General features: G+C 38.9%; 2 protein-coding genes and 1 pseudogene across 7 annotated transcripts; 2 read left to right on the forward strand and 1 right to left on the reverse strand.

The window, feature by feature from the left end:
• The first annotated feature begins 7,505 nt into the window (after positions 1-7,505).
• On the forward strand, positions 7,506-10,026 carry LOC149022330 (uncharacterized). The gene is made up of 2 exons (XM_089147590.1): positions 7,506-8,059; positions 9,948-10,026. Exons 1-2 carry the CDS (start codon positions 7,506-7,508, stop codon positions 10,024-10,026), a joined length of 633 nt encoding a protein of 210 aa, XP_089003716.1.
• A 5,084-nt stretch (positions 10,027-15,110) lies between these two features.
• LOC149022331 (RNA pseudouridine synthase 3, mitochondrial-like) lies at positions 15,111-90,198 on the reverse strand. 6 transcript variants are annotated; one of them, XM_089150456.1, is made up of 11 exons: positions 89,736-90,198; positions 83,702-83,948; positions 81,123-81,439; positions 79,547-79,618; positions 79,215-79,373; positions 78,766-78,813; positions 78,588-78,668; positions 76,373-76,489; positions 63,863-63,964; positions 63,560-63,718; positions 15,112-15,541 (listed from the first exon to the last, which is right to left on the reverse strand). In XM_089150456.1, exons 3-11 carry the CDS (start codon positions 81,435-81,437, stop codon positions 15,317-15,319), a joined length of 1,278 nt encoding a protein of 425 aa, XP_089006582.1. In that variant the 5' UTR covers positions 81,438-81,439; positions 83,702-83,948; positions 89,736-90,198; the 3' UTR covers positions 15,112-15,316. The 6 variants fall into 6 exon arrangements, with proteins under 6 accessions (XP_089006585.1, XP_089006582.1, XP_089006583.1 ...); XM_089150457.1 differs by lacking the exon at positions 83,702-83,948 and having other exon boundaries at positions 15,113-15,541; positions 63,863-63,931; XM_089150455.1 differs by lacking the exon at positions 83,702-83,948 and having other exon boundaries at positions 15,113-15,541.
• LOC149022332 (caffeoylshikimate esterase pseudogene) lies at positions 90,036-90,775 on the forward strand (annotated as a pseudogene).
• Positions 90,776-144,179: the final 53,404 nt, after the last annotated feature.

Consider the following 144,179-nt stretch of genomic DNA (forward strand, 5'->3'; position numbering starts at 1 on the left):
AGACTGGCGGGTGGGGTGTGACAATATATTTTTCTATATGATGAAATATCATTTGTGTATGTTATGATTGAACCGGGAATGTGATTGATTAAGTGTCACGCCCTCCCAGCCAGTACACTATCTGGCATACCCGAGAGTGTGATCCACAGCCCGAAGATCAGGTATCGAGTGATCAACCTCCCACATAAACAATAACATAATCATGAACAATCATAATAAAAGTGCGGAAGTTAAACCATAGATTCAATAAAGAAAGAATGAATCATAAATGAATCAGAATAATAGATATAATCAGAGTGTCAAACAGATAAGTAAAGTGAGGCAAAAATCCCACTTTACAACCAGCGGAAAAGTAGCTCTAAAAGAATGAACTAGACAAAATCTAATCCCAGTAGCAAGTACATTGGGTAACTAAATTGTTCTCCACTTTATAGACAACATCCTTATAAGTGTAAATCTCATAAATGGCACAAGGACGCTTCCACTCAATGGTCGGACTAAGCATCGTACGGAGCATAACCACTCGCGGGATCTTCAGAGTAATTGTGGTAACCGCAATCACCTTCCTAGAGATATGCCTCTTCGCCTTGCGCTTCTTCATAGGGACCGTCATAATACTCAGTACCTGCAGGATAGTCTAACAAACATTGTACAATAAAGGAATGAGTTTCAAAGAAACTCGGTAAAGCGATTAAAATCCATAATAACATAAATGGCAGGATTCCGTAACAATCATAAATGCAATATGATATGAGACAAGCAATGAATGAATGAATCTAACTCTATGTATGCTGGTCTCTATTGGCGGACATGCTTTAAGTCATAGCACCGTACTTCTTTAGGAAAGTCCACTCACATCCTCAACCATTTAAGATATCTTGGATTCTCTCACGGATCATTTCACCGGTCTTGAGCAGCCGATTGGTAATGGGTCCTTCATCCCTCAGACAAACCTTGGCAGGGGGTTAAGTCAACACACTCTCTCACAACCATTTGGTATAAGTCTTGGCGCATGTCGGGGTAAAACCTAGCCAAATGCAAGTCTTCTACTTAGTTACATCAAGTCGATCCGAGATACTTCCATTCCTCGTCCCCGACGATCCTTTCCGGTATCCTTCACACTAGAGTCCTCATAGTCCCCGACTACGGACTCATCAACCCTATTGATCATCCACATATGGTAAACGGGAAGCTCTCACGTCCTCTCACGGGTTGGTTACCGGTCTTAAGCGCCCGTGAGCCCAAGTCTAACCATATGCAACCCTACCAATAAATGGCCCCCACAATGTGATTCCTGTCCTCTCACGGGTTGGTTACCGGTCTTGAGCGCCCATGAATCCCCATTGCTACCACGGGTCGTTCGGTCTCAATACCCCTCCGATTAGGGTCCGACATAACAGGACATCCTAGCCAAACACTACTAGACAATCCTAGATATGTCATCCAACAGTTTAGGAAGGTGTCCAGAGGGCATCTCCGGAAACATCCCATAATATTCCCGTAGTAGTCCAAGGACGAAGTGTCAAAAGGACACCTCTCCTTTCCAAACCATACTTAAGCATACACATGCATCAATTCATATCATCACATATATGGTAACTTCATATATGGAAAGAAATCAATAATTACAATCACTTGTATAACATTGGTAAGTAAATCATACATGAATCAATTCAATATGAATAAGTAATGCTACCGTAATCAAAGTTATGCAACAGTAGTATATCATTGTAAGAATCTAATTTAGGAATCATATCTATGATATTCAAATATAGAAACTAGATTCATGCTATCTATGTAATTAAGGAAATAACCATCCTTACCTTTTATAACTCGCAAAGGAATCCTAAGAAATCAAGTAAGATCTTGGCAAACTTGAGAAGAAGGTCCTAAACAAGTATATACAACATATTAGGAAAGATCCCTAACAGAAAAAGATACCAAAACATCCAACACACCAATTCCGGAGTTGCTTTGTACTCATTGGTCGAGTGGATTGGTCGATCGGCCCAATCGACCAATCAATCGACCAATGCAGACAGTAGCCTAAAAAAAAGCAGAGTTTTAAGATATGAAATCCGAATTTGGTGGTTTCAAAGGGTACTAATCAAGGGGTAAACTACATCAGTAGTATTCTAACATATAGGGGACCTCAAAACACCAATCAAATCAAGATATCAAGATCCAAATTAGGAAACAAAAAGTTACCATAATTAGATCAACCATGGATCTTGATGAATTCGAAATAGAAATCAAAGACAAGAACAATAGGAGGATGGATCATTGCTTCAGGTAATGGTATCATGAAAACATACTTAGATCTTCAAGGAACAAGGCTTAGAAGCATAAATCTAAATAAGGAAATAAAACCTACCATATATGTAACTACCATGCTTCATGAAGAACACATAGTATGGTAGAAGAGAACAACTAGAAATTGATAGATTATGGATCATGGAAGGAAAACACAGTAATTAACTACTAACATGATCAATCATAGAAGATCCAAAGAGATCAGAATTCAAATCAGATGTTTAACAAGATTAGATCATGGTTTGATCATGATTCCTTCAAAAGCTTGCAATGATCTTGGTTAAGATCATTGTTCTAGCCTCAAATCCTTAGGATGATCATGAGAACATGTTCAGAGATGTTTGCAACAGAGAATGCAGCATCTCTTCTACTGTCTCAACTCAAAAAGGAAAGAAAAACAAAGATGGAGGAGAAGAAGAGAGAGTAGACATACCTTTTGATGCAAAAAGAAGAGTTTCGACGAAGATCCGTCAAGAAAACACCAAGGATGCAAGGGAGATGACTTGCAGAGGTCTTTGGTTCGTTCTAGAGAGTTTGGAGGCAGCAAATACGAAGTGGACTCGAGATTGGACTTAAATAGAGCAAGAACAACCTAATTGCCAAAGACAGCACCCATTGGTCGAGTGGATTGGTCGATTGGCCCGATCGACCAATCGATCGACCAATGCCGACAAAGAAGACCAAAACAGGGAATTGAAGGCCCAGATCAAATCCAATCCTAAAGGGGTTTTGCACACAAGTCAAGTGACTTACCTAAAAGGTAGAAATGCCTTCAAACCAAGATAGAGAGCACTCCAAGTCCATCAACTAATCAGATCTTCATCAAGATTCAGTTTCCATAAATAGAACTTCATCATCAACTTTCATGGATTCAAAGCCAGACACCAAGTCCTCCACTGGGATGGCCCAAAGCTGACTTCTTACTTTACTTCGGGTCACTGGACCTACAAATAACAAGGTTTCCGGGTCAAGGTTAGGGCTGGGTTTTACATTAAGTATGATTTGGGATGGGGGAATGTCCTTTTGACATTTCTGTCCTTGGACATCAGTGGGAATAGAATGGGATATTTTCGATGGTGCCCTTGGATGCTTTCCCAGATTATTGGATGTCATACATAGGGCTTGTCTAGCGGAGTTTGGCTAGGATGTCCTTGTTGTATCAAACCCGATTCGGAAGGGTATTGAGACCGAACGACCCGTGGTAGCAATGTGGATTTGTGAGCGCTCAAGATCGGTAACCAACCCGTGAGAGGACATAGATCACATTGCAGATACTCACGAGAGGCCATTTATTGGTAGAGTTGCAAATAGCTAGACTTGGGCTCACGGGCGCTCGAGACCAGTGGGTTATATCTGTGAAAGGACGTGAGAGCTTCCCGTATACTATTTGTGGATGACCAATAGGGTTGATGAGTCCGTAATCTGAGTTGGTTGTAGCCATAGGATACATGACTCTAGTGTGAAGGATACTGAACCGAGTTGGTTGGTGCCATAGGGGAAGTATCTGGATTTGACTTGATATGACTAAGTAGATGAATTGCATTGGGATAGGCTTTACCTTGACATGTGCCAATACTTATACCAAACGCTGATGTGAGAGAGCAGTGATTGAAACTCCTGCCATGGACTGTCCCGAGGGATGCACGACCCATTACCAACCGGAGCCGAGTAACCGAGACTGATCCAAAGAAGTACGGTGCTATGACTTAAAGCATGTCTGCCTATAGAGACCAACATACATAGAGTTAGATTCATACATGCATTGTCTGTTTCATTCCATATTGCATCATGCTATGTTTTGTATCATGTTATTTATGTTATTATGGAATAATTGCCTTGTTGAGTTCTTTTGAACTCACTCCTTTTTGTGCAAATGCTTTGTTAGACTATCCTACAGGAACATAAGAGCTTGATGGCCCCTACTATGAGACGACCGTTGATGAGGCATACTACCATCAAGGTGATGGCGATCACGAAGATTACTCTGAAGATCCCTCGACGGATTATGCTGCATACCAGGATTAGTCCCACCTTGGAGCGAAGTCGGCCATGTCTCGTGTCTTTTGTTTATACTTATGAGGATATTTTGTATAAGACCGAAGAAACATTAGTTTAGATGTTTATCCCTTTATTTCCTTCTTTTGAAAACTGGATTGTAATCTTAATGATATTTGAACTACTTTTCCGCTGCGATTTGGGGAATGATTTCTCCATATATTCTACACATGATTTTCGTAACTGGTATCATTTAAATTTCGCACTTTGATTATATTGTCTCTCTTATTCTTATCTTGATTTCATTGTTTATATGATATTATGTTGATTTATCTTGTTCATGATTATGTTATTGTATATGTGGGAGGTTGGTTCCTCAATACTTGATCCTAAGGGCTATGGATCACACACCGTGTATGCCAAGTAGGGTACCAACTGGGTGGATGTAACAGAGTGGAATCAGAGCCCCAAGTTCAAGGAAATCCTAACCACAGAAAACAATAACGGAACATTCCTGAGTGATAGATCCAAAAGTGACTCAAGTATTCTTAGATGCAAATAATAGAACACTTGGACTAAAAACTAAATTAATGAAGTATAATATGTTTGTTGGATAATACACAATAATTATGACTTAACAAACATCACTTAAGAAAGTGCATAACACACAATAATAAAGTGAAACAAAAGTAAACTTCATTAAGATTAAGAAAATTTTACAAGTTACATATGAAAAGTATAAAATGAAATCCTAGTACTATCTATCTATCTATCTAGGAAACCGTCTTTGATCTCTGAGTGCCCTAACATCATCTGAAATCCGAGTCAGCTGAGACTACATCTGCTCCTGTCTCGACTCCATCTGTACCTGCCTCAACTCCATCCTCTCATGCATACCGAACATCTGCTCCTGCCTAACCTCCATCCTCTCCAGCATGGAAGTCATGAAAAGCATCTGAGCATACAAGTTTGGTGTCTTAGGAACTGCACGTGATGGACCTCTGACCTCGAAGTGTGGTGCAGGAATCTCATGATGACTAGCCTCGTGCATCTCCATGTCATCCCCAACTTGATCATTTGTATTTGGACCAGCATATCCCTCATCCACTAGGACATCCTCATCCTCATACTCTGACTCATCCTCATCCTCTGGACCTGGTGATCTCACAGCATCATCTAGCTACATCAATCCGATGGTCATAGCTCCGATGGGATAACCCATATCTCTAGTAGCAGTCACCTTTGTGTCATCCAGTACACCCCGAAATTCCTAAAGATGAGCATTAGTAGTCGCCCAAAGTAAAGATTCCTAGTACTCAGATGCTCGACGATCTCGATCATGGCGTTTTGTATGATGTAAGCCAAATCTATCTCAAACCCCATGTAGATCGAATAAATGACTAAGGCATCCATCACTGACACCTTATAGTGATGTCCGGCCTTAGGAATGTTATTCCGACCCACGATCTAACTGATAACCCTAGATGAAGGAGTCATCCTACCACTGATCCGTGGACGGTGACAGCAATCATTATCCCATAGTGTAGCACAGATCTCATGAAGCTCATATGGGAGAATATGTCTGTTTAGCACCTCACCTACTGGTATCCATACACAAGCACGTGGGTAGAAAGGTACCCCAAAGATCTCTGCAAGTGTACGTGTAGTGAACCTGATCTGTGCCCTCTTGACCTGACTCTCTACAACCAACTGAAGAAAATCTGCTCCTAAGCCCTCCTCAAACGATGTCAGATTGCTGTAGAACAGCCTCACTAACTCCGGGTACACTGGTAGATCATCTGTGAACAAGTGTGTCCACCTCATAGTATCGAACCTCTGTCTGATCCTAAAGATCGAAAGCTCTCATAGTTGTAGTAGCCTCCCATACTCGATGCGACAGTGCCCAAAGTACACTACATAAAGAAACTCCGCCTGTGGTGTAACGAAGCGGTGTCGATCGATAACCTCAACCTGTGGCTGTAGTGGTACTTTGCCTCTGCCTCCTCTCGCACCAATCTGTCGTCCCCTAGGTGGCATAGTCTCTATATCTATAGAGAAAATGAAAGAAGTCGAATGTTAGAGATATTACCAAAATAAATTCAGCAAGAAGGGCATTTTCGTAATAATTTGGAAATTTTTGATTTTGGCGGAATTTCGATTTAAACATACTAGCATGTGCACAATACTTGGAATAGAAAATCCATCAAAATCTCGGTCTAAAGTAAAAAATTTAGCAAGCTAGAAAAATGGGATTTTGCATTTAGGTCAAAAATAGGAGTTTTGGAAATGTTGAAATTGATTGAAACGAATTGCATGAGTACATCTAGCATATCATTTCTATCATGTAGCAATTGGTTTGGTGTTAAAATTTCTAGCGGTTTGAGAGTAATCGAATTTTTACTAAATTGGGGATTTTTGGTTGCGTTAGCGATAGCAAAAGCTTGTTTGTGTTTGTACTTGATGTTTAAGGTATGTTTTTGCAAGAAAACTATGGAAATATGTTGCTAAGCATGCATAAACATGTTTCTAACCTAGAACAACAAATATAACATGGTTTTTCAAGAAATCTAAGCAAAGAACACAATTTGAGAAGAAGATGAATATTGTTTATCTTGTTGTGATGATCAATGTATGTTGTGTTGTTGTTGTTAAAGCTCTAAACAACTTGGAATCACTTTGAAAACCCTTGCAAGATTGTTCTCCGGATCCCTCTCTCAAAAGAAATGAGTTAGAAATGATGTTTGAAGTGGGAAATGTGATTTAAAACCAAATTTTCGTGTGCAACAACTGCTTTGTCGACTGACCAGTCAACCAGCTGAAGGCTGAAAGCTAAATGATGGTTTTTTGTTGGAATTTTGGATTTTTGGCCATTGTTTGATTGATTGCTTACTATATTGATGATTCTAAGCATGATTTAAGCATTCTAATCATATGGTCAAGTGGTTGTTGACGAATCTTCGAATTTCGATGTTGTTATCTTTTGGTTTTGCAAAATGGTTGTCCTAAGGAATCGTCTCGTTGGTTCCGGAAGCACCAACAATGAAGAGGTACCCGCTGGTGGTTCTAACCAGCAGATTCAAGAGAATAGTCATACCACCAATGACATTCCTGGTGCTCCAGATATTGAAAGTTTCCAAGACATTGCCAGCGTCATGAGTAATATGATGCAGCAGCAAGCCAATTAGTTCAACCAGATGATGACAGGTTTCATGACCCTTCACAATGAGACTCACACTGGTGTGAATGGGAACCCTAATGCTGCAGTCTCGAATGCAGATAGGTTTGCTAGAACTCCGCATACCCGACTAATGGAGAGTTTCTTAAAGCTGCAAGTGCCTTCTTTCTCTGGTATCACGAAGGATGCTCTATTTTCGAATAAATGGCTGCGGGAATTAGAGAAAGCCTTCCAAAATTTGAAATGTTCTGAAGCCCAGAAAGTTCTGTTTGCCAAGCAGAAGCTTCAGCACGAAGCTGATGCATGGTGGATTTCCACCTGGCCTATTCTTGAGGATCTGCATACCAGTGTTGTCTCTTGGGATTTGTTCAAGGAAGCTTTTTGTAAGAACTACTTCCCCGAAGCGGTAAAGGATGCCAAAGAAGCCGAGTTCATGGCTCTTGTGCAGGGATCTATGTCTGTGCTGGACTATCAGCAAAAGTTTGAAGAACTCTTTTTCTTTGCTCCTGATTCCATCAAGCCCGATAACGCTAAGGCAAAGAAGTTCTTTAAAGGTTTGCGGCCAGCAATCAAAGTGTTTGTGAAATTAAAAGTAACCGCAAGCGCATGGTATCGTGTATCTAACGGATCGATCTCAAGGAGATATGCCACTTTAGAATTAACATCTTAATGATAATGCGAGAGTGCAATGATTAAAATTTGTTAATTACTTAATTAAACTAAACGAATGGTCCTAATCTATACATCTAATATATAATCAACATATAATTAATAAAGGCAAAAAAAATGCGAATGATAAATAAATAAAAATAAAAGGGAAGTGATCTGAGTGTCAGCTTTGGATCTAGGGAAGGGGAGTATAATTATAATGACATTGACCGTGGACCCTTTGCAGTAGCTTATAGTCCACCGATCTGGGAAATTGCAAAAAAAGAAATAAGTAAAGCAATAAAAGGAAAGGGGAACCTTAACCAAAGAGAGGCACAACTGTAGGCATCTCTGATCAAAGTCCCAGGGGAAGGGAGAACAATAAATAAATGCAGAAAGTAAATTGTAGAAAGTAAATAACATAAAGTAAATAACAGAGTAATAAAATGAAAGGGAAACCTTAATCAAAGAGAGGCACGACTGTAGGCATCTCTGATCAAGGACCCAGGGAAAGGGAGAACAATAAATAAATGTTGAAAGTAAATCCTAAATTAAGAATATGGAGGGGTAGATAGAAGCACGAATGGAGGGAGGAGAGAAGATTATCGAAGAAGGTTACTTACTTGCGAATTGAACAAACGATTCGAATCTCAACCAACCCTAACAACCAGATCTAGATCTAGAATGATCTTGATCTAGATCTGAAATTGCTAGACCTAGAGAAAAACGAATCTTAAAGCTTGATATTTGAACTTGAATTGCATTACATAGAAAAATTAAACCTAAACATTCAATCTAAAATTTTAAATCTCACAAATGCAAGCAAAGAAAACTAGAGAAAGCCTAAATAAACTGAAGAGAGAAGAAAGAGTGCTTCTACTAAGCTCAAAAAAACGTTCCCCTTTGATGGAGTATGCTCTCCTTTTATAGAGTTTACATGGGATATGAATCTTGACAGAATTTGAATCAAACTCAGGGTTCCTATCTAACTCATCCAATTAGGGTTTTGACGTACTAATTGAACCAAATTAGAGAGATCAGATGAACAATTACACCGCTGGATTTGAGGTTTAAGAAGTCATGAAGATATCCTCCAAAAATCAGCATGATCGGACACAAGATGACCGTTTGATGAAGCGCTTGATCGAAACTGGACAGAGACATTCAGAAACGGGATTTTTGCCTCTCTCTTCTCTAAATATAATTCTTTTTCCTCTTTTTCTTTCTTTAATTAAATCACAAATAGGAAATAAGATATTGAGGTATGCAAGGACTCTTTTCTCCATTTGGACTCTCTTAATAATATCTCTGTAGATTTGATTGATAATTTATAATCTCAGCCGTAGATCAAATTTGCCTTTATCTCTTAAATATTTCGGAGTTGGCCCATATTCACATCTTTAGCCCATCATGCTCCAGATCAGGCCCATTTTCACATTTGAGAATTTGAAAGGACCTCTTGACGTGTAGAATTGCATGATTCATACCCAAAACTCCAAATATTTGCTTAAATCTTAAAAAGTCCTAAAAGCTACAAAAACAACATAAAACCCAAGGTAGCTCCACTCTAAGTGTGTAAAATGCATGCTTTATGCCCTAAGATTTCACACATAAATATGCTCATCACAAAGCATATCTCACTGTTCTCCCTCTTGAGAGCTATGCTGAGGTTTTTTAGAACTCGAAGAAACTGGAAGAAACGGAGAAAGAGAATGCCCGTGTTTAGAGGCCTTGGCACCCAAGGAACCCTGGATTTGTTGACTGCACTGATCGACGTTTTATGAGACCTGCACCATATCCCACTCCTGCCTTTCAGCCAAGGAGTGCATGTCAGAGTTCTAGTTTTGCTCATGCAGGTCAGCATAGTTAGTTTGGTGGAGTTAGACCTGGAATGAATGTGCAATTTTCTCGGCCTGGGATTGTGAATCCTAGACCCATGGTTCAAAAGCCTCCGGTAGTAGCTACTCCAGTTGGACCAAGGGACCTTTCTTGCTTTCACTATAAGCAGAATGGACACTTTGCTCACAATTTCCCTAAGAAGTCGGTTCAGCCATTTGCCCCTACAGTGAAGAGTGCTCCTGCCCCTTCTTTTAGTAGAGTGTTCAATATATCTGGTACTGAACAAAATGTGAACCATGATGCGGTAACAGGTACATTGTTAGTCACTTCTATACTTGCATTTGTTCTATTTGACACGGGTGCATCTCATTCGTTCATTTCATCTGCATTTGTTAAGAAGACTAACCTAACACCCAAGAACTTATCTAGTTATTTGATGATTAGTACTCCTGTTGGAACTGTTGTGAAACTAGATAAAGTGTTAGAAGATTGTCCTGTTTTGGTTTTGAAAAGAATCTGAAGGAGAATTTAGTACTTTTTGACATGAAGGACTTTGATGTGATTTTGAGAATTGATTGGCTGACATCCCATAATGCTATAATTTTGTGTTCGTCGAAGAGAATTCAATTTCAGATGTGTGGGAATTAAGTTTTTGAATTTCAAGGTGAGAAGGGAAGGATTAGTAAGAAGACTTTGACTGCATTAATTGCAAGTCTGTGCATTAGTGGAAAGTGCTTCACCTGGAAGCAAGGTCAAGGAAGAGAAGAAGCTTGAAGAAGTCAAAGGTGTTAGTGACTTCGTGGATGTTTTCCCGGAGGATCTATTAGGGCTGCCCCCTGATAGAGATGTTGAGTTTTCTATTGATTTGATTCCAGGGGCTGCTCTGGTATCTAAAGCTCCGTATAGAATAGAACCTACTGAATTGGAAGAACTGCAAACACAACTGAATGAGCTCTTAGTTAGAGGTTTTATACAGCCTAGTGTATCACCTTGGGGAGCTCCGTTTTTGTTTGTGAAGAAGAAGGACGGTAGCATGCGTCTATGCATTGATTACCGGGAGTTGAACAAGTTGACCATCAAGAATAGATATCCACTGCCCAGGATTGATGATCTCTTCGATCAGTTGAAAGGTGCAGCCGTGTTCTCGAAGATTGATTTAAGGTCTGGATATCATTAGTTGAAAGTGAAGTCAAGTGATATTTTCTAGACAACTTTTAGAAAAAGATATGGTCATTTTGAGTTTAGAGTTATGCCTTTCGGTTTAACTAATGCTCCTGCTATGTTCATGGATCTCATGAACCAAGAATTTCATGATGTGCTTGACAAGTTTGTGATTGTCTTCATTGATGACATCTTGTTCTACTCGAAGAGTGAAGAAGAGCATGTAAAACATCTAAATTTCACTTTGCAAAGGCTGAGAGAAAAGAAGCTTTATGCTAAGATTAGCAAGTGTGACTTTTGGCTCTAAAGGGTAGTATTTCTCGGCCATGTGGTTTCAGCCGAAGGTATTCATGTTGATCCTGAGAAGGTACAAGCAGTTTCCGATTGGGAAAGACCGAAGACCGTGACGGAAATAAGAAGTTTCCTAGGATTGGCGGGATACTACAAAAGGTTTACTGAGAATTTTTCTAGGTTGGCTGCCCCTATGACTAAGCTAACTAAAAAATAAGAGAAGTTTGTGTGGACCAAAGCGTGTGAGCAGAATTTCCAAGAGTTGAAAGTTAGATTGACAAGTGCCCTGGTTTTGACTATACCCTATAATTTCGGTGGTTTGACAGTCTACACTGATGCTTCAAAGATTGGTTTAGGTTGCTTGTTGATGCAACATGGAAAGGTGGTGGCTTATGCTTCTCTGCAATTGAAAGATTATGAGCAAAACTACTCCACTCATGATTTAGAACTTGTCGCTGTTGTCTTTGCTTTGAAGATTTGGAGACATTACCTGTATGGTGAGAAAATCGCTATTTTCACAGATCATAAAAGTTTGAAATACTTCTTTACACAAAAGGAGCTGAATATGAGAAAAAGAAGATGCTTAGAATTGGTCTCTGATTATGACTGTGACATTCAGTATCACCCTGGTAAGGCGAATGTGGTTGCTAATGCTCTTAGCAGGAAAAGTTAGAAGAAAGTGTTGGACTTGAATGCCTTGAGTCAACCTTTGTTGTTTTCGATTTTGAAACTTGGTTTGGAAATTGTTCCTGAAGGTTAAGATTTTGTTCTTTCTGCCATGTCGGCAAGATCCACCCTTAGAGACAGAATTGTTGCTCTACAAAGTTCTGATTAGGAATTGAAGGAGAAGATTGAGAAGATTTCTTTGAATCCTGAGTTGGTCCCTGATTTTGGTATGTCTATGGATGGTGCTTTATTGTTTAGAGGTAGACTTTGTGTGCCGGCTGTTGAAGAAATTAAGAAGGAAATATTGAAGGAAGCACACCAGTCTATTTTCACAGTACACCCAGGAAGTACCAAGATGTACAAGGATTTAAGGGGACATTTTTGGTGGATTGGTTTGAAGACCGATGTGGAAGATTTTGTGGCCAAGTGTGAGACTTGTCAGTGTGTGAAAGCCATTTGTCAACCTCCGTCTGGATTACTTCAGCCCCTTCCTGTTCCTACTTGGAAGTGGGAAGACATTTCTATGGACTTCGTGACTAGCTTGCCTCGGACAAGTAAAGGTAATGATATTGTATGGGTCATCATTGATAGGTTGACCAAATCAGCCCATTTCATTCCTATGAAGATCACTCATACTTTGGATAAGCTAGCTAGGCTTTATGTGGACAATGTGGTGCGTCTGTAAGGAGTGCCAGTAAGTATTGTTTCTGATCGTGATCCTAGGTTCACCTCAAGGTTTTGGAATAGTTTGCAAAAGGCCTTGGGAACGCAGTTGAATCTGAGCACAACTCATCATCCACAGTCTGATGGACAATCTGAGCAGACAATTCAAATTTTGGAGGGCATGCTTAGATCTTGTGTTGTGGATATGGGTGGCAATTGGGATGAACACTTAGCTTTGGTTGATTTTGCCTATAATAACAGTTATTAAGCGACTATAGGCATGGCTCCATTCATGGCTTTGTATGGTAACACTTGTAAAACACCCTTGTATTGGACTGAGACCGGTGAAAGAAAAGTCTTGGGTCTGGAAATGATTGAAGCTACAAGTACGATGGTTGATATGATTAGAAAAAGGATTAAGTCTGCTCAGTCTAGACAGAAATCCTATATAGATAAGAGAAGGACCGATTTGGAATTTTAGATTGGAGAGAAAGTTTTCCTAAAAGTATCACCTGTAAAGGGTGTGATGAGATTCAATGTGAAAGGAAAGCTTAGCCCTCGGATCAACGGACCTTTTGAGATTCTTGAAAAGGTTGGACCCATCGCATATCGTTTGGCCTTACCCCCATCTCTTGCTGGAGTTCATAATGTGTTTCATGTGTCGATGCTTCGGAAGTACATAGAGAATCCAGAACACATACTACAACAAGCACCTAAAGGACTTAGTGTTGATCTTTCCTATGATGAAGAGCCAGCCGAAATCCTAGACAAGAAGGACAAATAGTTGCGGAATCATACCATTCCTTTGGTAAAGATTCAGTGGAGGAATCATACCCCTGAAGAAGCTTCATGGGAGAAGGAAGAAGACATGAAGGAGAAGTTTCCTCATCTTTTTGGAAGCTTAGGTACGCTTTCAATTTTGAGGATGAAATTTCTTTTAAGGGGGCAGAATGTGAAATCCAGCCCTAGCCTAACCCTGACCTTGACCAGGTAACCATGATGTTGTAGGTCCGAAGACCCGAAGTGGAGGAAGAAGCTTACTATGGGCCCTCTCAATAGAAGACATGGTGTTCGACCCCGAACCCATGGAGATTGATGATGGTGCTCCATACATGGATGCATTGTCAGTGTTTGATAAGAAATTGCACCTTGAAGAAGGAGAGTTTAATTGATGTACCTAATGTGCTTCCGGACTTGATTCGAAGGTAATTCTCTGACCTCGACTATTCATTTGAGATGTAGGAAGAAGCCCCATTGATTTTGAGTTGATCTGGCCTTTCATTTCCCTGTCTGAAGTTGCTGTCCTAGCTTGGTCAACTGCCTTGGTCGACCGGGTAACCCAGTCGACCAAGCCAGTCAGCCAAGTGATTATTAAATCCAAGAAAAGCTGATTTTTAGGTTATTTTATGCCCTACTTAACTAGACTTCATAGTTAGGACCCTATTCTATTGCTAAGACCTCCTGAGAATGTGGGACGAGCCTCTTAAGACTTCTCCTTAGTAGTGGTGAAGTGTTCTTACATTATTCCTTGTCTCTCATTCCCAAGATCATCTCCAAAGTATGTAATCTCTCATTCTCTCTCTAATATACTCTTACCTCCTCTTATTCTTGCTGTTGGGACTATGAAGAAGGTTCTGCAACCTTGCAACCACCTCTTCTATTGTCTCTTTGATTTGTATAAACCCACATTTCTATTCTACCAATGCTATGTTTCTTATACATGATTCTTAACCTTGCATTTCTATGATTTTCTTCATAGCAACATGATTTCATCCATTAAACTGATTTCTCTAGTATGCTAGGTCTAATTACATGTTAGTAATTGTTTCTCATCATTCTATTGATTAAATCTTTGATTTCCCTTTGCATTTGCAATTGATTTCATTTAAGACCATGATTTTAGCATTTAGAAATTATGGTTTCAAACTGGGGATTCTTGATTTGATCATTGTTGTATGTTAAATCTTCATTAGATAGTCTTAGTATATTGTTCCTAACATTCCTTTCAAATTTTGGAGTGATTTGAGTCCCGAAAGCTAGGTTTTGGATAAAAAATCCAAAATCTGCCCTGTTACTGTTCACCTGGTCGACTGCTTGGTCGACTGAGTCAATCAACCAAGCCAGTCAACCAAGTGAATACAGCTTTGTGTATTCAGCCGTTTAGATCCGTTTGATCTCCGATTTGCTAGATTCTTCTTTTGATTTTGCACATATGATTGTCTAGGGTTCATGTCACATCCACCCAGCCGGTATCCTATCTTGCATATCCGAGTGTGTGATCCACAGCCCCGAAGAACAAGTATCGAGGAAATCATCCTCCCACATATGTAATAACATAATCATGAACAAAATATAATCAATATATAATAATATGGACAAGAGACTCAATTAAGGAAAGGAATGACAATGAAATCAGAGTGCGGAAATGATACCAAATATGTAAATCAAAAAGGAGTAATGTGAGGCGGAATCTCACTCCACAGTTACAGTGGAATGTAGCTCATAAATCAAAGAGAAAATACAACTGTTCTCAAAGGAAAGTAAGGAAATGATAATCAAACTAAACTAAATGTTTTCTACTTTATAGAGAATGTATTCATAAACATAGACTTCATCAACCACGCACAGACGTTCCCACTCCACAGAAGAGCTAATCATGGTACGTAACATGATCACACGAGGAATCATCAACGTGATCTTCATAGTTGCCAGCACCTTGCGTATAGTACGCTTCTTCAGCTTGCGCTTCCTCATATTTCCCTTCATAGTATTCAATACCTGTAGAGTAGTCTAACAAAAGAGATTTCACAAAAAGGAGTTAGTTCAAAAGAACTCAACAAGGCAAGTTAATCCACAACAAAATAAATAACATGATTGTAGAACATAACATGATGCAATGCGATATGAAACAAACAATGAATGTATGAATCTAACTCTATGTATGCTAGTCTCTATAGGTAATGGTCTGGCATTCCTCGAGACAATCCATGGCTGGGGTATAAGTCACCACTCTCTCACATCACCATTGGTCTAAGTATTGGTGCATGTCAAGGTAAAACCAACGCCCAACGCAAGATCTACTTAGTCATATCAATTCAGATCTAGATATGTCCATTCCTCGCCCTTGACGATCCTTTCCGGTATCCTTCACACTAGAGTCAGCATAGTCCCTGACTACGGACTCATCAACCCTATTGGCCATCCACAAATAACAGACGGGAAGCTCTCATGTCCCCTCACGGATTGGTTACCGGTTTTGAGCGCCCATTAGCCCAAGTCTACTATTTTCAACCCTACCAATAAATGGCCCCCACAATGTGATTCATGTCCTCTCATGGGTTGGTTACCAGTTTTGAGCGCCCATGAATCCCCATTGCTGTCACGGGTCGTTCGGTCTAATACCCTTCCGAATCGGGTTTGATATAACAGGGGTATTCCAAGCCAAACACTGCTACACAAGCCCTAGGTATGACAATCAATAATTCGAGAAAGTGTCAAAGGGCACCATTGGAAACATCCCATACTATTCCAACTGATGTCCAAGGACAGAAATGTCGAAAGGACACTTCCCAATCCCAAATGATACCTATTCAATCACATTCTCAAATCAGTCACAACATACATAACCGATATCTCATCATATAGAAAGATACGCATAAACATAATCAATCGCATATGTAACTAATAAGAATAGGTATTCATAATCAAAAGAATACATGAACATGATACTACTGTAGTCAAAGTACTTGCATCAGTAATAGAATAATAAGAAAATTCATTTATGGTAATGAATCTAAGAGAATCCAAAAATAGAAACTAATATTCACGCAATCTATGTAATTATGGAAATAATTGTTTTTACCTTAAATAGCTTTGATGAATATCCAAAGATCAAAGAGAGAGGTTCCAAACTTAGCAAATAAACCCTAGACAATCATAGATACTGTAACAACCCCCGTTTTTCTAACCCGGAATCCATATTGTAGGTCCGAGAACCCGAAGGTCTAGTCGGATTAATTTTGTGGAGTGTCCAGATAGAAGTCCATGATCCATATCCAGAACCCATGGATCTGGATTCTCTTATTGAAGAATCTGCCTTACTGGGAAGTTGGATCTCTGGTAGAAGGCAAGTGGTGTTTGGAGATGTCCGGAATGAAGGTAAGACCTCTCCCATGTGTTGTTTAGGGCTAGGTTGTGTTTGGGTTTCAACCCCCTGAGCAAAGCACCCTTGTATAGCAATATATTTGGGGGCGGTTGCTAGTGGCAGTTGATTAAACCAAGCGACCGCCTTAAGCGACTGCCCGGTTCTGCTTGCCGGAAAATGCCCTATTTTGCCCCCTATTCGTTATAAATAGCATCCCTCGCCCTATTAACGCATTATTATGTTCGGGATTGCTATTTTGGGCGATTAGGCAGTAGTGGAAATGTGCTAGAAGGTGGGCGAAGTGCTGTTAATGATATGGAACATTTTCTCTTCTATTCTTGGTGATTTTGGTTAAGGTAATGAATCTCCATCTGCGATTCTCTTCTTTTTAACCTCTAATTGATATGAACCCATCCCCATTTTGTTAGTGGTTACCCAATTGATTCGTTGTATATTCCTTTTCAATGTTCTTGATGAAATCCTGTCCAGAAACGAATCCCCGCATTTGTTTAATGGATGGATCTCATCAAGGGGAATGATTTGGGTGGTTGATCTTTGTTAATTTTAGGGTTTCTTGTTACCCCTTTGTTCTAGACCTATTAAGATTGAATTTTGGACTAAGATCATCCCAAAACGGATTGAAATCGGATGATAAAAAGTCTGATTTTCGGAGTTGGAAATTGTCTGAAACAGGGGCGGTCGCTTGTGGAGGTCGCCTAACTTAAGCAACCAACACAAGCAATCGGCTGGTTTCCAGTGACAGTGTAGGTTTGATTTTGGATTTGTTTTGACTCTTGACTCTTATACATTCTTGTAACCCTATGCCTAGGTGTTCTCTGTTTCAAATAAAAGTCTTATAATAGTTTTTGGATTGCAAGTTAGAGGACTTCTACTAAATTATAGGTAAGGACATGCATTCTTATTTATATGCAATTACATATACATGATGATTCATCTGTTCTATTTACTATTCTTTGATCATGTATCTTGCTGTAATTGTATAAAGCATGTGAATCTTATTGTATACTTTTTGTTTGTGGTGTTCCTTGATGTACTTCTTCTTATATGATATTGCACAATTGTTCATGGTATGATAAAGAGTGGTGTAGTGTAGTTGTGATGGAAGGGGTATTCCATTGGGATATCTTGGCTGGAGATATCAAAGGGCTGTGGTATGGGACACATGCTCACTGATGCCTCTAGCACTATCATGATTACTGGATGACATACTTAGGGAGTCTAGAACTGCATGGCTAGGTACCCTACATATTATTACCCTTTCGGCAAGGGAATTGAAGCCGAGTGACCCGTGATGATAGTGATGTGACGTTGGTCGACTGTTGGTCATGCAATGGTAGGGTTGCATATGTTAGGGTTGGGCTCATGGACGTCCAAGGAATGGACAGGGTGTCATGAGGAGTCATGAGAGCATCCACCCAAATAATATGTGGATGACCATAGGGTTAAGGAGTGGAGTCCAATAGCGGTAGCCAGTCTATGAGGGTTCTCACTCCTAGGTTGCGAAGGATACTGAACCGAGTTGGTTGGTGCCATAGGGGAAGTATCTGGACTCCATATAGTATGTTACCATTATGACTTGCATTGGATTAGAGACCCCGATATGCGCCAATACTCATTGCCAATGGTCGTGGTGAGAGAGTGTTGACTTAACCCCAACCATGGTTTGAGAGCCAGGTGTGGACTTACCCCTTTGCCCAGGATCCCTACAGAGGTAACCAGTCCTTGCTGGATCAGAGTGACTAGACCTACCCAGAGGAGGGCTAGTGTATATCTTAAAGCATGTCAGCTGTTAGAGACTTGCATAGTTAGATCTTAGTAGCATTCATATTTCTGCATACAATCCATATCATTTCATATGTGCATTCGTGGATTGTATCATATATATGAGAATTGTCTATTCCTTAATGTGTTCGTCGGAACTCATTCCTTTCGTTGTATATATTATATGAGTTGTACAGATGGTGGCACAACGTCGAAAGTTGGAGATGATTCGTATGAAAGAGCCTCTCGTATGAAGCCGAGGTGGCACAGACAGTGGTACATGAACTTGCAGAGCATGAAGCCTCCTGAAGATGCTTGTGTGCACTTTTAGCACCTATTGATGGCCGACGGAGGCAGATTGCCAAGATTTTGATGATCGTATGGAGAAAGATTGGAGGACATCTTTGCTTGCTGATTTAGAAAACTAGTTTTTCAATTTAGAAAAGAAAACTGGAAAGAAGATTATTTAGTTATTTATTTTGCTTCCGCTGATCTCGATATTACATTTGATACTTGATTCTTTCCTTTGATTCTTTCTTGGATATTTATTGGAGTATTTGGACTCCTGTAACATTTTTATTGATTATTGCACTATTCTTGCTATTGATTACATGTATTTGTATTTATTATTATTGATAGACTTAAACCGTGGATCTTGTGACGGATCGGACCCACAGGTTGTCGGGCGGGGTGTGACAGATGATATCAGAACCCTGGTTTTATGAAGTCAATAATAGTTAATACAAGTATTAGATGAGCAATCTGAGTCATAGATCCAGAAGTGACTTAAACTGTCTTAGAAGTGAATAATAGAGAACCTTGTACTAGAAACTTGAATAAATAAAGCATAATACACCAAGTTTGAATAATGCACAATAATTAAATTTTATGACTTGTACTTAGGGTGGTAGTTATGGGTTAAAGTTGAGTTGTCAGTTATTGTATGTGTGTCGAGTTATGAGTTGTCTTTGTGAGTAAGTTTTGTTGTGAGATGTTGTCGGGAGTAAGTCGTCTTATGAGTCTGAGTCATGTTGTTGTCATGTGTTGTTGTACGAGTCTGAGTCGAGAGTTGTTTTATGTTGTCGTTGGAAGTAATGGTTGTGAGTGGTCATTATGAGTCATAACTAAACATTGAACAATTATTAATGCAACAAAAGAAAAGCATAATATGCAATAACACAAGTGATACAAATTTAATTTCACTAATCACTTAGGTATACAAGTACATCTGTGATGACATAAAAGGAATTCCTAGAACTGTCAATCTAGGTAATCGTTTATGAGAATCAAGCTGATCTTTCATAGTTTGAGACTCCTCCTCTAGTCGTGTCAGTCAATCTTCTATAATGTATATGTGTGTCTCCATCCTCTCCTGTTGAGTCTCTATCCTCTCTTGTGTGGAAGTTTTCGCTAACAACTGAGAAACCACACCCGGTGCCTCGGAAGTTGAATGCGAAGGACCTCTAACCTTAAACTATCGAGTTGGAATAGTTTCCTCCTCATCTTCCTGAACCTCTTGATCCTCTTCATCATCATCTTCATCTTGATCCTGAATTTCATATGGAGTTTGGACTGTTGTCTCCTTACCCTTGTATAATCTCTGCTTGTGACACAGCATTAGCACTTTGCTTACCTCTCCTAGCCCCTGGCGTTTCCCTCATGGTGGTTTGTTGGAAATCTGAAGAGATAAGTTGATTTTTGCATTGCATGAGTAAAAAAAGTTAAGCAGTGCAATATTTGGTGAAGAAGGGCATTTCGGTAATTTTTGGAAAAATTTTGATTTTGGCGAAATTGCGAATCAAACATACTGGCATGTGCATAAGACTTGGATAAACATGCTAGGATGGTTTGTTTGAAGAAAATCCATCAAAATCGCAGTGTGGACGTGAAAATTCAGCAACTTTGGAAGAAGAAACCCTCTTTTGGGCTAAGGTTTGTGATTTTTCAAAAGTTGGAATTTGGCCGAACGAAGTGTGGGAACACTTTCCTTATAGTAAATCAGTCATGTAGGAACCACCTTATAGTAAATCAGTCATGTAAGAAGTGGTTTGGTGTCAAAATTCCATTTGGTTTGAAAATGGGACAAGTGTCTGCAAAGTTGGATTTTTATTAAGGTGAATAGTGAAATTGGTGCAAAAGTGTGGGAATCTTGTTGATTGGAGCATGGTTTTGTTTGGAAATTTGTTGGAGCATGTTTCTAAACATCCCTAGTCATATTTCTAACCAAGAACAGCAAGCATTTCTCATTTTTGAAGAAAATCATGTTGTAGGTAAATGGAAATTGAAAAGAAAGAGAAGTGAGAATGAAGACTACCTTGTGTTTGAGGATCAAAAGAAGTTGTGTGATGTTGTTGAAGCCTCTTGAGAGTCTTGGAAGCTTTAGGAATCCCTAGAACCCTTTTTCCCAGAGCCAAACTCAAAGTTGGTAAAGACAGAATTGAGAAAGAGGGCCCTTTAAAGCTGTTTTTTTTCTTTCAAACAAGTCAAATTTTGCTGTTTTGGCAATTTTTGAGAAAATTTGATTTTTGAAGCTTTGTTTGGATTTTCAATGGCCTATGCAGTTAAGTGTGTTAAACATGTTGGAAGTGTGAGTTTGAAATCGGATGAAATTTTTCGTGGATTTTCGACCTTTTGTTTTGGATTATTAGAATGGTTGAAAGAAGGAACCATGGTGCCTCCTCTTGTTGGAATAGAGGTAGGGCTGTCCCTGAAGTTGATGTGCTTGCTGATGATATCTCTTGGGAAATTTTTTGGAAGCTTTTTGTAAGAATTATTTCCTCGAGTCTGTGAAGAATGCGAAAGAGTCGGAGTTCATGACTCTCACGCAAGGTCCCCCTTTTTGTACTTGAGTATCAATAGAAATTTGAGGAATTGTTTTTCTTTGCTCCTGAATCCTTACAGGAGGATAGAGCTAAAGCGAAGAAGTTCTTCAAAGGATTGAGACTCTCAATCAAGACATATCTCATCCCCTTGCCGATTGAGAGTTATTCTCAAATAGTACAGAATGCGAAGAAGGTAGAAGATAATGAGAGAGAAAATTATCAGCTCCAGCGTTCTGTTGCGAACAGGAATCATTTGGTGGATCGTAATCGGAGATTCTCTAGGCCTGCTCCATATTCTGCCCCTTTGTTCCAGCCAGAGGAGCTAGTTCCAGTTTTAGCTCTTCCTCGAGTTATGGTTCTAGTGGTGCACCGGTGCGTCCTGTTGCAAGTAGTCAGGGTACTGGACCGATCTATGCTAACCCCCGTCCAGTGGTTAATAACCAAAGATCTGCATATCCTTCTTCAGCAGCTCCTGTGAGTGGTAGGGATTTGATCTGCTTTAACTGTGGGAAGTCGGGTCATTATTCTCGTAACTGCACTCAGAAGCCGAATCCTCAGGTGTCAGCTTTGAAGCCTGCTTCGAGTGTTCCCTCTGGGAAAGTGTTCAGTGTTGTTGGTTCAGAATCTGAGACAGATCACGATGTTGTGACAGGTATCATTTCAGTATCATCTACCTCTGCTTTCGTATTATTTGATACTGGTGCATCTCATTCATTCATAGCATCTTCATTTGTGAGTCGTATTCTTGTTACACTTGCGAAGTTGGAAAGAGGACTAGTTATTAGTACTCCTACCAGATCTGTTGTTAGATTAGACGAATTGATTGAATCTTGTTCGGTTGTTATTGCTGGTAGAACCCTAGAAGCCCGTTTGATCAAGTTGGACATGTCTGATTTTGATGTGATACTTGGAATGGAATTGTTATCTAAATATGGCGCAGTTTTCCTTTGTTTGAAAAGGAACAGTCTTTGGAGGTTCCATGCTGATTAGGGCTTGTATTTTGATAGGGTTAGCTTCGATTCCTTTTTGGGAAACCATAAACCCTAGGAATTTTCCCGAAGACACTCCGAAGGCGCATTTCTTTGGGTTCAGCTTCATCTGGTATTTTCTTAAAACATAAAATACTTCTTTGAGATCCGCAATGTGTCCTGTCCGTTGGAGACATTTTACTAGCATATCATCTACATATGCCTCCATATTTTTTCCAATCAGACTACTAAAGATCTTGTTCACTTCCCTTTGGTAGGTAGCCCTTGCATTTTTTAATCCTAACGGCATGACTTTGTAGAAATAACTTTCCCAATCGATCATGAAGACCGTGAATCTCTCATCTTTCTTATTCATCAGGATTTGATTGTTGTGGTTGAATCGATTAGAAGATCTATTCAGGAAAGCGGGTAACAGTCCTTCGGGCATGCCTCGTTGAGATCTATGTAATCAGTACACATTCTCCACTTTCCGTTCTACTTTTTTACCATCACGACATTAGCCAGCCAAGTCGGGCACTCTATGGTTTCAATAAAACTTGAGCTCTTCAACTTCTTAACCTCTCCTCTATTGCTTCATGCTTTTCAATTGAGAAGTTTCATCTTCTCTGAATTACAGGTTTGACGTTTAGGTTGATCCAAAGCTTGTGTTCGGCCATCTTTAGGTCAATACCTGGCATATCATCAATTGACCATGCAAACATATCAATGTTTTCCTGAAAGAAAACCTTTAATTTTTACTTGAAATCTTTTGGTTGCTCAGACCCAATATGAGTTGTTTTCACCTCATCTCCTAGCCGCAACAGAATTTGTTCTAGTTTTTCCACTGGTTCGGGTCATTGCATGGCGTCTTCATCCCGATCATCCCTTATTTCAATTGGTAAGGCCGTGGTCTTTTCAGGTCCGACCTTATCCTTGAGGTATGCAACATAGCACTGTCGGGAAAGCCTCTGATTCGAAGTTACCTAGCCAATTCCCTTTTCGGTCAGAAACTTTATCTTCATATGCCTCAGTGAGACTATTGCGCCTAGCTTTGTTAGGGAAGGCCTGCCAAGGATGACATTGTAAGCAGGAAAATCCCGAACGACTAGGAAATTTACCCGAATCGTGGATTCTTTCAGGAAATTTCCCACCGAAAGGTCCAACTGAATCAATCCCTCGGCTACAATTGACGAACCAGCGAATCCGTAAAGATGCGTAGCTAATGCCTTCGTTGGATCTTCTTCGACTCTTAGCTTTCGATAAGCTTCGTAAGACAGGAGGTCGGCCGAAGACCCTGTGTCAACTAGAACTCTATGTACCTCCCACCGTCCAATTCCACTTTGATTACTATTGCATCATCGTGAGGTGTGCACACACCCCGTTCGTCTTCTTCACCGAACGTAATAGGATTCTCTTCTAATTTCGTCCATTTCTAGGATTCTCCGGATCCCACAAATTTGGACCTCGCCTTCAGCTTTCGCAGAGATTCGGATTCTGCACCCCCAAATATCGTAAGAATAGGGGATCGGCTAGGCCCGACCACCTCTTTCCCCTTTTTGGACTTAGGGGCTTCAACCCGACGCTCTCTGCTTCGCGAACGATCCCTCTTCTTGACAGTCGTCCTCTACTCATTTTCTCACCCTTTCACAAAGCTGGCCAAGTGCCCCTGGTTTATCAATCTCTTGATATCAGCTTTTAGGTGTCTACACTCATTTGTGTAGTGCTCGTAATCTTTGCGAAAACGGCATTATTTCTCCATATTCTTTTCTCCCGATTTTGCTATTATTTTCGGTGGCCATTTCAAAATGCTTGATTCTTGATTTGCATCAAGATTTCCGATTGGGGAGCATTCAGTGGCGTATAGTCATCCTGATCAAGAGAGCGCCGCCTCCAAGTCGAACGTGGTTTTCTTGCCTGACCGTGAATGGGTTATTTCCTCCTCTGGCTCCTTTCAGGAACCTTCAGCTCTTTGCCAGGTGCCTTCGGCTCTCCTTGATGAGCATCAAGTATTTCTGTTACTTCTGCTTGTTTTTGACATTGTTGCACCAACTCTGAGTAGGTGGAAGGCATGTCTTGAAGTAGTAACTCCAACAACTTCCGGTTCGTAAGCCCAGTGATAAGGCAGTTTTAGCCACCTGTTCGTCCAAAATTTTGATTTCCATAGTGACTTTGTTGAATCTCTTCAAGTATTCCCGAATTGATTTGTTCTTGCCCTGCTTGACTATGAATAGTGTCTCCTTCGTCTTCTTGATTTGGATGCCACTTTGGAAACGGCCAATGAACTTCCGGGCCAGTTCTCCAAAATTGGCAATTCTCCCAGAGGGGAGATTTGAGAACCACTTTTGGGCCGCCCCAGTCTGGGAAGAACCGAACACTTTACAAAGAATTTCATAAGAATTTCCAGCTATTGCCATAGTCTGCTGGTAATAATTGATATGGGCTATGGGATCTCCCAAACCGTCAAACGAAGTAAACGTTAGGAGCCGAAAATTATGTGGAAACTCGGACCCAACAATAGCCTCCACGAATGGAGTTTTTTGATGACCAAATAGATGTCATCAGCCCTTTGTCCTCTGGAGAGTAGTCCCAACCTTTGATTTATATCAGCAAGCTCCCGACTAATATGTAATGATCGTCCATCATCTGCCCGAATGATTTCTCGTCCCGAACGTCTAGAGGTTGGGGAATGAGTGTGAACTCCTCTCTGTAACCTCGTTATTGTTCCGATTCGGCTAGCTTGTGGCCGATCATGCCAATTGTCCCTTCTAGGTAATTACCCCGTTCTCAACCCTCGGGTTCGCCCTCAGGGATCTTTTTGAGCGTTCAGGCCATAATTCTGGCCTTCGGCTGGTTGTCTATCCCCCTGATGGGAATGCACTCGTGGCAAAGGTATAAGCATGTCTGCTTCTCCTGCAAGTCTTCTGGCCTCCTCTTTATCAGGAGCCTAGGGAGCCACCACTTGCCTGACCAACGTACGAAGTGTCTGCTGCATCTCCAAGAACTGGATCTGCATTTGTTCCAATTGTTGTTGAAGAGGATTCAGATGGTCTTGGTGTTTGTTACCATCTACTCCTCCATCTTCACAAAACCTCTCGAGCTCGACTTCCTTCAGGGATATCCAACGGATCATTCCCCTCTGAAGGACGAATGTTCAATTCTCGTTGAGCCGCCGCAGCTGCTGCTGCCGATCTGGTGACCATGACTTCTTGAAGAGTTTCCCACAGACGGCGCTAAATGATGCATGTTAAGCCTCCAGATCTATGAAGATGACTTGCAAAAGATGGTTAGACGTGGCCCAACCGTGAAGGTCGAGAGGCACCTCTGAAGCTTAAGTCAGTCGTTGAACTGATCACAAAGCTCTGGCTAGATGCAGTGGATAAAAATGAATATGAGTCTTTAGGAAACGATTCAGATACCTCTAGAGTGAGTGGGTCACTCGTTTATGTAGACTTTACCCCCAATTCTCGACCGTAAGATGGGTTCATGATCTTTGCAGATGACCGTCCGATTGTAGGGTTCTTCCCTGGATGTTCAGGGGTGCAGGTAGTTACTGATCTTAGCACGATTCCCTATCCTCCTTGATGATAGTTGCTTCCTATAAGTTAGCTCTGCCTACCGCAAGATTTGGGAGGTCGTTCGTGACTGGTGACAATAGTGCGGCGCCCCCATACTATTGTGAGATTAGGTTAAAGTGGGTCCCGATAGTGATCTAACCGAGATAGAGGGTGCAAACCCGGTCCAATGGATTCGGTGCAATTTTCTCCATATCACTTAGATTGAATCGTGACCATCAAATAAGAATCAAATATTCGACAGATCGAAATCGGAACTAGAATCTATAAATACACAAAGGACAAACACTAAGGTACAACACGTTAAACAATAGAGTTTAGCCTGGCAACTTGCCCCGCCTTTCGATCCTTTTGAATCTAGGGTTCATTTGAGCTCTGGTTTTCTTCAATTCGAATTCCACTGACTTGATCGTCAAAGATGGATCGCCAATCAAGTTGATCTTCTCCGTTTCTAACATTATTCTTCAGAATTAGTTGCAACTAAGCAGAACATAAAACAAGCACAACGAAATCAATCCAGTTTGAAACATAACAAATTGTTTGGTTAGATCTAACTTTGCGGCAAAATCGACACCAACACTTGACTTCACGAACACCACACTAATTTTAAAATTATATATCATTCTTTTGAATCTCAAAATCTAAAATTAACAAGAAGATATAAATTTGTCATTTAACCCTCTAAATTCATAATAATAATATACATTACAACAACAACAACAACAACAATAAGCCTTGTCCCAACTAAACGGGGTCGGCTACATGGATTCTTGCCCTCCAATCAATTCTGTTCGAGGCCATGCTAGATACAAGGCCTAAGCTATAGATATCCTTTCTCACCACTTCCCCTAAGGTTATCTTAGGTCTACCCCTAGCTCTCTAGTTCCTTCAATATGGATTATATCACTTCTCCGAACATGAGCATTTATAGGTCTCCGTTGAACGTGGTCGTGCCACCTCAAACGACTTTCTCTAAGCTTATTACTTATGGGAGCAACTCCCAGACCAACTCTAATATGATCGTTTCTTATCTTATCCATCCTAGTTTTGCCACTCATCCATCTTAGCATCCTCATTTCTGCTACACTGAGTTTATCTATATGATTCTTTTTAACAGCCCAACACTCTACACCGTACATCATAGCTGGTCGAACAACGGTCCTATAAAATTTTCCTTTAAACTTTAATGGAATACGCCGATCACATAAGACCCCGGACGCACCTCTCCACTTCATCCACCCTATTTTAATTCTTTGGGAAACCTCATCCTCTAAATCACCTCTTTTACGTATGATTGAACCTAGGTACCTAAAACAATCACTCTGAGAAATCTCTTTATCGTCAAGTATCACCACCTCATCATCTGCCCGATCATGACTAAAGTTACAAACTAGATATTCTATCTTCGATCTACTAAGTTTAAAGCCTTTTGATTCCAAAGCTACTCTCCATGATTCTAATTATATTAATCCCCACTTGGGTGTCATCAATCAACACAATATTATTGCGCAAAAAGCATACACTAGGGGACCTCATCTTGAATGTCTTTGGTTAATTCATCCATTACCAGTGCAAATAGATATGAGCTTAAAGTTGACCCTTGATGTAGCCCAACTGTTATCGGAAATTCATTACTTTGTCCCCCCACTGTTCTAACACTAGTCACAAAACCATCATACATATCCTTAAATATACATATTTACTTGCAACATTTCTTTTCTCTAGTACTTGCCAAATTAACGCTCTAGGGACTATGAAGGTCTTTCCTACATTCTCTATACCTTTCTATAAGTCTCCTAATTAAGTAAATAGCCTCTGTTGTAGATCTTCCCGGCATAAACCCAAATTGGTTCTCCGTAACTGTAGTTAAGTGTCTCAAACGGGTTTCAATTATTCTCTCCCATAATTTTATCATATGGCTCATCAATTTAATGCCTCTATGGTTATTACAACTTTGAATACCTCCTTTATTTTTGTAAATTGGAACCACAACACTTCTCCTCCAATCATCTGGCATTTTCCCTGTGCTCATAATCTTATTGAACAACTTAGTCAACCAAACTAGTCCATGGGTTCCTAAGCTCTTCCATACTTCAATTGGGATTTCATCAGGACCTTGTGTCTTGCCGAGTTTCATCCTCCTTAAAGCTTCTTTTACTTAAGACATCGAAATTCTACGTATATAAGTTCGGACACTGGTGCCTTGGTGAAAAGTATAATCCTCTGAAACATAAGTGCTTGAAGAATGCTCATTTAGTAAACTAGAGAAATAGGTTTCCCATCTTTTCTTAATATCCTCCTCACAAACTAATACTTTACCATCTCCATTTTTAATACATCTAACATGGTCAAGATCTCTACTTTTCCTATCCCTCATCTTAGCTATCTCATAAATAGATTTTCCCCCTTCCTTTGTGCCCAACTTATTGTATAACTCTTCGTACTTCCTTTCCCTTGCTTTTCCAGCAATTTTCTTAGCTTCATTTCTATCCAACCTATACCTTTGAAGATCCTCAACATCCTTAGTTCTTTGCCATGTCTTAAAACTAACTTTTTTATTCCTAATGGCAATTTGAACCTCACTATCCCACCACCATATCTCTCTATAAGAATGGATCTTTCCTTTTGATTCACCTAGAACATCTTTAGCCACCTTCTTAATACACATAGCCATCTCATTCCACATTGCATTGGTATCCCCTTTAAAATCCCATTTTCCTTGATTAACTACTTCATTAACGAAGGATTTAGAGTACTCTTCTTTCAAACTCCACCATCTTATTCTGGGATAGTTTACCTTGGACCTTTTATGTGTTCTTGGGACTAAGCACATATCCAAGACCACAAGTCTATGTTGTGTAGTTAAGCTTTCCCCCGGTATCACCTTGCAATCCTTGCACAACAATCTATCATTCCTTCTAGTTAGAAAGAAATCTATTTGGCTTCTATGCTGTCCACTTTTGAAAGTAATTAAATATTCATCTCTCTTTTTGAAGTAAGTATTTATAATAGATAGATCAAAAGTAATAACAAAATCCAAAATTAAAATCCCCTCCTCATTCATTTCTCCAAAACCATATCTTCCATGAACACTCTCATATCCTCTTTGATCTTTCCCAATATGTCAATTTAAATCACCTCCTATGATAATCTTTTCTCCTTGACAAATTCCTTGCATTAATCCATCCATATTTTCCCAAAATTTTAGCTTTAGACTTTCATCTAGTCCTACTTGAGGTACATATGCACAAATTATATTTACGAACTCTTTCTCCATTACAAGCTTGATAGCAATAATCCTATCACCTACTCTTTTAACATCCACCACATCATTTTTTAAATCTTTATCCACTATTATACCCACTCCATTTTTATTTGTTTTATCCCTATTATACCAAAGTTTAAAGTCATCCAACAATAATAATATACATTATTCATGCCATATTGGATGGTGCAAGCGTATGAGAAAGGAATAATTTTCAATTCACTGCCTTGGAACTTTTAAAATTCAAAACCTAATAAAAAAAATTTTAATCTTTTTATTTTATTTTTAGACCTACAAAAAAAAATAAAAAATAACGTTGCATACCATAAGGAAACGATGCATACATACCGATCCAACAAGTAACTGGCAACATCACTAACACAACTGTTACCAACTGATGCTCTAGAAACCTAATAGTAGTCGTCATAACGATTCCGAGGAATCAAGGAATCAATTATTTCTGATTTCTGAACCCATTTGGACTTGAATTTTTGTATGAGTATTTCACAAAGAGCTAGCGATGCTCTCTCTGTAATCAATCAGGGAACTTACGATATACACTCTGCAACTAGCAGATGAACACTATGACTAAGCAATCCATCCTTCACCCAATTACAAACACATTAGTGCATCACAATATTGAATTAATTCAATAATAGATGGAAAACTGATGCATATTCAGATAAGAAGAATTAATGGGGGTAACGAGTTCTGTTTCCAGAAGTGGGTGGCAAGAGGAAAACGATAGCGAGTAAAACGGCAGGATCTCTTCTGTTCTCATCAGTCCTCATATCATAAATATAGGGGATGGTAACTTTGAAAAAAAAATCCCTTACAGAATGCATTTTTGATCAATAACCGTAGAAAAGTGAATGCTTTCTATGATATCTTCTTTCTGGCTACAAAACGTGCTAATCGATAAGATATTTTTTTTTGGGGGGTGAGGGGGAGGGGTTGAAGAGAACTGAAAGCAAGCAAAACCTGGAACCTTTTGATACAACTTTGTAATGGAAATCATGAAAGTCAGCTTGAAAAACAACTATCACCCAGCGTCTTCATTGTCTGGAGCTCCATTTTAACAATCAATGCATAACCCCGAAGTAGGACTGAGAACTAAAGATTCATTGAGAAGGGTAGAAATAAATGACAAAAATTATTTTCCTTTTATTTTCTTGACATCATCAATCCAGTCACAAGGGCTGGGGGCCCATAGGCTCAAAGGCTTGAACCTGAAACCTAGTTGGTCTTACTACTTCATATAGGAAGTTACCACCATGTGCCAGAAATACCTACACAATGCATGACTTAGCTGAACAAGACCCCCCCCCCCTACCCCCTTTTTCTCTCTCTCTCTCTGTCCTCCCTCTCCAAAATCATTCCCAGAAAAACAAACTACAATGTTTTTTAACAACTCAGACCAAGTATGAAGACATAAGATTCCAACTGATCATCATGTGTGAAGGCATCCGTGCCACAAACCGGAGAACATCGAGCTTTGATTCGGGGAGATGACCTGACAAGTTACCTGACTTGTCAAGGAACTTCAAAATATTGGGCAATACAAGTTCTCTACAATGGAGATGCAGCAGTGGAACCTTTGATAGAACACTTCCTTTCTGAACATCCAGACCCTCTGGCCTCCGCATTTTGTATGGTTTCCCTGTGGATGGTTCAATATCAATTCGAGGCATCTGCTTCCATTTTCTGTGGACATACCAGCCATACTTATAGTCTCCCACTATTGGAGTGCCCAGAGCTTCGCACAAAGTGGACCCGGAGCTGCAACCAGAAAGTGAAGCTAATATTAATCATGAGACCAAGTAAGGTGATCATGCTGGTAAAGTAATAAACAACATACATACAAATGGAAGGATTATAATTACTTAGGTTGATCTGGTATGGCCTCTTGTATGGGACTAAAAACTAACTAGGCTAAGTATGAAAATAGCTTGTTACTTTAAGTTTGAGCAAATGGATCATTTTATATCATTTATTGGAATGTAATTAGGTTTTCCACTCTCCCATGCATATGGCCATGAACATGGTATGAAATCTATGTGGAGACTTGGAGACTCTAACATGGCCAAGACGAAACATTGGTTTGAATCATAATTGAACAAAATTTTGGTCAAAATGTGATCTTACATTGATTGATATTTTGATATTTCAAGAGGCTAAGAATAAATGGGGGAAAAAACTTCAAAACAAACTCTCGATGGGTATTAGTTGAACCATTTTTTACCCTGGTTTCAACAAGGCTAGACGTGGAACGGGGGGGGGGTTATCAAGGATAATTCTCGACAATAACGTCAGTGAACACAGGAAAGCAGTAGATTGACGAGATTCCTATGTCTTTCATTCATAGGGATCATGAGTTTTCTCCGCTTCAGATGACCACTGTGAAACTCAATGGGACAAATTATCTTAGAAGATCTAGTTCAGTTTCCCTTGCAGTTGGAGCTCGTGGTCTTATTGGTCATCTTGATGGGACTTCTACCAAACCTTCCACACCTGGTCCGCAACTTTCCAAGTAGTACACATATGAATGATTGGTTGGTCATGGGTTTCATCAACTCCATTGAATCAAGCATAACAGACAATTATCTCCTCCTTCCTGATGCGGTAACTATTTGGAAAGTTGCTAAGGACACAAACTCCAAAGTAGGTAATGATGCACAGTGCTTTGAAATTAGACGAAAAATCAACCAATTGCAGCAGAAGGACCTTACTCTTTCTCAGTTTTATAACACTCTTCGGGGATATTACTAGACTTTAGATTTCAATGTGAAGTTTACACCCAAGAATGTTGAAGATACTATTGCCTATCAACAGTGGGAAGACAAACAGAGAGTTTATAATTTTTTTGAAGAATTGAATATAGAATTTGATCAAATTTGCACACAAATCCTTTCTAGAAAGCCTTTCCCTTCTCTGGCTCAAGCCTATGCCATGGTAGATACAAAGGACAATTGGCAGATAGCTATAGTACATACACAGACTCTTGATAGATTTGTGTTAGCTTCTGGTTCCAGTATTCATAAGCCTAGTTTTGGTAACTCAACACTTCCTATGAAGTGTTGAGTATTGTGGAAAGGAACGTCATACAAAGGATAAATGTTGGAAACTACATGGACTTCCAACCAAGTCTCGTGGAGGAGGAAAGAGTGGCAGTAGGGGCAACAATCAAGTATCTACAAATCAAGCTATTCTAGAGAGTACTCCAACACCTACTTCCGTAGACGAGATCCATAATCTTTTTTGTCGGTTGACCAAACTTGACAGATCCTCTTCCGGTTTGACTCCTAGTGCAAGTGTTGCATCTGTCGTTGCCTCTACCTCTGGTTCCCAACCTCTTACAAGTATTTTCGATTGTCACAATGTTAATTCTATTGATCTCTCCTAGATAATTGACTCTGGGGCAACCGACTACATGATAGACTCATCTTCTTTATTCCACACTTATTATTCTATTCCACCTGTTCAAAACGTTTGAACAACTGATGGATTTCTATCCCTTATTTCTGGAAAGGGCTCCATCATCTGGACACCTAACTTCAACCTTTCCTCTGTTTTGCATGTTCCAAAATTTTCAGCTAATTTATTATCCATTAGTAGCCTAACCCGTGATATAAACTGCAAAATAACATTCTTTCCATCTCATTGTGTTTTTCAGGACCTGGAGACAATACGATTGGCAGAGGTAAACAAAAGGAGGGGCTCTACCTATTTGATGATTTTGATTCTCCATCAGCTCTTTCTATAGTTTTTGCATCATGCTCTCTTGCATTAGTATCTTTATTACAGCTGCATAATCGTCTTGGCCACATTCCTTTATCAGTTCTGTCTATATTTTTTCTAATTTGGTTAAAAAGTGTCATTTGAATGATTTTCGCTCTAAAACTTGTATTTTGGTCAAACAAACAAGACATTTATCCCATTTCAAATAATAGAAGTAAAGTTTATTTTTCTGTTATTTACTCCAATGTATGGGATCCATGGAAGAAAATTCAACCGAAATTATTGATATCTACAAAATTAGAGATCGAAACGGAAGGTACAAATACACACACAAAATGTACCATATCATCATATCGACCCGAAATGACACAATCATATGTTACAAAATGTACATTTTCAACCCAAATTTCAACCTATCGTCATTTTTAAGCATACCGAGCGATATTGCCTCTTACATTTCGACCATATTTTCAACTTTTTTTTTTTATTTCTCTTGATTTCATCCCTCTTTTCACCTAATTTCTACAACTCCATTTCATTTAAACACCAGATTTGAGATTTGTTCCTCCATTTGTGGATTTTCTCAAATCTTGCAAGGTGAGTAACCAACTTCCTCATTTTTTATTTTATTTGTGCCTCAAATCTTCTTGGATTGCTTCCAAATTTTAGTATGCTTACTTTAGAGTGTTGATCTATGTATTTGTAGTGTGAAAATTAATTTTTTATTCATCCTACTATTTTTTCCTTTTTCTATTATCAAAAATTATTTTGTAAATTATGTATGTTGTTGGAAATGTATATGTATGGTAGATGTATGAGCTTCAAATTAATGTATTTGAAAGTTGAGACACCATATTGCTATGATGGTGTTGAATCAAATTTTTTTTTTTCTTCTGTTAATTATCTATTTTTTCTGTATTTAATATATATTTAAATAATTTAAAAAAATTGAAGTATTAAAAAAAAGTAATTAATTTCTATTTTAAATTTAAAATAGGAGAGTATTAGTGGAAGCATGTATGCAATTTTTGGAGCATGTTGTGGAGCTTTTTAAGATAGTGTGTATTTTATATATTTTTAACTTATTTATATATTAAAAAAATCTATTTTTTAAATTTAAAAATAGGAGGTTATCATTAGAAGCATGTATGTAATTTTAGAGCATACTGTGTAGCTTTTCAAGATACTTAGTGTGTATTTCTTGTATCAAGCACTCTCTTTCAAAGATGTCAGACATAGCTTGGCAACACAGAAGGCCATTAACAGCTAATAAGAGGAAGAGCAAGTGTAATTACTACAAGAAACAAATAAGAGGAGGTGGGGCCACAAGACTGAAGGTGCATCTAGTTGATGGAAAGTGGAAACAGGGACATAGTAAGGTGCCAAAAGGTGCACTCAGAGGTCAAGAAGGCAATGGCCTCATATATTAGTGGGGGAAAGCAAAAAAAGAAAGAGAAAATAACACAGAGGAGTTTAAGGATGCATGCTTAAATGACCTTCCAAATCCCGAGGATTATGGTCTAAATGAGCCAGGAGAGTATGGATGTGACCCTGACCCTGAGTCCAAACAGATCAGGAGGGTGATGATGATAATTAGGGAGCAACAGAGGGTGACATGAGGAGGCAACAAAGGCCTTTGGGTTGTGGGTCTTCTAGAGAGCCAGCAAGTATAGGAAGCACAGGTAGCTCCCAAGTCCCTATGAGGAGGAGTCAGAGTGTGAGGCAGGAGGTTCTTAACCCACGGGCCCCAACAAGGGGTCGAGCTTCATCAGCACATCCTATAGATCTGGATCTAGAGATTCTTCACAATGATCCAGCCCTATTTAGGAGGCCTGAGCAAAAGCAAAGAAAGTTGAAGCACTCATGCGGGAGTGTGAAGGAAAAAGTGGGGATGGCTTTCTCCAAATGGGCTTATTACCATAGTATTCTAGCATATAAAGCCCAAAGGCCCTACTATAGGGATATGATTGAGGGGATAGGTAAGGCTGGGAGTGGTGTACAGGGACCCACTCCATATGAGATATATAATGTCTATTTGCCTAAGCATAAGGAGGAGTTAATGAGTATATTAATGGATTGAAGTCCATGTAGGCTCATTATGGAGTGATTGTGATGGCTGATGGTTGGACTGGTCCCATTTGACAATCCATCATTAATTTTATGTTGAATTATGATGGGAGGACAATGTTCCTCAAGTCAGTAGATGCATCCGATGATAAGAAGGATGCAAAATACATTCATAAATTATTCAAGCAAGTGATGAAGGAGGCTGGAGTGGATAATGTGATCCAAATTATGACTGATAATGGCTCCAACTACAAAAAAACTAGGTTGAAGATGCAGGGAAACTCCAGGTATCAAAACATATAGTGCTATTTTCATTTTTAAATACATATATTTAAATTACATGTACACTTTATGACTTTGTACTGATGCCTTGATGGATGGATAGATATAGGCTCTTTTGGACTCCATGTATTGCTCATTGCATTGACTTAATGTTGAAGAACATCAGAAAGGTCAAGCTTGTGAAAAGACCGTGGAGCAAGCTCGATAAGTTAGCACCTTCATCTATAACCACATATATGCATTAAAGATGATGAGGGACAAGTGTCAGGGTGACTTAGTGAGGCCAGACTTGCTACCAATTGGATAGGACTACAAAGCTTTGAGAGTACAAACACTAGCTTTAGGAGCATGTTTGCATCAAAGTAGTGGTTTACTTAGGAGGGTTCTTCATCTGTCAGAGGAAGAGAGCACAATTGACCTATTGGATAAGACTTTCTGGCATAATGTGAGGATAGTGGTGAAGATGCTTGAGCCTATGGTGCATATGTTGAGGATGGTAGATCAATAGAGAAGACCTACTCTCTACCCCACATATTTGCTCAGTAGAGAGGATGAAGCAGCAAGTTGCTCAGGTCCACCCACATAGCAACAAGAAAGTCCTCGAAATCATCCAAGTTAGATAGCAGTCTATGTTGTAGCATCCACTGCATAAGGCTAGTGAGTTGTAAGTCTAGTATTCAATTTAATTTTCATTATGTTATCACACTTATTAAGTATTACCTATTCCCTTTTATGACATACTTTTTCTTACACAACATACTATTTAAATCCCAAGTACCATTACAAGGACAATCTTGGGATGAGGCAAGATTTAATAGATATCATCCAAACTGTAGTGGAGAAGTTGGAACCAGATCCATCTAAACAAGCAATCATCCTTATGGAGGTGAGATAGTGATTTGATATTCACAATTCATAGTTTTATAGTAAGTTATTAACCTAGTAACTATTTATTGTTTTTCTATTTATATATTAGATAAGGCATTTAGGGATGCCACTGGGAGCTTTGGTTGTTCCATGGCCATATGGGGACAGGAACCGCCCGTAGGGATAAGTTCATTCTTTATATATTTGATAAATATAATTTAGTTATTTAAGTATTGAAATGACTTGAAGTCTATGTTTGTTGCAGCTGAATGGTGGTTCCAATTTGGATGTGACTCACCGCACTTGAATGCGATTGCAAGCAAAGTGCTCTCCCAAACATGTTCTGCCACTGGTTGTGAGCAAAATTGAAGCACCTTCAACCTCATTCACTCAAAGAGGTGCAACTAATTGGATGTGAAGCGTCTAGAGGACCTTGTTTACATACAGTATAATATGAGACTGAGGGAGGATCATATTAGACAAGGGATGGACTGAGAGAGTGACGATATCGAGTTGGCCGACATATTTGAGATGGATGATGATGAGAATCCAGTAGTTGACTGGATTGGGGACAATGAAGAGCCATTGCTGGATGAGGAGGGAGGTCGTCCCAGTAGACAGATTGCAGAGGAGATGGGGCTAATGTGGAGGACTTCATGGCCCAGGAGGGGAGTGCACATGCATCTCCTGCCCGTCCCTTCATGCCACAGCCTAGTGCATCCACCCAGAGTGAGGATTTGATTGGCTGGTCCAACATTGAGGATGATGTGACTTAGGCCTCCGGCGATGATGATGATGATGATGATGATGATGATGGAGGGGATTAGGAGGGTGTTGGACCTCGTGATCAGGATTCAGCTAATCCTAGGGACAAACCACCACCACCACCACCACCACCAGTACGTGAGAGTCGGGGGGGGGGGGGACGACCACCAAAATTCATAGGCGACAGTTAGTTCACTCATGTGACATAGGATTCAGACCATACTAGAGCTACATCTCGAGGCCAAAATGTTTCCACTATTCAAGGAAGGGGAAGGGGAGACAGCATGGCTATAGCACAGAGGAAACGCCATCATATGGGTCCTACCGTTCGGCTGATGCCGAGAGCTTGGTGGGATCTATGAGATCGATGAGCATGGATGATTCTAAAGACTCCTCCACCTCCAGAGGATATAGATGGCATAGGCTTGTAGAGTCCTTATATGATACTGTTGCGAAGAGTATTGGTTCTACTGGGTCGACTTATGGAGCTCATGGTTATGGACCATATAATGTCCCTCCTGGCTATTAGACTCAAGGTCAACCACTAGTGGAGCCTTATGGTTATGGAGCTTATGGTGTCCCTCCCACTATCACCTATCGAAGTCAGCCACTGGAACCTTATTGTCAATATGGACCTTATGCGGACAACCAAGTTGCTCCTTCATTTATTAAGGAGATCTTCCACTCTATACCACAACCACCACCAGCCTTTCCGTATGCAGTTGAACCAATTCCTTATCCTAGAGATTCAGAACTTCCCACCATCAAGAAATCTTAGGCATGTGGATGAGGCCACGTATAGAGCTGCAGTTGATGACTATGTCGACAACTATATGGGGCAAACATCATGGGACTTGTATTGTCAATTATATGGGGTGCAGATGGAAGAGGAAGACCTAGAATAAAGTAGACATGTAATTGGTAACATTCACACTTCTCATACGTAGTATATACTTGGATGTTACATTTTCAATGGTTTTTTTGGTAAACTAGTAGTTCTTTAGAGTTTATTATGCTTGAAGTAGGTAGTATGCAAGAATCCAAATCATTTTGAGTCCATATGAAGCCCGAAATTGAAGTTCCAATTTCCAAATAAAAATGTCCAAGTTTGATCGAAATTTCAAGGTTTCCATCGAAATTTCGACCTTTTGCAAGGTCAAATTCCTATTTCAATTGAATTTTCTTCCTTGATGGGATCCTTCTCGGACTGTGTCTATATCTGGCCATCATTGGTTTATTACATTCATTGATTGTAGCACCAGCACTACTTGGGTTTATCTCTTACATTAAAAAAGTGATGTGTTCTCTTGTTTCCAAAATTTCCACAATATGGTTAAGACCGATTTGGGGATGTACTATAAAATCCTTAGGACAGATAATGGGACTGAATATTTGGGTGGCAGCTTTCCCCCTTACTATTCTGATCATAGGATTATCCATTAAACCAGTTGTGTTGATACACCTCCGTAAAGTGGGGTTGCAAAACACAGAATAGACATCTCTCAGAAGTGGCACTGTCCCATAATGTAACTATGCACTGCCACCTCGATTCTGGGGTGTTGTAGTTCAAACAGCTACCTATCTCATTAATAGGATGCCTACACGTGTCTCAAATCAGCATTGTCCTCTTGAAGTTCTCCTAGGTACAACCAATTTTACTATACCCCATAAGGTCTTTGGATGTGTTGCATTTGTTCACAACCATCATAGTCATGGTAACCTTGATCCCAGAAGGTTACGGTGTATATTCTTGGGCTATCCCCCTACACAAAAAGGTTATAAATGTTACCATCCTAGATTTCGTCAATTTTGTGTCTATGGATGTTGTTTTTCACGAACAGGTTCCCCTTTTCTTCTCCTCTTCTTCAGGGGGAGAGTCTTAGTGAAGAAGCTCTGGTGTTCCTTGAGATTCCTCCTGAAGTTCCTACTATCTCCTTTGGTAGATTTTCTTTTGGAAGATGGAGTGACTAGACAAGAACAATTGGTGGATGATGTGCAGGGGGAGTATAAACCTCCACTAAAGACCCACCAAAGGAAGTAGAAGCCCTCCTCTGAGCCACGCCAATTGGAAGCACTAGATCCTAGTCCTGAGGCAACCATTCCTCCTGGTGAGTCTATCTCTGATCTTTATTTGTCCATTGCATTAAGAAAACAGCCACGCATTTGCACTAAACACCCTATTTCTAACTATCTATCATATCATTCCCTATCCCTAGAATTTCAAAGCTTTATTTCCTCTTTGTCTTCCACCTCTATCCCTAATTCATGGCAGGACGAAGTGTCTCACTCAGACTGGAAGAAAGCTATGGATGAGGAAATGCAAGCCTTGGAAGGAAAAAAAATAAGACATGGGATCTGGTATCTTTGTTGGTATCCTTGCCTACAGGGAAGAAGACTGTTGGATGCAAATGGGTGTTTGTAATAAAACACAAAGCAGATTGGACCATTAGGAGATATAAAACAAGACCGGTAGCCAAGGGTTTTACTCAACCCTATGGCATTGACTACCAAAAGACATTTTCTTTTGTTGCTAAGATGAATATTGTTCAGGCTGTTCTCTTATGTGCTATAAACCAAGGGTGGAGTCTTCAACAATTAGATGTGAATAATGCTTTTTTACATGGAGAGCTGAAGGAAGAAGTATATATGGATGTGCCCCCTAGTTATTCTAGTTCAGAGACGCATGCAAAGTTGTGTAGGATAAAGAGAGTTGTATATGGCCTAAAGCAGTCTCCTAGGGCATGGTTTGGAAGATTTCAAAAAGCAATGATCTCCTATGGCTACAAGCAAAGTAATGCAAACCATGCCCTGTTTATCAAGCAGTATAAATGTCACACTACGTATAATTGTCATCACAGGAAACAGTGAAGAGGAAATTACAACCTTAAACACATTGTTGGGGACAGAGTTTGAGATAAAAGATATGGGCAAACTCAAGTACTTTCTCGGGTTAGAGTTGGCCTACTTTGCTAATTTTGTCTCACTCTCTCAGAGAAAGTACACTTTGGACCTATTAGAAGAGACAGGAATGCTAGGGTGTAGACCTACTAAAACCCCAATGGAGCCTAATCAGCACTTGAAAGCTAAGGAAGGAGAACCAGTTGACAAAACCAGCTACTATTTGTCACATACTAGGCCAGATATCACCTTTGCAATCAGCCTTGTAAGTCAGTACATGCATGATCCTTATTCTTCACATCTTGATGCAGTATATCGTATCTTGAGGTATTTGAAGGCGTCTCCAGGGAAAGGTATTTTAATCTCTTCTCAAGGACATCTTAGAGTTGAAGCATACACTATGTAGATTGGGCTGGATGTTCAGATGACAAGAGGTCTACCTCTGGCTATTGAACTTATGTGGGAGGAAAGTTGGTGTCCTGGAGGAGCAAAAAATAGGTTGTAGTGGCTCAATCAAGTGCTGAAGCAAAGTTTAGACCCTTAGCTTAAGGTATTTGTAAAGTATTATGGTTGAAGGGTCTTCTTCAAGAACTTGAAGCAAATCTAGAAGGACCTATAAGGCTATATTCTGACGCCAAATCAGCCAACTACATCACTCATAATCTAGTTCAACTTGATAGGACCAAACATGTGGAAATTGATAGACATTTTATTAAAGAAAAGGTTGAGCTTGGTTCTGTTTAGATTTCTTTTGTTACCTCTGACAACCAACATGCTGATATTTTCACAAAAAGTTTTGAGTATCAAGTTATTTAGTAGTATTGTTAGCAAGTTGGGCATGATCGTTATCTATGCACCAACTTGAGGGGGAGTGTTGTAAGTCATATGTAAGTCATCAGTTGAGTTCAGTTAGGAGTTTGAGTCCAGTTGGGAGTTTGGTCTATTAGAGAGACTTTATCGGGGAACATTGTACTTGCTTATTCATAACTATTATTATAAATAAAGCCTTGCTATGTCACACAAGACATAGTCAGGATTCTCTCGAGATTTCAATAGGTCTGCATTATGAAATTTTACCAAACTTCGGTATTTTTTCATGGTCGAAACAGAATGGGAACTGAAATTCGAAACATTCCTGCAAAATTTTGCCCTGAGACAGCTAAGTTTTGGCGAAATTTTAACCATCGACAACATTTTGTCGAGAAGTTTAAAATCTCGCAAAAAATTGGCTATAAAAACAGAATTTTTGCAAAATTTTTGCTCATTTTGAGTGAAAATCAAACCGCATTTTCTAGAGCAAAATTTTGAGATCCACTTGGTTTTGGGTGGTTTTTCATCATTTTTTGTGACGCTCTTGCCAACAAACACATGCATTGGGTGGATCAAGCCTCATTTCAACCAGATTTGGCAATTTTATTTCTGGGGTATACCATTCTTCCCTAAACTAAAGTTTTTTAAATAGTTGTTGAATTGGCATGAAATAATATATGTTGAACACCTTGTACCAATCTACGAACTTATGGTGTCAAATTTTTTTCCTACACAATGTATTAATTTTTTATTTTCCTGTGTCAAAAAAATGTATTTTCCTACATATAAAATGTAAAAAAATATATATGGCATACACCTTGTATGGTGATGGAATAAATATATGTTTTACTCCAAGGGCCCATCTACGATCTCACGGAGTCAAAAAAATTTCCACCCAATAAATATTTATTTTATTTTTTGAAAAGTGATAACCTAATTATAAAAATTCAAATAATTATGGAAAATATGAGAAAAGGTTTTGAAAATCATAGAAAAATATGAAATGATTTTCTATATGTTTTTTGAAGTGTTGGCCATATGGTTTTATCACCGCTTTTCTTAGGGTAGCCGACTTTACTGTCAAAAAAGTTTTAAAAATGATTTTATATTTAAAGAAAAATACATGGACAAGGGAACTAGCTAGGTACATCATTGTTTCTTTGTCAGAAAGAAATTATTTTGATGTCATTTGACTTATGCAATCATTTTGTGTATCCAACAGTGATCATGTCTAGGAGTATGAGGAAACCAAGATCACAATCACAGAGGTAAGGGAGGGCGATTCCTAGAGGCAAGGGGATGGTAGAGAGTAAAGGCAAGAGGAGGGCAGCGAGCACAAACAGGGCTCTGCTCCCAAACCCAAGGGTGACCCTGCATGAGATATTGCACACCAGTGGATGGTGTTAAGCAGAAGACTTAGAGGGCTGCACCTTCTCCTTGTAGTGCCTTCACAACGACGGGATCCCATACTAGATAAAAATCCAGATGTGTTCAGGGAGGGGGGTGAGGCAACCCAAGATCAAAAGGAGCTTGGAAGAACATAAAGGGTGAGGTGAAGGAAAGAGTGGTGAAGTGGATGCTCTTCAACACATTTCAACCAACACAGCACATCAATCAATGATTAACATCATCACAAAGGTTGGTTGAAGTTACCATAGCCCCACACCTTTTGAGATCATGAACATGTATCTTCCATAGTAGAAGTAAAAGCTTTAGGAGTACATTGCAAGGATGAGGCCTTTTTGGGAGAGCTATGGGGTCACCATAGTGCATGATGGATGGACCAGTCCAACTAAAAAGTCCATCATCAACTTTATGGTGTATTGTGATTGGAAGATAGTATTCCTAAAATCTGTTGATGTATCTAGGCGTGTGAAGGATCACAAGTACAAAAATGGGCTCCTCCCAGAGGTGGTAGAAGAGGTGAGGGGTTACGAACGTTCTACAGATTGTCATAAACCAGAGCAACAACTTCAAGAAGATTGGAGAGATGATGATACAATCTAGTGCTCACAGTCACTTTTGGACACCGCGTGCGGCCCATTGCATCGATCTCATGCTGAAGGACGTTGGGAGGATAAAGATTGTTGAGAATGTAGTGGACAAGGCAAGGCAGGTGACGAACTTTATATATAAACACACCTCAAGGGTGACCTAATGTGACCCGGTATCACTAGATTCACCACAAACTACATTGGTTATTGGAGTATTGAGGCAAGAAATTTGGGTTGAGATCCATGTTTTCATATAAGGGAAGCCATATGTCAAACAAAACCAAGAGGCAGCCAGAACTTCCTAAAGATCATCAATGACAGATGGACTACACATCTTATGCATGCAATGTATAAGCCTGGTAAGTATTATGCAATTTGTTGGTAATTCATTCATTTGATCTTAAATTCACAAGTTATATCTAATTGTGAGTTCTAAAATTGTGTAGCTTACTATCTTAACCCCAACTACCAATACAACAAGTGTTTGGGGTTAGATGAGGAGTTTGTCGAGGTGGTGAAGACCGTTATGGCAAAGTTGGAATAGGACCTAATGCTCTAGTCCCTATCTAACAATGAGGTGGTAAGAGTTGCATTGCATTCTGAAAGAGTTTAGCTAACCATCATTACAAATGACTATAGATCAAGGTTTTCAGGAACGTATTCGGGTCCTTTTATTCAAATGTTGTTATGCAAGGACGGGGCCGCAAAGTTCCATGCTAGATCAATAACTCCTATAGAATTATTACATTTTACAAATTACTAGATTATCTATTGAGACTTAATGTTTTTGTTATAAAGTAACTAAGTGGGTTACTTATGGTAGGATTGCAGAGAACCGCAAGAAGGTACAATCAAGGGCCTCCTGCAGACTTGCTCTGCCTCTGGATGTGAAAGGAACTAGAGCACCTTTTTGTTAATCCACTCGAAAAGGCAAAACAAATTGGGTTCCAATCACTTCAATGACCTTATACTTGTCCACAAAAACATAAGGTTGAGGCTCCGACACATACGCACGAACGTAGCGCGTGACAGGCAACGAGATTTGATCCCTCTCGCCGATATCTTCCAGGTGAAGTTAGATGATGAGGATCCCATTGTCAATTGGGTGAAGGATAAGGGTGCACCGTTATTAGGCCAGCTTGGAGGGAGGCTTAACCCACATATTGGTTAGGAGGTGGGTGTTAACATCCATGAGTTCATGGTTGGCGAGAGGCAAGTACACACTCAAAAGGCAATTGTTGTTCTTTTTTTGGGATCAAATGGTGGAGCTACTATTGCAGATGAGGATTGCTCTAGGCCCTTGAGCTACGATAAGGTTGTGGCTTCAACATATGTGCAAGGTCTGGACAGGACCTAGAATCCTACTCAGACACAGGCCTGGACTTGTACTAGGGATGATGGTGCTGATGATGGTGCTGATGATGGTTGTGGTGATGGTGGTGCTGATGATGGTGCTGATGATGGTTGTGGTGATGATGGTGATGATGATGGTGGTAGCGGAGGACTTTAGAGCTTATGCAGTTCCACTACCGAAGGTAGCAGCAAGCTCCATTAAATTTATTGGGGAGTCACAGTTCACGTAGGACTTTAGAGCTTATGCGGTTCAACTATCGAAGTTAGCAGCGAGCTCCATTAGATCCACTACCGGAGATAGCAGCAAGCTCCATCAGATTCATTAGGAAGTCACATATCACGTAGGACTTTAGAGCTTATGCGGCTCAACTATCGAAGTTAGCAACGAGCTCCATTAGATTCACACATGCCACGCAGAGCACCATGGTGGCATACCTCATTATAGGACCAAGGCCTTCTCATCTAAAGTTGCTTTAGAGAGCCCCATGGCCAGTTCCACCCAACTGGGGTAAATGGACATGGACATGGCTAGCTTGGCAGGCTCGATAGGGTCCATGAGCTTAGATGACATGGAGAGTGTGGGGTATGCACCATACAAGGTTTATAACTATAAATATGGATATGGATATGGATATGGTGGAGCATATGGTGAGCCATTTGGTCGTTCATCTTCTTATTCAAGTGGACGTCTACACATGAATATGAGGATGGATCGTTTGTGGAGTCCATCTTTGGATATCCATCAAGGCCACTAGTACCAGTACCACAGCCAAAGCCACAATATCTATTTCTGAAAGCAAGTTACCACAGTTATTTGTCATTTCCTTTATGACACATTGTCTAAGATGGGATATCCAGTTTATCCAGTTTATGTGGATGATCTAAAGGAGGGCAATGACAAACTTCCACAAAATTTAGGCATACCATGACATGGCCTCAATATGTCCTGTATTTAGAGTGTGCATTAACTCAAAGGATGGATCTAGCCTGACACAACAGCTTTCATTAGATTAGAGTAGGTCTCATTCATCGTGTACTGTTATTGTGGACTTCTAATATATAATTTCCTCATTGATTAATTATCGTTATACATCATTCCTTGTAATTTTTAATTGTGTACAGAGTTCTACACTTCTACTTCTATATTGAATTCTACTTCTTATATTTGTTGTTGCATTTTAATGAAAATCTTAGTGTTCTATTGCATAATATCCATATTTACATTTGCGAAAATACATGTTCCAGACTTCCAATTTCACCTGCATGCAGTTGAGCAAGTGCTGATCAATAACAACATATAGGGTTAGGTTTTAGTAAAAAAATAATAGGCTATATATTGTATTTATTGGCCTCAAATTAGGTTGAACACCGAAAATCAGGCCAAAAAATCCCAAATTCCCTCCAAAATGAACCATCTGAATCTCGTACAGTTTCGCCAGTTTCAACTAGGTCAAAATGGCGAAACAAAACGAATTTATTTTCTATAATTGGATCAATTCAAGTTAAGCCATATTGGTCATTCTGCCTTTTTTGGGGTGAATTGTCTTTTTTTTTTTTTTTTTTTTTTTTTTGTTAGTATGTAGATAGGAATTCCACACTCCTATGCAGATGGCTTGGGAATAGGGTTATATTTAAAAAGAACTAAGTTTCCTTCTAAGATTAGGACACGTAATTGGCTGTCAACAGCATCAATTTAATGCCCCAACGTGGAATCATATAATTAAACTCTGCTGCAAAGCTTGGCTACTACATTCCTTCTCTATCAGAGACTATTTTGGGTTTTTGAAATCCAGGTTATTAAGCTGTTGATCTTAAATCCAGATCGTTCATTCTGCTTGGTGATCAATGTCCTAGTATTATTCTACTTGGTGTTTGACATACAAGAGGAGAGTGTTGATAGTTATTTAACATCCTAACACCAATACTATCAATGGGATCAGCAATGATAGTGCAGATATGCTGCAAGTAGAGGGCTACAATAGAAGGTAAGGATATCCAACCCCATCCCCCTTCTTTCACCAATAATTCTGTTTTGTTCAACTCCAGTAGATTAAGAAACCTAACAAGTCAAATACTTGGATATATAAGAATTCCTCCACCAGATCTGTCCCAAACTTCACTACATCACCTTAATTCATTCCCCACTAGGTTGGATGCAAGTTGCAGTCAAACCATTAAAACCCCAAATTCCAGCCATTTTTTGAATTGTCACATTCCCAACAAAACCTAATTTCTATCTAGGTCTAGTTCAATCCATCTATTAGAATCCTCCAAGATCGGAACCACATATGCCCATACCTATCGCCTCACTTGATACAAGTTGCAGCCCCGTCTAACCACTACATCCTAGGTTTTTCTGTACTCAAACAAACTGCCTTAAACCCTGCGTAACTCTAGAAACCTATTTCTAATCGTCAGAAATGGTATCATAGACTATCTTACTTCTGATGCCCGACACCCTAAAATCTTTGAACAAACAACATTCCACAACCCTAATTTGAGATAACCTGTTTTCTGCCCTACACACCCAACTCGATTTGTTGAGATTGGCCTATTCTCCCCCAGATTTGAGTTAGTTTTTGTATAGATCTTGGCTATTGGCTCGCAGTTCAACTGAGGGCACATCAGGGTCAAAAAGCAGGTTGCCTGCCCATAGCTGTTGTGGTATCTAGGTGAGGAGGTGTTCGAGGACTTTTTTTTTTTTTTTTTTTTTTTTTGGGGGGGGGGGGGGGGAAGGTAACAGCAAAGCACTTGGATGCATAGGCAATACTTTTGACAACCATTCACCCACCTAAGCGCCAATTGGTGACCAAGGAGCATGGACCTTGAAAACTACAATCGAAGGTGTTAAAAGGACAAGTGGAAGGCAAGAATGAAGTCCAACTTGAGAGAAATGTACTAGTATTTATTAATTAAGAAAATAGATAGTTTTTACCAAAAAAGAAAATAGGTAGCCTGAGCTAAATGAACGTGATCATCTACACAAACAAATGGTGTGTGGTTTTGTCAGTAGGGTTGAACTGGGCACAACAGCAGGTCTATAAGGAAATCAGACATAAACAGAGAATTTCATCATAAAACAGGCAGAGTAATGCTTTGATTATTACTACAGATTATGAAGTTTATGACTCATGTTTTTGAGAGTTAACACCATGCTCAGGATTTCCGCGTAAATCTCGATGAAACTATGGACGAATTCATGATTATAGTTGTCAAGGTGTCACTTAGGAGCCCAGGCGCCCTGATGCCTTGGCTGCCTAAGCCTCGTGATAATGTGTTCATGACTGCAGAAAGATATGAAAAAGGCTAATAAAATTTCTATAGAAAAGCAGGTATTTGATATCTGCATGGAAAGCAATACAAGAAATTTCAGTTTGTTGATTAATCATGTGGTTTAGATGGCTGATCAGATAAAACCTTCACAAAATTTAAGTGAAACTTTCAGCAATAACAATTAATCATGTGGCCTATAGGGGATCTGCCAAAAACTGTATAATGGACAGTATTTAGGTGAGTCAAGTTACATCTCAATTTTAGAGCCAATGGCAGACCCAAATCAAATTCTAAAGAGGCCTTGTTAACCTGTTAAGGATTTCTTGGGATACCTATTTTATATTTCATTTTAAGCAAAAGACAGACACTAAAAAACAGAACAACTTATTCACGGACATCCCAACGTAAGTTTAAAAAGCACACACCCCCTTTTCTATTAGAACTGTTAGTAATAGAGACGTAAAAAACAAGATGCCCTTGCAGGACCAAAAATGTAAAGACCACCATACCCCCTCTTCTAATGTGAGTTATCTGGAGAGAGAAATCTGCAATGAATCTGGTGGCATTCTATACCAGATCTGAATAGCTTGATGCTGTAACTCACAACAAAGATCAATCCCAGGTTTGATCTTTTGGGAATAAAACTGCACAGGGAAGCAAACATGTTTCCATATTTGGAAAATGAAAGCAAAAGGGATTGAAGTGATTACATGAGTTGATGACAAGGGGTTCAATTCGAGCTCCCGGCAACCATCTACCTCCTCCTTTTCTTCTTTTTTCCTTAGTTGCAGGTTTTTCTTTCTCTTGTCTTCTTCAACTACCGAAAACCAAAACCTCTAATACAATACGGACAGAATAATCTAAACAAGGGGTTTTCAATTTCAGCACTTGAAACAGTACTTTGTTGACTAATCTTGGATTCTATCCTATCAAGCTTTTCTATGATAATCTTTAGCATTTCTAGTTCAATGTTATTTTGAACTATGATAACTGTATCTGGAACCCCTACTGCTTTGTATTTGGTTATACCTACATTTTCTTCAGGTAGGTCTCCCCAATAAAATTCTTTCAATCTTTCTTTAACTCTCATATAGTCTGCGCTACAAGAAAGACTCATATTCCAAATAATCTTTTGGTTAGTTTTTCAAGGTTATCTATTTTTGTATCTATTAGAGACATTCTCTTCCTGAACTCTTCAGATTCTTGCTGCCTTTGAAGGCTCATCTTTTAGGCTTCAGCTTCTAGTTTTTCTAGATTTGCTAAAGTTTGCTTTTCTATATCTTTAGGTTCCCTTAATCTTAATTGGTGGATCAATTCTCATATTTCATCTTTAGAAGGAATCTTGGATAAATCAAGGTTTAGGATTATTTTTCTATAATCTTCAATCTTATGATTTATGTAATCTAGATTTTTAAGAACCTCTGTATTATCTTTCTCTAGATCAAGAGTTTGCTTTATCTGTTTTAATATCTTATTTTTATCTCCTATGATATCAGCTATTTTATCTATTGTATTTTGGATCTTACCCCAATTATCTTCAAGACTTATGTTCATGCTAATAATTAAATCTATGAGAGTGTTAATTATTTCATGGATATCATCTAAATCTCTCACATGCAGTCTATGCCTGAAATGTATAGACTGAAAATAACATCTGATCTTATATATGTCCATAGTAGTGACAATTTGTCCTACCATATCTGGGATTTCAAGCAGTATATCTGACAAATGTTAGTGTCAAAGCCTAATACTCTCAGCGAACTTAAAACATCCATCCCTATAGTATGCCCCTACTGATCCAGCGAACTTAAAACTTCCTGGACCCCCTATATACTATAGTATATAGGCCTATCGATAACTGCTTGAAATCAGTAGTTCTATCCCAAAGAGACCTATTATCATATAGTTGAAACAGACGGTTCACAATAAGGATGGGGAGCTGTGCTTAAAATTAGGCCAAATGAGTTTTCACCCAAATCCAGTGAAGAAGTTTGTAGATATGCTTCTGGATTACACCAGAACAAAAATCTAGCAGCTATAGATTTTGAAGTAGAATCTGTGATCAAAGGTGAACTATTCCTCCAAAATAAAAAGATTCTTGTTAGGACAGATTGTCAAGCTATAGTCAAATTCTATACAAATCTAAATGAAAGTAAGATTTCCCAAAGAAGATGGTTAATCTTCAGGAATACCATTATTAACAAAGGTTTTAATATTACTTTTGAAAATATTAATGGTAAAGATAATTTCCTTGCAGATGGGTTATCTAGATCCTTATTTGGAAAATGACTTGCAGGAATTAGAGATGGCTGACTCCCAACCCACAGATATGACTGAATCACAGTCGAAAGATCCCAAATATATGGCTGAATCCCAGTCGAAAGATATTTCAATTGAAGAAGTTATTGCTTCTGTGGTTAATCCCCAAAGCAGCAAAGATTTGCTCCCAAAGCTGGGCAGTGCTAACTTGAAAAAGAAGCACGTACCTAAAAAGATCATGTATGGTCAAAGATATCTCTATACCATTGACCAAAGATTTCAGTTCAAAAGCCTACTTGAGGTAGATGAACCAGATAAAACAATTTTAGATAATTTATGGATTTCTCATCATCAGAGTATCCATGATCCAGCAGATAAGGGCAAACGTGATTATTTCTCAATGGTCATGAATTGCCTCAATTTTCAGATGAATATGGCTTATTCAAAGTCAAAAACAAGCTACAGATATTACGTTGTGTTTCGGGGAAGACTCCCTAGAATTTATACACAATGGTCAGATGTTGCTACATGTATTAGAAATGTTGACAAGCCTCTTTACAAAGGCAATGTTGACCTTTCTGAAGCTTTGAAGGATGCCAGAAAAACTCTTGGCGTCAACTTCTACAAAGATCCAAAAATTGAAAAGGTTGATCAGAAAGATTTCAAGGGTGCACTCATGGCATGCGATGAGTGTTCCATCACAAAGATGGAAATGAAAGATTTGACAGAACAATGTGAGATATACAGGACGAGTTTGCTACGTCTTGTTGAAGAAGTTAACAGTTTGAGACTTGCAAACCGCAAGCTTGATAGTGAAAACACAAAATTAATAGCTCATTTGCTTCGTGCTAAAGATCTTTTAGGCATGAACGAATCTGAGATCATGACTTCATTTGTCAACAAACAAAAGAAGAAGACAAATGAAATCTCAAAAGAAAAACAGATTGTCGAAGCTCTTGAATCACCCATTCAACAATACATAAAATCAATTGATGAAATGATGGTGAAAGTTAAAGAGCTAATGACAGCGGAAGATGGTGGACCCAGTTCATCCAGCTCTTCAAAATCAGATGGTTTGTAGAAGATTTCCCAGAAGAGACGAGTACAGCAGAAGATCTAGAAGAGTAATTATTGCTGAACTTGGAGATCTCCTCATTCCAAGATGGGTAAATAGATATGGACAGATAATTGGACGAAAGTTCAAGAAAAATAAGAAAGTTACTTGTTTTCTCAAGAAATATGAGAGGAAGCATGAAGATAAAATAACAAAGAAAGCTATGAGAAAAAGTCGTGCCCACATCATGGACATGGTGGAAGATCAACCCCTCAGGTTTAATGAGACTATTAGAGAAATCATCGGTCTCGCATCAGACAACTTTGAAGTTGGAACAGTTATTATCTAAAGATGTTGCTGACGCATACAAAGATTCTGCTGACGCCATGATGACGTCATCAAAAGTTCTGATGTAACTTTAGGATAAGAAGAATCCGGACTGAACGAATCATCGTTCAGATAAGATTTCCTTTTTATCCTTTTATCTTTTATTAAGTTACGTTTTATGTTTTTTTGAGTTCCGATGTCTATATAAGGAACGTTTATGTACTAGTTAGGTATCGAGAGCCTTCTGAAGATCTCGAATAGTAAAGGTGTTAGTGTGCTTGTAAGAAAAGAAGTTTGCCCTGTAATAATCAGCTAATGTTTATGAAGCATCCTACTCCAATATTTCGCTGATCACAAGAGCAAAGCGCAGGAAGACTGAGTCTTCGTTAGTAAGTTTCTTAGTTTTTATTGTTTAAAGATATGGACTTGGAGTAATGTGGTAGTTATGTATTTCATGTCATTTGCATGCATATTCGAGGTGGATAACCGTGGAACATGCCTACAGTAGTGCCTCTGTTCTTGGTGACGACCACCACTGCATTCATGTAGGAGCATATGCATATTTGTTTAAATAATCCCAGATGAGTAGTTTCAGTAATAACCGAAACTAGGTGTATGCACAGTTGAGTACAGGTTGAAAGAGACCCAACTCCAGTGCTACCTAGAATTGGTGAAACACTGTTACGAAAGCTGATGTTAAATAATCCTAAGAATTATTCAGAAATTCAGATGGCTGTTTATAACCCCGTGAAATAGTTGGTGAGGTGCCTGACGGTCTGAAAGTCTGTTTAAATCTTAAAGAATGAGTAGAGTTAAAGGACCCTATCTGATAAAGTCAGGAGAATAGGCTAATGGCAGTCAAGGACTGGGTAAAGGCCTCACAGAGAGCCGTGAAGGGCAGTAAGTGTAAGTCCCGTTGTGCCGGCAAGGTTGCAGAGGTGCCAGATGAGTCTGTTAATTCAAGCCACTCTTGACCTAAGGAGACAAGGACCATTGGTTTGGTTGGGCTACTCCTCAAAAATTTTGAAATTAACATATGACCTTGCATATCATTCTAGTATTGCATTCAAACATTTACATCTCAAAAAGAGTTGAAATCTGGTTGAGAATAAACGGAAATGCATTCCTTGGCCCAAAAAGAAATGCAGAAAGCATCCCCGCTTTGCACAGTGCAACTTCCAGAGCGGGCTTGGACATAAGTCTCGGTTGGCTCAATGTGAGTATACAGGAGCCCTGTAGGCCTTGTGTTTTGCGTTTGTTTATTTCAGATATACTGATTAAAATACTCTGAGAGTATTAGGCATATTTGCATATAAGTTTGCACAGTTCGATCCAGCGAACTTAAAACTTCCTAGACCCCCTATATACTATATATATATATATATATATATATATATATATATATATATATATATATAATAAGAAGAAGAAGAAGAAGAAGAAAACCAATGAAAAGTTATCATTCAAGTATATTAATATATGAGAGATTCCGAGAAATACAAACTTTGTAAATTGAACGACACAAAATCGTAGATCATAGTCATAGACTAAACATATATTGATTTCATAGCTATACAAAATAAAATAAAAAACATGTTGAATGTGCCAATGAAGATTTTTGCAAGGTTTGTTCGAAACTTCTCATTTAAGCCATCAACAAAACAAAATCAAAAAATAGGAAGTTTGGAATAAACCTTGCAAAAATCTTCCAAAGTCCCCAAAATGAGTAAATGGTGTGGTGGAATGCAAAGTGACTGAAATTGGGTAAAACGTGTTGAAACTTGAAAGCACGAAAAAATCAGCAAAAAAAAGGGGTTGGGGAAGGGGTCAAAACAGCACTGGTGAAAGCCGCAAAACCAGGCGAAACCTACAGAATCTCGTAGGTTTCCATGCACCACAGATTTCATCTTGGTTTTCTAAAAACCCAAGATTTCGACCGAAGTTTTGCATGTACCATGCTTGGAGGATCATATCCCTGTGTCATCTACTTTCTATTCAAGTTTCAGCCCATTCTTACAAGACAAAGCCTAGAAACATCAAGCCCTAGTTCAAAACCCTAATTCCCAAAATCCCACCAACAATCCTAAACCCTAACGGAAACATTCTCAAATAAACCTTAATTTGAAGGTCAAGCTGGTTCAGATAAGATCTTGCAAGAACTAGCCCTCATTCAATGAAGGCTACATCATGAAGAGGAAGAACAAGTACATTTGGGTAATGGCAATAGGGCAATCTTGCATTGAATAAGGGTGATCTAAGAATTACAAAATTTAAAACAATCATTTAACGAAAGAGACTAACAGCTAGAATATGATGTCGTCTTCATGTCCAACTCCAGGGTATGTGTGGTTTTCAAAATTCCAGTTTTGTTGATTAATCATGTCGTTTACATGGCTGATCAGATAAAAGCTTCACACAATTTAAGTGAGCCTTTCAGCTGCAACAATTAATCATGTGGCCCATATGGGATCTGCTAAAAACTGTGATATGCCCAGTACTTAGGTGAGTAAAGTTACATTTCAGTTTTAGAGCCAACCACAGATCCAAATCTAATTATAATGAGGCCTAATTGTTAAGGATTTTTTTTACTCCTATTTTGTATTATCAGATTTTTTTTTTTTTTCTATTATTTTTCTTCCTAAGACTTTTGAAGTAGATGCATTCACTCCACCACTCATGGCATACTTTCAGTTAGCAAATTACAGTCCATGTGAGGGCATGATTGTAGAACGGCATTTCAATCAACACAAATTCATCAGAAGAACTATCAACCGAAATACAAAGAAAAGAAAGGGAGAAGAAGAGAAAGACACAAGAAAGAAATAACACCAAAAGAAGGGATGAATATTGTATTCATTTAGGTAAATCCAAGGCAGCACTATATGATAAGCATATTTATGTGTGAAATCTTAGGGCATGAAGCATGCATTTTACACACTTAGAGCTGAGCTACCTTTGGTTTTTTGTTGTTTTTGCGAATTTTAGGATGTTGTAAAAGCAAAAGAAATATTTGGACTTTTGGGTATGAAACATGCAATTTTTACATGTAAAGAGGTCCAATTCAATTTCTCAAGTGTGAAAAGGGCTTGATTTGGAGCATGTTGGGCCAGAAGTAGATCGAGATACGATTATTGGCTTACTCCAAGAATATCTTAAAAATAAAAGAAAGCCAATTTTGATTGACGGTTGAGATTAGTTAGATTTTTTTTTTATTGAAAACGAAAAATATTAGTGTATGTATGGGGCCCACAAGTAGTCAAAGATTAGGATCTTCCAATTTTTTCATAGATTTTTTAGAATATTTTATTTCCTCCCTTAATTATTTTTCTCTCTCTTACCCACTTTCTTTCTTTCTTTCTTTTTTCTCACACTAACTCATTCTTTTTTAAAAAATATTTTTTTATTTCCCCTTTCCTCCCTCTTTTTCTTCTCCACATTTGTATAATACCATATTTTATATTCCATTGTCAAACGATTTAATTCTTTCTTTCTTTCTTTTTTTTTCTTTTTCTTTTCTCCCTTCTTTATCTTTCTATTCCTATTTCTCTATTTATTTAATTAATAGTATCATTATTTTCTCTTTTCTTATTTGTAACCCCTTCACCAACTCTTATACAATACCCATCCCCTCTTATAAACTTAGGTTAAACTTTCTTTTCTCTTTAGTTTTTTTAGGTCTTCTTTAGTTTATTGAATGGTTTTAGTTTTTAGATTCATTGTTTAGGTTTCAATTTCTTAGGTAATGCAATAGTTCTTCAAGTTGTTTAGTTTCCTTTATTTATGCAAGTGTATTCTTTATATTTCAATCAACGTAATTTCAATTTCAAGTTTCAAGTTTTAAGAGGATTCTTTTTTCTCCGAGTCTAGCAACTGCAGATTTGGATCAATCCAGATCCGGTTGTTAAGGTCGGTTGAATTTTGAATCAATCAAGGTTTTTCTTTTGTTATTCGAGATTCAAGAGTTCAAGTAAGTAGCATTCGTCAGTAATCTTCTCTCCCCCTCCATTCCCACTTATGTCTACCCCTCTCTATTCTTAATCTAGGATTTACTTTTCAGCACTTATTCATTGTTTCCCTTTCCCACTTAGGTCCTTGTTCAAAGATGCCCAGTCATGCCTTTCTTTGGTTAAGATTCCCTTTTTATTTATTGTTTTATTATTTATTTTTTTGTTATTCCTTTTCTAGATTTTTTTTTTCCTTTTCTTTAAAATTTGTTCTCCCAATCAATGGACCATTAAACTAGGGGAAAGGGTCCATGATCAAACTCATCTTAGTTGCACTCCCATTCCTCGATCCTAAGTTGACACTTAGATCACTTCCCTTTTATTTATTTTATTTATTGGTCGCATCTTTTATTCCTATATTTATATACTTATGCACATTTTTTTAAATTAAATGGTGAATGGTTAAGATAAAATTAATTTTGACTTCCAATTCGATCGTGTTGGATGCATGTGCTAGGACCGTAATTTAGTTTTAAGTAATTAATTAAAAGTTTAAATATTCTCTCTCGTGTTACCATTAAGAGGATTAAAATTAAGTGGTATATTTCCCTGAGATCGACCCGTTAGCTACACAATACCGTGTGCTTGCAATTACTTTTATTTCACGAACAAATGTTTAGCGTCGTTGCCGAGAAGGTATTAATATTTTACTTTTCTCATTCTTAGGTAAATCGAAGTGTTTTTTCCATTGAAAAATAATTCAAAGAAATTACTCATAACTAGAGTATAAACAAAAATGTATAGTAGTCCCCACTCTATTGTAAAATCCCTAGGATTCGATTGTAGGTGACTCCGAAGACTATATGGATTCCCTTGCTGTCAGCCTATTCAACACTAAGTGTTGAAAGAAACGATTGTGGTGAATGGCTTATTGATCCATGATCTCAAGCCCTCTATTTATAATTAAGTGGAAAGTAGACTATTACAAGGAATAGAAGTTTACATGAATGCAAACTCTAATTTAACCCCTATACAAACTCTTATTAGACTCCTAATAGAATCCAACACTCCCCCTCAAGTTGAGGCATAGATATTAGTCATGCCCAACTTGCCTACAATAGGAAGGATTTCTCTTTCTTTCAAACCCTTAGTGAAAACATCTACTACTTGGTCTCCAGATCTTACAAAAGGCATGCAGATAAACCCTTGTTCCAACTTTCCTTTGACAAAAAACCTGTCAATTTCAATGTGCTTAGTTCAATCATGTTGCACTGGATTATTAGCAATACTAATAGCAGACTTGTTGTCACAATATAACATCATAGGGTTTGGAACTTGGACTCCAATATCTTGCAGCAAGCTTTTCAACCATAGTAGCTCACAAACTCCACGAACCATAGCTCTATATTCAGCTTCGGTACTAGATAAAGCTACCACATTCTGTTTCTTACTTCTCCAAGTAACTAGATTACCTCCAACAAAGGTACAGTAACCTGAAATTGACTTCCTGTCTGGAGATCCAACCCAGTCTGCATCAGTGTATGCTTCTACTTTTAGATTGTCGGTGGGTGATAGAAGTATTCCTTTTCCAAGAGTTCCCTTCAAATACTGTAGTATTCTGGTAACAGCCTTCTTATGAGCTAAATATGGATCATGCATGAATTGGCTCACTATCCCTACAGCATAAGTGATGTCTGGCCTGGTGTGGGACAAGTAAATAAGCTTCCCTACCAGCCTTTGGTATCTTCCTTTGTCCATTGGTTCTCCCTCTTTTTCTTTAAGTTTAGCTCCAGCTTCAATAGGGGTATCAACTGGTTTACACCCCAACATTCCCACTTCTGATAATAGATCTAGGACATACTTTCTTTGGGATAGGAATATACCTTTATTTGATCGAGCCACCTCAATCCCTAAGAAATAATGTAACTTCCCTAGATCTTTAATTTCAAACTCTCTGCCAAGAAAGTCTTTCAACTTTTGAATTTCTTCACCATCATTCCCTGTGATGACAATATCATCTACATAAACAATGAGAAGTGTGATGTTAGTACCTGACTTCTTGACAAATAGTGTATGATCAGCATTGCTTTGCTTGTACCCAATAGAAGTCATTGCCTTCAGAAGGCGTCCAAACCAGCATCTAGGAGACTGTTTTAACCCATATATTGACCTCTTCAACCGACAAACTTTCCCTGCAGTATTGTCATCGAAAAAACCATGTGGGATTTCCATATAAACCTCTTCTGCTAACTCCCCATGTAAGAAGGCATTCTTTACGTCTAGTTAGTGCAAGTTCCAGTGTTTGTTCACAGCTACAGACAACAGAACTCTTACAGTATTTAGTTTCGCAACAGGGGCAAAGGTCTCCTGATAATCAATCCCATAGGTCTGAGTAGACCCCTTTGCAACTAGTATAGCGTTCAACTTGTTGACTAATCCATCCATATTTTGTTTAACCACAAATACCCATTTGCAGCCCACTGGTTTTTTTCCTGGAGGAAGTGTAATCAGCTCCCAAGTGTCATTTTTCTTCATTGCATGCATTTCCTCTACCATAGCTTCCTTCCATTTCTTATCAGCATAGGCTTCCTGCCAACTTTTAGGAACAGATACAGATGTCAGAGAGGATATAAAAGCACGTAGGAGTCAGACAAAGAGTTATAAGAAATATATTTAGCTATGGGATGTTGAGTACAACATCTGACATCTTTTCTAACAGCAATAGGAAGATTGGAAGAAGATACCTCAGTAGAATCTGAATCTGATTCTGGAGCAGGAGACTGAAGTGGTAACGTATCACCTTTCTCCACCTGCTTTAGCCGGTTGTATTTCTTCCTCTGATAAGTCTGCATCTCCTTATTCTGGTCAATCTGGTTTTGAAAGACCCCAACAGTGTGTCTCACAGGAGTGGTCTCCCCCTGGCTAGGTTCTTCACATAGTTAAGAAACGAAGGGGGTGGATTAGAGTCCTCAGTTATACTGGCCGAAGTCTCCCCCTGGTCAGGAAACTCTTCTAGGACTCTTAAGTTGTGTTGGTCCTGTTTTTGGGCTAATGAACCATAGGAAAGAGGAAAAAAATAGACTTTGCTAATTCAAGGATTCAAAGAATAATTTAGATGAAAAGAATCAAAGGAAACTCACTGTTTGAGAAGAGAATCGATGACGTTATTCTGCGATTCAGAAAAATACCAGACGATCGATGGGTCAAAAAACGTTGTTGGTATTCTGCTTTTTCTTTCCTAATCACAACGGTAGTGTTGCAGGCGCAGGAGGCAGCAGCTGCGATGTGATTTCTCTTCTAATCAAAAGAAGCAGCAAGAAGCAACAAAACAGTAGGAAGCAGCAAGAAGCAGCAAAAACAGAGGGAAGCAAGAAGCAAAAAGCAAAAAGTAGGAAGCAAGCAAGAAGAAAGCAGAAAACAAGAGGAAGCAAAGAAGAAGGGCTGCATGAATCGGTTCTTGTTCTTGTTCTTCTTCTTTCCCCTTTTTTCTTTTTCTTTCTTGGCCTTCCCTAATCGAACCTATGTAGTGCAGAGGAACAAAGAACAAAGAGAAAAGAAGGACGGAACGGCCATAAAAGAAGAAAGAAAAGAAGGTCGATGGGTTAGAACCAGCGGTGATGGTTCTTCTCTTCTTTGTTTTTTTGTTTTTGGTGGTTCTTGCAACAGAAAAGATAGTGCGTGAAGAACGAGAAGAAAAAAAACCAAATCGAATTTGCAGTAGTAACTGAAGAACGAAAAAAGATAGTGCAGAGAAAAGAAATGAAAGAGAAAAAAAAGATCCTAATCGAATTTAGGCTCTGATGCCATGTTGAAAGAAACGATTGTAGTGAATGGCTTATTGATCAATGATCTCAAGCCTTCAATTTATAATTAAGTGGAAAGTAGACTATTACAAGGAATAGAAGTTTACATGAATGCAAACTCTAATTTAACTCCTATACAAACTCTTATTAGACTTCTAATAGAATCCAACACTAAGCTATACAACAACTTTACGGCTTTGGAATCATTGTTTCAATCTTTGTAGGAAAATTCACTACTTACTACTTCCCCTTTTGTTTTTATTTTTCCCTTTCTTCTTTCATTACTTTATCAAAAAAAAAGTCCTCTTAATGGTAACAAGAGAGTGAGAAGATTTAAACTTTTAATTAATTACTTAAGCTAAATTAGCGGTTCTAACACATGCATCTAACAAGATCGAATTGGAAGTCAAAATAAAACGAATCCTTACCATTCGCCATCTAATAAAAAGAAGTGCAAAAGTAAATAAAGACAAGAATAAAAGATGCGAACAATAAATAAATAAATAAATAAAAGAGAAGTGATTCGAGTGTCAGCTGAGGATCGAGGAATGGGAGTACAACTAAGATGACTTTGACCGTGGACCCTTACCATAGCTTACAATCCACTAATCAGGAGAACGGATATGAAAGAAAAAATGCAAAAAAAATAACAGAAAAATAAATAACAAAGCAAAAGGAACCTTAACGAAAGAGAAGCACGACTGTAGGCATCTTTGAACAAGGACCCAAATGGGAAAGGGAAACAATAAATAAGTGCAAAAAAGCATCCTAAATTTAGATCAGAGAGGGGTAGACATAAGAGGGAATGGAGGGAGAAGAAAAGATTACTGACGAAGGCTACTTACTTGAACTCTTTAATCTCGAATAACAGAAGAAAAACCTTGATTGATTCGAAGTTCAATCGACCATAACAACCAAATCTGGAGTGCTCCAAAATTGCAATTGCTAGACCCAGAGAAAAACAAATCTACTTGAAACTTGAACTTGAAATTGAAATTACATTGATTGAAATATAAAGAATACACTTGCATAAATAAGGAACATAAACAACTTGAAAAACTATTGCATTACATAAGAAATTGAAACCTAAACAATGAATCTAAACCAAGCATTCAAAGAACTAGAGAAGGCCTACAAAAACGAAAAAGAAAAAAAAAAGTGTAACCTAAGTCTAAGAGGAGACGGGTATTTATAGGGGTTGGTGAAGGGGTTACAAATAAGAAAGAGAAAATAATAATAATATTAATTGAATAAAAAGAAAAATAGGAATAGAAAGACAGAGAAAAAATAATAAAGAAATAATTCGTTTGACAATAGTTTGACAATGGAATATAAAAATATAGTATTGCAAAAACGTGGAGAAGAAACAAGGAGGAAAGAGAAAAAATATTTTTAAAAACGGAATCAGTTAATGTGAGAAAAAAGGGGGAAAAGTAAAAAAAAATATATATATATATATATATATATAAAGTGTTTTGGGAGAGAGAAAAATAATTAAGGAAATAAAATATTCCAAAAAAATCGATGAAAAAATGGAAAATGGCCCTATACATACACTAATATTTTTTTTCAATAAAAACAAAATGTAACAAAATTCTAACTAATCTCAGTCGTCGATCAAAATTGGCTTCTTTTATTTCTAAGAAATTCTTGGAGTTGGCCTATAATCGTATCTCGATCTACTTACGGCCCATCATGCTCCAAATCAAGGCCCTTTTGCACTTGAGAAATTGAATTGGACCTCTTTACATGTAAAATTGCATGTTTCATACCCAAAACTCCAAATAATTGCTTTGCTCCTAAAACATCCTAAAATCTATAAAACAAAAAAAAACCTAAGGTAGCTCCACTCCTAAAATGCATGCTTTATGCCCTAAAATTTCACACAAATGTGTTCATCACCATACAAGCCCAAAAATATCAAAAATAAAACTCATTAAAAAGGCAAGGAGATATCCCAAGGGATAAGAATAGATCCCAAGGTATCTGAAGCTAGTGCTAGCAAGTGCCAACGCAATCCAGAGATCCCAATATTATCTAACATTCCGCTTAAAATTGGAGCATATATGTTGAGCATGCCAAGCTTGTTATAGATTTACTCAATGACTAGGTACTTAGTTTACCCATTAGTCTTCTGTATCTTTGAGGATGATCAAATAGTTCCCCTTCCTTAAGAACAAGCTTCACACTTTGATCCATAAGAGAATCTCTAGGCTTTGATCCAAGCATTACTGAGATAGTTCACCTTCCCTAGGAACAAGCTTCAAATTTTGATCCATAAGAGAATCTAAAGGCTTCAATCCAAGCATTCTTGTATCAGTAAGTAGATCCAAAACATACTTCCGTTGAGAAAGAAACACTCCCTTTGTCAACTGAGCAACTTCCACACCTAAAAAATATTTTAATTTTTCCAAATCTTTAGTCTAAAACTTCAGTTGGAGATACGTCTTCAGTGTTCCCAATAGAATCATCATATGCAATAATGATGTCATCACCATAAACTATCAAGAAAATCTTCCCCTATATGGGAATGCCAATAGCACAATAATTGATCATTGTTGAGATAGTCCAAAGTTAGGAATTACCATAATATACCAGCTGATCCAGACCTATAGGGACTATTTAAGGCCATACAGGGATTTCTTCTTTGCACACCAAACCACTAGTCTTCCCTTGAGCAACAAATCCTGGAGGTTGCTCCATATAACCTCCTCCTGAAGGGTACCATGTAAGAAAGTATTTTTAATAGAAGAGGAGAATACAACCTCCCATCACAAGACTCACAACTGAACTTTTCTCCTTATCACCCATTATATAAGAAAATAAATACTGCTTCCAAATTTGTTCAAAAATGTTACCAAAAAATCAGATATGAGATATATCCACTGTTAAAAAGAAACCTAGAATTACTGCAAATCAAACATCTATAAAAAAGATCTCCTCTTGAGATCCTCGACATCGTCCCTCAATTGGCACCAACATTCCTTAAACAAACTGCGAGCAATCTGCTTTGATTGTGAATAGCAGATTTACACCATCATAATTTCACAAACAAGTTACAGATACAAATACGGGGGTGAAAAATCATCCCTTTCTCTGAAGTCATACACTCTAGAAGGGTGTATAGAGACCACAACCAGGAAGAAAAGAAGAGGCTGAATATTAGAAAAATGCCTTAGTGATTGACTGATTCAAGATAGCTCTGACACCATGTCAACCAAAATATGGAGAGAATAAATGGTGAAGAAGAGAAAGAGAGAAGAAAGGAGGAACACCTAGAAGAAGCGCTGAATACTTGAGTTTAGGTAGATGCAAGGCAGCCTTATATTGGCCCAAAAAATACCATAAATAAAACACATTACAAGGAGAGATCACAAGGGATCTCCGCAATCTCAAGATCCCTTGGGATATCGGGAATATTCTCTGACAGGAACAATTGAGTAGAACAATGCTGTGCAGATCGATTCATCTATGACGAATCACAGCTTCTTTGATTGAACCGAAATCACAATCATCTCAACTTGGAATAACCTAGATTGCTGATTCAGAATAATGGCAGGTCAAAGTGTTTCAAGGTAAGGATTTAACGCAGTTCAGCTGCCTAAAAACTACCACAGGTGTAGGGATTCCTCCCTGGACGGGTACCATAAAATCATGGGCACCGGTTAGCTTATTTTAAATTTTTATTAGCTTAGTACTTATATGTAATCATTATTTGAAGTTCCAATCAACAGTAACCGTGAACAATAGTCTAATTCTAATTTGACTCCAGTTTCTACTTGACTCCTATAGTCTAATTCTTATGTAAGCCAGAGTAGCTATGTATATTGATGTAATTTCTCAGATGCACTGACAGTTTGATTAATGAAAATTTTATTTTGAACATTGCTGCTTCATGAGTTAGTATTACTAATTCCCAACCCACTCATCCCCTTCACCAAAGAACAAAAGGAAAAACATAAAAAAAAAAATTGATTCCTTCAAGTTCCTCTAAGCTGCTTTATTTGATCTCCAACATAGAAGCCTTAAGTGTGCCGGAAGTTCTTTAAGTATCAGGTCCAACATTCCAGAGACTATTCTTCAACAACAGTAACTCCTGATTTGAATTTATTCTTCTAACCTTCTAAACTCCCCATAAGCTAATTTCCCCTTTTTTAGTTTCCCTTCTCCAAAACCATATTCAAAACAATCTTCAGTCCAAACTAATCTTTAGAAACCAAAGGAACTGCCCATCATCTGCTTCACCCCAGATCCAAGGTTTTACCCCCTTTCTAAGATTTTTGGATTTCCAAGAAACCCAACAATCTAACAATCAAATCTGCCCCAAACTTTAGGGATCATCCCTGTATACCATTACCTAAGTTCCTTCAAGTTACAGCCCCATCCAACGACTACCACCTATGTTCTTGTGTACAACCCCACAACTACCCCCAAAACCCTAAAGCCGCTTCCATTTTGAAGAAACCTGCTAGTACACATCCTATTTGTTACAAATTTTAAAACATTCGCCCAATATATTATTCCACACCACCCTCCAAATCTTGGTCTAAACAGAACAACCCCATCACAAAATCTGAACATTTCGACCCAATAATTCATAAAGATACTCTTAACCACCAATTCCAAACAACCCCCCCCCCAACAAAAAAGAAAAGCAATATTTAACCTTTCACCATCACTAATTAACACTCGAACCCAAATTTAGCCATAACCACTTGAGTAGGTTCTTAAGAGCCCTGATCATTGGCTCTTCAATCTAAGGCTACATCAGGATTGGTCCCATCACAAATGGATACTTATCAAACTAGCTACTACACGTACCTGATGTTTCCGGCCAGTAAGTGGACACATCTCAATCCATGTGCATCCATTTATCATAGGGCCGAGTACCCGATATTCGGTAATAGCCTCTTGAGAAGCTTCTACACCAGATTGATGAGCCAGGGTGACCCTTTCTGTTTTCCCATCGTCAAGCAGAACCTGAAATCAAAGATGACTGTCAGTCAGAGATTCAACTAAAAATGCATGGTGCTGATATAATCCATATGATCCAACAATGCTAAAAAGAATTATCTTCAGACCCCTAATTGCACATAGGTGGTGCAGTAAATGTAAACAGCAAACCTTTGAAAGTGGAGCATGGATAACACCTTCTTTCTCTTTGGGAGAGCCTATGACCAATGCCCAGTACCTCTGCACTGTTGCTCGACAAGCATCATTCCAAGGCTAAATGACCCAATTAGTACAATATCATTAAAATAAAAAACTGAAAAGAAAATTTTTAAAATTAAAATCAATGCCACCTATTACGAAGTTGTTTATTATTTTTTCTACTACATTTTCCAGTCTAAAAGAACAAAATTTTCATCATCTCAGTAAGAAGTGCTTACAATTCCCCTATGGCATGCCTATTTAGATTCCTAAATCCTTAAGTAGTAACTTTTGTACCATACATCATTCCAGCTCTTCTATACATGCCTAATAAGATTTCAACCCCCAATCACCCCACACCGCCCCCCCCCCCCCAAAAAAAAAAAAAAAAAAACCAAAATGAGCAAGTCAACGGATTCCTTAGGCACTAACTCAGTCCTTGATGACCGTCTAGCTGCCTTATGTATCATGGTAGACTAATCTAGAAGAGCTAAGGATATAAAACTACAGTATACTAAATATAACTAAAATATGGTACCTGGCTTGGCTGTGTTTGATGACACAATAATTATGCTTTTCAGCAATTAAAAAAATAGTTTTACACCAACTAAATTGGATTGGCTATATAGATCCTCTAACAAAAAGTTAAAACAAAATAGTAGAAAAGAATTAGAGCATTGCACCAGTAGTTAAATAAACAATCTAACTCAGGTCGGCAACAAGGATCAATGCCCTCCAATTGGCTCAATTCGACATCACACTAGGGACAAGACCTAAAACTGTACACCTCTTTCCTAGCCAATTACCCTCCATAGTCAATTTAGGCCTGCCGCTGTGGAAATGCTTTCAAATGGAATTTTGGTCATCGTTTTTTGGGGTTAGATGACAAATGGTAAATCCACCATTTTTGTAACACTTAACTCTAATGGTGGTTTAATGGTCCTCTCTTGATCTGGAATGTATTGGATGCGAATTTAATTTGTTTTGTAACATTTAGGTCTGATGGTTAGTTAGATGGTCCTGCATTACTATGGAATGCTGGATTTGGAAATAAAATTTCTTCTTGTGCATAGATATTTAAGTATAAGCATGGTACTTTTTGTGAAAATATGGTAAATTTTTGGATTTGGGAGTAGCTCTGATAAATGATAAGCTACGAGAATGTCGATTGAGGCAGCAAAGCCATGTCCAAAGGAAGCCTCTAAATGCCCCTGCATGGAGAAGGTATCTAATCCAGATCAAAGACCTAGAAGAACTAGGGACAGACCTAAGATAACCTTAGGAGAAGTGGTGAGAAAGGATATGCATAGCTAACTTGTATCTAGTATGGCCTCAAAAGAGCTGATTGGAAGGCAAGCTTCTTCTTCTTCTTCTTCTTGTGCCCAGAGTTCAAAGGCATTCCCAGTTTCCAACTGAATGAGCTTTTGAGGCACATTGCATTTCGATGGGGCCGAAATTTTCTAGGCATATCCTTGTCATTATTTAGTCACTGTCAAATTTCAGATCTACTTGAGTTCTGATTCTTCTGAACATGCCATTATAATGCTTTTACAAGATTGAGGGAAAACTTTATAAACAGCTAGAAGACTAGCGATGATGTATGAAACTAACTTCAAAAGGCGGTAAGAAACAAAATTTAAATAAATGCATAGCTGATGCAGACAGCCTATTTGGACATATTTTCCCTAAAATAACCATAGGGTTGGGTTATGCAGGCTATGGATAACGTGGAAACTACAGTAACTTAGCCCCAAATATCCCACAATTGAAAATAGAAACAAGGTGCTGAATTAGAAGGTTAAGTACAGGAATTTTGGCCAGACCTGGATCAAGGTGATGCTTATATATAGGTGAAACACTGCCGCAACTTTCACTTGTCCCCCCCAGTGGTTGGACTGAGAGATGAGACACTGGTCACCAAAATAGAAACATATATTCTGCAGACCAAAATAGCCAGCGGATTATCTTCAGACTCAGTTTGAATAAGGAACTGATAGAGATGATCCTATGCTGCAACTTTCACACCATATGAATGAATGAATCTTAATTTATGATGAACTGAAATTAGAGAGTTTCTGAAGTTTCTGCTTAATTAAGGACTTGCATCGCCTCAATTGAATGAGGACCAGTAGCCAAGATCTTATTCAGATTAGTTCAAAAATTGGATGGGTTTAGGAACTTCTGGGTGTATAGGGGTAACTTTCTGTGGTCAGTGAAGGAGATGGTTAAGTAGATGTCCCTAATGTCAGATGGGAAGTTTAGGATAGGCTTCAAAGAGAATGGGTTAGATTCTGTCACAAACCACCTGAATGTGCTGCATAAAAGATGCCAATCATCTTTGGACCATTGATCTAGTACCATAACCATACCTCCCATTCATAACACAATCACAGGCAAGAAGATTGAGGATCTAAATAACTCCGTAGTATTAATAAATAAGGAAATCTAATGGTAATACGTTACCCAATTTGAAAATGTTCCAGAATGAGAAAAAATTATAAAGTACCATGGAATTTTAAATAACTAACAGTCTCATATCTCCTAATCTACTAGATGAGTCCCATATGAGCACATGTAGCATGCACACAACATCATTGCCGGTATCCATCTTCCTGCTAGGCAACTGCAACAATGTCATCCCCTCCATAATCTTGGGTCTCTTGCTTCACAGGGACCCCTACACGTATTCCATCATCTAAAAGGAGAACAAACCATGGAATGAGTTCCACCTAACTCGTGAGGGCAACAAACAACATCCAAATGCATGAGCAAGTTACAACATATATCCCTCCACAATGTATACAAAAATATGGCAGTCTACTATCTACAGCAAACACACATTTGCTAGGAACCAGCCCCCTAGGTGTTCAGTCTCCATTTCTCATCTCATATCACACCCCTCGGTTACCACTCCTCACCTTGACTGGGTTATGGGGGTTCTGTCCCACCACTAAAACCTTCTACGACTTCTTGTTCTTCCTTCTCACCAACAACCTACAACGTGTTGATCAAACACCAATTTTTTCCATCGCAAGAAAACTACAACTCCATCACTGGTCTAAAGAAACCATTGCCCCATCTTCTTCTCAATTTAAGGCGACAATCAAAATCCTTCATACGAATAAAGCGACTGAGTACTTGATTGGAGCATTCCCTTCTTACCTAGCTGACTACGGCATTATACACCAGACCAATCGCGTCGACACTCCACCTCAAAAATGGGGTCACCGAACGTAAGAATAGACATCTACTTGAGGTAGCACGTTCCCTTATGTTTACTATGCATATGCCTCCTCAGTTTTGGGGTGATGCGGTTCTTACTGCAACATATCTAATTAAATGAATGCCTTCTCAGGTCTTAGACCAACATTGCCCCTTGAGGTTCTTTTAGGGACAGCAGCCTTTATAGTGCCACCTAAAGTTTTTTGCTGTGTTGTCGTCCGAAACCACCATGTTCATAGTAAGTTGGATCCTCGTAGGTTAAAATGCATTTTTTTGGTTATCCTCCTGTATAGAAGGGGTATAAGTGTTATCATTCTGGTTCTCATCATTTCTTTGTCTCTAAGGATGTTATGTTCCTAGGAATAAGTACCTTCTTTTTCCCCTTCAGCTCTTCAAGGGGAGAAACTTAATGAAGAGGTTCTAGTGTTGATTCCTCCTTTCGATATTTCTCCTGAGATTCCTGCAGATGATCCTCATCTAGAAGATGGAGTGACCGGACAGGACCAGCTGGTGGATGATGTGCAAGGGGAGCCTAAACCTCCAAAGACCTATCAAAGAAAGTAGCAAGTGACCCCTTATGAATCAAACCAACTAGAAGCTTTGGTTCCTACCTAAAAAATCCATTCCTCCTGGTGAGTCTGACTCTAACCCTTCTTCTAATCCTACTTTGGACTTACCAATTGCATTGAGAAAGTAGTCACTAATTTGCAGCAAGCATCCTATTTCCAATTATGTTTCATATCAGTCCCTATTCCAAGAGTTTCAAAGTTCATTTCCTATTTGTCCTCTACTTCTATTCCTAACACTTGGCAGGAGGCATATATCACTCAAACCAGAAGGAAGCTATAAATGAAGAAATGCGAGCTCTGGAGAAAAACAAAATGTGGGAATTGTGACTTTGCCCACAGGAAAGCAGATTGTTGAGTGCAAATGGGTATTCGTGATCTAGCACAAAGCAGATGGGATTGTTGAAAGGTATAAGCCAAGATTGGAAGCCAAAGGTTTCACTCAAACTTATAGCATTGACTGCCAAGAGACATTTGCCCCTGTTGCCAAGATGAACACAATCCAGATTATTCTTTCGTGTACAGTTAATAAAGGATGGAATAGTTAGATGTGAAGAATGCTTTTCTGCATGGAGAACTCCAGAGGAGGTGTACATGGATGTGCCACCTAAATATTATACTACTAAGACTCATAGGGAAGTGTGCAAGTTGAAGAAGGCTTTATATGGGCGGAAGCAATCTCCAAGAGCAAGGCAATGATTCTAATGGCTATAAGCAAAGTAATGCAGACCACACTTTGTTTATCAAAAGAGATGGTTCCCACACTTCTAAACTTTTAGTATATGTGGATGATATTATGATCACAGGCAGCCGGGAGGATTAGATTTCAGTATTGAAGACTTTTTGGGAACCGAATTTTATATTAAAGAAATGGGAAAGCTCAAATATTTCCGAAGGGTGGAGTTGGCATATTCTGTCAGTGGTGCATCTCTCTCTCAGAGGAAGTATACATTAGATCTTCTCGAGGAAACTGGGATGCTAGGAAATAAGCCTACTGAGACTCCTATTGAGCCTAACCCACACTTGAAGGCAAATGAAGGAGAACCGATTGACAAGACAATGTATCAAAATTTTGTGAGAAAATTTATCTATCTATCTCACACTAGGCCTGACATCACATTTACAGTCAATCTTGTTAGCCAGTATATGCATATCCCTACTCCTCACACTTGAATGCATTGTATCGGAACTTGAGGTACTTAAAGGCCATTCCAAGAAAAGGGATCTTAATTTCAGCTCATCAACATTTGAAGATTAAGGCATACACAGATGCGGATTGGGCAGGATGTCCAAATGATAGGAGGTCTAACTGTGGGTATTGTGTATATGTGGGAAGTAACCTTGTGACTTGAAGAAGCAAGAAATAGGTTGAGTTTGCTAGGTCCACTGCTGAGGCCAAGTTCAAGGCAATCATTCAGAGCATTCGTGAGGTACTATGGCTGAAAGGGCAGCTTCTGGAGGTTGGGACAGATTTGGAAGTTCCTATACAATTGTACTCATACAATAAGTCAACGATCAGCATAGCTCACAACCTAGAATAGCATGGCAGGACTAAGCATGTGGAGATTGACATGCATTTCATCAAAGAGACGGTTGAAGTTGGGTTGATCTGTATCACCTTTGTTATTTCAAACAAGCAGCGAGCTGATGTGCTCACCCAAGAGCTTAAGCACGAAGGTGTTCAGTAGTATTATTGGCAGATTGGGCATGATAAATATCTATGCCTCAACTTGAGGGGGAGTGTTGGAAGCATGACTAAGGTTTCCTAAATGGAATAAGACTCCTCTTTTAATTATATATTTTGTTTTCTTATTGATTTCCTATTTGGAGTTAGATTGGTTTCCTAATAAGTCTAAGATTAGTTTGTTATTTGTTTTTTTCTTCCTACTCAAAGTGCAATTTACTCATATTGTAGCTATAAATACCCCATTGGGGCCTATGAATGAAATATACCTTCAGAACAATAATCTCTCCAAATTACAACAGCAGCAAAGTACCTTTGTCAATCCTTCGGAAACAATGGAAAACCTTATTAAATCTACACATTCAACCATCCTTGGGTTTCCCCAAGTTTTAAGCTTGTATTCAACGGAACCCAGGTTCAGATTCCATTAGCCATGATAAGGAAATGGAGGCATGGAGGCAAGGAGCAAGACTTACCTGCATTCAGAAGTTGCTCCTTGAATTCAGCAGCCCCAGGTGCCTCTTCAGCAAGGTGGTAGTCCTCCTTTAGGTTCTCCTTTCTCTCTTACTTTCCTTCCCATGGTATATAATTTGAATTAAGAGTCTAGGTAGGTTCTAAATAGATTTTTTTTTCCACCTTTTGAGTAGACAAAAATAAAACTTACAAGTTTAAATACCCCTTATTTTCTATAGGGTTTAAATAGATCAAATAGGAGGTATTTACGGTATTAAGGAATCCCGCTCATGAAGCGCTTTAAAACTCGAGTACATTCGGATCTACCGATTTGAGCGGGTGGTCGATTGGCTATTGACCGCCTGATGGACCATCTAATAAACCACCATGGTTTTGAGAACAACAGGGTTTTGACCCCTGTGCACTATTTGCCCCATAACCCAGTCGATACAATCCTGATTGCTATGATTCTTTTTGCATTGTTTCTAGACTTAAAGGACGTTTCATAAGAAGAACTTGAGTTCTAATTCTAGCCCTATCCTGTCTAAATATGGCTGCTAACCTACCTGTACAGCAGTTCTCAGACTAAGTATGTCGTATTACTTAATCTTCCGTCTATGTGACGTGCATCCCTTGGAAGCATGCAATCCATCTTTCCAAGCCGTAGTGATGGCGCCTTTCCTCCTCTCAAATTCCACTACAGCTGCCTCTGTAGAGTTCACTCCATCATCTTCCGGGGATCCAAACTCCAGTACCTGCTGCCCACTCAGATGGACTATAGCATAGTAGTGCTTGATCTCTCAGACTCAGATCCTACTCTACAACAATGGGTTAGGGTCTAGCAGGTTTACTACAAATTTACCAGCTAACAGGAAATTCTTATTATGGGATGAAGATGGAGTAATCTCCCCAGAGGGGTTTCGATGGTCTCTAGGCTTAAGAATTGGGGGTTTTGGGTTCAGATCCACCCTAAACAAGTTGTCTCTAACGTGTGATCTGATGCTATCAGCATCTCAAATTCCGCCCAGATCATAGATTCAAAAGTATAACCACATAAGGATAGTCATAATGCAAAAATTCAAAGGGCATAGAGTAATAAGCCCAATATCTACAATATACAGAGGAAAAACTTCACTCATAAAAAAGTCCAAATGACACTAGTATAGTCATAATACAACTCTCTCAAGCTTTACATCAAGTAAATAACATATACAATAGAGTATCAATCAAGGTAATAAAGATGAGTTGGAACACAAAATTGGGAAGTGGAACCCAACCCTAAGGGACTCATTCAAGCATAGGCACACACATAGCAGGGACAAGAGGCAACATGCTCCTCGGTCCCATGCTTCGCATGCTCCACTTCACTATAATTATCAGAACCAAACTCCTCCTGCTCCATAGGATCACCTACACCTGAATCATGGTCTGAAAAGAAAGATTACCACAACGATGAGTTCAATTGAACTCATGAGGGGGAAACATAAAAGCAATAACAATTCAAATGGATGCATGACCATACTCAACACATGATATGCAGAAAATAGCAACACAAGTCCACTAGTTACATTTTATGCCAATCATACTGGGAGTCAACCCTCATATATCAGGCTGTCACTTTGCGCTAACTCCCACCTTGATAACCTAAGAAACTACTGGATGTCCCTCAGAGGGATGAAAACAAGCGCCGTAGTTCGTGAATGGTCCCACAGCTCACCTAATGGCCCCACACAGATTCAACTGTTGCTTAGGGAAACCCACAAGTAACACAATTACAGCAATACTCAACAATTTGTACCATGGTTACCCAACACTTCTGCCCTTGATGATAAGGACCATAAATTGGGAACACCTAGCCATGCAAGGGTCTTCTATGTATCATGCTACTCAAATAAAAAGGACATTAGCCCTAACAAATTCAACCATTGCTTTGGGCTAACACCCTCGATAACCCTAAGTTACCTTGTGGCCCCTCGTGGATTCCACTATCGCTTTGAGAAACCCTCAATTAACCTTAAATTATGGCCCTCACAGTTTCGGACATCACTTTTGAGAACCTCGTAAGTAACACGACAAGCATATCACAACAATCCCCATCATCTGTACCACGGGTTGTCCAAGACTTCTACCCCTGTTGGAAAGGTTGTAGAATGGGGAAGGTTACCTAATACAATCTAGCATGATGTCATGAAAGGAATATACACAAGATGCCACCATCCTCATTCTCATTCTCATTCCCATTTGCAATCTCATTCCCATCCACATTCTCATTTTGATTCTCATTGTACTAATAACACCACAATATCAATTATTTAATATAAATAAATGAATGAAAATAAACATGATTGATTATTCATGGTTCATGCAGTGAACAAGCATAATACATGTATATAAAGTTAAGAATCGCATCTAAGAGTCTAAGCACAAACCGAGTTAATGAATTCAAAGTCCATTCCATCGTTAGGCCTCTCCATGTGAGCATGTCTTCCCTATTTTATAAGAAACAAGTGTTAATTTGGTCCGAAAACACCCCAATTTGGCTTCCCCTCAATCCTACCCCAAACCCCATGTTGCTGAGTCAGCCGATTGATTGACTCAGTACCCACAGGTTGATTGGATCCTTGTTGCTGACAAAAATGAAATCTGGGGATTTGGGGGGTCTTGATCCCAAGGTTCTATTGAAGCTTCTAAAGGACTAGGGAGCATCAATTTGGGTTTACAAACATAAATACCATCCTTATCGGCAATCAGTTCATGAGGTTTAACAAGGATTTTTCAATTCTAACAAATCTATAGTTTGCGAGTGAAGGGGACCCAACCTTGCCACATTCAACTTACCTTCGGTTGCTTACACTCCTATGGTGAAAAAAACAATAAGGAATCAATTGTTCACAGTCTTCTTGCAAGATCAATCCATTTCTAAGCTTAAACCATGGAAATCCAAGGACATAGGCCTCAAACCAATACAAAAATGGTAAGGATAAGTTGACAGCAAGCTTAACCAGAAGGAGTTGCTGCCCAGCGGTATCTGGCAATATCCGGCAGATTTCCGGTGCTCACCTTTCCTTCCCCTCCTTCCCTTTCCTTATCAAGAGTTGATAATTGAAAATGAAGGTTTAGTAGGGTTTTAGGTCCTCACTTACCAGAGGGCACATGGGTCTTTTAAGTCTTATTTCACAGACCCAGCAATGTCTACCCCTTGATTGGCACCAGTTGATTGGTGGGTCAACCACCATATCAACATGTACACCCTGATAGTAATAGGGGATTTGACCCCTGTCCACTGTTAGGGCCAGATTTATCCGATACAAATCGATATGCTATGATTCTTTTTGCATTGCAAACTAGACTCAAAAGGGATTCATTTCATGTGAAGAAACCATTGTCTAATTCTATACGAACCATTCCTTAATTTGGATTTTGAACATATCTGTCGTGCATAAAGCAAGATGCTTAAGGTTTCAAGAGTGTTACCTGAGGGTTCAGTGTCTGAAATCTTCATGTTTTTGAAGTGGGTGATCCATCTTCCTATACATTTTGCACAACCATTTCAAAGCCCATCCTCTTCTCCATTTCAATGACGGCTATATCCATGGGGTCCCCCACGTCCAATTCCAGGGATCTAAGGTTCTATCCTTTATGCTACCCACCAGAATGGACCACAACATCATGGCCTTTGTGTTGGCAGGTCAGGGTTCTACAATATGTTATTCAAGTTATGAGTATTCAGGTATGAGTTTCACAAAATTTGGGCTGCTTTGGATGGCTGGTGTGGAAGTAATACAATTTCTTGATTTTCAGGTCAAGAAACTAAGGTTTAAACAAGATCAGCAAGAAACTAGAGTTAGACTCTTCTGTTTAGGCTGCAATTTGGACCCAAGGTAGTGTTAAGAAACAGTGTATGAAATTTGGCTAAACTCTGAAGGTTAGTTCTCCAGATCTGAGGGGTGGTTGGTTTGGCTCAATGGAGGTTTCTTGAATCAGAAAAAAGGGAAGTTAACGGGAAAGAAGGGAGATGGGGATCAATCTCTCTTACCTAAGCAAAGAAACACGATGGCTGGATGTGTGTAAACTGATCCCACAGTCAGCAAAAGGGATTAGGATTTCAATCCTAAGCACCTTGAAGCTTTTCTGGCCTTATAGCACCAGGGCAGTAAAACACATGATCTGCAGTTCTCCACCAAAGAGGATCTCCATGCAAGAACTCAAAAACCAGGTTAGCAATGCAAATTTCTAATCAAATAAACAGTAACTTTACGCTTCCCTCTTACGGGTTTATACATGCCCTTGGCCCGTCGATCACATTGAGGACTCTATGTCCTAATTACAGTCTAACTGAGAAATAAACTCCTAACTAAATTAGGAAACAGGATTCCAATAAAAAGAGGACTTAACTAATTACTAACATATTGGCAAACTAGCCCAACAATTTAAAACAGTATATCCTATTTCAGGGGAGACCATTTTATTACAAATAAATCTGAAATACAAAAGACCTAGTTCCCCCAAATTAAACTAAAACGACACTACTAAAATAGCCGAAATAAAATGCGGGGCAGAAATCTATCTTTGCCTATGCTTCCCGCAGATGTGGATCTTGGATCTGCATCAAGGAGTCCGGTAGTGGTGTAGGGAAAATTGATCCCTGTAACACTTGTGTGCCAATTAATGGAGATCCACAATGATTACCAAAAATGTATCACAAAACCAAGTTAAGCAACATCAAACAAATCAACCAAACGAAAAAAGAACACACGAATTTTAATGTGGAAACTCTCAAGATGAAAAGGAAAAACCACAGGACTTTGCCCAGGTACATCTTCCACTATAATAATTAATGGGGTTATAATAATCTTCTCTAGAGAACACTTGAGGCTAACAAACCACCAAGAATGAAATAACTATCTTGGCTACCAACTCTACTTACAACAAGGTGGATCACAGAATAACAATAACAAGTCTGACCTCAATATTGGCAGTGACAAACATAAGAACTGCACCTTTTTTATTTTTCCACGTCAAGAAGTTGATGCCACACCACCTTACACCAATACCCAAGTAGAGATCTTGTAGAATCAGCTTCGACATCAAAACCTCATAAAGAGAGAGAGTCAGAGAGATGTTCCTTGTAATTGTAGATTACGAGCACCTCATGTATTTATATCAAATCATGAAAGAGAAGTAGACGTAGAGTTGGTTTCCAAAACCAACCTTATAATGAATAGGGAAGTGGCTCCTCCACATTCCACATGCAGAGGATCCATATTCCAACAGGTGGATGGATGAAAAGGTGAATTGAACAACTGAGAGATGATATGGAATCAAAGGCCAATAAGCCCAGCAAAGTTTGTGAGATGGAGGGAAAAAAGAGTTCAGCAATCCAAGTCAAACACCTATTTTGCATGGGAGGTTCCACCAGCAACTTGATAGTAGGTATGAGCAGTAGCACCTTAGATTGTCTTCTTGAAATTAGCCGCAGCAAGTTTTAGTCTTCACCCATTTTAATTGGTTCGGTTTAGAGATGTTCACTGTTGTCCCTCACTCATTTAAGGCTACATCAGTAGCAGCGAACACCAGAGCAATTAGAAGAACTTGGGGGGGGGGGTTGGAGGGGGAAGTTGGGAAAGGTTCTCTAAGCTGACAGGGAAGGAACACTAGCAACCTCCTCTATCTCTCTCTTCCTCACTGCCTCCAACATAAGGAACAATTTGTCATACATCATTGTTGCAATGCATTATGCAGCTTGCTTAGAGAATTCTCTCCCACAAAATTAATTAGAGATCTTTTAGTAGGCACAATGCATTATGGCTTCAGAGGAAGTCATCTGAAATAAACATAGATATGCATAACAAAGATCTCTAAATGCTGAAGGAGTTAGATGATTTTGATTGGCAGGGCAAAATGAGCAACGGGATGCATAAATGACTTAAGAGACATGAAAGAACTAGTATTGCAACAAGAATGAAATGATGGAATAATGGTAAATAGGTCGAGTTTAATTGGAAAAAAAATCATTTTCTACCAAGTAGTTTTAGTAGAAAAACTGTGACACCTAGCGGAAAGCCCCATGCAAGGTGGGGCATTTTGATTGAAATAAGCCCCAAATTTACACACAACAGATCAGGATTGATACCCAGGTTGAAGAACTAGCCCTCTAGTTCTAATACTTTCCAATTATCTTTCAGTTGCTTAGCTTTTCCTTTATAATTACTGGTGATTAATCTATTCTGTCATGGGCCTCATGGGCACAAAAGCATAAAGCCCTAAAGAAACAATTGACATAGAAACTGAACTTCATTGCACATATACACACAGTATGGCATCCATCTTTTAAACCCTCGACATGAGATAATGAGAATAAAAGTGATACTATCAGACAGCTTCCATTTTAAGCCTTCAACTTAATAGGTCATGGGAAACCATATAGTCCATATTTCTTCTCTTAACCCTTTGAAAATCTATATAGTGTTAACATATATAGGTGTCACACTGGAAAAAGAATGAAATTTTGCCTTTAGTTAATTCTAAATAGGTTTTCAAAGGAGAATGTATGAGTACCTTAGATGAAGATTTTGCTTTACTCGTGTCACTGAATAACCATTGTAGTCGATCAGTGCTTTCTTTTGTCCTACCCATTAGAAGAAGACCGCTGCTCTCTCTATCAAGACGATGAACCTAATGAAACATCAAAGTGGTTTTTTTTTTGGATAAGCAATAAAATCTTTACTGAAAAGTAAAAGGATAAAGACAACATAGTTTCTCTATTACATATATAGAGCAAATAACATTTATACCCCTGTGTTTGCAAACAAATACTATTACGCCCCCCGAAATGTATTCTATTGCGTGTGCACCTCTTGTGTTTTGAATTATACAACAGTACCCCTATTGTTAGAATAATAGGGTTAAGTGATAATTCAGCATGTACTGTATTTTCCAAATTCCCAATATTACCCTTCTTTATTTCAAACCCTAAAAGAAAAGACATATTCAAACCCTAGAACTTGGCTGAACTATCAGTAGAACTTTAAAGCTTTTCATATTCAAACACGACATCTTGAACCCTTGATAAAGCAAAGTTTTCTCAGCAGTTCCCTAGAAAGAAGTCTGACTCACCCTGAAAATTTACTGACTTTTACGTATATATTTTATTTTTTTAAACTTAGATTAAGATTCAATAGGGGTAGACATGTCTTTTTATGCTTAAAACTAATGGTGTTAGGCACAGGGGGCATTTGTAAAAGAATAAATTCCTGGTGGTGTAAAAGTAAATAGAGGGGGTTGTAAATGTAATTTTACAAACTAAATAATATATTTTCAGAACAGCTTATTCAAAAAAAATTTCCCTCCCCGCTCGTAATCATAGAAAAAATTTCAAGGAAAACTCAAGTTTCGACCGGGTGAAATGGGAAACCTAGGTGAGAAACTGGGAAATTTCAAGGAAACTTAGGAATATTTTGTCCAAGTTTCGACATCAAGTTTCGACAGGTTTTAGGGAGTAGTTTACGGTGGTACTCTGCATTTAAGCTAATTAGAGTATAAAGAACTCATTGGCACATGCATTTTGCTAAAAAGGTCAACGTAGATATGTCATTCAATGTACATAATATCAATGTAGAATTGTCCGAAAAGTACACTATAAACTTAACTACTTAAGTACATAACATTTAATATATAATTTCTTACTTCAAAACATCAAATACAAAGTAACTGACAATAAAAGGAAAGTACAACTCAGTGCCAAGAAGAGTGCCTTGGTGGATCCATTCTGTGAGCTGAGTAATACTATACCTGTAACATCATCTCTTCCAACCAACGAACATAAAAATCCCGTGACATTTTATGCCCATGGTTGTCAAGGCAATCAACAACTGCAACTTTATCAGTCTGGTCATTAACATGCCTAAGATAACTAGTCTAAGGGAATATGCAATTTGGATAGGGAAGTCCTGATCAGGGGGTATTTGTCGTGGTATCTAGGAAAACATGAAGGAAAAAAAATTGAAAATTTGTGAAAGTTATGAAACTTGCAGGAAAAAGTCTCAAGTTTCTACGAAATTTCCCATGTTTCCTACAAAATTTGGGAATTGTTTTTTCTCATGAACTAGCTGGTCCAGCTAAGTTGAACTAGGTTTCGACAAGTTTCAACAAGTTTAGATGAAATTTCAACGGCTTCGATCGAAACTTGGGATTTTTTTCGATCCCCTAGTTTTTCGTTTCGAGGTTCCCAAAATGGGAAATTTCAGTCGAAAATGTCGCAAGTTTCAACCGAATTTTGTTATGTGCTCGTAATTAATATTTTTAATTACCTTTAATGGTGGTCTTCTTTTCTTTTGTTTGGGGGACTCGAATTTAGTATTCGGTATGAAAAGTGAAAGCCTCATCTGCAATTTGTGGCTAGATAACTACATGCACATATATTTTCAAAATTACAAAAAGATTTACATAGAATTAGTTCTCTCAATAGTCAATATAGACACCATCTCTAATGAAGCTCTTTCAATATAACTCAATTACTGAAACAAGCCAATCCAGAGATCAGGGACCACTAGCACAACATTTGTGAGTTTGATTTACAAGTAAACACCAAACACCTTACCCTCCCTTCCAAGTCACCATGTAAAAGCATATATACATCTTTCAGAAAATGGAATGTAACCATATCCAAGCAACAAAACAGCACCTATTTTTTTGCATATTCCCCAAAATTCTAAGACTCTTGGAAGGATTTCTTGAAATATATTGAAATATAGACTGAAGCAATAGAGCTCACCAATTTGGGACCCTCTTCATAACCATAAGATAATGCCGCAGCAGCTAATGCATCCATGCTATTATGAACTGGCATATTTCCCTAGACAGCATCAAAATTTCAACAAGGATGAATAAAGGAACTAATTTAGTCAACAAACATGGGATAAAAAAAATTACCTGCAGGTCACATATTTTACCTTAACTGGCAATTTGGGGGGCTTATTTAGTACAATTATAGCTGGGTCCTGAAATTTCAGCGCCATTAATGATGTTAATAGCTCATAAAACAGCATAGCAATAATAAACACCATGAATGACATATATTAGTCTCCAGTGACCCACAAGTAAAAATTATATTAGGAAAGTAGATGATAAAGTTCCTCTAGTCTAGGATCCAAAGACATGGCTGACAGCGCACCAATCCTCTAAATTTTTGTTCAAATTTATTGCAGAACAGGACAGGAGAGCCATGACAAGTACATGTAGGATATTTAATTTTGACTGTTTATATTTGTAAAAACTGACTTGCACTTGTGTTCAAGCAAGTCTAAAACCTAGACCATTATCAGAGCAGCAACCCTACAAGTACCCAGGTACATAGAGAAAAGAAGTGAATTTGATTTGAGAGAAAGAAGAAAGAGCATGCCTTGTACATCACAAGCCTTTGCAAGTACTCAATCTCATCAGCATTAGGATAAAGAGTTCCACTGGGTATTGTGTCAAATCTCTTTGAAATTTTAGCCTCAGCAACTGAAACAGGTACATAAATTCTCATACCAGCCTCCATGACCTCACTAGGACTTATCTGTATGCAGATTGTAAATCTATAGATAAATAACCTCAAAGAAAATGAAATACAGTTTAACTAGAAAGGTGGAGGGGGGATGAGGGACTGGAAAATCATATAAGATCAAATAAATAATAGAACACATGTCTACTGCAAGATAATCTAGAAAAACGAGGGGAAAGCATCTGTACCTTTCTCAAGGATTGCAATTGACCATGCCTGTCCAAGGATGAGTCATCCATATTATGGCATTCTATCTGAACCTAAGAAATGCACAAAAAAGGAGTCACTTTCATATGAATTGTGTATGTGGAATTTATTTCATATCCTCAAGAGAGGATGCAAAATTATTCTTTTAAAGAACACACAGTCAGAAAACATTAAGGAGAAAATTCAACCATCACCAAACAGATAAAAGAGGGGGAAAATACACTGATCCAATCAATTCAATCTGAAGTTTGTTGTTTAAGCTCTTAACTGCACAAATAGAGGGTTATAAACCCTTGTCTTAAGCTAATTGAGTTCTTGTCAACTAAGTCCAAATTTGTATCAGTAGTTCTGCTTAAAAATGATAACAATGGCAAGCCAAGGCAGCAAACAAAAATTGAGTAAAAGCATCATTAGACGTCAACCTTGTAAATAAGCAGATATCCATGTCTTTTGTCAGAGCCTCTGGGTGTCCAACAACATTTACAAGATAGACTACCAGATAAATTGTTTTTCAATATTAAAGCACTTGCTAAATGATGGATACCATCCTCTGGAAATGAATAGAAGGAATAAGTAACCTGTAAACCAATCCAGATTGATAGCTCTACCATATAAATTGAAAGAAGGGAAAAAGGGAAGAAAAAAAAAGTTACGTTATAAATTCCGACAGAAAAACATAGCTACAGAAGAAATAATATGCATAGTGTTACTCCTGCGAGCCAGGATTCTGGAGGTAATGCCATCAACTTAGTTAAAAGCTAGAATTTGGCCCAAAGAAGTTGACTCAGCAAAACCCCTACATTTAACATCTGTTGTCAAGTGCAGAGATAGATCCATCAATTCATATTCATCAGCAATCCTCATTTTCAAAAATACAGATGCAGAAAATGAACATAGAAGAAGTCTTCACAAAATCCTCACCAGATAATAAAAGTCATTCTGTGCATGTGCTTGTGCATGTATGCACACGCACAACACCACAGAGGAATTCAGACATTTAAAGCTTTCATTGTAACCATACGACGCAGATTCGAATACTAAAGGAGAGCCTCAAAGACATAGAACTCCATACAGAAAATGGGTCCAGTGTAACAACTACAAATTCAAATGAAATCCAGCAGCAGTAACAATTTTTTTGAAAGAACTTCTGTCCTAAGGAACACAACTAGGGTTTTTATTTATCTGATTGCATTCCACAGGAGTGATCCATTTGTCTCCTGTTCAGTGGGAGCTGATTGGAAGCATGATTCTGTTTGATAAATCATGTTTGAACTTGTGTTCTGGTAGTAGTGTTAACATTTTCTCTCCCGCTCATAATAAGGGGGGAAAAGTGGACTCTAGAGGTGACACTAATTAATTTGGGTTACATAATCTGTCAATCGTTCTATAAATCGTCTTGCAAAGAATTTTTCTTACAAACTTATAAGGATGTGCATAATTTGAACCCACTTAAATTAGATATTTTGGAATCCACATTGAGATCTTAACATATAAGGAAAAGCTCCACAAAATAACCAGAAAAAAAGGAAGGAAATTCCACCGTGCATATACTCTTACCAGGCCCTTGTTGAAATGGGACTGAATCACAGAGCCAGGGATGTCATCAAAGTAGTACTTTAACCAGCTAATGGCAGTGACGTGTGGAGATTTCCCAAGAACACTGGCTGACCTCTTCCCAGGAAGAGGCAAGCCTGGGAATGCAGGGAGTGAAAGTAGCTGCCGAGGCTTTGGACCCTCTTTTGGACAGCCTAGCTGGGCTATGTTGTTGAGCACTCGGATGACGGGGGCCGCATCTGCAGGAGAGGGTGGTGATACTCTAGAGTAGTGCCGAATCACATACAGTATACTGCCACGGAAGTGCTTCCTGCTCATTACTGCACAAAACATAATATGTGAGAGAGAGAGAGAGTAAATAATGGAATTCATGGGATATTCTTTGTTTTCATAAGCTTTTAGAAGTGGAAAAAGTTCTGTTTATTTTTCAAGATCATAGATGAAGAAAATATTTTTAATTATTCTCAATCAAAACTGTCCAATTTGTGGGCCTATACTTTAGATTCATTAAATAACATCGGCAGACTTACACATATGGTAGCACCTGGATTATCTATCTTTCTATACCAGATAGGTAGCATCAAACTTAAGACACGAAAAATCAAAGGATCTCCAATAAATATTTAGAAAAGACATACCATATTCATTGGATGGTAGTAGAAAAATATCACCTTTACTGTAAAACACTCAGCACCTGCCCCACACTGAATGCATACCCAAGTCTTGAAACTACTACATAGAACAGAAGAAGACTGACAGTCTAGTAGCTGGTATAAAACCCATAGTTTTCAATGTGCCAAGGCAAAACAAAGAAATGAAGGGATGTCTAAGTGCCCAAGGCATTTGTAATATCTGTAAAGAGTCCAAGACCCCGCAACTAGCAACAGAACTTGAGAAGGAAGAAGAAGAAGAAGAAGAATGGGGAAGAAGAGCTTACGCAAGCCCAAAAGGGGAGCCTACGATTAGGTTGGTTTCTCTCCTAATCACTGGCCTCATTTATTATCATTTGAATGCATATAGAACAATAGAATGTCTTATCTACCCCTAATGGGGGAATATTTACAATAACTAAAATGGCAAATCCCTAACGCTTGGTTCCGCAATTCTCTGGAATCCGCTTATGTAGGGAATCATGAGTCTGTTGAATCATATTCGTAAAAAAAAGTTGTTTGCTTACCCTGATTCTGGAAAGTGAATCTGTCTAAAAAACCATTTGGTTACCTTGATTCTGAAAGTGAATCTGTTTGAAAAACTGTTTGGTTACCCTGAATCTAAAAGTGAATCTGTTTGAAAAACTGTTTGGTTACCCTGATTTTGTGAGTAGATTCAACTTGTATCACTTTGAACAACCATTTATTACTGGGTTGAGGGCTACTGAGATGACAATTTTTTTTATTTAATTTGGATTAATTTTTTCCCCTTGTTAAGTGTAATATATAATTTTATATAAGTGTAACTACATAATACAAAACATGGCAAGACCAAAACTTTATGAGAGTACCAAATTAAACAAACCACCACCAACAACAACTTGAAGTACTGGATCCAATGTTGCATGATCCTATAATTGAAGATAAGAGGTTTGACAAATACCCTATTTAATTAGGATCCCTTTCATGCACCTGCTAATGTCAACCTCTTGGATCTCTTTCTATTTATAGCCAACTTGCCATTGGCTATAAATCTAAGGTCCATACTTTGTTAATGGCATCGCAACAAGTGTGCAAAGAATTGAAGGAAGTGAAATTAAATGGGATCAAAGTCCAGGTTAAATGATCAAACACTTGATCATTTTGTAGTGTTTAACTCAAGTGAGTTTGTATTATGTCTTAATTTTTTTCCTTTGTTTACACCCAAAAGGTATTCACTATACACTACGGATACATGCTATGAAACTTTTACCACTCACTCTTAAGCCTCATATACCATCCCAAGATTCCAAACACCTACAGGGTTTTTTAGTGGTTCTTAACGTAGGGAAAGAAATGATGTGGGAAATGAGCTTATTAGCTTTATGGAACGTGAATGGAACTTATGTCCAGTCAACAATTAGCCTTGGTGGCACAGGGCTAATTACATCAGTCAATTGATATGAGAAAGGTAAGCAACATTGATATTTATAGTCGAACAACTTTCATTTCAACTTCATTATTTCAAATTTAGCCACGTTGAACTGTAAGTGTCTGCACATTCATATCATCAATTCCGAAAACCAAAATAATCAATTAACTTAAAGCTTGCTAGAAATCATAAATCATATTAGGACCTCTTTTGGCTAATAAAAAATATGCAACCAATTTGAAGTGTAATAAAGAGAGTGCAAAACCCAAATATGTTTTACAGTAAATATCTAAACCAGCGATCAGATCATCATTGACAGTAAGCAAGTGTGGGAAGTGTAAAGAGATTTCTTATCATAACCCTGGATGGCAATTACATGGAAGAATTCTTATTCTTAGTTTGACTTGATGACTTGAACCAACATTACAAAACAACAATAAATTTTGATTTAGTCCACCAGAACAAATAATGAAAGTTTATCACACAACCTATATGGCCTACAGAGCATGGAGTATATCAACCTTCAAGTCTTCAAAATCCTCAATTCCAAAGCTGAATCTTATCAGATTCTCAATAATTCCAACCTCAGCTCTACCAGACTCTTTCAGATCCCTGTTTCAAAGTGCATTATAATAGTTTAATGGCTGAGCATTGGTGGGGTCTTCCTGCAGTTGTGCCGTTAATCAATGTATGAAGCTCCTCATCCCCTGATAGTTGCAGATGCATTGGAGTAATCCCTTGTGCTAGCTTTCGATCAGAATCCCCAACCTGGCTAATAATACCAATTAGTTTTCAATCATGAAAAGTTTGGCAGTATGACAAATTTCATCTAAAAAGGTTTGTTGAATTCTTTTTCCAACTTGTCTCTCCTCAATAAGAAATTAGATTTTATCATCAAACAAAACTAATTCTGTCCATCAAGGCACTAAGGAGCTCCTTCCAAGAAAGAATAGAGAGCACCATGAGGTGTTCCCACCTCTTCTTGGTATTTCACTTTCAAAGTTATTTCTCTCAAGTCAAATGCATTATGTTCTAGTATTTTTTTTTTAAAAAAAAAATTTGACCCACATTATGCAAAAGGGAAAATAGAATTTGTATGTCTCTGTATATAACAGAGGTCATTTCCCAAACCTGTTGTTCCATGTTTATCAAACTTCAAGCAAAAAACAGTGTTAGTTGCTATGGGACACAAACATAATTTATTAAAATCAGTAATTTTTACTCTAAGTTGACACCTGCCTTTGTCCTGTTCAGACTGAATCAGTTTGAAATTTTCAGAACACAGTACCTCAAAGAATAATTGAGTGATTTCCCCCTTCCCTTTTCTCATCTTCCAAACATAATCAAAGTGTGTGAACGGACATGGAAGTGGGTAACAGAACACAAGTCATAGGTCTGATTCCTGAATTTCAAATTAGATATAAAACTCTAAGTCTCACCCCCAACATGTGTTACTACTAATGCAAAGATCAGAAAGCCCAAGTCATAGTCTTCCCCTTTCCAGTTCAAGGCCATATAAACCCAATGCTACAATTCTCCAAACGCTTGTTCTCCAAAGGTCTCAAAGTAACTCTTGCCACCACTCACTTCCTTCTTAACCACTCTGCCTTTCAAGAATCACCTGGATTCAGTGCAATGGTATAAGACCTCTGGTTTTTTTAAGTATTTGCCTAGGTATGAGACCTATTTTCTGTTGCGGGGGAGGGGGGTTCTATTTTTCTTTTCTAGCCACTGATGAGGAAGCTGATCAATCAGCACTGCATAAAATGCTTTTTATGAGTCTATTTGATCTTAAATTTAGGGTGCCAGTTGAGGTTTCACATGGTGTTCAAGATGTTTACATTAAAGCTAATTAATCTAATAGTAGTAACACATGTTGGGGGTGAGACTGAGTGAAGAATGGGCTCACATAGTAATAGATAGCACATGTTGAGGTTTCACATGGTACCATTTGATGTTTCACATAGTAATAGATAGCACTCACAATACAAGACTGAGTGAAGAATGGAGCTCCAGCTATACCGAGCTGTTTGGCTACATCAAGAGCCCAAGGCAGAGTTGAATCATAGACAAGGCACTTAACAGGGATCCTCTGTTTCTTGATGAGTTCAAACAAGGTCTTTGAGCCTACAGCTTTGAACCGCTCGTTGTATGCTTCAATACTTGCTGCTGCAGAAATGCCACCTTGGTCAAATCCATCTAAGATGGGTTCTACTGTCACAATGTTCTGTGTTTGAGATTGGAAGGCAGAGTGGTTAAGAAGGAAGTGAGTGGTGGCAAGAGTTACTTTGAGACCTTTGGAGAACAAGCGTTTGGAGAATTGTAGCATTGGGTTTATATGGCCTTGGACTGGAAAGGGGAAGACTATGACTTGGGTTTTCTGATATTTGCATTAGTAGTAACACATGTTGGGGGTGAGACTTAGAGTTTTATATTTAATTTGAAATTCAGGAATCAGACCAATGACTTGTATTCTGTTACCCACTTTCATGTCCGTTCACACACTTTGATTATGTTTGGAAGATGAAAAAAGGGAAGGGGAAAATCACTCAATTATTCTTTGAGGTACTTAGAGTATAAATTACTGATTTTAATTTAATAAATTATGTTTGTGTCCCATAGCAACTAACACTGTTTTTTGCTTGAAGTTTGATAAACATGGAAGAACAGGTTTGGGAAATGACCTCTGTTATATACAAAGACATACAAATTCTATTTTCCCTTTGCATAATGTGGGTCAAAAATTTTTAAAAAAAAATACTAGAACAGAATGCATTTGACTTGAGAGAAATAACTTTGAAAGTGAAATACCAAGAAGAGGTGGGAACACCTCATGGTGCTCTCTATTCTTTCTTGGAAGGAGCTCCTTAGTGCCTTGATGGACAGAATTAGTTTTGTTTGATGATAAAATCTAATTTCTTATTGAGGAGAGACAAGTTAGAAAAAGAATTCAACAAACCTTTTTAGATGAATTATGTCATATTGCCAAATTTTTCATGATTGAAACTAATTGGTATTATTAGTCAGGTTGGGGATTCTGATTGAAAGCTAGCACAAGGGATTACTCCAATGCATCTGCAGCTGGCTATCAAGGGGATGAGGAGCTTCCTACACTGATTAACGGCACAACCTAGGGAAGCCCCCACCAATGCTCAGCCATTGAACTATTATAATGCACTTTGAAACAAGGATCTGAAAGAGTCTGGTAGAGCTAAGGTTGGAATTATTGAGAAGCTTTGGAATTGAGGATTTTGAAGACTTGAAGACTGATATACTCCATGCTCTGTAGGCCATATAGGTTGTGTGATAAACTTTCATTATTTGTTCTGGTGGACTAAATCTAAATTTATTGTTGTTTTGTAATGTTGGTTCAAGTCATCAAGTCAAACTGAGAATAAGAATTCTTTCATGTAATTGCCTGCCAAGGTTATGATAAGAAATCTCTTTACACTTCCCACACTGGCTTACTGTCAATGATGATTTGATCGTTGGTCTAGATATTTACTGTAAAGCATATTTGGGTTTTGCACTCTTTTCATTACACTTCAAATTGGTTGCATATTTTTTATTAGCCAAAAGAAGTCCTAATATGATTTATGATTTCTGGCTAGCTTGAAGTTAATTGATTATTTCGGTTTTCAGAATTGATGATATAAATGTGCAGAAACTTACAGTTCAGCATGGCTAAATTTGAAATAATGAAGTTGAAATGAAAGTTGTTTGACTATATATATCAATGTTGCTTACCTTTCTCATATCAATTGACTGATGTTATAAGCCACCAGGGCTAATTGTTGACTGGACATAAGTTCCATTCACGTTCCATAAAGCTAATAAGCTCATTTCCCACATCATTTCTTTCCCTACTTTAAGAACCACTAAAAAACCCTGTAGGTGTTTGGAATCTTGGGATGGTATATGAGGCTTAAGAGTGAGTGGTAAAAGTTTCACAGCATGTATCCGTAGTGTATAGTGAATACCTTCTGGGTGTAAACAAAGGAAAAAAATTAAGACATAATACAAACTCACTTGAGTTAAACACTACAAAATGATCAAGTGTTTGATCATTTAACCTGGACTTTGATCCCATTTAATTTCACTTCCTTCAATTCTTTGCACACTTGTTGCGATGCCATTAACAAAGTATGGACCTTAGATTTATAGCCAATGGCAAGTTGGCTATAAATAGAAAGAGATCCAAGAGGTTGACATTAGCAGGTGCATGAAAGGGATCCTAATTAAATAGGGTATTCGTCAAACCTCTTATCTTCAATTATAGGATCATGCAACATTGGATCCAGTACTTCAAGTTGTTGTTGGTGGTGGTTTGTTTAATTTGGTACTCTCATAAAGTTTTGGTCTTGCCATGTTTTGTATTATGTAGTTACACTTATATAAAATTATATATTACACTTAACAGGGGGAAAAAATTAATCCAAATTAAATATAAAAAAATTGTCATCTCAGTAGCCCTCAACCCAGTAATAAATGGTTGTTCAAAGTGATTCAAGTTGAATCTACTTACAGAATCAGGGTAACCAAACAGTTTTTCAGACAGATTCACTTTTAAAATCAAGGTAACCAAATGGTTTTTCGACAGATTCACTTTCCAGAATCAGGGTAACCAAACATTTTTTTTTTTACGAATATGATTCTACAGAACCTAATTCCACAGACTCATGATTCCCTACAGAAGCGGATTCCAGAGAATTGCGGAACCAAACGCCCCCTAATTTTGCTGCCCAGCAGCACTGAAGTTGTATGGTAGTACTCCGTAGTTGTTTTCAGTCTAAATTTATTTTTTGTTGGGTAAGAGCAATCTTGTAATTATTCCAATTTTAATTAAGGGGCAGTTTAGTCCTTATATGCTTTCTATTTAACACTAAGTCAGTCTTTTCTTTACGTTGAGTTGTAAATTGTAATAAGCAGCCTCAGTTGGGAGTCTTAAGTAAAGGTCAGCTTTAAGACCAAATGTTAGTCCAAGTCTAAAATCTAAAATCAGTTTTAAGTCTTAATTCTACTTACTTTGATGATGTTAATGAAATTCTCCCAGCTTTACTGCTATTATCTGAATCAGAGTAGTGTTTCAGCTTTGGTAAGGTATTTTCAAGGATCTTATAAAATGGTTTGGTGAAGACAAGCTGAGATTGTTCTTTTGTTTGAGAATTCAGCCTACATCAGCACTCTTAACGCATCCAAAGTATCTTACAAGATCCCCCCATCCAGATGTATGGCAGCCAGCATCCCATCCCCCTTCTCTCTTTCCCCTTCAAATTCTTTTGAATCCCTGTACCCCATTCAATCATTCTTGACCTAGAATTCAAGAAACTCTATAAGAACCCAAACCAACCAGCAAGATCCTTTCAAATTTCAACTACTCAACCCCCTCACAGACTTGAACTTTTGATCCAAAACCCCTTCAATTGTGACCATCAAACCCTATATATTCAGATTCTTGATTTGAATCCCTGAGTCACTAAAATAATAAAAAATGTCTACACTTTGAAGGTTTACCATTAGAATTCAACCAAACTCGGTCAGCATCTCCTAGGGCTTACAACCCAGGTTCTGTCCAAGTTTCAGGCCAACAGAGAACCTTTAGTCCCCCGAACCCATCCCAAGGAATTTTTCCTTGCTCTCCCATTTCAAGACTTCACAAATTTCGTGTTGAAGCCTAACCTAATCACCTTGGAGTATTACCTAACCTACCCAAATGATATCAATGGGCAATTTTACATAAAATTATCCCAAACTTCAGTCTCAAAGTCATCCCATTTCTCCCATAACCCAGCAGACCTCTCATAAGTCCTAGCTGCACCTAACCAAACCTAACCCTTTTGGCCTGGAGCTGTGTCTAATACTTGATCTTGGTTAGGCCCGAAGCAAGCCAACCTTAAGGTTTGGCTCTTGTCTGCAGCATTTGAGTGTGTGAGAGTGAGTAGGAGTAATCTTTTTGAGTCAACTTAGGAATTTGAGTCTTTTATATATGCTATAATAGTACCCGCATCAATTAGAGACGAATTAAGGAATGTGAGTTTTCTCTTAAAAGTTTTGCAGCTATTGACTGTAGACAGTGCATAAGGGATTGTATCCCAAACCTCTTATTTTCTCTTCTATGAAACATAATCCATAACAAATAGGTGGCTGCAGAGTGAGCTTTGCAATATACAAGGGTTTTTGAGTTCCCCTGTCCCATTGAGGCATTGCATCGAACACTTCTATTGCTAACCAGTAAGCAACAACATTAGAATATACAAATGTATCTCTTTAATTTGTTTTTCATTAAACAGCAAAACAATTGAATGTGAAGATCGAAAATGAACAAAATACAGCAAACTGACAATACACTTAATAGAAAAGAAAGAAGTTCAATATATTTAATGAAAATAGGAAGCAAAAGAGTTGTTAGCAACCAAAAGAAGAAAATGATACCTGCCTGATTTGCAACAGCAATCCGGTTTTGGGTGTAGTGAGAGAAGGAAGAAGAAGAAGAAGGTGGATGGGTTGGAATAATCTTAACCAGCAAAGAAAAAATTGAAAACGTAAAATGCTTACCATCCATGAATGTTGAACTGATTGAAATCTTCTACAAGTTAAAAACCCATCATTTCTTTACCCTGCTTGGTCGATCAGCAGTTGAGTCTACTATTTCGGAGAAAGAAGGTACGATCGCTGCATCCTCTTCAGCAAAAACGTTAATCTTTTCGTCGATTTGAAGGACGCAGTAGGTATACGGTCGGTCGAAGACCAAACGTACAGCACTGTTTTGGCTATTTTTGTAATACCAAAACTTGTATTAGCCATTCTCGTTGAAGTAAACTAACGGTGGTTAGTTTTGTAAAAGTAAACTTAATAATGGTTAATCTCGTAATTTTCCCAATTTTCTTTGCCCAGATGGGTTTTGCTTCCTTCGCTCTTGACCTTGAAGGCCATGATCATTCCCAAGGCCTCAAGGCTTTCGTCCCCAATGTTGATCTCGTTGTTGAAGATTGCTTCTCCTTCTTCAAATCGATCAAGGAAAAGCCTGAATTTCATGGTCTGCCATCCTTTCTGTATGGTGAATCCATGGGAGGAGCCATTTGCCTTCTCATTCATTTCAGAGATCCCTTGGCATGGAAAGGTGCGATTTTGGCTGCACCCATGTGTAAAATCTCCGATTCCGTGAAACCCAGATGGCCAATCCCCCAAATCCTCATCTTCGTTGCAAAATTCTTACCCACCTTGCCAATTGTTCCCACCGCAGATCTTCTTGATAAGTCTGTAAGGTTGCTGAAAAGAAGATAATAGCAGGAAAGAACCCAATGAGGTATAGGGGGAAACCAAGGTTGGGGACAGTAGTGGAACTTCTTCGAATTACTGATTATCTCCACAATCGGCTCTGTGATGTCAGTCTTCCGTTTATCGTTTTACATGGCAGTGCAGATGTTGTTACTGACCCAGATGTAAGTAGAGCTCTCTATGAAGCTGCAAAGAGCGAGGATAAGACTTTAAAGATCTATGAGGGAATGATGCATTCACTTCTGTTTGGAGAAACGGAGGAGAATATTAAGATCGTCCGTGGTGATATCTTGTCATGGTTGAACAGCAGGGTGTGAAGCGAGGGAAATAGTTATTTTATAGGGGAATGTATGTCTTCCCACCAAAATTAAAAGCTTCAAGGGAAGCTGTTTCCATATCTCTGGCCTTACTTCCAAATCTATTATGGAAAAATTTGCATCAATTTTTCATATCATTTCTTGTGGGGAGGATTATCATTTGTGGACACAAACAGAACAAACAGAATCTACCCGTCTGTGTCTAGATGTCCGATTTTGTTGAGGGGAAAAAAATGCTGCTTTTTATGTTCGATGAAAGTCCTCAACAAACCTCTCTTTTTTTTAATGCATATATTTATGCCAACTCTAATCAAAAGGAAAAACTAGGTGTGGCTTTTGTCTTACTTAATTCTGTGGCACCGTCTTCTCAGAAGCAATACATAACATGTCTCTAGAAGCAATGTATGATTCAACTAGCTTTATCACTTCCAATGATGGGAGATGCAAATGATAGGGTCAAACAGTTAGAGATTGACTTCATTAGGGAGTCTCTTGGAATTCAAATGATCAGACTTCTCTAAATCAAACTCTTATCTCATGTAACAGTACCTGTTAAGGAGAAGAGTATTGTCTTAATAGTCTTATAGTCAGTTCCTATTCTCCATAAATTGGATAGATCACTTTTGTACCTCTATGTAGGTCTTGTATTCTGTATACGAGACACATGAAGTCTTTTCAGTTCTACATGCTATCAAGAGAGTCTTCTCGCTCTTCCGAGTGCTTTTCCTTTGAAAGCTTCATGACATCTTCATTCTTAGTTTTGGTTTCGCCATATGTGGACCTGTTTCCAATACCTCTCCTCTCTTTCACTTAAATTGTTTGCAGCTAATTATCTTTTGCGGATATGTGGTCCTTACCAGTATTATCCAAAGCTTATTTCAGGGTTGAGTGGAGTTTAATTTTTTTTTTGGGCTTTGATGATAAATGGTGTGTTATGCTTGAAAATTTGATTTCTTCTTTTTCGATTAAATTGAATAATTCCCCATATAATTGGTTTGCTTGTTCCAAATGGCTAAGGTAGGGATGCCCCCTTTGCCATTACCTCTTTCTTTTGGCTATGGAGGTCTTATCACTTATGTAGACTTTTGTCTGAATACTATGCTTTAAGTTTATCTCACAATATTAAAAATTCTCGAAAAACACTTGAGATCTCTCACCTTTTCTTTGTAGACAATATTTTCTATTTCTGTAGGACCTTTGTGGATGTTATTCCCACTAAAAGCTATTTAGATTTATTTTTATACTTAAATAGGTAAGGAGATTAATTTGGATAAAAATAGAGTGTACATTAGCTGGAATGTCTCTGGTGAGGCAAAAGGCCGTTTGTTAGCTGTTTTGAGAATTGAGGAAACAAATAGAAGACTCCCTTTACCTAGGGACAAAGATTTTTCATGGTAAACCCAGAATTAAGGACTTTCAGTTTTTGTTGGACAAAATGAGAAACAAACTTTCTTCTTGGAGATTTGTTTTTATAAATTTCTACAAGAAATTGGACTTGATTTGGCAAAAGTTCTGGTGAGAGGAAAAAATTGACCCTGATCTCCTGGGACAAATGTTGCCTCCCAAAATAGTCAAAGAGGGGTTGGGTTTAAAAAATTGGAAGACTTTAATGTTCTTCTTCTTCGTGAAGGCTGGAGTTTGCTGTCCCAAAGTAATTAATTACTTATTTACCTCCTCTATCTTTGATCCTATGGGGATGAAAAATAATGCATCACTAACTTGGAATAATTTATGCGGTTCCTCAAAGAGGTGAACATGGATGAAACTCTTTTTTGTTTTTGGGTAACCAAGCCTTTCATTAAGAACAGGCAAGAGAGGTTGAGGAACAAAGTTCCCTCAACCAATTAGTGGAAAGAGGCCAAACTTTCAGGCCCGAAACTGAAAGGGCCTTTTGGGCTAAGAGATCTGCCACAATGTTGGAACTCGTAGGTACATAAGTAGCTAAACAACATTCAAAATTATTATAAAGAAACAAGATGTCCTTGACCAATGGCTCCATGGAAGTCACTGGCTGCTGCTCTCCTTTGATATATCTAATAAGCTGTTTGCAATCAGACTCAATTAAAATGGAGTCAAAACCATTCTTAGGTGCTTCCAGAAGACCTGATCTGAATGCCACTGCCTCTGCTGCCTCTACTGAGTTAAACTTCCCAAGAATTGATACCGCCTAAAGAGGAGTTCCTTCATAATCCCTTATGATAATACCTTCTCCTCCAATTTGCAACCTCTAATTCCAGGTAGCATCTATATTGATTTTAACACATCCATGAGATGGAGGTTCCCCATGGGGAAGGGCTTCGTCTTCTTGCATCTCACTAGTTGAAGGAGATACACTTTTTTCCCTTTGATTTAGCCAAAACTCACTGGCAGCCATATTTGCTGCTTCAATAATTTCTGCAGGCTTCCAAATTCTTTCACCCACCACTCGATCATTCCTCCCCTTCCAAATCTATCAAGCAATGAAGGAACTCAAGCTTTTCAGTTTTTTAGCTTCAAAACTTCCAGCTTTATCAAAGTCTTTCCATTGAAAGATCCAATCTTTTAATGATGAATAGTTGTCTTTTGAAACCTTCCAAGAGAGAGGGCACCCAAACCATACCTTCCTTGCAAATGAACAATGTAGCAATACATGGGCTGTTGATTCATCTTGTTGGCTGCATTCCCCACATAAAGTATCTACTTTAATACCTCTATGATCCAGATTCACAGTAGTAACTACTGATTAATTATACGCCCTCCATAAGAAATTCTTTATTTTTGGCAATGTGTTGCATTTCCACACCTCCTTCCATTGCTCTTTATCCATTTCTTGCCAACTGTGAAGCTTTGAAGATGATGGGTTTTCCTTATCCTCCAATTCTTTGTGAAGCTTTTGAATTTTATATGCTTCTTTTATAGAAAATTTGCATGTTTTGTCCCCCCCCCCCTCCAATCTAGTGAGTTACCTCCAATCTAGTGAGTTACTGGATGGAAATTGAGAAATCCCCAAAATCCTAACCCAAAAATCCATATTGTAGGTTCGAAAACCTGGAGTGCGGGAAGAAGGCAACTGTGGCCCATCCAAGTAGAGACCATTGGATTAGATTTTGAACCAATGGAATTAGATGGAGGTGATGCTGAGTTGGGAGTTCTGTCAGAGTTTGGAAGGAGATCTAACTCAGATGTTGACAGACTTGGTAGATGGATCAAGTATACTGTGATGACACATGTAGAAGGTCCCGAAAAATCAGGTAGGACTCTTCTATAGCATAGAATAGGAACTAGGGCAGAACTAGGGCATTTAGTGCCTTCAATTTTCTCCTGCAACAAAAGTTCCAGGGGCTAGTCGCCCAGGCGACAAGCCTAGTTTAAAGAGAAAAGGGCAATTTTGAAAAAATTGATTTTTAAAGCCCTATTTAATGTGTTTTCATTCTAAAACGTGTCATTATGTTTTAAAGCAAACAGAGAACATCAGAGGTCATCAGAGAACACTCCTCAAGGTGAAAGATAATGTAGAGAGCATCCGTCAAGGTTTCTGAACAATGATTTGATTTCTTAAAGGTTAGTATTCATCTTCTTTGTTCTAGTTCTCTTCTGTGATTGATTTGTCCTACTGCCAAGACCTAGTTGAAGGCTTTTACTTGCTATATCAACCTACTTCTTCTACCCCTCTTTACTCTAGAGTGAATCCTTATTCACTCTGGCTCATTCGTGAATCTTTCGGATCAATTTTGGAGATGACCTAACAAAGGATTGGTTAGGTTTTCATTCTTTTTGCTTTGCTTGATGTCTAAACTATAATAGATCATGTTCTAGTATGATTTCAAAATTTTCTAAGTATTTTCGGAGTAGTTTAGAACCCAATCGGGAAGCTTTCTGACAATTTGAGCCAAATTTATCTGTGAAATCTAGCCCAAACCCTAATCCAGAAATCCATTCAATTGTAGGTCCAAAGACCCGAGGTGAAGGTAGAAGACAATTGTGGGCCATCTCAGTGGAAGACATGGTGTTTGACCTAGAACCCATGGAGATTGATGATTGAGTTCCCTATATGGAAACCTTACCTGATGTTGTGACTAAAATATCCACTGCCAGTTATACTGGTCGAACCAATCTTAGCCGGGTTCGATTGAGAGATAAAGGAAGGATGATCAGCAACGTCCAAAGAGGAGCGATGATCCGATGGCTATGATTGAAAAAGTGTTATAAGCGGAAAAGCTAGTATAAAAGCGAGGGAAGATTCGTAACAAGGTAAGTCTCTAGAATCAACCAAAACTCTAAGCTCACTCTGATTGAATTCCATTACTAGCATTTTAGAAGCTCCAGAGAGCTCTGAAACACCATCTACACCATACTGACTAGATCGTCGGAGACGAGACGCCGATCAAGACGATCGGCTCCGTTTCTTACTGGTATTCTGTTTCTTTCAGGAGTGAGAGGTTGATCGATCGAAGAGCAAATCAGATCGAATAAGATCTGAGGAGTTTGGTGCAGAAAACTACGGTTCAAGGCAATTGGCAGAAATAGCACCAACACCTGACTTGGAGAAGAAATTGCAAATTGTTGGAGAAGAACTTGGTTGATGGACTTGAATCCTAGGTTGACACTTTTGGAAGGTCTCTCAATGCTAGGTAAGTCTCTTGGTTGAATTGGGAGAAGCCCCCTTTGGAAAATTGAAGTTTGGAGTTTCGAAACCTGATTTTGGCCTTACTGTCAATGTTGGTCAATCTGATCGACCAACCATGACCGACCAACAGTGATAGGGACTGTTTGGTAAATCTCTGAGTTTTTAGGTTTTTGAAGCTATATATATTATAACTTCGTGGTAAACTGCCCCATATTGTTCCTAAGCCTCTAGAGAAATGTGGGAGCCTCTCTCAAGCACTCACATTGGAGTTTTGGAAGATCCTCAACCAATCCTCAAAGTTTTACGGCGAATCTTCTTCCTTAAGGTTAGTAATCACTCCTACTCTCACTAGATCAACTCTCTTATTGAATTCTTCTTACCTCTGTGATTAGGGGGAAGATCTTATGTCATTACCATGACTATTCCTCCAATCTCTGGAGTTTCTAGAGTAAATCTCTATACACTCTATTGCTTTGTGAATCTGCACATGATGATTTCGAAGGGAAAACATGTGTGATCTTCATGAATGAATATTCATTCTATTTTTTTTTCTAAAGCATGCTAGATTTATTCCCATGATGATTTTTGACTATGATCTACTGTTCTTTTCTTCCTAGAATGAATTCTCATTCTCTCTAGTCTTTCCGTAGAATCCACGGATTGATTTCGGAAAAACCTAGTTTTGATTAAATTAGAATTCTACTCCGATGATCATTGTTGATGCCTAGACTATGCTAAATAATCTTATTTTACTGTTAGAATTTTCTTTGAAATTTCAGAGTGTTTTGAATCCTGGAAGTTGAGTTTTGGATACATAATCAGAGGTTCAATCCATACAGAACTGCCTTGGTCGATCACCTTGGTCGATCAGAGCAACCAAGCCTGACCGACCAACAGAAGCAGTGATAGCAAGGTTGCTCTATTTTGATTCGTTCCACTTCCAAGCTTTGAGGGTTTGTTCCTAATGCCTAATCTATGCTTGTTTAGGGTTTCTTTGGTAAATTTTGGACCTATCCTCATACTTTCTTTGGAGTTTTTATGAAGTCAATTAAGGTAAGGACGTTTGTTCACAAAAAACCGAAATTACATGATTGCTTATATTTGATTCGAATTGCATGATCATACTACTGTTTTCATGACTTATAGTTACATTACTGCTGTAATTACTGTAACTACAGTAGGACTTTACTCATGTGATTCAGTTGTTATTTTGATTATGAATGATTGGTTATTCTCATGTGAATGATTTATCAGTTGTGGTTATGAATGATTGAATTGAGATGTGGTTGCTTAGGTTGTAACTAGGGAATGGGGAATGCCCTTTTGGCGTTTCTGTCATTGGACATCAGTAGAGGTGGTATGAGACGTATTCTTATGGTGCCCCTTGGTGCTTTCCCTGATTACTGGTTGACATACCTCGGACTTGTCTAGCAGTGTTTGGCTAGGATTACCCTGTTATATCGGTGAAATTCAGCCCTATCCTTACCCTGACCCGGAACCCTTGATGTTTGTAGGTCCGAAAAGCGATGGTAGAAGAGACTCGTGGACCCTACTAGTTTATGATTTAGTGTCGGAGTCCGAGCCCATGGACATTGACGATGATGCCCCTTACTTGAGTACATTGTCAGTGTTTAGTTAAATTCTGCGCATCAAAGAGGGGTGAACTAGTTGAAGTACCTAATGAACTCCTGTGCACAATCCGAAGGTATTTCCCAAAACTAGACTTCTTGATTGACTTGTAGGAGAAAACCCCACTCAATTTGACCCCGTATAGCCCTGTGAATCTCTGTCCGAAGTTGCTGAACTATTGCTGATTTTCCTACTGAACTATGCTTGGTCAATCCCATCAACCAAGGAGCATCGACCAAGGCTTCACAACTGCAATTAATGATTCCTTTGGAATATTCCACACACTATTTATGCTAGCCTCATGTTTTGAACCCTATTCTTGTCACACCCCGCCCGCCGGGCCCGGTTAACCGCCCGACAACCCGTGGGTGCGAACCGTCACAGGATCCATGGTTTTAGTCTATCAATAATAATAAATACAAATATAGATAATCAAGAGCAAGAATAGTGCAATAATCAATAAAAAGGTTACAAGAGTCCAAATACTCCAATAAATATCCAAGAACGAACGAAAGAGGGAAAATCAAGAATCAAAAGTAATATTGAGTTCAGCGGAAGCAAAATAAATAACTAAATAATCTTCTCTCTGGTTTTCTTTTATAAATCTAAAAACTAGTTTTCTAAATTAGCAAGTAAAGATGTCCTCCAATCTTTCTCCATACGATCATCAAAATCCTAGTAATCTACCTTTGTCGGCCATCAAGGGTTGCTATAAGCGCTCATCAAGCATCTTCAGGAGGCTTCATGCTCTGCAAGTTCATGTATCACTGTCTGTCTCACATCAGCTTCATACGAGGAGGCTCTTTCATATGAATCATCTCCAACTTCCGACATTGTGCAACCATCTGTACAGTTTATATAATGCATACAATGAAAGGAATGAGTTCCAACGAACTCAGTAAGGAACAAACAATTCTCATATATATGTCAATACAATCCACGAATGCACAGATGAAATGATATGGATGGTATGCAGAAATATGAATGCTACTAAGATCTAACTATGTAAGTCTCTAACAGCTGACATGCTTTAAGATATACACCAACCCTCCTTTGGGTAAGTCTCATCACTCTGATCCGGCAAGGACTGGTTACCTCTGTAGGGGATCCTGGGCAAAGGGGTAAGTCCACACTTGGCTCTCAAACCATGGCTGGGGGTTAAGTCAACACTCTCTCACCACAACCATTGGCAATGAGTACTGGCGCATGTCGGGGTTTCTAATCCAATGCAAGTCATAATGGTAACATATTATATGGAGTCCAGATACATCCCCTATGGCACCAACCAACTCGGTTCAGTATCCTTCGCAACCTAGGAGTAAGAATCCTCACGGACTGGCTACCTCTGTTGGACTCCACTCCTTAACCCTATGGTCATCCACATATTATTGGGGCGGATGCTCTCATGACTCCTCACGACACCCGGTCCGTTCCTTGGACGTCCATGAGCCCAACCCTAACATATGCAACCCTACCATTACATGACCAACAGTGGACCACTGAGTCTCCGCACGGACTGGTTACCGCTGTTGGATGAAACATAGTCACGTCACCATTGTCACGGGTCACCCGGCTTCAATTCCCCTGCCGAAAGGGTAATAGCATGTGGGGTACCTAGCCATGCAATTCTAGACTCTCCTAAATATGTCATCCAATAATCATGATAGTGCTGGAGACATCAGCAGGCATGTGTCCCATTCCACAGCCTTCTGATATCCCAAGCCAAGATATCCCAATGGAATACCCCTTCCATCACAACTACACTACATCACTCTTTATCATACCATGAACAGTTGTGCAATATCATGAAAGATGAAGTACATCAAGGAATACCACAAACAGCAAGTGTACAATAAGATTCACATGCTTTATACAATTACAGCAAGTTACATGATCAAAGAATAGTAAATAGAACAACAGAATCATCATGTATATGTAATTGCATATAAATAAGAATGCATGTCCTTACCTGTAATTATGTAAAATTCCTCTAACTTGAATTCCAGAAACTATTATAAGACTTTTACTTGAAACAGAGAACACTTAGGCATAAGGTTACAAGAATATATAAGAGTCAAGAGTCAAAACAAAACCAAAATCAAACTTACACAGACACTGGAAACCGGCCGGTCGCTTGAGCCGGTTGCTTAGGTTGAGCGACCGCCACTAGTGACCGGCCCATAAACAAAGAGTTTCAAATCCGAAACTCAGGCTTCTGATCATCCGTTTTCAATCTGGATTTCGAGTGATCATGGCCTAAGTCTCGAATCTAACACTCCTAAAGACAATAGGTGAAGGGAAAACTAACAAACATCATAAATGGATTACCCAGAAACTCTCCCCTTGACTGGATCTATCCATTAGCAAATGCAGGGATTCGTTTCTGGACAGGATCTCATCAAGAACATTGCAAAGGGAGTACAGCAAATCAATTGGGTAACCACTAACAAAAAAGGGGATGGGTTCATATCAATCAGAGGTTAAAAAGAAGAGAATTGCAGATGGAGATTCATTACCTTAATCAGAATCACCAAGAATAGAAGAGAAAAGGTTCCAGATCATTAACAACACTTCAGACCTGAATCCCGCACGTTTCCACAGCCGCCTAATGGCCCAAAATAGCAATCCCGAACATAATAATGCGTTAATAGGGCGAGGGATGCTATTTATAACGAACAGGGGGCAAAATAGGGCAAAACCCCGAAAACAGACCGGGCGGTCGCTCCAGGCGGTCGCTTGGTTCAATCGACCGCCACTAGCAACCGCCCCCATGTATATTGCTATACAAGGGTGCTTTGCTCATGGGGTTGAAGACCAAGTACAACCTAACCCAAATGAAGACATGGGGGAGATCATAGTCCGAAAAATCAATCTCAATAGGTCAATAATAAAGGGGTTAGGGTTTCATCATAACATATGGCTCATGAAAAAGTTATGATCACGGAAAGAGAGGGAATGATTGTTATCAAGAAAATAACAAGAAATCATAGGAAATCTAGTTTAGGTTAATAGAAACATTACCCATGAGGTTTCCCTCACATGGAAGGTTACAAAAGGTTTCCAGAAAGATCATTCAAGGGTTAGGGTTAAGGTTTCAAGAATCTATTGGCTAGGGTTAAGATCATGATGATGATCATAGATCTCAAAGAATAGAATGAGATCATGGAATAGATGGTTTCAAGGATGTATCATCTTTTTCCTGATCTCAATCAAGAACAAGAACGAAGAAAGAATAATTAGAAATCCTAATTAGGTTAAACATGGATCATGAAGAAAATATAGTGAGATCAAGGATAAAGAATTAGAGAATGATAGGTTACAATTTTAGTAAAGAAAACACATTGATTGTCTGTTAACAAGATCAAACTAAGGGTTCTTGGTTTGATCCAAGAGGTTAGGGTTTCACCCTTTTTTTGGCTCCCAATGAAAAGGTTGAGAGCACCGGATGAAGGGAAGTAAATTGATAGCCAATAAAACAAGAAAATAAAGATGATCAAGTTTAGGTTAACACAAATATCACCCAAGGGAAAGAGAAACAAAGAATGCACAATCTGAAAAGGGTGTTGGGGAGTTTCCAACAGATAAAAGAACATTAGGGTTTCAGATATGGTTACCTCTCATGAGAGTTGGTTACCTCTCATGAGAGTTACCCATAATTAACTCTCACAAAAACAACCCAAGATAGATAAAGGAACATCTCATTAGTATTTCAAAATAAAGAATGGAATTAGGAAGGGTCTACCAATGAGAGAAATTACAATCAAGAAAGGTTTTGGGGAGGGTCCAAATGAATTAATAGAAAATAAAAGGGTTGCCAATTGGTTACCCTCTCATGAGAGTTACCCAAGAATTTCCCCTCAAAATCTCTCCCTTCTGGCTTCCAATGGTCCAAGGAAAATTAGGGATCAACTCCTCATTCATGAGGACACAAGGGAAGGTCATGGTAATGATATGAGACCTTCCCACAAACATAAAGATAGGTAGAAAATTCAGGGAAAGGATCATCAAGAGTTTTGGTGGAGTCAAATTCAAGAATCATCGCCATATGTCTTCAAGAACATAGAGTGAATTCTAATAGAATTAGAGAAGAGGTCATTACAGCAGTGTAATACCCCTCTCATCATCAGAAAATCAGAAGTAGAGAAGAAAGAATGAATTAAAGAAGAAACGAATTGAATACCAACCTCATAGAAGAGAAACCGATGAAGAAATCATAACAAATGCTTGAGGATCTTTCTTGGCTTTGAAAGAGAGGTTCTAGGGATCTTCCCACGTTCTCCAAGGCTTAGAAACAGATTGAGAGTGAAAAACACGGAGTTCCCCCTTTTAAATAGCACAAAGAGTTCCAGAATTACTAGGATTTCACCAAACTGACCAAACTGACCCTGTTGGTTGATTGGTCGCCAAATGAGGAAGTTCAAAGGTCGATCCCACACTATCAAGAGGTTTAGAAAACATAGTGGGATAGCTTACCACGAAATTAAAAGAAATAAAACTTTTAAAAACCTTCAAAACAGAAAATTACCAAAATGCCACTGCCTGGACAGCTTGTTCAAAACAAAGGATTTAATGGGCCTAACTTCAATATTTTTGGATGGGCTTCTTTCAACACATCATACTACTTACCTAGTATGGAGGGATGTCTTCAAACCAGGTCCAACTAAGCTTTAGGTCCATCAACCAAGTTCTTCTTCACAAATGAGTAGTTCAACTCCAAATCAAATAAGGTTTCCATAAAGAAACACCATCATCAATATCTATGGGTTTTGGGTCAAACACCATATCTTCTACTGAGATGGCCCACAAAGACATCTTTCTCATTTTGGGACATTGGATCAACTCTAAGGGAAAGGTCTGACATGGTTTCCTAAGATTTTCAAAGATAGTAAAACTGAAATCACGGTCAAACTTCAAAGTCAACATTAAACAAACCCTACTTCACCCAAAACAGATCGGGTTTTCGGGCTAGATTTGGGCTGGGTGTCACAATTCTAATCATTGCAACACCTGAGAACGTGGAGAAGGTTCCCCAAAGCTCCTCTTTGATATTGCCTCCATTATCATCTACAAGGTATGAACTCTCATCTTCACTCTCTATCCTACTCTTTTCTCTTCTTTTCTTACTATTGTAACCTTCGAGTTGATGATGCAACCTTGCAACCATCATTCCAAGTGTTCATTCATCACTAAACCATGATCTCTTTCCATTCCTACTTATGATATACTCTCACTTTGATTCTTGTATATGCATTACCATGATTCCTTGCTTAGCAACTTGATTTCTTGTCCTAAACTGTAATGTGAAGTATGGTTAGTCTAATTAATGGCTTGCAAATGATTATTATCTTGTTCCTAACCTATTCCCCAACTAATTCCCTAGCTTCCCTTTCAATTACATTGATTTCTCATTGATGCTATGATTCTTGTCTATAGAACTTAGTATTCCAATTTGGGGCTTTCTAATTAAACCATTAGATAATGTTAATTACTTGCTTAGATGTATTCTTATACTGTTATTAATCATCCCTCCAAGTTTCGGATTGATCCGAGCCTCGGAAGACCGATTTCAGACCAAATCACCAAAATACACTATGCAGCCCCGAGACTGTCCTTGGTCGATCCTGCTTGGTTGATCCCATCGACCAAGCATGCTGTTGAACTGTGTCCTTCGCCGTTTTGACCCGTTCGACCTCCGATTTTCCCGATTTCTTCTCTAATCTTTCATTTATGTTTGTCGAGGGTTTTATTACCATCATTGGATCATTCTTTTTGTAACCTTTGGATCATCATCATCAAAGCTTAAGGTAAGGACGGTTATCGCCATAAATATAGAGGCCATGTGATTATGTCTTGATGTTCATAACTTAGTGAACATAATTTCTTTATTACTTTTGGACATCATAGGACTGCTATACATGCTTTAGAACAGTAGTATTGTGTCTATATATATTCTTGTTATAATGATTAGTTATTCTTGTTACTTTTGTATATGATGAATCATTGCGATGTTATGACTTAACTTTTATTATGGTGATGCATCATTTGTGTATGGTATGATGGACTTGAGCATGTGGTTGCTTAGGTATAATTTGGGATTGGGGAGTGTCCTATTGACGCTTCTGTCCTTGGACATCGGAGGGAATAGTATGGGATGTTCTCCGAAGGTCTCCATCGACACTTTCCCGGATTATTGGATGACATACATAGGATTGTCTAGTTGTGTGGCTAGGATGTCCTTGTCGTGTTAGACCCGAATCGGAAGGGTATTGAGACCGAACGACCCGTGGTAGCAGTGGGGATTTGTGGGCACTCAAGACCGGTGAAATGATCCGTGAGAGGTCACGAATCACATTGTGGGAGCCATTTATTGGTAGGGTTGCAAATAGCTAGACTTGGGCTCACGGGCACTCGAGACCGGTGAGTCATATCCGTGAGAGGATGTGAGAGCTTCCCCTCTACTATTTGTGGATGACCAATAGGGTCGGTGAGTCCGGTGGCTAATATCCGTGACTCTAGTGTGAAGGATACCGGAAAGGATCCCGGGATGGGAGGAATGGAAGTATCCGGATCTAACTTGATACGACTGAGTAGATGACTTGCATTGGGCTAGGCCTTACCTTGACATGCGCCAATACTTAGACCAAATGGTGATATGAGAGAGCGGTGACCGAAACCCTAGCCATGGATTGTCTGAGAGGGATGCAGGGCCCAATTCCCCCTGGTGCTGAATGACTGAGACTTACCTAAAGAAGTATGGTGCTATGACTTAAAGCATGTCTACCATAGAGACTAACATTCATAGAGTTTGAATCATGTTTGCATCATGTGTTTCATATCATATTGCACCATGTGTTTCATATCATATTGCACCATGTTATGACTTGTACTCATATGGTTTATGAATTATGGAATAATTGCCTTGCTGAGTTCTTTTGCACTCATTCCTTTTGTGCAAATGTTTTGTTAGATTATTTCACAAGTGTTGAAGACCCAAATGGTATGACCTATGAGACAGACCAGGATTCCGCATAATACCCTCCGGGTGGTGGCTACTATGAAGATTAAGGTTATGGTACCAAGGAAGATTATGCTACGTACCAGGGTTAGCTCCACAGCGGTGTGGGAGTGGCCGTGTTGGGTTTCCTTTGTCTACACTTACGAGGATGTACTTACTAAGATGGAGGAAACGCTTGTCTAGCCACCCACACCTAGATTTTGTTAAACACTTGGATCTGTAATTTAACTTTCATTGATTACTGTTTTACATTTGGGTTGTAACCTAACTTTGACTTAGCTACTTTCCACTGTGGTTATGAAGGAGTGAATTCCGCTCACTTCCTTCTTGCGATTACACATTTGATATCATATTTATTTCCGTATTCTGATTATCTGTTCTTATCATATCCATGATTTCTTTTATTATTTGCTTTTACCTAGATTATTATCGTTCATGATTGTGTTATCGCGTATGTGGGAGGCATGGTCCCTCGATGCTTGATCCTTGGACTGTGGATCACATACCCGGGTATGCCAGGTAGGGTACCGGCTGGGTGGATGTGACAGAGTGGTATCAGAGCCAAAGATCAAGTGGAACCCTGACCACAAAAACGATAACGGAACATTCCGAGTCATAGATCCGAAAGTGACTCAAGTACTCTTAGAAGTGAATAATAGATAACCTGGACTAGCAACCTAATTAATGAAGTATAGACTAATTGTTGGATAAGACACAATAACATAAGCAAAACAAACTGAACTTCATTAATCACATAAGAGATTTTTACAAGTCTGAAAGGAAATTCATATGTGAAAGCATAAAAGGAAACTCCTAGTACTATCTATCTAGGTGATCGACTCCGACGATCTGTCTGATCTCTCCTAGATCTGAACTCTTCCTCCAGTCGTGCGAACCGCTCACCTAGGGTGCACATGTAGGACTCTATCCTCCTCTGTCCAGCCTCTATAGCCTCCTGATGAGCCTCTATCCTCTCAAGTATGGAATGAAGCGATGACTGATGAGAAGCCACACGTGGAGCCTCAGAAGTCATATGAGGTGGACCTCCAACCTCAAAGAATCGCGGAGTAGGAATCTCCTCGTGTCTCGAAATCTCTGCCTGACCACTAGCATCCTCATCTCCCTGATCATCAATATCATCCTCACCTTGAGTTGGAACTCCATCATCATCATCATCATCATCATCATCACCATCACCGTCGTCGGTATCCTCATCCTCTGAGTCATCATCCCCAGCTGCCTCAGCGATGTCACCCTCATCCTCTGATCTAACTGCATCGCGAAGCCTCATCTTCCCGATCAACCATAAATTAATGTCCTCACCTATATCTCCACCCTGAATCACTGGTGTACCCTCAAGGTCCACACCAAAGTACTCGAAGACACGTGTCAAGAGTCGACCGAAAGCCAAGTTCCTGACCCCAAGAAACTCAACTCGATCTATTATGACATGCTGCATAATGTGGGCCAAGTCTATCTGCACTCCAGTGTACATGCTGTAGATGACCAATGCCTCCATCGCGAACACTTTGCTGTGGTGCCCTGCCTTCGAAATAATATTTCGCTTGACAATGCTAGTGATAACCCGAGCTGAAGGACGCATCGTGGTGCCGCTCTGAAGTGTATGGCAGCAGATATCATCCCATAGAGCCATGCATAACTCGTGAGAATTGTGCGGAAGAAGAGCCTTAGTAATGTCTGTGCCAGCCGGAATCCACCGGCGGGAATCCCGTACAATCGGAACATCCAAAATGCGAGCCAGTGTCCTAGTAGTAAAACTGATCTCTGTGCCCCCAACCATAGAATCAATGATGATCCTAGAACCATCTCGTGGGTCATCCTCGAAACGGTAGGTTAGGTTACTATAGAAGTACTTGACAAGATCTGGGTAGACCAGATATGCCGTAGTGTGCAAGTGTAGCTAATCCATAGCCTCCAGTCTCTCTTGGATACGGAATGCCTCTAGATCATCTAAGACAACCAACCGTCCATACTCGATCGGTATATCGTGGAAATAGTACTCGTATAGAAACTCAGCCATAGGAGTGGTGAAATGGTCCTCGTTCGTAACTACCGGCCGTGGAATATGTCCTCGACCCCTATCAGCCCACCGCACTCCTCTAGGCATAGTGAACCTGTTGAGACAAGAGAAGATTGCAATTGGATTAGTCCCTGTGTGTATTTGATAGATGAAGGGCATTTTTGTAAATTTTCAAAATTTTTTTATTTTGGCGAAATTGCGATTCAAACATACTAGCATGTGCATAAGACTTGGATAAACATGCTTTTGTTTGGTGAAAATCCATCAAATTGGCAATATGGAAGTGAAAATTCAGCAAGTATAAGTGAGAAAAATCCTCTTTGGGCTAGGATTTGTGAATTTTTGAAAATTGGAATTTGAGTGAACGAAGAGTGGGAACACCTTCCCCATAGTAAATCAGTTGTGAAGGAATTGGTTTCGTGTACAAATTCAATTTGGATTTAAAATGGGACAAGTGTTTGCAAAGTTGGAAATTTGGTGAAATGAATAGTGATTTTGGAACCAAAGTGTGTGCAATCTTGTGATTTAAGCATGGATTTGTTTGTAAAATAATGGGAGCATGTTCCTAAACATCCCTAAGCATGATTCTAACCATTAGAAACAAACATTGTTCAGTTTTGAAGAAAATCATAGCAATGGTAAATGGCATTTGAGAGAAAAGAGAAGAAAGAGAAGACTTACTTGTGTAGATGATCAAAGAAGGATTGCAAGATGTTGTTGAAGCCTTGAATCAGCCCTAGAACCCTTAGAAACCCTAGGAAATCGTTTTCCCCAGAGCTAAACATGAAGTGGAAATGTTTGGAATGAAAATGAAATGAAGAAGTGGGCCCTTTAATTTGATTTTTCACACAGGGACTTGACCAATGTTTGATTATTTGCTTGCTATGTTGATGGTTTTAAGCATGATTTGAGTATCCTAATCATTTGATCAAGTTGTTATTGAAGGATTCAAATTTTGGTGTCGTTATCTTTGGTTTTTGCAGAATGGTCCTTCTTAGAAATCGCTTCGTTGGTTCCGGTAGTACTGGGAATGGAGAAGTACCTGCTGGGGGCTCAGACCAGCAGACTCAAGAGGATAGCCATACCACTAATGGCGTTCTTAATGCCCCCGAGATCGGAAGTTTCAAGGATATTGCTAGCGTCATGACTAATATGATGCAGTAACAGCAGGCCCAGTTTAATCAGATGATGACTAGCTTCATGACTCTCCGTGAAGAGAACCGAGCTGGCGGCCAAGGGAACCCGGGTATTGCAACCACATATGTGGAGAGGTTCGTTGGAACCTCGTATACTAGGTTGATGGAGAGTTTCCTAAAATTGCAAGTACCGTCATTCACCGGCGTGACTAAAGATGCTCTTTTCCCTAATAAATGGCTGAGGGAGTTAGAGAAGGCCTTCCGGCACTTAAAATGTTCAAACGCCCAAAAGATCCTTTTTACCGAGCAAAAGCTTCAACATGAGGCTGATGCATGGTGGACTTCCATCAGGCCCATTCTTGAAAATCTTCATGCCGGCGTTGTTTCCTGGGAAATGTTTAAAGAGGCTTTTTGCAAGAATTATTTTCCTGGCTGTAAAAAGGATGCCAAAGAAGCTGAGTTTATGGCATTAGTGCAAGGTTCTTTGTCAGTGACGGAGTACTAGCAGAGATTTGAAGAACTTTTCTTCTTCGCCCCTGATTCCATCAAGCCTGACAATGCAAAGGCGAAAAAGTTCTTCAAAGGTCTATGGCCTTCGATAAAGGTGTATCTCACAGTTCTACCTCTAGAGAGCTATGCTCAAGTGGTTCAAAATTCGAAGAAGCTCGAAGAGAATGAGAAGGAAAGTACTCGAGTACAGAGACCTTGGCAGCCAAGGCACCCTGGCTATGTGGACTGCACTGATCGATGCTTTGCTAGACCTGTTCCTTACCTTGCTCCTGCCTTCCAGCCAAGGAGTTTTGGCCAGAGTTCCAGTTCTGTTCATGGGGGCCAGCACGGTCCGTCCAGTGGAGTTAGACCTCCGGGAGTTGTGCATCCAGCTCGGCCTGGGATGGTGAATCCTAGACCTCATTCCAGAGACCTCCCACTGTTGCGACTCCTGTTGGACAAAAAGATTCTACTTGTTTCTTTTGCAAGCAGACAGGCCATTTTGCTCGCTTTTTCCCGAAGAAACCTGCTCAACCTTATGCCCCAGTGATGAAGAGTGCTCCTATTCCTTGTTCCTGCCCCTCCCTCGGCAGAGTGTTCAGCATGTTTGGTGTTGAACAAGATGCATGTCATGAAGTTGTTACAGGTACCTTATTAGTTGCTTCCTTTCCTACATTTGTTTTGTTCGATATGGGTGCATCTCATTCTTTCATCTCATCTAATTTTGCTAAGAAGACTAATCTTGCACCCAAGAGTTTATCTAGTTGTTTGATGATTAGCACTCCTGTCAGATCAATTGTGAAATTAGATAAAGTGTTAAAAGAATGTCCTATGTTGATTTATGAAAAGAACTTGAAGGCAAATCTAGTGTTGTTTGATAAGAAGGACTTCGATGTGATATTGGGAATTGATTGGTTGACATCCTACAATGCTGTAATTTTGTGTTCTTCGAAGAAGATTCAGTTTCGAAAGGAAGGAAATTTAGTTTCTGAGTTCCAAGGTGAAAAGGGAAGAGTTTGTAAGGAAACTTTGACCGCTTTATTGCAAGTCCACGCTTTGGTGGAAAGTGCTTCACCTGGAAGCAAGGTCAAAGAAGGGAAGAAGCTTGAAGAAGTCAATGTGGTGTGTGACTTTGCTGATGTATTCCTAGATGATTTTTCAGGTTTGCCCCCTGATAGAGAAGTGGAATTTTAGATTGATTTGGTCCCTGAAGCCGCACCGGTATCCAAAGCCCCATATAGAATGGCTCCTACCAAATTGGAGGAATTGCAAACACAACTGAATGAGCTATTAGATAGAGGTTTTGTGCAACCTAGTGTGTCACCTTAGGGAGCCCCAATGTTGTTTGTAAAGAAGAAGGACGGTAGTATGCATCTATGCATCGACTACCAAGAGTTGAATAAGTATACGATCAAGAATAGATATCCGCTGCCCCGGATTGATGATCTTTTCGATCAGTTGAAAGATTGCGATCTTCATAGATCATAAAAGCTTGAAGTACTTCTTCACCCAGAAGGAGTTGAACATGAGACAAATAAGGTGGTTGGAGTTAGTCTCGAACTATGATTGTGACATCCAGTACCACCCAGGTAAGGAAAATGTAGTTGCGGATGCTCTTAGTAGGAAAAGTCAAAGGAAGGAATTGGACTTGAATGCTTTGAGTCGGCCCTTGTTGTCGTCGATGGAAAGATTTGGTTTGGAAGTTGTCCCTGAAGGCTTGGATTGTGTTCTGTATGCAATGATAGCAAGATCCACCCTTAGAGACAGGATTGTTGGTCTACAAGGTTCTGATCCTTAATTAAAAGAAAAGATTGAGAAGATTTCTTTGAATCCCAAGTCGGACCCTGATTTCAGTACATCGATGGATGGTGCTCTATTGTTTAGAGGTAGACTTTGTGTGCCAGCTGATGGAGAAATTAAGAAAGAGATATTGAAGGAAGCACACCAGTCAATCTTTATAGTACACCCAGGGAGTACCAAGATGTATAAAGATTTGAGAGAGCATTTCTGGTGGAATGGTTTGAAGGCTGATGTAGAAGATTTTGTTGCCAAGTGTGAGACTTGCCAACGTGTGAAAGCCGTTCGTCAACCTCCATCTGGATTGCTTCAGCCCCTCCCTATTCATAGTGGGAAGTGGGAAGACATCTCCATGGATTTCGTGACAAGCTTGCCTCAGACTAGTAAAGGTAATGACATTGTGTCGGTGATCGTTGATAGGTTGATCAAGTCAGCCCATTTTATCCCTATGAAGGTCACCTATACCTTGCATAAGCTAGCAAGGCTCTATGTAGACAATGTTGTGCGTCTGCACGGAATGCATGTCAGTATCGTCTCTGATCGTGATCCCAAATTTACTTTGAGATTTTGGAATGGTTTGCAAAAGGCCTTGGGAACCCAGTTGAATTTGAGTATTGCTCATCATCCACAGTCTGATGGACAATTGAGCGGACAATTCAAATCTTGGAAGATATGCTTAGATCTTGTGTGGTGGATATGGGTGGTAATTGGGACGAACACTTAGCTTTGGTTGAGTTTGCCTACAACAACAGTTATCAATCAAACATAGGCATGGCTCCATTCAAAGCTATATATGGTCAAACTTGTAGGACGCCTCTATATTGGACCGAGACCGGTAAAAGAAGAGTCTTTCGTCCGGAAATGATTGAAGCTACAAGTACTATGGTGGACATGATAAGGGAAAGGATTAAGTCTGCCCAGTCTAGACAAAAATCCTATGCTGACAAGAGAAGATCTAATTTGGAATTTTTGATTGGAGAGAAGGTTTTCCTTAAGGTGTCACCTATGAAAGGTGTGAAACCCAGCCCTAACATTGACCCGGAAACCCTGTTGTTTGTAGGTCCGACAACCCGAAGTAAAGCAAGAAGTCAACTATGGGCCATCTCAGTGGAAGACTTGGTGTTTGGCTTAGAATCCATGGGAGTTGATGATGGTGTTCCATTTATAGAAACTTGTTCAAGACTGGAAAAGGAAACTGCACCCGATGAAGATGGGATTAATTGATGGACTTGAAGTACTTTCTAACTTAGTTCGAAGGCATTTCTATATACTAGGTAAGCCACTTGGTGTGTGTGCAAAACTCCTTCAAGTTTGGATTTGATCCGAGCCTTCAATTCCCTATTTTGGACTTGCTATCCTGATTGGTCGATTGGGCTAGTCGACCAATCAATCGACCAATGGGATCTGTTTTGTTGAATTAGGTCTTGGCTTCTCTATTTAAGCCCAATTTCGAGTCTAATTCATCTTTTGTGCCTCCAAACTCCCTGGAAAGAACCAGAGCTTTCCTCAAGTCATCTCATCTGCATCCTTGGTGGTTTTCTTGTCGAATCTTCGTCAAATCTCTTGCTTTTGCATCATAAGGTATGTGATCATCCTCCTCTCTTCTCCATCTTTGGTTTTCTATAGTTTTTCTTTCCTTTTCTGTTTGAGAACCTTGGAGTTGATGTTGCATCTCTGTTGCAACCATCACTCTACTCATCTTCTCTCTTTTCCTAAGGATTTAAGGCTTGATGGATGATCTTAATCAAGATCATCACTTGCTTTTGAAGGAAACCATGTCTTCATCTTCTTTCCTTTTTTAGATTCAAGTTCTTCAATCTTAGATCTATTTTTCTAGAAGATCTACACATGTTTTCCATGAATTCTTTATCAGATTAGTAATCCATCATTCTATAGTTTCTCTTCCATGAATTTGCCATGATTTCTCCAAGAACCTTGATTGACTTATTTATGGTAAGTTTTTGTTTCCTATTTTGTGACTTGAAGACTTGATGTTATTAGGGTTTTGAAGTCCTTTATAGACCAATACACTATCATTGCATATTCCCTTTTGTTTGATGTCAATTTGAATCACAAAATTCGGATTTCGAATAAGAAATCTCTGATTTTATCTGTCACTGACTCTGTTGGTCGACTGATTGGTCTGCTGAGTCAGTAGACCAATCAATTGACCAATGAAGACAGTAGCCTCTGTTTTGGTTTATTTTTGGTTGATTTGATTCCTATCTTCTGAAGATCTTCTCTAATAAGGTATGTACACTGTCTAGGATCCCCTTCCAAGTTTAGAAAAGATCTTCCTTGATTTTCGGGATTCTTTGCGAGTTATTTAAGGTAAGGATATTTATTTCTTTAATTACATAGATTGCATGATTTAGTTTCCATATTTGAATCTTCTTGATTATTTCCATAAATAGATTCGTATATTGATGTACTACTGATGCAACTACTCTCATTACAGTAGCATTACTTGTTTATATTAATTAGTTCATGTATGACTTTACTTGCCAATTATATATGGTTGGATCATGTTCTTGATTTCTTTCCATATGGGAAGTTTCTATCTTTGTGATATGATTTATATATGGTTGTGAATGATTAGGTATGGTTTGGAAAGGGGAGTTGTCCTTTTGACGCTTCTGTCCTTGGACATCAACGGAAATATTATGGGATGTTTCCAAAGATGCCCTTTGACACCTTCCTAAACTGTTGGTTGTCATACCTAGGGCTGTCTAGAAGTGTTTGGCTGGGATGTGCCGTTATATCAGACCCTAGTCGGAAGGGTATTGAGACTGAACGACCCATGGTAGCAATGGGGATTCACGGGCGCTCAAGACCGGTAACCAATCCGTGAGAGGACATGGATCACATTGTGGATACTCGAAAGAGGCCATTCATTGGTAGGGTTGCATATGGATAAACTTGGGCTCATGGGCGCTCAAGATCGGTAACCAAACTGTGAGGGGACATGAGAGCTTCCCATTTACCATATGTGGATAACCAATAGGGTTGATGAGTCCGTAGTCAGGGACTATGAGGACTCTAGTGTGAAGGATACCGGAAAGGATCGCAAGGGGTGAGGAATGGACGTATCTGGAACTGAGTTGATGTAACTAAGTAGAAGACTCACATTTGGCTAGGCTTTAACCCTGACATGCGCTAGTACTTAGACCAATGGTGATGTGAGAGAGCGGTGACCTAAACCCCAACCATGGAATGTCCCGAGGGATGCCGGACCCACTACCAAACAACTTATGTGATGAGACCTTCCCAAAGAAGTACGGTGTTATGACTTAAAGCATGTCTGCCAATAGAGACCAGCATACATAGAGTTAGAATCATAATGCATCATATGTTTCATATCACATTGCATCATACTTTGCTTTGAAATCTTGCCATTTATGTTATTATGGATTAACTGCCTTACTGGGTTTCTTTTGAAACTCACTTCTTTTGTGCTATGTATTGTTAGATTTCTCTATAGGCTCAGAGTATTATGACTTCTCGTATGAAGAAGCGTAAGGAGAGGAGGCAAATCTCCAAGAAGGTGATTGCGATACGACGATTACATTGAAGATTCCGCGGGTGGTCATGCTACGTACAATGATTAGTCCGTCGATAGAGTGGAAGTGTCCTTGTGCTATTTTTGAGATTTACACTTATAGCGATGTTCTCTATAAGATTGAAACGATTTAGTTACTCATTGCACGTGTTATTGGGATTAGTTTTTGATCTCTTTTCCTTTCTTTTTGGAACTACTTTTCCGTTGTTGGTAGAGTGAGATTTCCGCCTCACTTTACTTTATGATTTTGACATTATTGTTACTTTCGTACTCTGATGATATATGATTTATTTCCTTCCTTATTTGGATCTCTCATTTATACTTTGCACACAGATTATATATGTTCTTGATTATGTCATTGCTTATGTGGGAGGATGATTTCCTCAATACTTGATCTGCGGAGCTGTGGATCACACACTTGGGTATGCCAGGTAGGATAACGGCTGGGTGGATGTGACAGAGTGGTATCAGAGCCCAAAGTTCAAGGAAATCCTAACCACATAAAACAATAACGGAACATTCCTGAGTAATAGATCTGAAATGACTCCTCTACTCTTAGAAGTGAATAATAGGACACTTGGATTAGAAACTTAATTAATAAAGCATAATTGGACTTTTGGAATAACATACCATAATTATACTCAGACAAATGTCACTTAATACAATAAAAGAAAAGTGCATAATACACAATAATAAAGTGAAACAAAGTGAACTTCATTAATTTCAAAAGTTTCTACAACGATTACATCTGATAATGCATAAACAGAAATCCTAAAGTACAATCTATCTAGGTGATCTACTATGGTCTCTGAAAGCCCTGAACTCCTCTGCTAGTTGAGTCACCTGATGCTCTATCCTCTCCTGCCTCATCTCTATGGTGCTGAACATCTCCTCCTATCTGACTCCCATCCTCTCCAGCATGGAACTCATCGATCTCATCTGTGCACCTAGATTTGAAGTCTCTAGAATTGCATGAGACGGGCCACCTACCTCAAAGTGTGATGAAGGAGGAATCTCGCGATGCTCTGGCTCAGCCTTGTGCATCTCTATGTCATCTTCAGCCTGATCATCACTATCAGGACCGACATCCTCTCCTCCACCGTCAGACTCATCCTCCTCCTCCTCCTCTGTCTCGTCATCCTCACCCTCTGGACCAGGAGATCTCTCTATCTGTTTCAGCTTCATCTATCGGATGGTCTAGTCCCAATCGTATACCCCAGTGCTTCAGTGACCACCAGTGTATCCTCAAAACTCACTCTGAAGTGCCAAAAGATCAAAGTCAGAAGCCTCCCACATCAAAGGTTCCACTTACTAGGACGTAGTATCAGATCCAGCATGCCCTGCTGAATGATGTAAGACAAGTATATCTGGAAGCCCATGTAAATGCGGTAGGTGACCAAGGCCTCCATCACTGTGACCCGATGGTGATGTCCGGCCTTCGGCATAATGTTTCGGCCGACAATACGACCGATGATTCGAGCCGTGTCTATCATCCGCCCGCTGTTCCGCGGAGTGTAGCATCGTCGATCATCCTATACGGTGGTGCATATCTCGTGCGGCAACAAGTAACTGTCTACCCCTGCTCCCGCAAGTATCCAAACGCACTGCCGTGGATAGTAGGTACCCGTAGGATCTCAGCCAATGCCCTCGTGGAGAAGCGGATCTGTGTCTGAAGAACTCTTCTCCTGAGGACTAATCGAAGAGGATGTCCTGGACCTCTAGACTCCTCTGTATATGTAAGGTTGCTAAAGAACAACCTCACTAACTCTGGATATATTGGCAGATCCTCAATGAAGAGATGAGTCCACTCCATAGTGTCAAATCTCTGACAAATCCTGAACACCCTGAGCTGTTGTAGGTGAAGTAGACGTCCGAACTCAATACTGCAATAACTGAAGTAGGCCTCGTATAGAAACTTGGCCTGTGGAGTATCAAATCTGTCTGGTCGTCGAACCTCCTGCCTAGGCTGTGAAGGTACCTGACCTCTACCTCTGAGTGCCCCTACCATACGACCTTGTCCTCATCGTCGCCCTCCTCTCTGCATAGTGTATGTTTGTGGAAAAGACAAAAGACATTGCTAGTTAGTGCCATTTCAAGGTTATAACCAAAAGGGCATTTTCATAATTTTTCGAAAAATTTCAAATTTGGGAAAAAATTGATTTGAAGATACTAGCATGTGCACAATATTGGGAATTGCATGATCGTGAAGTTTATTTGAAGAAAATTGGTCGAAAACTTGGTGAAAAGTTGAAAATTCAGCAAGAAGAAATTTGGGGATTTTTGCAAATTAGGGCAAAATTGAATTTTTGAAAAGTTGGAATTGGTCAAATCAAACTACATGGATATATCTACAATATCATTGCGAGCATGTAGCATTTGATTTCATGCGAAAAATCCAAGCGGTTTGTGAGAAATCGAAAATTTTCTAAAGTTAACGATTTCGGTTACGAAAGCGATGTGAAAGTGCAAGAATGTGTTAGAACTTGTTGTCTATGTATGGCATTGTGTTTAAAACCTAGGGAATATGTTTCTAAGTATTCCTAAACATGATTTCTAACAATGGATACAAGTAAAACATGATTTCTATGGAAATGCAAGCATGAGAGACTGTATTTGAAAGAAGAGATGATGGATTTACCTTGTATGAGATGAATGTGCGATGTGGTGTAGTTGTTGAAGAACCAAATCACTCCTAAAGCACTTAGAATAACTTTAGAAGTCTTTCCCCAGAGCTCCCACTCGTTTTTGAAATGTTTAGAATGAAGTTGGAATGAAGAAATGAGGCCTAAAATACAAATTTTCGTATTTTGTGAGCATTGGTCGACTCATTGGTCAACTGGGCCAGTCGACCAATCAATTGACCAATGGACCCAGTGACCTCATTTTTTGTTGGATTTTTGGAAAATGTGATTTTGTCATATGGATTATTGTTTGATGACTAAATGGATGTATTTAAGCATGATTTAAATTTTCAAATCATTTGGACTTGTGGATTATGATAAAACTTTGAAATTCGGTGTTTTTGATGTTTTCGGTTTTTGCAGAATGGTTACTTTGAGAAGTGGACGTGGTGGATCCAGTAGCAATGGTCATTGTGAGATACCTCTTGGAGGTGGTGAGATACCCAATGGTGGTTTTGATCAGTAGACCAACACTGGCGAACAGGGTACCCATGACATACCCAATGCCCCGAACGTCGGTAGTTTCCGCGATATTGCCAACATTATGGGCAATATGATGCAGCAGCAAGCAGCCCAGTTCAATCAGATGCTGGAGGGTTCCATGACTCTACATAATGAGACTCGTGCTGGTGCTAACAGAATTCCCCATGCTGTAGTCTCGAATGCGGAAAGGTTGGCCGAAACTCTTCATACACATCCGATGGAGAATTTCCAGAAACTGCAAGTGCCCACCTTCACTGGAGTGTCCAAAGACGCCTTGTTTCCTAACAAGTGGCTTCGTGAGTTGGAGAAGGCTTTTCGACATCTACAATGTTCTAAAGCCCAAAAGATTCTGTTTGCTGAACAGAAGTTGCAACATGAAGCTGACGCTTGGTGGACCTCCACTCGGCCTATTTTGGAAGGTTTGCATGCGGGTGTTGTATCTTGGGATTTGTTCAAAGAAGCTTTCTGCATGAACTACTTCCCGTAAGCGGTGAAAGATGTGAAGGAGGCTGAATTTATGGCTCTTACGCAGGGATCCTTGTCTGTGTTGGAGTACCAACAAAAGTTTGAGGAGCTTCACTTCTTTGCTCCAGACTCCTTGAAGCTTGACATCGCCATAGCGAAGAAGTTCTTTAAAGGATTACGCCCTGCCATTAAAGCATACCTCGCTGTCTAGCTTATAAAGAGCTATGCTCAAGTGGTTCAGAACTCGAAGAAGTTGGAAGAAAGTGAGAAGGAGAGTGCATGTGTGCAAAGGCCCTGGCAACCCAGGAATCCTGGTTTGGTGGATCGTAATGATCGGCGCTTTGTGAGACCTACACCCTACCCCACTCTTGCTTTCCAGCCTAGGAGTGTAGGTCAGAGCCCTGGTTTTCAGCAGCCTAGCCAGTTTAGACAGTATGGCGGGAATCGACCACCGTTGAATGCGAATGTTAGGCCTGTGAATGCAAATCCTAGGCCCATGGTTCAGAAGCCCCCAATTGCAGCTACTCCAGTGGGACCTAGCAATCCTGTTTGCTTTTTCTCTAAGCAAGCTGGTCATTTTGCTTGTGCCTGTCCGAAAAGGCTTGTCCAGCAGTCTGCTCCTTTAGTGAAGAATGCTCCTGCTCCTCCCTCCGATAGAGTGTTTAGTATTTCCGGTACTGAACATGATGCAAGCCATGATGTGATTATAGGTACATTGTTAGTCGCTTCTATTCCTGCATTTGTCTTATTTGATATGGGTGCATCTCATTCGTTCATATCATCTGCATTCATCAAGAAGACTGACGTAACGCCTGAGAAATTATCCAGTTGTTTACTGATTAGTACACCTACTGGTCCTACTATGAAACTAGATAAGGGGTTAGTTAAATGTCCTGTTTTGATTGGTGAGAAGAACTTGGAAGCCAATTTGGTACTTCTCGATATGAATGACTTTGATATCATTTTGGGAATCGATTGGTTGACAGCCCACAAAGCTGTATTTCCTTGTTCTTCGAGAAGAATTCAGTTCCAGATCTGTGGTAGTCCAGTCTTTGAATTTCAAGGTGAGAGAAGAAGGATTGGTAAGAAGATCATGTCAGCACTGATGCAAGTCTACGCTTTAGTGGATGATGCTTCATCTGAAGGCAAGGGTAAAGTAGAGAAGAGAGTTGACGAAGTCAAGATTGTCTGCGACTTTGTTGATGTCTTCCCTGATGATCTATCGGGAGTGCCTCCAGATAGGGATGTTGAGTTTTCTATTGATCTCATCCCTGGTGCCGCTCCGATATCTAAAGCTCCGTATAGAATGGCTCCTACCGAACTGAAGGAACTACAAAACCAGTTGAATGAGCTTATAGATAGAGGTTTTATACAGCCTAGTGTATCACCTTGGGGAGCTCCAGTTTTGTTTGTTAAGAAGAAGGATGGTAGTATGCGTCTATGCATTGATTACCGTGAGTTGAACAAGTTGACCATCAAGAATAGATACCCGCTACCCAGAATTGATGATCTCTCGATCAGTTGAAGGGTGTAGCAGTGTTCTAGAAGATTGACTTGAGATGTGGGTATCACCAGTTGAAAGTGAAGCCAAGTAATATCTTCAAGACGGCTTTCAGAACAAGGTATGGACATTATGAGTTAAGAGTCATGCCTTTCGGATTGACTAATGCTCCTGCAGTGTTCATGGACCTCATGAACTGAGTATTTCATGATGTGCTTGATAAGTTTGTGATTGTTTTCATCGACGACATCTTGATCTATTCGAAGAATGAAGAAGAGCATGCAAGGCATCTAAGTTTCACTTTGCAAAGACAACGAGAAAAGAAGCTTTATGCTAAATTCAGCAAGTGTGACTTTTGGCTCAAAAGAGTAGTATTTCTCGGCCATGTGGTTTCAGCTGAAGGTATTCGCATTGATCCCTAAAAAGTTCAAGCAGTGGCTGATTGGGAAAGACCGAAGACTGTTACGGAAATAAGAAGTTTCCTTGGATTGGCGGGATACTACAGAAGGTTTATTGAGAACTTTTCTCGGTTGGTTGCTCCTATGACTAAGCTGACCAGGAAAGAAGAGAAGTTTGTTTGGTATGATGCTTGTGAGAAGAATTTCCAAGAGTTGAAAGATAGATTGACAAGTGCCCCGGTCCTGAATATGCCTGATAGGCGGTGTGATAGTCTATACCGATGCGTCGAAGATTGGTTTGGGTTGCATGCTGATGCAACATGGTAAGGTTGTAGCCTATGCTTCTCGGCAATTGAAAGATTATGAGCGGAATTACCCCACTCATGATTTAGAACTGGCCTCTGTTGTCTTTGCTTTGAAGATTTGGAGACATTACCTCTACGGTGAGAAGATTGCCATATTCATGGATCATAAAAGTTTGAAATACTTCTTTACCCAAAAGGAGTTGAACATGAGGCAAAGAAGATGGTTGGAACTAGTCTCTGATTATGATTGTGATATTTAGTATCACCCTGGTAAGGCAAACGTTGTTGCTAATGCTCTTAGTAGGAAGTGTCAGAAGAAAGCCTTGGAATTGAATGCTCTGAGTCAACCCTTGCTATCTTCAATTGCAAGTTTTGATTTGGAGGTTGTCCCTGAGAATTCGGATTTTGTTCTTTTTGCCATGACAGCAAGATCTACCCTCAGAGATAGGATTGTTGCCCTACAGAGTTCTGATCAAGAATTTAAGGACAAGGTTGAGAAGATTTCTTCGACTCCTGAGTCAGACCCCAACTTTAGTATATCCATGGATGGTGCCTTATTGTTTAAAGATAGACTTTGTGTGCCAACGAACGAGGAAATTAAGAAAGAAATATTGAAGGAAGCACACCAGTCGATCTTTACAGTACACCCTGGAAGCACCAAGATGTAGAAGGAATTGAAGGAACATTTTTGGTGGATTGGTTTGAAGGCTGATGTTGATGATTTTGTTGCCAAGTGTGAGACTTGCCAGCGTGTGAAAGCCGTTCCTCAACCTCCATCTGGATTACTTCAACCCCTTCCTATTCCTAGTTGGAAGTGGGAAGATATCTCTATGGACTTCGTGACTAGCTTGTCTCGAACAAGTAAAGGCAATGACACTGTATGGGTGATTGTTGATAGGTTGACCAATCAGCCCATTTCATTCCTATGAAGATCACTCATACTTTGGATAAACTAGCTAGACTTTATGTGGACAATGTGGTTCGTCTGCACGGAGTACCAATGAGTGTTGTTTCTGATCGTGATCCTAGGTTCACCTCAAGGTTTTTGGAACAGTTTGCAAAAAGCCTTGGGAACCCAATTGAATTTGAGTACGGCTCATCACCCACAATGTGAAATCCCACCTAATCCTAATCTTGCTGCTGTGCCAAATGCGTACCTACCATATGCATTATTCGATTTATTCTCTGTCGTATGAGTTGCCTAGTTTCAATTGGTAGAAGTTTACCCCGAAGTTGATCTTTCCTCTCTATTATTTCTTCTTGTGCCTTCTATTCCCTTTGATAGGAGGGTGATCTTAAGTCATTCCCATGACTGATCCTCCTATCCCTGCTGTTCTAGAGTGGATCTCCATACACCCTATAACCTTGTGAACTCTCCACATGATGATTTCAAAAAGAAATTAAGTGTGATCATCATGATTTGTTGTTCCTTCTAATTGTTTCAAGACTTCAAGCTTTTCATCTCCTGTTCTTCAATCAAAGGTTAGTATCTCTCTTGTGTTGTATTGATCTACTCTTACTATGTTTTATTCTTTGTGATTGAGATTTAGAAGAAGATGTTGCATCCTTGCAACCATCTCTTCTTTGATCTCCTGTCATTCTTAAGGTTTTATGATCTTCATATTGATCTTCGCCATGATCCTTGTGAAGTCTTCATGAAGCCATGATCATACTTTCGATTTGATTTCAAAGCATGTTAGATTTATTCCTTGTTTTCTTACATAAGAATTATTGTTAATTGTTTTCCGAAGATTTTGGGAGAAGAAAGTCAAGGTAAAATCTCCATCTCCTTCGAAACCTAGTACTCTCCCAATTTCGAGGACGAAATTATTTTAAGGGGGGGAGAATGTGACATCTAGCCCAAACCTAACAAGGACACCCTATTTATTTTGGGTGAAGAAAGACTTGTTTGATATTAGACCTTAAAGTTGGACCTTGATTTCAGTGTTATTATCTTTGAAAGCCTTAAGAAGTCATGCCAGACCTTTCCTTTAGGGTAGACCTGTAATATCTGGTCTTATCCTAACCTTGACCCGGTTCGGAATCTATTATGTTTGTAGGTTAGTGGGGGGGGGGGGAAAGAGACTTGTGGACCCTTTTGGTTGATGATTTGGTGTCAGAGCCCAAGCCCATAGATATTGACGATGATGCCCTTCACTTGAGAGCATTGTCAGTGTTAGTTTTGAATCTGCGCACCGAAGAGGGGTGAATTAGTTGAAATACCTAATGAACCCCTATGCTCAATCCAAAGGTATTTACCAAAACTAGACTTCTTTATGGACTTGTAGGAGAAAATTCCACTCAATTTGACCCCATATAGCCCTCCAAATCCCTGTCCGAAGTTGCTGAACTATGTCTGGCAAATCCTGCTTGCGCATCGAAGAAGGTGAGCTTATTTGGTGAACCTAATGAACTCCCATGCTTGATCCGAAGGTATTTCTGAAAACTAGACTTCTTTATGGACTTGTAGGAGAAATTGTCACTCAATTTGACTCCGTATAGCCCTCTGAATCGCTGTTCGAAGTTGTTGAACTATTTTTGGATTTTCTGCTGAAACCTGTTACCTGTTTTGGTCGATGCTCTTTGGTCGATGCCATCAACCAAGGACCATCGACCAAAGTTACCTAGATTCGAGAAAAATATGCTTTTTGGATATTCCTTCCTCTATTTAAGTGAAACCTCGAACTTAGAACCATTTAACACCTGAGAACGTGGGAAGGCTCCTCTTAGGCTCCTCCTTGGCTTGGGTGATGATCTTCTACAAGAATCATTGTCTCTCTTCTCTAATCTCTTCTCCAAGGTATGTAATCTCTCACTCTCTCTATAATCTACTTTTAGCACATCTTGTTCTTGCTACTGAGTTCGTGAAGAAGGTGCTGCAACCTTGCAACCACCTCTTCTACAAGCTCTTTTGCTTTGATTAAACCTCTCTTCACCCTTTCCATGCTATGATTCTCATACATGATGTTCTTGCTTTCTTATTTTGATTTTTCTCTTCTTTACAACATGAATTCATCTCTTAATCTGATTTTCGCTTTCAATTAAGTCTGATTATATGTTAGTATGTATCTCTAATCTACTGCCCATCATTCCCTTAATTGAATTCCTAAGTTCTCTTGCAATTGCAATTGATTCCATTGGAAAACATGATTCCTGCAAGTTTGAACCTAGGACCTCAATTTGGGGGTTTTCAATTTGACCATTGGATCATGTTAATTCTTGCTACATAGTCTCCTGCTACTGCTCCTAGCATTCCCTCCAAGTTTCGGATTGATCCGAACCCCGGAAGACCCATTTTGGACAAAAATCCCCAAAACCCACTATGCAGCCCGAAGACAATTTTGGTCGATGCTATCGACCAAAGACCATCAACCAAACTTGTTGCTGACAGCAACCTTGCTCCGTTTTGACCCGTTCGACCTCCGATTTTCCCGATTTCTTTTCTAACCTTTCATTTATGTTTGTTGATGAGCACATTTATGTGTGAAATCTTAGGGCATAAAGCATGCATTTTATACACTTAGAGAGGAGTTACCTTGGGTTTTATGTTGTTTTTGCAGATTTTAGAACTTTTTAAGATTTAAGCAAATATTTGGAGTTTTGGGCTTGAATCATGCTATTTTACATGTCAAGAAGTCCATTCAAATTCTCAAATGCTAAAATGGGCCTGATCTGGAGCATGATGGGCTAGAGATGTGTGATTATGGGCCAACTCCGAATTATTAAAGAGATAAAGAAGGCAAATTTGATCTACGGCTGAGATTTTAAATCAAATCTACAGAGATATTATTGAGAGAGTCCAAATGGAAAAGAGTCCTTGCATACCTCAATATCTTATTTCCTATCTTGGATTTAATTAAAGAAAGAAAAAGAGGAAAAATAATTATATTCAGAAAGAAAAAGAGGAAAAATCCCGTTTTTGAATGCCTCCGTTCAGTTTCGATCAAACCCTTCATCGAACGGTCATTCGATGTCCGATTGTGCTGATTTTTGGAGGAGAGCTTCACGACTACTTAAAACTCAAATCCAACAGTGGAATTATGCATCTGATCTCTCTAAGTTGGCGCGATCAGTACGTCAAAACCCTAATTGGCTGAGTCAGATAGAAACCCTGAGTTTTATTCAAATTCAGCCGTGCTTCGTATCTCATGTAAACTCTATAAAAGGAGAGCATACTCCATCAAAGGAGAAGATGTTCCAGAGCTTAGTAGAAGCATTCCTTCTTCTCTCTTCAGTTTATTTAGATTTTTTCTAGTTTTCTTTGCTTGCATTAGTGAGATTTAAATTTCTAGATTCAATGTTTAGATTTAATCTTTTTATGTAATGCAATTCAAGTTCAAGCTTCGAGTTCAAGTTTCAATTTTTTTAGATTCGTTTTTCTCTGGGTCTAGCAATTGCAGATTTAGATCATTCTAGATCTAGATCTGGTTGTTAGGGTTGGTTGAGATTTGAATCGTTTGTTCAATTCGGAAGTAAGTAACCTTCTTTATTAATCTTCTCTCCTACCTCCATTCCCGCTTCTATCTACCCCTCCATATTCTTAATTTAGGATTTACTTTCAGCATTATTTATTGTTCTCCCTTCCCCTGGATCCTTGATCAGAGATGCCTACAGTCGTGCCTCTCTTTGGTGAAGGCTTCATTTTCCTTTTATTGCTTTGTTATTTACTTTCAGTTATCTACTTTCTGCCTATTCATTCATCATCTAGGACCACATAACCGGAGCAAGCCTACAGTCGTGCCTCTGGCTTCGGTGACGGGTGGTGTTGCATTTGCATTTTAGCTATGAACTAAATTTTACTGACTGTTTTAACATACTAACTGGTTTTACTTTCTTTTCTTTTTTATTTTTATTGTTCGCATTTTTTTTCCTGTCTTTTATTTATGCATTGATTGTGTATAATTTATTTTTCGTTTCAATTCGATTGCATTAGACATAGATTAGGATCGTTTAGTTTAGTTAATTAGTTAACAAAAATAGAATCATTCCACTCTCGCATTACTATTAAGAAGTTGAAATCTAAGTGGTATATCTCCTTGAGATAGAGTCGTTAGCTACACGATACCGTGTGCTTGCGGTTACTTTTAAAATTTCACAAACAAGTTTTTGGCGCTCCTTGAGATCGACCCGTTAGCTACACGATACCGTGCGCTTGCGGTTACTTTTAAATTTCACAAACAAGTTTTTGGCGCCGTTGCCGGGGAGGTATTAGTCCACTTAATTTTTTCATTCTTAGGTAAATCGAAGTGTTTAAAAAAAAAAAAAAAAGAATTCAAAGATATTATTCTTAACTTGAGAAGAAACAAAAAAGTATAGTAGTCCCCACTCTACTGCAGAATCCCCAAGATTCGATTGTAGGTGGCTCTGAAGACTATACGGATTCCCTTGCTGTCAAACCTATACAGCGCTCAGCTATACGGCAACCTTACAGCTTTGGAATCGTTGTTTCAATCTTTGTGGTGGGAAATTCACTACTTTCTTTTCGTTTTGTTATTTTCTTTTCATTTATTCTTTAGTTACTTTATTTTTATTTTTATTTTAAAAAAAAAAATTCTCATTCTTTGATAAGAGTCATTAATTGCATTAGGTGGTTAGTGCATGTGTGTCCGGACTCGTGATTCTACAAATAGAATTGTCCGAGTGTCTAACTTGACCATGAAAGGTCTACCTCCACCACCTCCACCTAAGAGTCTTAGGGATAGATTTTATCCAACTCGATTTGCACAACCCTCCTATACACTTTTACCTGAAGTGAGGGGCAATAATTTTGAGCTCAAATCTCATTATTTGTCTATGTCACCCCAATTTCATGGGTTACTTGATCAAGATGCATATTTGTTTCTTAGGGAGTTTGAGGAGGTTTGTGTCCTTATGAAGGTACAACAACTCACTGATGATGCCGTAAGACTACGGTTCATTACATTTGCATTAAAGGATCAAGCCAAAAAGTGGCTTTATAGCTTACCTAGGGATAGCATTACCACATGGGAATAATTTACTGTCTTATTCTTGTAGAAATTCTTTCCTTTTTCCAAGACGAATAAAATAAGAAATGATATTCTTCAATTTCGTCAGAAACCCAATGAGTCCTTTGCTAAGGTAATGAAGAGGTTCCAAAGCCTTCTCCAATAATGCCCTCACCATAGTATAGAATTATGCCATTTATGCCAAATAATTTATGAGGGTATCGATTACCAAACAAAGCAACTTTTGGAATCAATGTGCCCCACAGGATTTACATCATTCACTGATGATTCCGAAGCTTGGGAATTTCTTTTAGACCTAGCAGATAGAACTAGAGAATGGGAGTCAACCCAAGAATTTGAAAGGACTAGTAGGGGATATTTTGTTGATAGCCAAGTTCATAAGGAAGTACAAATAGATAATCTTTTGAAAAAGTTAGAGACTTTGGTAGTTAAAGCTGCACCACCACCACCTAGTCAAGCACATTTTATTGACAAATCTATTGCTATGTGTGCATGGTGTCAGTCTCCTACACATGTGATTGAGGAATGCCCAAACTACTCTGGAGGCCAGCATGAAAATGTCAGTGCGATGTTTCCAAACCCGTACAATCCTGGGTGGAAGAATCATCCTAACTTTTCATGGTCTCAAGGGCAAAAACAAAATGGATTAAGCAATTATTCCACACAAAATCACTTTGGTGCCCCCTCAACAACAAAGTGCACAATTTTCTTATAATCAACATGTTCAATTCCCTCAAGCCCCTAATTTTCAGAATCCCAATTTAGCTAGGCCTGTCAATTCTCCTATTGTGCCTTATATGCCTCTCATTTCACAAAATCAATCATCACTTGGTGTCAATAGAGGTAACAATCCGGAGTTTTCTTGTTTTTCTATTTTAGAGAAAAATATGGAAGTGTTTTCTAGCACCTTTATGGCGTCTATGCATAATATGGAAAAACAAATTTCCACTCTTGCAAATGCTTTGTTTGAGCGAAAAAAAGGTAAAATGCCTAGCCAACCTGAGTTAAATCCTATAATTCAGATTCAACAAAGACCATCAGATTTGTCAAATCAAGTCAACCAAGTTGAATCCTCCCTTTCTTTAGCTTCAATTAATTCTGTGTTTGCACTGAGAAATGGGAAAGGGTATTTAACAGGTGAGTCACATATTAATGAAAAGAGCGAGATTAATGACCACTGTGATGAGGAGAATGTTCAAGCATATCCTAATAAAGGTTTGTCTGAGAAACCCATAGAAGTTGAGAATGAGCCAATTATTGTAGTTGAGGAATCTTTTGATTTTCTTAATAATGTGATTACCAACTTTAAGATTGATTTTGATTATGAATTTCAAGAATGTGTGGATATGTTGGATGTTGATAGTGAAACTTTCTTTTTTGAAGTCTTAAATTTTCACACACCTTTGGAGCCTATTAAACCTCTATCCATCTCCATCTCCACTCCCAAGCCTTCAATAATTGAACCCCCCCAAGCTAGAATTGAAAGAGTTGCCTTCTAATTTGAAGTATGCTTTCCTGGGACAAGATAATCATCTTCCTGTCATTGTTGTCTCTGATTTAACTTCTGACAAAACAGGTGAGTTGATCACATTGTTGAATGATAATAGAGAAGCATTGGGTTGGTTTGTCACTCATATCAAAGGTCTAAGCTCTTCTATTGAACAACATCATATTCATCTTATGAAAGATGCAAAACCTTCTAGAGAACCTCAATGTATGATGAGAATTTTCTTTAACATTGTGAACGTTTTTCTTGAGATCTTTAGAGATGATTTTTCGATTCACGGTTTTTCTTATTTGGAGTGCCTTCCCCATCATACATTGATATTGAAGATAAGACTAAAGCTTCCCATGATAAGCACATATTGACTGAAAGGTATACCCCTCATTTGTCTTCCTTGTTTAGCATGCATGCATTGAGGACATTACATTACTTAAGTGTGTGTGGGGGGGGGGGGGGGGGTATAGCTTTGTTGTAGATTTTAACTTTGACTTTTGGTTAGTATACATATTCTTTCAATTTCTATGTGAAATGATAGTGATTTTGGTACCCATTGTGAACACATAAAAACCCTGTTGAGAGGAAAGTAACTTGTATATATGTTGAGATAGGACTTTCCTTAGAAAAATAAAAGACCCTTAACTTAAGGCGTTGGACCATCTATGAGTTTTGTGGGTCCTTGTTTCTTTGGCTAGAAGTTGAGATCAATTTTGTGTATGGCATATGACAAAAAAAAAAAAAAAAAAAAAAAAAAAAAAAAAAAAAAGAAGAAGAAGAAGAAGAAGAAGAAGAAGAAGAAGAAGAAGAAGAAGAAGAAGAAGAAGAAGAAGAGTAGAAAGTAAAAGTTGAATTCCTTGGAACTAGACAGGGCACTCCGACTCAGGAATCGAGGTGACTTGATCAAAACTCTTAGGAAGGAGATTATTGAAAAGAACTCTCGCATCACTGTCTATGTGGGCATATGCAAAGCAAAGCTACAAAGTAACTTGGGTTTCTGGTGTTTGCTCCACCATGTCATTCAAGCCAATCATAGTGGAGTAATGTAGAGTTCACTACTCAAAAGAAAACAGAGAGATAAATACAACTGTCATCAATGCCTTGGTAAAATTGTTTGGTCAAAAATACTTCAAAACCTTAGTCCTTGGTCCCCTTACTTTATGAGTGGTTTTGCTTAAAGGAGAGGTGTACTTGAAAGATATAAGGTGAGTCTTTGATTAAGATATATGCTAAGTCTCAAGAATCAATATGGGTAATAAAGTTCAAGTGTGGGGGATTTTAAATCAATGGTGAGAAAAATTGTCATAGCTATTGATCTTGTATGAGTACTTACCAATTGTTAGAGTTGGAATTTGCAATGTTTTATTTTGAGCTAAAATTGGAATTTTGGATGTACATTCACTGCAAACATCCATGAGACAAAACTCGTCCTCTAGGGGTAACCTAGTGGTTTAAAGGCCTGTTGCACATGCTAAGTGTAACCGTGATTCTTACGAAAGCGAGTTAGGATTTATTTTGTTGCAATAGTTTTTTACCTGCATTTGTATTTTTCTTTAATTTTTGCTTAAGGACAAGCTTAGTCTAAGTGTGGGGGAATCTGATGAGCACATTTATGTGTGAAATCTTAGGGCATAAAGCATGCATTTTATACACTTAGAGTGGAGTTACCTTGGGTTTTATGTTGTTTTTGCAGATTTTAGGACTTTTCAAGATTTAAGCAAATATTTGGAGTTTTGGGCTTGAATCATGCTATTTTACATGTCAAGAAGTCCATTCAAATTCTCAAATGCGAAAATGGGCCTGATCTGGAGCATGATGGGCTAGAGATGTGTGATTATGGGCCAACTCCGAATTATTGAAGAGATAAAGAAGGCAAATTTAATCTACGGCTGAGATTTTAAATCAAATCTACAGAGATATTATTGAGAGAGTCCAAATGGAAAAGAGTCCTTGCATACCTCAATATCTTATTTCCTATCTTGGATTTAATTAAAGAAAGAAAAAGAGGAAAAATAATTATATTCAGAAAGAAAAAGAGAAAAAATCCCGTTTTTGAATGCCTCTGTTCAGTTTCGATCAAACCCTTCATCGAACGGTCATCCGATGTCCGATCGTGCTGACTTTTGGAGGAGAGCTTCACGACTACTTAAACCTCAAATCCAACAGTGGAATTATGCATCTGATCTCTCTAAGTCGGCGCGATCAGTACGTCAAAACCCTAATTGGTTGAGTCAGATAGAAACCCTGAGTTTTATTCAAATTCAGCCGTGCTTCGTATCTCATGTAAACTCTATAAAAGGAGAGCATACTCCATCAAAGGAGAAGATGTTCTAGAGCTTAGTAGAAGCATTCCTTCTTCTCTCTTCAGTTTATTTAGGTTTTTTCTAGTTTTCTTTGCTTGCATTAGTGAGATTTAAATTTCTAGGTTCAATGTTTAGATTTAATCTTTTTATGTAATGCAATTCAAGTTCAAGCTTCGAGTTCAAGTTTCAATTTTTTTAGATTCGTTTTTCTTTGGGTCTAGCAATTGCAGATTTAGATCATTCTAGATCTAGATCTGGTTGTTAGGGTTGGTTGAGATTCGAATCGTTTGTTCAATTCGAAGTAAGTAATCTTCTTTATTAATCTTCTCTCCTCCCTCCATTCCCGCTTCTATCTACCCCTCCATATTCTTAATTTATGATTTACTTTCAGCATTATTTATTGTTCTCCCTTCCCTTGGATCCTTGATCAGAGATGCCTACAGTCGTGCCTCTCTTTGGTTAAGGCTTCATTTTCCTTTTATTGCTTTGTTATTTACTTTCAGTTATTAACTTTCTGCCTATTAATTCATCATCTTGGACCACATAACCGGAGCAAGCCTACAGTCGTGCCTCTGCTTCTAGTGACGGGTGGTGTTGCATTTGCATTTTAGCTATGAACTAAATTTTACTGACTGTTTTAACATACTAATTGGTTTTACTTTCTTTTCCTTTTTATTTTTATTGTTCGCATTTTTTTCCTTGTCTTTTATTTATGCATTGATTGTGTATAATTTATTTTTCGTTTCAATTTGATTGCATTAGACGTATAGATTAGGATCGTTTAGTTTAGTTAATTAGTTAACAAAAATATAATCTTTCCACTCTCGCATTACTATTAAGAAGTTGAATTCTAAGTGGTATATTTTCTTGAGATCGACCCGTTAGCTACACGATACTGTGTGCTTGCGGTTACTTTTAAATTTCACAAACATTTGTCTAGGGTCTTATTACCATCTTTGGATCATTCTTTTGAGATTGTTGGATTATCATCATCGCGACTTAAGGTAAGGACGGTTGTTACCATAACTACATATATTATGTGATTCTTGCTTCTATGTTAGAGACTTAGTAGATTTACCTTCTTTATCGTATTTCCTACAGTATATGACTGTTATAAGTAATTCAAGTATAGTAGTGCCATGTTTACATATTCTTTTGTTATCATGATTATGTATTCTTAATAAATTCATATGTAACTGATCATGTTATGGTATGTATCTTTCTATATGATGAAATGTCATTTATGTATGATATGATGGAATTGAGAATGTGATTGAATAGGTATGATTTGGGATTGGGGAATGTCCTATTGACATTTCTGTCCTTGGACATCGGAGGGAATAGTATGCGATGTTCTCCAAAGATGCCCATCGACGCTTTTCCGAATTATTGGATGACATATATAGGACTTGTCTAGATGTATGGCTAGGATGTCCCTGTCGTATCAGACCCGAATTTGAAGGGCATTGAGACCGAACGACCCGTGGTAGTGTATGGTTTGATGGGCGCTCAAGACCGGTAACCAACCCGGGAGAGGACATAAACCATGCTACGGATACCCGAAAGGGGCCATTTATTGGCAGGGTTGCAAATCGCTAGACTTGAGCTCACGGGCGCTCGAGGATCGGTGGGTCATATCCGTGAGGGGACGTGAGAGCTTCCCATTTACTATTTGTGGATGACCAATAGGGTTGATGAGTCCGTAATCCGGGATTACGCTGACTCTAGTGTGAAGGATACCGGAAAGGATCGCCCGAGGCGAGGAATGAACGTATTTGGATCTGAGTTGATATGACTGAGTAGAAGACTTGCATTGGGCTAGGCTTTACCTTGACATGCACCAATACTTAGACCAAATGGTGATGTGAGAGAGCAGTGACCGACACCCCAGCCAAGGTTATCCGGAAGGTTTCAGGACCCAATTCCCACCGGCTTGAGTGATTGAGACCTACCCAAAGAAGTATGGTGCTATGACTTAAAGCATGTCTACCAATAGAGACTAACATACATAGAGTTAGAATCATAATTGCATCATGTGTTTCATATCATATTGCATCATGCTATGTTTTGTATCATGTATCTATGTTATTGTGGAATAACCTGCCTTGCTGAGTTCTTTTGAACTCACTCCTTTTTGCAACATTTTGTTAGACTCTACTGCAGGTACTACTACTGTTGACTATGATGGTCAACACTATGAAGACTAAGTTGATGACCCGTACCCCACTAGTCACGGTGTACAAGTTGATAAAGACTAGTAGTCCGAGATTGGGACTTATCTAGAGCAGTTCGGCCTTTGCACTTGTGTGCTAGTGTTGGGATATCGTCCCATTTTCTTTTTAACCTTTTAGTTAATTTTTTGAGACCGTAGTTTAGTCTGTTACCTTGTCATGTTGGGAACCGGTTGTAACCCTTAATTTTAGTCGATCTACCTTCCGCTATTATTATAGGACGAGTTTTCCCCTCCTTTTCACACTTTGACTATTTGTCCTATTTGTATCATTTCCGCACTCTGATATTATTTATGGAACCTTCTAAGATCTTTTCTAGACTTTTCTTATTAAATTATTTGAATACAAGGAATTATTCTTGCTTTTGATTATATTATTGTGCTAAGTGGTTATGATCGTTCCTAAACTTGATCGGCGGGACCGTGATTCACTCCCCGGGTAATCCAGATAGCCTACCCCCTTGGTGGATTTAGGGCGGGATGTTACACACAGTCAGATGGACAATCTGAGCGAACAATTCAGACCTTGGAAGACATGCTCAGATCCTGTGTTGTGGATATGGGTGGTAATTGGGATGAACACTTAGCTTTGGTAGAGTTTGCCTATAACAACAATTACCAATCAACAATAGCCATGGCTCCATTCAAGGCTTTGTATGGTAATACTTGTAGGACACCGTTGTACTGCACTGAGACGGGTGAAAGAAAGGTCTTAGGTCCTGAAATGATTGAAGCTACGAGCGCAATGGTTGATATGATCAGAGAAAGGATTAAGTCTGCCCAGTCAAGACAGAAATCCTATGTTGATAAGAGAAGGACTGATTTGGAATTTCAAGTTGGGGAGAAGGTTTTCTTGAAGGTTTCACCAATGAAGGGTGTGATGAGATTCAATGTTAAGGGTAAGCTTAGCCCTCGTTTCATTGGACCTTTTGAGATTCTGGAGAAGGTTGGACCGGTTGCGTATCGATTGGCCTTGCCTCCATCTCTTGCTTGAGTTCATAATGTGTTTCGTGTTTCAATGCTTCGGAAGTACATAGAGAACCCAGACCACATTTTACAGCAAACACCCGAAGGACTTAGTGTTGATCTTACCTTTGATGAAGAGCCAGCCGAAATCCTGGATAAGAAGGACAAGCAACTACGGAATCGCACCATTCCTTTGGTGAAGATTTGGTGGAAGAACCATAACCCTGAAGAAGCTTCTTGAGAGAAGGAAGAAGATATGAAGGAGAAGTTTCCTCACCTCTTTGGAAGTTCAGGTACGCTTTCAATTTCGGGGACGAAATTTCTTTTAAGGGGGGGAGAATGTGAAACCCAGCCCTAACCTTGACTCAGAAACCCTATTGTTTGTAGGTCTGACAACCTGAAGTAAGGCAAGAAGTCAACTATGGGCCATCTCAGTGGAAGACTTGGTGTTTGGCTTAGAATCCATGGGAGTTGATGACGGTGTTCCATTTATGGAAACTTGTTAAGGACTGAAAAGGAAACTGCACCCTGATGAAGATGGGATTAGTTGATGGACTTGGAGTACTTTCTGACTTAGTTTGAAGGCATTTCTACATACTAGGTAAGCCACTTGGTGTGTGTGCAAAACCCCTTCAAGTTTGGATTTGATCCGAGCCTTCAATTCCCTATTTTGGACTTGCTATCCTGATTGGTCGACTGCTTGGTCGACTGGGCTAGTCGACCAATCAATCGACCAATGGGATCTGTTTTGTTGAATTAGGTCTTGGCTTCTCTATTTAAGCCCAACTTTGAGTCTAATTCGTCTTTTGTGCCTCCAAACTCCCTGGAATGAACCAGAGCTCTCCTCAAGTCATCTCCTCTGCATCCTTGGTGGTTTTCTTGTTGGATCTTCGTCAAATCTCTTGCTTTTGCATCATAAGGTATGTGATCATCCTCCTCTCTTCTCCATCTTTGGTTTTCTATAGTTTTTCTTTCCTTTTCTATTTGAGAACAGTGGAGTTGATGTTGCATCTCTGTTGCAACCATCACCCTACTCATCTTCTCTCTTTTCCTAAGGATTTAAGGCTTGATGGATGATCTTAATCAAGATTATCACTTGCTTTTGAAGGAAACCATGTCTTCATCTTCTTTCCTTTTTTAGATTCAAGTTCTTCAATCTTAGATCTATTTTTCTAGAAGATCTACACATGTTTTCCATGAATTATTTATCAGATTAGTATCCATCATTCTATAGTTTCTCTTCCATGAATTTGCCATGATTTCTCAAAGAACCTTGATTGACCTATTTATGGTAAGTTTTTGTTTCCTATTTTGTGACTTGAAGACTTGATGTTATTAGGGTTTTGAAGTCCTCTATAGACCAATACACTATCATTGCATCTTCCCTCTTGTTTGATGTCAATTTGAATCACAAAATTCGGATTTCGAATCAGAAATCTCTGATTTTGTCTGTCACTGACTCTGTTGGTCGCTTGATTGGTCTTCTGAGTCAGTAGATCAATCAATCGACCAATTAAGACAGTAGCCTTTGTTTTGGTTTATGTTTGGTTGATTTGATTCCTATCTTTTGGAGATCTTCCCTAATAAGGTATGTACACTGTCTAGGATCCCCTTCCAAGTTTATAAAAGATCTTTCTTGATTTCGAGATTCTTTGCGAGTTATTTAAGGTAAGGATAGTTATTTCTTTAATTACATAGATTGCATGATTTAGTTTCCATATTTGAATCTTCTTGGTTATTTCCATAAATAGATTTGTATATTGATGTACTACTGATGCAACTACTCTAATTACAATAGCATTACTTGTTTATATTAATTAGTTCATGTATGACTTTACTTGCCAATTATATATGAGTTGGATCATGTTCTAGATTTCTTTCCATATGGGAAGTTGCTATATTTGAGATATGATTGATTTATGGTTGTGAATGATTAGGTATGGTTTGGAAAGGGGAGGTGTCCTTTTGACACTTCTGTCCTTGGACATCAACGGAAATATTATGGGATGTTTCCGGAGATGCCCTTTGACACCTTCCTGAACTGTTGGTTGTCATACCTAGGGCTGTCTAGAAGTGTTTGGCTAGGATGTCCTGTTATATCATAGACCCTAGTCGGAAGGGTATTGAGACCGAACGACCTGTGGTAGCAATGGGGATTCACGGGCGCTCAAGACTGGTAACCAATCCGTGAGAGGACATGGATCACATTGTGGATACTCAAAAGAGGCCATTCATTGGTAGGGTTGCATATGGATAGACTTGGGCTCATGGGCGCTCAAGACCGGTAACCAACCCGTGAGGGGACATGAGAGCTTCTCGTTTACCATATGTGGATAACCAATAGGGTTGATGAGTCCGTAGTCAGGGACTATGAGGACTCTAGTGTGAAGGATACCGGAAAGGATCGCCAGGGGTGAGGAATGGACGTATCTAGAACTGAGTTGATGTAACTAAGTAGAAGACTCGCATTTGGCTAGGCTTTAACCTTGACATGCGCCAGTACTTAGACTAATGGTGATGTGAGAGAGCGGTGACCTAAACCCCAACCATGGAATGTCCCGAGGGATGTCGGACCCACTACCAAACAACGTTGTGTGATGAGACCTTCCCAAAGAAGTACGGTGTTATGACTTAAAGAGTGTTTGCCAATAGAGACCAGCATACATAGTGTTAGAATCATAATGCATCATATGTTTCATATCATATTGCATCATACTTTGCTTTGAAATCTTGCCATATATGTTATTATGGATTAATTGCCTTATTGGGTTTCTTCTGAAACTCACTCCTTTTGTGCTATAGATTGTTAGATTTCTCTACAGGCTTAGAGTATTATGACTGCTTGTATGAAGAAGCGCAGGGAGAGGAGGCATATCTCCAAGAAGGTGATTACGGTTACGACGATTACATTGAAGATTCCGCGGGTGGTCATGCTACGTACAATGCTTAGTCCGTCGATAGAGTGGAAGCGTCCTTGTGCTATTTTTGAGATTTACACTTATAGCGATGTTCTCTATAAGATTGAAAACGATTTAGTTACTCATTGCACTTGTTATTGGGATTAGTTTTTTTTTTATCTCTTTTCCTTTCTTTTTGGAACTACTTTTCCGCTGTTGGTAGAGTGAGATTTCCGCCTCACTTTGCTTTATGATTTTGACATTATTGTTACTTTTGTACTCTGATGATATATGATTTATTTCCTTCCTTATTTGGATCTCTCATTTATACTTTGCACACAGATTATATATGTTCTTGATTATGTCATTGCTTATGTGGAATGATGATTTCCTCGATACTTGATCTACGGGGCTGTGGATCACACACTCGGGTATGCCAGGTAGGGTACCGGCTGGGTGGATGTGACAAAGGGTGTGATGAGATTCAATGTGAAAGGAAAGCTTAGCCCTCATTTCATTGGACCTTTCGAGATTCTCGAGAAGATTGGACTTGTCGCATACCGTTTGGCCTTGCCTCCATCTCTTGCTGGAGTTACATTGATTACTAGCTCATCAACTCCATCCAACTTTGAAGATCATTGCAAATTTATCAAGCAAACTTTTTAAAGTCAAGCTTGGAGTTATTGAGGGCTATAGGGACTTCTTATTGATGCATTGTCTTTATTGAAGCTTCATTCATTCATCACATTCAAACAAGGAGTAAAGTGTTACACTCCTTGTTAGGTAATATCCATCACATCTTATACTTGTATTGATTATTGAATTGTAGTCTAGATTGATTAGGATTTGCATTGGGTGCTCTTGTCCGTTAACAAAGATTGCAAAGGGTGCTCTTGCCCTATTTTATTAACAAAGATTGTAAAGGGTTCTCTTGCCCCGGAACAAAGAGTGTAAGGGTTTGATTCTCTACCCATTGTATTGAAAGAGATTCATTAGTGGAATACTCTCTTGAGGCCAAGAGAGGAGTGGATGTAAACTTAAAGTCAAACCACTATAAATTATTGTGTTGTAATTGCTTGATAGTATCAAATTTCATTTAAATCTTTAATTTATTTTGAAATTGCAATTAAACTGAGAATTTGGGATAATCCACTAGATACAACCTAATCACCCCCTCTAGGTTGTATTAACAATTGGTATCAGAGTGGGAGCTCTAATTGATATTGAAATCAATCTCTAGAAGAGTAAAAGATCATTGGATCATCATCCAACCAATTCTCTTCAAGACCCAAAGGGCTTAATACCTCTAGGCCTTCATACTTTGATGGAGAAGAGTTTGTCTATTGAAAAACTAGATTTGAAGACTTTGTATGTGCTATTGTATTGATGTTTGGGATATAATAACATGTGGACCAAATGAGATTACCAAATTTGACAAAGATGGTAACAAGATTCCCAAACCAAGGACCGCATGGGATGGAACCGACAAGGTAAAATCCCAAGCAAATCACAAGGCCAAAATGTTTCTACAATGTGCCTTGAGTAAAAAGGTATAAAATAGATGTGGCAATTGTAAGAATGCCACGGAAATATATGATAAATTGGTGGTTACCTATGAAGGAACTAACCAAATAAAAAAGAAGAATTTGGATGTTTACATGCTTCAATATGAAAATTTCAAAATGTTAGATGATGAGAATATAACCTCTCTAGTTACTAGATTCACTAACATTGTAAACAAGTTGCATAGTCTTGGCAAGGATTTTGCAAATGAAGATGTGACAATAAGAATCCTATGAGCTCTTCCACCTTTATGGAGACCCAAGAAAACTGCACTACAAGAAGTGGGAAATCTAGAGAACATCACACTTGATGAGTTAATGGGATCACTTCTTGCACATGAGGCTGAACTTGAAGAAGATAAGAGATATGAAGAAATTCATTCAAAAGAGTCAAAGAAGAAATCAATTGCTCTTAAAAGCTCCATCAAGAAGGATGATGAAAGTGACTCCGATAGTGACATTGCACTTATCACAAGAAAGTTCAAGAAGTTTCTTAAGGGAAGAAAAGAAAGATTTCCACTTAAAGGACAAGGGTCAAAAGAATCTAAAGGTAAAAACTTCTCAAAAGGGAGAACCCCTCCCTCTAACACTCAAGATGTCATTTGCTTTGAGTGTAGGAAACTGGGCACTTCAAAATTGAATGTCCTGACAAAGGAAAGAAGAAAGCTTATAAAGCCGAAGTGACCTATACTACAAGTGATGATGAGGAAGAGAAGGAGGAATCCGATGAAGAAAAAATAAATTTAGCCTTGATGGCCAAATCGGATGAAGACCAAGACCATGAGGTAAATTCTATATATGACAGTCTTGACTCTATTCATTATGAAAATGAGATAGATGATATTGATGAGGAAGACTTAGTTAGCGGCTTTCAAACCTTATATGATTTAAGCAAGAAACTTGAAAAGAAAAAAAAAGTTTTGAAAGGTGAAGTGTCCTCTCTTAATGACACCATAAATGACTTACAGGAATACATTAAGAAAATAGAGAAGGAAAATTGACCTAAACAATGCCCTTGTGAAATTCACAAATGGGTAAAAGAACCTAGATAATCTTCTAGGAACCCCCAAAAGAATCCACAAGATAAGGAAGGACTTGGATTCAATGGTGAAACCTCCCCTCCTAGAAAAGGGAAGGAAGTTCGATTTGAAAAAGGAACATCTAGTAAGAATTCCTCACCAACACCTAAAAATGTTCAAGGAAACATTCAAGGTGAAAACAATACTCAACCTCAAACAACCAAAGGAAAGATTGGAAAGGGAAATTACTATTCCCAAAGAAAAAGGAAAAATGGAAATCAAAAAAATAAACCAAAGAATAACCAAGGAACAAAAGGACCAAGTCATTATAATCAAGATTATTCAAGAAGAAATGGTGGAAACCAAAACCGTTATGACCATAGGTGGAAAAAATCCCAAAACTACCAAAATGTCCAAAGCCTACAACATCATCAATTTTGGCCAAACCAAAATCAAATGATGTTTGGTTATAATTGGCCATATCCCTACTTTGCACCTTATGGGCATATCTCTCAACCTCCATTTAGGCGACATATGCCAAATCATCAAAGACCTAGAAGAAGTGAAAACTTCTTTAAAAGTACAAACAAGATAAATGGGCATTTGACATTTGTGATCCAAGATTTTAAAGACCAAGGGGATACAACCTAGTTGGTTCAACATGGAACCAATAAGAACTAACCAATTTGGACCCATGTAGACGTGGGGACCAACGCACATCTCTTCCTTCTTATGTAGGTTTGCTTGATGAACACCCAAAGAAGTGAATGGTACATTGATAGTGGTTGTTCCAAGCATATGACGTCAAATCCAAAGTTCTTCACAAAGCTTAGATCATATGATGGAGGATGCGTCACCTATGGAGATAATAGCAAAGGAAAGATAGTTGGCATTGGTCAAGTTAATATAGAGGTACCTCTATCTCAAATGTATATCTAGTTGATAAACTATCATATAATTTGCTTAGTGTAAGTCAATTATGTAGCATAGGCTATAAAGTCACATTTGATGTTTCTTGTTGCTATGTGAAAGATGTGAATGAAAAGTTAATCATTAAAGGTATTAGGAGAGACAACATTTATACTTGTGTGTCCAATGAATCGTCTCTTAATATGACTTGTCTTATGTCTCATGAAGAAACTCTAATTTGGCATAGAAAACTAGGTCACATAAATATGAAGCAAATTGAAACCATTGCATCAAAGAATCTAGTTAGAAATCTTCCAAAAATAAAGTTTGATAAAAACTATTTTTGTGATGCATGCCAAAAGGGAAAACAAACTAAAGTGTCTCATAAGTCCAAGAACATAGTCTCTACTAGTAGACCACTAGAACTTTTTCATATGGACTTATTTGGACCTATTTCCACAGCTAGTCTTGGTGGCAAATACTATACATTTGTCATTGTTGATGATTACTCAAAGTATACATGGACATTATTTCTAAAGCATAAAGATGATGCCTTTGAGGAATTCATTATTCTTGTTAGAAAAATTCAAAATCATAAAGGATATCTCACAACCACCATCCAAAGTGATCATGAAAGGGAATTTGACAACAACAACTACTTTGGAGAATTTTGTGATAAAGAAGGCATTACTCATAACTTCTCCGCTCCTAGAACTCCCCAATAAAATGGAGTAGTAGAAAGAAAAAATAGATCACTCCAAGAAATGGCTAGAACCATGATTAGTGAATTCTCAATGCCTAAGTATCTTTGGGCGGAAGCCACAAGCACCGCTTGTTATGTCTTGAACACTAGAGACCCTAAAGGAAAATTTGAAGAAAAAGTTGATGAGGGAGTTTTCTTGGGATATTCTCAAAATAGTAGAGCATATAGAGTGCTAAATAGAAGAACCCTTGTCGTGGAAGAATCAATTAATGTCACATGTGATGTATCTCCACCTAAGGACAAATATAAACCTCTAATTGATGAGGAAGATGATGGGAGGACTGAACAAGTCATTAGGGAAAAAGTGGATAACCTATCCCTAGAAGAACCTAGAAATGATCCTGAAGATAGTGAGATCCCCTCTCAAGAATTACCTAAGGAGGTAGTCCCTTGGAAAGACCATCCCCTTGAACAAGTCATTGGTGACTTAGGTCAAAGAATCCGAACTAGATCAAGAACTCAAAACTTTTGCAACTATGTTGCATTCTTGTCAACTATTGAACCCAAGAATGCCAAAGAGGCCCTAACTGACAATTATTGGATTATGGCCATGCAAGAAGAGTTAAATCAATTCGAAAGAAATGATGTTTGGGAACTCATCCAAAGACCTCGAGACCATACCATCATAGGTACTAAATGAGTATTTAGAAATAAGGTTGATGAAAATGGTCAATTTGTTAGAAACAAGGCAAGGTTAGTTGCCTAAGGATATAATCAACAAGAAGGAATTGATTTTGATGAGACCTATGCACCCGTAGCCCGATTAGAATCCATAAGAATGTTATTGGCATTTGCATGCCATAAGAACTTCAAGTTGTATCAAATGGATGTGAAAAGTGCATTCTTGAATGGATTCATTATGGAGGAAGTGTATGTTGCACAACCCTCGGGTTTTGAAGACCCTACCTACCTCAATCATGTCTTTAAACTTAAAAAGGCTCTATATGGACTTAAACAAGCTCCTCGAGCTTGGTATGAAAGATTAAGCAAATTTTTAGTTCAAAAGGGATTCTTGATGGGAAAGGTAGATACCACACTATTTGTCAAATACAAAGAAAATGATATTATTATTGTACAAATATATGTGGATGATATCATATTTGGTGCCACAAATGAATCCCTATGTCATGAGTTTAGTACTTGCATGAGAAATGATTTGAAATGAGTATGATGGGTGAATTAACCTTCTTTGTTGGTTTACAAATTAAACAAAATGAAAATGGCCTTCATTAGTCAAATCAAGTACATAAAAGAACTCATAAAGAAATTGATGTAACATCTCAAAAGGCTAGTGGAACACCCATGAGCACATCTTTGAAATTATCAAAAGATGAGGATGGGAAGCCTTTTGATGCCACTAAGTATAGAGGTATGATTGGAAGCCTTCTATACCTAACGGCTAGTAGACCGGACATCATGTTTAGTGTTTGTGCTTGTGCAAGATACCAAGCCAATCCTAAACAATCTCATGCTTGTGCCGTTAAGAGAATATTCAAATATTTGAAAGGCACATCAAACATTAGGATTGTGGTACCCTAAAGGTCAAGAATTTGACTTATTAAGTTCTTCGGATGCCGACTTTGCCGATTGTCATGTTGATCGGAAGAGCAAAAGTGGCACATGTCACTTGCTTGGACCATGCCTAGTGTCATGGTTTAGCAAGAAACAAAATTATGTTGCTCTTTCGACAACTGAGGTGGAATACATAGTAGCCGGTAAGTGCTGTGCTCAAGTCATTTGGATGAAACAAACCTTATTAGATTACAAGGTTCATCTTGAAAAATGCCCTATCAAGTGTGACAGCACTAGTGCCATCAATCTTAGTAAGAATCCTGTGCTTCACTCAAGAGCCAAGCACATTGACATTAGACATCATTTCCTTAGGGACCGTATTCAAAAGAATGAAGTTGTCCTAGAATTTATTGATACCAACCATCAATTGGTGGATATTTTTACCAAACCCCTAAGTGAAGACCGTTTTGTTGAACTAAGAAGAGAACTGGGGCTGATTGATCTCTTAGAATAGAGCAAATCATCAAAAAGTTACCCCAAATCCCACTCTTAAACTAAGTGGGCAGTTCAACATCTAGACGGTCATTTGATACCCGTTTTGACTCAATGGGTAATCGCATGGATACTGTTGAAGGCATGATAGCTCATCGAACAATTATGATGCAACATATGATGGCTCATCTCAAGATTCTTCCTATGCCGGCTCTAGAAGTTGAAGAAGCGGAAGGCGATGAAGAAGATGAGGATGAGGAAGGAGATGATGAAGATGTTGAGGCCAGTGGCAGTGGAGATGAAGAAGGTGGCAGTGGAGATGAAGAAGAGGGCAATGAAGATGAAGCCTAGCTTTAGTTTTCTGTTTTTGGCTATGCTATTTCTCTGTTTGTTTCTTTCAGTTAAACAGATCTTATTTCTGGTCATGATGTTATAGCTCTTGCATTTTTTCATGTTAAACACTTGTCTTTACAGATGACTTTTGATCTTATTTGGTGTAATGACATGTTATGAAATGCAAGCTTATGTTTTCTCTTCTCTACTGTTCTTTTGTTCTTAGTACAAGGGGGAGCTTCATATGTAGGGGGAGCACACCAGGCTCTCTTCTCCTTTTTGTTTCTGACAAAGGGGGAGAAAATCTTACAGTCAGTTAGCATTCTCTTTAGACTGTAAACCTTAATAGCATGATGTTTAATACATATGTCATATGAGATTCACATTATGGTTTATGAATTGATCCAAAGTGTTGGTGCAACCTAGAGGGGGGGTGATTAGGTTGCAACTAGTGGATTGTCCCAATTTTTCGGTTTGTGCGGAAATACAAGATAAATTGAGAATTCAAATGAATCTAAACAATACAAGCAACCACAAGACAAGTATTTTATAGTGGTTCGACTTTGCAAGTCTACGTCCACTCCTCTCTTGGACTCAAGAGAGTATTCCACTAGTGATTCTCTTTCAATACAATGGGTAGAGATCAAACCCTTTACAATCTTTGTTACAGGGCAAGAGCACCCTTTACAATCTTTGTTTATCTTAGGGCAAGAGCACCCTCTTCAATCTTTGTTCACGGGCAAGAGCACCCAACCAATCTTTGTTCACGGGCAAGAGTACCCAAAACCAATTCTAATCTACCTAGACTAGAATTGAAAACAGATACAAGAGAAGGATGTTACCTTAACAAGAGGTGTGACACTTTACCTCTTGTGTGTGTGTGATGCAATAAGAGTTGTATGCTCAAGATATGAAATGTATGCACCACCAAAGCCTTCAATCACCTCAAGCTTGACTTCCACAAGCTTACTTTAACACCTTGGTATGTTCTTCAAGGTTGGGGAGAAGGTGAAAGGCAAAGCACAAGGCTTTCTTGCAATTTGAGAGCTTTAGGATCACTTGGGGAGTGGGTGATCAAGTGTGAGTGTTCTTCCTCTCAAATGAGGTGAATTGGGTTTATATAGAGCACATTTGAGTGCCAAAACCCAATCCCCAACGGATAGAAAACGGACATATTTTTGTCCTGTTTTTCAGCCCAGACGGACGTCCGTTTGGTCAGACGGTCATCCGTCTCAAAAGTATCCGTTGCAAATAGCTGTAGAGGATATTCTCTTTAAACTAGCCGTTATAGTCAAATCTGGGCCAGACGGACGTCCGTCTGGCCTGGACTAGCTCAGACAGACATCCGTCTGGACTGGCTCAGACGGACATCCGTCTGCCCAGACGGTCATCTGTCTGGCCTCGGATCGGCTCAGACGGACATCCGTCTGCCAGACGGAAATTCCGTCTGGCCTTCTGTTGTTTTCTGAGAAACAGAGTTATCAAAACAGACGGACGTCCGTCTGCTCAGACGGACATCCGTTTGGGCTCTGTTTTTCTAAACAACTTTGGGCTGGGATATGGCTTGGATTTTTGGATCGTTTTGACAATCCTAAGCGTTGTACACCTTACTAACATGTCCTAGGTCACTCTAGTAACATGGATTACATATTATGGATGCATTTACATGTGTGTGTATGCAAAGGTGTCCTAAGCCCTGATTTAGCCTAAGTCTTGATCTTTGACTTGGTCTTCGACTTGATTTTGTGCAACGGTCTTCATGTCCATCTTGGCATGGTCATCTTGACTTAGACTTCATGTCCATCTTCATGTCTGTCTTGGCATGATATTGGCTTTGACTTGCATATGGCTTTGACTTGGAGTTGGTCCACTTGTTCTCATCTTGAACTAAAACATCATAACTCAATATAGCCATTAGTAATTCATGCTTATTATCATCAAAACTAATAGAGGCTGATGTGGCAAATGCTGACATGGCATTTCCCAACAATCTCCCCCTTTTTGACGATGATAAACACATGAATGATTGGAAGAGATGAATGATAATTAATAGCAAATAAACACTCACTCATGTACATGTTATTTACATGTTTTTCATAGTGAATTCAAATTCATGTTTGTTATCATCAAAACATGGTGAATTCAAGTTTCATGTTTGTTATTATCAAAATCAATGGAAGCCGATGTGGCAAAATGCTTACATGGCATTTTCCAACACAAAGTATGGGGGTAGCCGTAAGTATACTTCATGGCTATATGATTATCCAAGTGCATAAATGATATTTTTATAGTTTCTATCATTCCATCACTTGTATGTTTGTCATCATAAAAAAGGAGGAGATTGTTGGGAAATGCCATGTCAGCATTTGCCACATCAGCCTCCATCAGTTTTGATGATGACAAACACTCTACTAATGATTCCATTTAGATGTGTCTTGTCCAGCTCATCATTACAGTGAATCTTGATGCAATATGACCGGATTAAAGAATTACCGGAGAATCAAGCTGAAGATCAACTCAAACCATCTTAGACAAAGAACCAAAGTCAAGATCAGTATCAAGACCATTGCACAAGATCAAGTCGAAGATCAAGACTTAAGGCTAAATTAGGACTTAGGACACTCTAGCATACACATTTATGTAAATGCATTGATAATATGTAACTCATGCCACTAGACTGACCTAGGACATGTTAGTAAGGTGTATGATGCTTAGGGTTGACCAAAAAGTCCAAAAACCCAAGCCAAGTCCCAGCCCCAAGTTAGTTTAGCAAAGCTGCACCAGATGGTCGACCGTCTAGTTGCAGTCTACTGATTCTTACCCATAGT

The sequence above is a fragment of the Hakea prostrata genome, chromosome 3, assembly GCF_041222555.1.
Source record: "Hakea prostrata isolate BN-2017 chromosome 3, UWA_Hpros_2, whole genome shotgun sequence".
NCBI lineage: Eukaryota > Viridiplantae > Streptophyta > Magnoliopsida > Proteales > Proteaceae > Hakea > Hakea prostrata.

Coding starts and splice junctions, on each gene's coding strand:
- LOC149022330 (XM_089147590.1), top strand. CDS start 7,506: ATGACAGGTTTCATGACCCTTCACAATGAGACTCACACTGGTGTGAAT. Junction 8,060..9,947: donor TTGCGGCCAGCAATCAAAGT/GTTTGTGAAATT, acceptor CCTGCCTTTCAG/CCAAGGAGTGCATGTCAGAG.
- LOC149022331 (XM_089150455.1), bottom strand. Junction 78,814..79,214: donor AAAGGCTTGTGATGTACAAG/GCATGCTCTTTC, acceptor CTGAAATTTCAG/GACCCAGCTATAATTGTACT. Junction 78,669..78,765: donor CCCCCAAATTGCCAGTTAAG/GTAAAATATGTG, acceptor GATGCTGTCTAG/GGAAATATGCCAGTTCATAA.